The sequence below is a fragment of the Bos taurus genome, chromosome 22, assembly GCF_002263795.3.
Source record: "Bos taurus isolate L1 Dominette 01449 registration number 42190680 breed Hereford chromosome 22, ARS-UCD2.0, whole genome shotgun sequence".
NCBI classification, from domain to species: Eukaryota; Metazoa; Chordata; class Mammalia; order Artiodactyla; family Bovidae; genus Bos; species Bos taurus.
In genome coordinates, this window is record NC_037349.1 from 5,062,705 (window position 1) to 5,195,083 (window position 132,379).

The following is a 132,379-nucleotide window of genomic DNA, read 5'->3' on the forward strand; positions in this document are numbered from 1 at the left end:
GTATAACCTAAATCAAATCCCTTATGATTATACAGTGGAAGTGAGAAATAGATTTAAGGGCCTAGATCTGATAGACAGAGTGCCTGATGAACTATGGACAGAGGTTTGTGACACTGTACAGGAGACAGGGATCAAGACAATCCCCAAGAAGAAGAAACGCAAAAAAGCAAAATGGCTGTCTGAGGAGGCCTTACAAATAGCTGTGAAAAGAAGAGAAGCGAAAAGCAAAGGAAAAAAGGAAAGATATACCCATTTGAATGCAGAGTTCCAAAGAATAGCAAGGAGAGATAAGAAAGCCTTCTTCAGTGATCAGTGCAAAGAAATAGAGGAAAACAATAGAATGGAAAAGACTAGAGATCTCTTCAAGAAAATTAGAGATACCAAGGGAACATTTCATGCAAAGATGGGCTCAATAAAGGACAGAAATGTTATGGACCTGACAGAAACAGAAGATATTAAGAAGAGGTGGCAAGAATACACAGAACTATACAAAAAAGATCTTCACAACCCAGATAATCATGATGGTGTGATCACTCACCTAGAGCCAGACATCCTGAAATGTGAAGTCAAGTGGGTGTTAGGAAGCATCACTACGAAAAAAGCTAGTGGAGGTGATGGAATTCCAGTTGAGCTATTTCAAATCCTGAAAGATGATGCTGTGAAAGTGCTGCACTCAATATGCCAGCAAATTTGGAAAACTCAGCAGTGGCCACAGGACTGGAAAAGGTCAGTTTTCATTCCAATCCCAAAGAAAGGCAATGCCAAAGAATGCTCAAACTACCGCACAATTGCACTCATCTCACACAGTAGTCAAGTAATGCTCAAAATTCTCCAAGCCAGGTTTCAACAGTATGTGAACTGTTAACTTTCAGATGTTCAAGCTGGTTTTAGAAAAGGCAGATGAACAAGAGATCAAATTGCCAACAACCGCTGGATCATCGAAAAAGCAAAACAATTCCAGAAAAACATCTATTTCTGCTTTATTGACTATGCCAAAGCCTTTGACTGTGCGGATCACAATAAACTGTGGAAAATTCTTCAAGAGATGGGAATACCAGACAACCTGACCTGCCTCCTGAGAAACCTGTATGCAGGTCAGGAAGCAACAGTTAGAACAGGACATGAAACAACAGACTAGTTCCAAATAGGAAAAGGAGTATGTCAAGGCTATATATTATCACCCTGCTTATTTAACTTATATGCAGAGTACATCGTGAGAAACGCTGGGCTTGAAGAAGCACAAGCTGGAATCAAGATTGCTGGGAGAAATATCAATAACCTCAGATATGCAGATGACACCACCCTTATGGCAGAAATTGAAGAAGAACTAAAGAGCCTCTTGATGAAAGTGAAAGAGGAGAGTGAAAAAGTTGGCTTAAAGCTCAACATTCAGAAAATGAAGATCATGGCATCTTGTCCCATCACTTCATGGCAAATAGATGGGGAAACAGTGGAAACAGTGTCTGACTTTATTTTGGGGGGCTCCAAAATCACTGCAGATGGTGACTGTAGCCATGAAATTAAAAGATGCTTACTTCTTGGAAGGAAAATTATGACCAACCTAAACAGCATATTCAAAAGCAGAGACATTACTTTGTCAACAAAAGTTCGTCTAGTCAAGGCTATGGTTTTTCCAGTGGTTGTGTATGGATGTGAGAGTTGGACTATAAAGAAAGCTGAGTGCTGAAGAATTGATGCTTTTGAACTGTGGTGTCGGAGAAGACTCTTGAGAGTCCCTAGGACTGCAAGGAGATCCAACCAGTCCATCCTAAAGGAGATCAGTTCTGAATATTCATTGGAAGGACTGATGCTGAAGCTGAAACTCCAATACTTTGGCCACCTGATGCGAACAACTGATTCATTTGAAAAAAACCCTGATGCTGGGAGAGATTGAGGGAAGGAGGAGAAGGGGACAACAGAGGATGAGATGGTTGGATGGCATCACCGACTCAATGGACATGAGTTTGGGCAGGCTCTGGGAGTTGGTGATGGACAGGGAGGCCTGGCATGCTGCAGTTCATGGGGTCACAAAGAGTTGGACATGACTGACCAACTGAACTGAACTGATCTAAGCCAGGGAAAATATCTTTTCAAGATTTGGAAATAGCATTCAGAGAAGTTAAATCGGTTGCCCAGGAGCACTGGTGTATCACTGGTAGTTACTGTGTTGGCAGCAGCATCCTCGAACACTAAAAAGCACGTTGTGTGTGTAAACACAGGAGTGAGGTTATTTATCTCTCTTTATCATTAGAATCAGACCTGCATACTCATTGGCTATTTTTCATTTCATATACGCTTAAGAACCTGAAAGTTAAATGCTTGAAAATGCACTGAATGCAACAGACTGAAAAAAATGTCACATTCATATGCCTGCAAAGAAATGTTTAATACGTGTGTTATTTTGATATTAATATATATATCGATATTGATAATATTGATATTATATAGACACACATGCATATGGGCTTCCCAGGTGGCTCCTGCAGTGCAGGAGACACGGGTTTGACCCCTGGGTGGGGAAGATCCCCTGGAGAAGAAAATGGTAACCCACTGCAGTATTCTTGCCTGGGAAATTCCATGGAGAGAAGAGCCTAGAGGGCTACAGTCCATAGGGTCGTAAAAGTCGGACACGACTTAGTGACTGAGGCACCACTACCGCCACACAGACACATCAGATCAGATCAGATCAGATCAGTCACTCAGTCGTGTCCGACTCTTTGTGACCCCATGAATCGCCGCACGCCAGGCCTCCCTGTCCATCACCAATTCCCGGAGTTCACTCAGACTCACGTCCATTGAGTCAGTGATGCCATCCAGCCATTCCATCCTCTGTCGTCCCCTTCTCCTCCTGCCCCCAATCCCTCCCAGCATCAGAGTCTTTTCCAATGAGTCAACTCTTCGCATGAGGTGGCCAAAGTACTGGAGTTTCAGCTTTACCATCATTCCTTCCAAAGAAATCCCAGGGCTGATCTCCTTCAGAATGGACTGGTTGGATCTCCTTGCAGCCCAAGGGACTCTCAAGAGTCTTCTCCAACACCACAGTTCAAAAGCATCAATTCTTCGGCACCCAGCCTTCTTCACAGTCCAACTCTCACATCCATACATGACCACTGGAAAAACCATAGCCTTGACACAGACACATACATACATATATATGTTATAAAGGGCTTTCATAGACACGATCACATTTGATTCTCATGGTATAGATAGACACGGTTTTTTAATTAAACTTTTAAGGTAATTATAGATCCACATGCAGATATAAAAAATAAGGCAGACAGATTCCATGTATTCCAAACCCAGTTTTCCACTGGTGGTAACTAGCAGTTCAAATCTATACAGTATTTCAACTATGACACTGACTCTCATGCAGAAGCTGCAGAACATTTCTATCATCACCAGTCCCCAAATGTTGCCTCTTACTGGCCACATCCGTTTCATATAATGAAACCGGCCACATCCATTCCCCACTACCTTCCACCCTCCTTAACACCTGGCAACCACTAATCTGTTCTCCAGTTTTATACTTTTCTCATTTCAGGAATGTTATCCACAGATTTCCCCTGTTCTCTGAAAGCAAGGCATTCCTATGAAATGCTTATAGGCTGAAATGTTGTGACGAAAAGAGGCAATTACCTTAGGACACATGTTGCTAAGCATGCACAAGATAAATCGAGATAAAGCCCAGGGGTTCCTGGGCAAAGGGAACAGTAGCCTTTTCAACAAATGGTGCCAGAGTGTTTGGATTTCGTATGCAAAAAACAAAACAAAACTTTGACCTAACTCTCTTATAGGGCTTTCCTGGTAGCTCAGATGGTAAAAGAATTTGCCTGCAATGCAGGAGACCCCAGTATGATTCCTGGGGCAGGAAGATCCAATGAGAAGGGATAGACTACCCACTCTAGTATTCTTGGGCTTCCCCTGGTGGCTCAGCTGGAACTCTCTTATAAGAAAATTAACTCAAAATGAATCACAGACTTAAATGTAGAACATAAAACTACAAGAACTTTAGAAAAGTAAACAGAGGAGGAAAAATCATTGACAGCTAGCTGTAGATTAAAGTTCTTAGTTTTGAGAAAATTAAAAAAGAAAAACAGATACATTAGATTTCATCAAAATAAAAATCTTTGTTCTGTGAAAGATGCTTTAAGAAGATGAAAAGACAAGCTATGGGTAAGTAAAAATTTTATATTCCACACATGTAATATAGAACTAGTGTCTAGAATACAAAAAGAATCTGCAAAATTCAACAATACAAAGCCAAGAACATGAGAAGATGTTTTAGGAAGGAAAATGTTTAAGTGGCAAATAAGTCCATAAAAGATGTCCAACATCAATATTTATTGGAGAATTAAATTAAAGCCACAAGGAGCTATCACTGTATACCTATGAGTGTGGTTAAATAAAAAATAAGGGCAACACTAAATCCAGGTGAGGCTGTGGAGAAACTGGGTCACTTATACGTTACTGGTAAGACAGAAAATGATGTGGTCACTTTGGAAATCTTGGCAGTTTCTTAAATAATTAAACATACTGCTGCTGCTAAGTCCGACTCTGTGCGACCCCATAGACGGCAGCCTACCAGGCTCCCCCGTCCCTGGGATTCTCCAGGCAAGAACACTGGAGTGGGTTGCCATTTCCTTTTCCAGTGCATGAAAGTGAAAAGTGAAAGTGAAGTCGCCCAGTCGTGTCCGACTCCCAGCGACCCCATGGACTGCAGCCCACCAGGCCCCTCCATCCATGGGATTTTCCAGGCAAGAGTACTGGAGTGGGGTGCCATTGCCTTCTCCGATTAAACATACAGAGATCATATAACTGAGCAATTCAACTCCTAGACATTTTATCCAAGAAAATGAAGATACTTGTTCACACCAAAAAATGATACAGAACTTTTATAGTAGATTTGCTCATAATAAGCCCCCAGCTGGAAATAACACAGGTGACTTTCAACAAATGAAAACCACCTTTTGTTGGCCCTTAAACTGAATGAAGTTATGAAATGTAGAGATGATCTCTGACATTTATAATGGATGCCTGTATGTTTTTATGGTGTAAATAAAATTGCTAGTATGAAGTGACATTAGAGTCTGTCAATAAAGGAATTGTTTGTAACTTTACTCCCAGAAGATATTTTAAAAACTAAAGCTTTTATATGAATCTACTTCGGAACACAGCAAAATAGCTTATACTATATGCAAGTTTTATGACTATTTTCCTTGTAGATTTTCATAATTGAGATATTCTTACATCTCCATTTTTGCATATGGAGATAATGACTTGCTCCAAGTAATCAAGGTAAAAAAAAAAAAAAAAAGGCTAGAATTTGAACTTAGAAGCCATGCTTTGCTGCCTCCTGTAAGATTTTCTAGAACAAATCTGGTTCTAAGTCATTTTGGGTATATTTTTGTGTTTCACTTGATCCTCAGAGGAAAATAGGATAGGGGTGCTATTAACTTGATTTTTCAGATGCTGGAAAACGTTCTGTAGAAACTTGCCTAATGATTGCAGGGTTTAACTGAACCCTGAACCAAATCTTGATTCCAAAGCCTTTAAATTTGACTTGAAAACTTCCCTGATTGGAATATGAGAATACCAAAAGATATAGTTGGATATCTAGCAATAATATTTGCCTCTTTTATTTTGTTGGCTACTTAACTTTGGTTGATCTCAAGTTGCGATCTGACTGGGGACAGAAGTTGAAACAGATTCAGATTTCAGATAGATTTATCAACTTTAAGTTAGCTTTAAGACACTGCTACCTTTTTTACCGAGTAAAAAAACAAAGCTATGAGTAAGTTTAATTATACGGAAACACAAGCAAGGGACTGGAAAACTGATTAGGAATTTTCTGAAAAGTCAAGTACTGATTTTTCTTTTCCCTGAAAAGAAACTATTTCTACTGTAAATTCTAATGCCAACTATGGTTTCTAACTTTTCTCCTTTTTTTACAGAAAACTGCATTTGCTTCCCAAACAACAAAAAAAATGCAATGAGATATACACCTGATAAAAAGTATCCACAACTCCAACCTATCTCAACATAGTAAAGGCCATATATGAAAAGCCTACAGCAAACACGATTCTCAATGGTGAAAAGCTGAAAGCATTCCCCCTAAGATCAGGAACAAGACAAGGGTGTCCATTTTCACCACTATAATTCAACATAGTTCTGGAAGTCCTAGCTAAAGAAATAAAGAATCCAGATTGGAAAAGAAGAAGTAAAGCTCTCACTGTTTGCAGATGACATGATATTGTACACAGAAAACCCTAAAAATAGTATCAGAAAATTACTAGCACTAATCAGTGAATTTAGCAAAGTTGCAGGATACAAAATCAAAACAAAGAAATCACTTGCATTTCTATATACTAACAATGAAAAATCAGAAAGAGAAATTAAGGAATCAATCCCATTCACCATTGCAACAAAATAATTAAATATCTAGGAATTCACTTACCTGAGGAGACAAAAGAACTATACACAGAAAATTATAAGACACTGATGAAAGAAATCAAAGATGACATAAACAGATGGAGAGATATTCCATGTTCCTGGGTAGGAAGTATCAATATTGTGAAAATGACTATACTACCAAATGCAATCTACAGATTCAATGCAATCCCTATCAAATTACCAATGGCATTTTTCACAGAACTAGAACAAAAAAATTCACAATTCGTATGGAAACAAAAAAGACCCCGAATAGCCAAAGCAGTCTTGAGAAAGAAGAATGGATCTGGAAGAATCAACCTTCCTAACTTCAGATTATACTACAAAGCTACAGTCATCAAGACAGTATCCTACTGGCACAAAAACACAAATGTAGACCAATGGAACAAGATAGAAAGTCCAGAAATAAACCCATGCACCTATGGGTACCTTATTTTTGACAATGGAGGCAAGAATATACAATGGGTCAAAGACAGCCTCTTCAATAAATGGTGCTGGGAAAACTGGAGAGCTATATGTAAAAGAATGAAATTAGAACACTTCCTAACACCATACAGAAAGATAAACTCAAAATGGACTAAAGACCTAAATGTAAGACCAGAAACTATAAAACTCTTAGAGGAAAACATAGGCAGAACATTCGATGACATAAATTAAAGCAGCATCCCCTATGACCCACCTCCTAGAGTAACAGAAATCTATACAAAAGTAAACAAGTGGGACATGGTTAACCTTAAAAGCTTTTGCACAGCAGAGGAAACTATAAGCAAGGTGAGAAGACAACCCTCAGAATGGGAGAAAGTAATAGCAAAGGAAACAACTGACAAAGGATTAATTTCCAAAATATACAAGCAGCTCATACAACTCAATACTAGAAAAACAAACAACCCAATCAAAAAGTGGGGAAAAGACCTAAACAGACATTTCTCCAAAGAAGACATACATATGGCTAACAAACACATGAAAAGATGCTCAACATCACTCATTATTAGAGAAATGAAAATCAAAACTACAGTGGGAGACCACCTCACACTAGTCAGAATGAACATCATCAAAAAGTCTACAAACAATAAATGCTGGAGAGGGTGTGGAGAAAAGGGAAAACTCTTGCACTGTTGGTGGGAATGTAAATAGATACAGGCACTATGGAAGACCGTATGCTGCTGCTGCTAAGTCGCTTCAGTCGTGTCCGACTCTTCGTGACCCCATGGACTGCAGCCTACCAGGCTCCTCCATCCATGGGATTTTCCAGGCAAGAGTGCTGGAGTGGGGTGCCATCACCTTCTCCGATGGAAGACAGTATGGAGATTCCTTAAAAAGCTAGGAATAAAACCACCATGTGACCCAGCAATCCCACTCCTAGGCATATATCCTGAGGAAACCAAAATTTAAAAGGACGTATGTATCCCATTGTTCATTTCAGCACTATTTACAATAGCTAGAACATGGAAGCAACCTCAGTGTCCATCAACAGATGAATGGATTAAGAAGTTGTGGTACATATACACAATGGAATATTATCAGTCATAAAAGGGAGCACATGTGAGTCATTTCTACTGAGGTGGATGAACCTAGAACTGATTATACAGAATGAAGTAAGTCAGGAATAAAAGATAAATATCATATTCTAACACATGTATATGGAATCTAGGAAAATGGTACTGAAGAATTTATTTACAGGGAAACAATGGAGAAACAGACATAGAAATCTGACTTATAGACATGGGGATAGGGGAGGAGAGGGTGAGATGTATGAAAAGAGTAACATGGAAACTTATACTACCATATGCAAAATAGATAGCCAACAGGAATTTGCTGTATGGCTCAGGAAACTCAAACAGGGGCTCTGTATCAACCTAGAGGGGTGAGATGGGGAGGGAGTTTCAAAAGGGAGGGGATATATGTATACCTACGGCTGATTCATGTTGAGGTTTGACAAAAAATGGCAAAATTCTGTAAAGCAATTATCCTTCGATAAAAAATAATTTTTAAAAAAAAAGTATCCACAATTCCATATTATCCTTCTTTTTCACTGTTCCTCATCTCCAAAAGAGGGAACAGAATGGGAAAGGCAGCATTTAGTTTTTCACGAAAAAACTATTATTGAAAGAGATTAACCCTGGAAATCATGCTTTTCTATTGTAGTCCTCAATGTTCAAGGATTAGGAAATAAAACAGCACACTATTACACAAATGTAACCAACCTATATAAATAATGAAGTAACTCTCACTGTCAGGCCTTGAGTATACTCCATACTGTTTTTGATTTCCATAAGCCAAGGTATAAGTTCCTATGTCTTGAGAATGAATGATGGATAAAACTGAACCACCAGAAGGATTTTTTCATCATAGCTGAAGCCATTGTATCATGTGGAATTTTTTTTTCCATTTTAAGTAAGGAAAGGCCATTCTCAAGGACACATGGTCCCAAAACCAAAACCAACTCTCAGCATTTGTTACTGTGATATACACCCACTCCACCTCCTGTGACCATCTCATACCCTCACGAATCATCAGAAATGGCATTTGCTTTGCATCAAATCTACGACGCTCATTCCACAATGAAGAATTTAGAAAATGAGTGTTCTTCCAAAACTCTTTTAACTCTAGGTCAGACATGGCTTCCAGTTCATCTATACTGCTTAAAGGGCTTGTGTGCACCTTTGAGCAGAGTCCAGAGTACTTGTCCAAGAACAAGTTTTCTGACTTCTGCAGCAAGTGGTCTCTGAGCACCTTGCTTTTTTGGCCCTTTGACATACAGCTGCATTATGTGGTCAACCTCTGCAAGGGGCAAAAAAGTGAAGAGCTTCAGGGACCTGCTGCTGCCGCTAAGTCACATCAGTCATGTCTGTGCGACCCCATAGACGGTGGCCCACCAGGCTCCCGTCCCTGGGATTTTCCAGGCAAGAATGCTGGAGTGGGTTGCCATTTCCTTCTCCAGTGCATGAAAGTGAAAAGTGAAAGTGAAGTTGCTCAGTCGTGTTCGACTCTTTGCGACCCCATGGACTGCAGCCTACCAGGCTCCTCCGTCCATGGGACTTCCCAGGCAAGAGTACTGGAGTGGGGTGCCATTGCCTTCTCCTTCAGGGACCTACTATCCAATTGTTCTGCTGCTTGACAACAAATTAATACCATTTAAATGGAGATGTCTTATCTCTGTTCAGCCAAACAGCATTGCCAGCGGACTTTACCAGTTTTGCTTCAGTTGTAATTAGAGGAACAGAGATTCTAAATACATCTTCGCCACTCAACTTGCAGATGAACTTGGACCCAGATATGGTCCTTCCATCTTGATCATATCCACCCAGCTAGACCCGACATCCATAACGCAGGAACAGGGAGAAACCAGAGGCCTGGAGTACCTGATTTAAAAACTGCCAAACTCCTGCGTTTAGGGCTCTTGAGGCCAGTCAGCATGCTCCACCTGTGGAGGTGTGTGCTCACGAGGAAGTGGCCGCTCGCTGCCGCTAGTAAATCCACCAGGCGCTGCTTCTGGTACCAGGTGGAGTTTTCCAGAACAGCTGCTGGCCCAAGCCTGGAGCCGCTCCGCGTCAAGCGTCACTTACGTGCTGTGCGGCGCCCTGCTCGGGTCTCGCGTGAGCTCTGTGGGTCTTCCCACCAGTGTGATCACGTAGTGGCGAGGTCGCTGGGCTTGTCACACTCCCCAAAGTGCCGGCAGGTGCCCGACACTTAGCCAGTTCGCCGTGGGGGTTGAAGCCGCAGCGGGTGGTACTGGGAGAGCTTCCTGGGTCGAGGTCTAAAAGTTGGGGAGTTCTGACTTCCTGCGTCTCTCAGGGGTGAATCCCTTGAGCAGACCCAGAGCCTTCAACACCATCAGCAACCCCTGAGGGCCAGAGTGGGTGTCATGCAGCCCCCGGGGGGGAAGACACCTAACCCGGCGAGGCTCACAGATTCCCCCTCCAGCGCAGCACGTGTGCGCCATCTTGGCCACTTCACCAAAGGAATGGTGCCTCATGTGGGTTTATTTGTTAATTTTCTGTCTGTTTTAATTTTTATGTTATATTGGAGTATAGTTGATTTACAGTGTTGTATTAGTTCCAGGTGTACAGCAAAGAGAGTCAGTTATACGTATATATATATTCCTATTCTTTTTCAATTTTTTTTTCCTATTTAGGTTTCAGAATATCGAGTAGAGTTCCCTGCATTATACAGTAGGTCCTTGTTGATTACCTGTATGTGTGTGTGTGTGTGTGTGTGTGTGAATTCCAAACTCCTAATTTATCCCTCTCCCCAGCATAATGTCGTTTTGATGAGAAACAGATAATACCGTGTGTGTGTGTGTGTGTGTGTGTGTGTGTGTGGAGACTCTGCAAATTGGCAAATGCTACACCAATATTAAGGTCTAACTGAAGATTGTATTGTACACTTCATCCAGAAGTAGAATTTTATGTACAGAGTTGTTACTTTTCTGTTAAACATGTATGTAGAAGACCTGATTTGAAAACTTATAAAAGTCAGTGGTAAAACCTCTTGAGTTTCTCTAGTTAAAGAAAAATGTCTTAGGGAACATGGGTGTTCCCCTTAAGAGAAGCAAGTATGTTTTCTTGGAGCAGATGGGTGAGATGAAAGAGTCGAGCATAATAAAAGGTGTCTATAAAACAGTCAAGCAAAACTTTAAGTGCTGCGAAAAGAGCTCAAGGTTTTAATTGTCTTTCAGAAGTTTGTTGTGTGTGTGGAGGGAAAATGATAACGGTAAATTTCAAAGGCAGTCTCTCTGAATGACTTCCTGTGAAATCTGTAGAACTGGTAGCATTCTGATAGCCTCTAGGTGAGGAATGAGGACATGGAGCAGATGTTTTAATGTTATTACGACTTGGCGATAAGCATTTGCCTTGGTAACTCTAAACAAGGACCAGTGAGTCTATGGTCAACTTCAGGAAGGAGGCAGCCCTTTGAAGTGCCTGCAGTGCGAGTGACTCATGCTTTCCCAGTGATTCAGCAGGTTAATAATTAATAACATGTGAGTCTTGTGCAACTGATTACACAAGAGCACTGCAGCCCACTGTGAATTCTTCACCCCTGATATGCTCAGGCTAAGTGTTTTGTTACCAAATATTCCCTGCAGTCATTCTTAGCCATTAATCTAAAGTTTCTTTGTTTATAGAATTGCTGTGAATGCACCAATTTATCATTGACAAATATTTGGTTCCTTTGGTTGATGAGACACGTTGGAAATGGATCAGAACTCCAGGTCTCCCCACCTCCTGGCTACCAGGTAATGCTTCACAATGAAAGTGGATCTCAGACTGAATTCTGCTATGTGTACAAATATTTGTCAGCAAACTAGCATTGGCTTCTTCTGTAGGAAGGGAAAGACTCTGCTCTCAGTCCTTTTGTATATCCTGAAAGTATTTTGCAGGAAATAGCCAGTTCAGGAAAATGTGACTGTTTTCTGGCAGTAGAATTCAGTTAATCTGAGGTTAAGGGTCAGACTCTCCCAAAAGCGGCAAACACAAGATACTGGGTGAGGCTTAAGGGACCACTCCTTTAAACCAGTCTCCATGTCCCAGCACCAGTTACTTCACCAATGAAAATTCATTTCTCATCTTTTGTCAATTGACAAAACTTATGGAGTTAGTGATAAAGATGGCTTGGGAATTCCCTGGTGGTCTAGTGGTTAAGATTCTACACTTCTGCTGGAGCTTGGGTTTGATCCTAGTTGGTGAACAAAGATACCACAAGCTGTGCAGCAAAAAAAAAAAAAAAAAAAGGCTTAAGTACTAGGAGAAATGCATGTGTGCCAAGTCACTTAAGTCATATCTCACTCTTTGCAACACTATGGAACTGTAGCCCTCCAGACTCCTCTGTCCATGAGATTTTCCAGGCAAGAATACTGGCGTGGGTTGCCATTTCCTTCTCCAGGGGATGTTCCTGACCCAGGGATCAAATCCACATCTCATGTCTTCTGCATTGGCAGGCAGGTTCTTTACCAGTAGCACCACCTGGGAAGCAGCCTATGGGTGTAGTCATTTGATAAGGGCTTCCCTGATGGCTCAACTGGTAAAGAATCCACCTGCAATGTGGGAGACCTGGGTTCGATCCCTGGGTTGGGACGATCCCCTGGAGAAGGGAAAGGCTACCCATTCCATTATTCTGGCCTGGAGAATTCCATGGACTGTATAATCCATGGGGTCGCAAAGAGCTGGACAAGACTGAGTGACTTTCACTTTCACTTTCTTTTCTAAAAGCTACCATTACCCTCTGAATACTTTACCATACAGAATTTTTACCAGAAAATCTCAAATATGCATTACATCTAATTAGCATACAGGTGTATTTTATGTTCTAAGCTGTGACGTAGCATGCATTTGGAGTACAAATTAAATGATGTAGCTCTTAAAATGGTTACGTATTTCTCTGACCGCAACTAAATAAATCCTCCTTAAGATACTTAATTTTTTTTGTCATTCAACATGTACTGTTAAGTGATTTTGTACTTTTGTGAAATGAACAATTAGAACAGTTCGTTGTAAAGTCATAACTTATGTTTAAGGTTTTAACCTTCAAGTCCTGTAATGTAACTATTCAACTGAATGATTTTCAAGCTTGGAAAATGATGTCAAAATGAGAGGGAAGTTATCTAGCATTTCTTAGAAAGTAAATATAATCAGCTCTCTGTATCCACCTATGCATTTCAACTAAGCACAGATGAAAAAGGCTTGATATACAAAATTCCTGTAAGTTTAAAAAGCGAAACTTGAATTTTCCTAATCTACCAGCAACTATTTACATAGCATTTACATTGTATTTACAACCATTTACATAGTATTTACATTGTATTAGGTATTGTAAGTAATTGAAATAAGATTTAAATTATATCTTAAGGGAGGATGTGCATAGTTTATAAGCAAATATTTAGCAGTATTATGTAAGGGTTTTGAGCATCTGAGGATTTTGTATCTGAGAGGCTCCGGGAACCAATTCCCTGTGGCTACCAAAGACTGCTGTATTGTTAGACAAAAAGATTGTTAGACAGAATTGGTTAACATAATTGTCAAACACATAAATCTTCTCCCCTGGGTGAAATCTATCTTTTGTACTGTTTTCACTTTGGGAAGCATTTCTCAGCATTTTAAAAGGAAGCTTATGCTGGTGTTTAGATCTCTTGACAAGCATTTCTAGTCTCATTTTATCTTCAGGCATCAAGGGCACCATAGGTTCTAGTTCTCCAGTGTCACAATGTGCGGAGTGTCAGTTCTTGAGTGTTACATGGTACGGAATTGATCCATTCAATCAGCCTCTCCTTCACAGTATTTATTGAGCAACAAATATGGATCAGGCAAAAGAAGCTAAAGATTTGAAAAACACAGTCCCTGCCTTAAGAATGCCTCAGTCTGGCGGGGAGACCGGGAAGGGCTGGTGTGGTGGCAGTAGGTGACAAAGCTGCCGAGAGCCTGGGCTCGGCAGCCCTCGTGCTGGGCTGGAATTCTGGCTCTGTCGTTACTTAGTCTCCCTGGGGTTCAGTATCGCCACCAGTGAAATGAGTACACATCACATAGTAACGTGTGTGGACAACGTGTGTTGGTTATAGTTATTATTAAGTGTGGAGTGCTTGGGAGCTGCTTCCACAAAAAATCCCTGTGTATCTGAATCAATTCAGACACCAATTCCTTCCAAACTGAGCTCTTGGTTATGTTTCCTATCTAGGATTTCCTTCCACTCCTGATCATGACTCTAGTAAGAGTTGTTATTTCACACTGCTTTCCCTGACAACAGTCTTATGCTCTCAGATGCATCTTTCAGTTGTCCCAGTCGCTAATTTGAAAATCTTAAATAATTGTCTTTGATCATCTCCCTCCCCTGTTCAAAATCTCCTTCAGTGTCTATCATCGTCTTGAGTATAAAATACACTCTTAATGTTACATGGAAAATGGGGTCTCCTGGAGATCAAGTAGTCCTGGGTCCCTCTTGGGGGACCCCTTTTTTCCCTTAATGTGGTGACCCAAGGATGAAAGAGCAGATTGAACCGAGGACGGTCTTGGAATGTGGGACTGGAAAAACCAGACCCTTATTGTCCCTCCCTCCCCCACGTTGTAACTATTAATGGAACAGTGTAACCTGTCTCCCCTCCTACCCCATAGGGAAAAGGATTTGCCCTACTCTTCCCCTACCCAGTATACGTGTCTCATCCAATCAGCAAATGACCCGCAAGACCCCCTATCCCATTCTTTATATCCTGGGTATAAAAGTGGACTAAGGACCCCCATTCATCGTTGGTTCTCCCTTGAGCTGGCCCCCTGTTCTAACAGCGTCTCCCACTCTAATAAACTATTTCCCTCTCATTCTGTCTCATGTCTAGAGATTGTTTTCCAACCCGTGCCCAGACATTTTTGGTGGCCCGTAGGGGAGAGACCCCAGGGTCTCTTCCCCACCTCCTCACTTCTCCTTTCTCATGGGGACCCTCTGTGAACAGGCAAGTGCTGTGGAAGCAACTGAGGAACTCTGGCCAGGGCCACCCTCTGGTGTGCTCCAAAGGCCCACTGCTCACTGCGCCCAGTAGTTGCCAGGTGAGGGTGCTGGAATGAGGGTCTCTCCTTTGTCTTCTTCCAGCTGAGGACTAGGCTAAGCAAGTCCTCATTGTGTGGGCACGGGTCAGGCACTTAAAAGCCATTAGGGCACCTGCCACATGAAGACTCCCATGTGAGGATAAGGGGGACATGGAACGGATCAGGCCCCAAGGGCATCTGCCCCCAGCAAGACAACTTCCGTGCACCGTGTCAGGCGCGTAGTGGTTGAAGCAAAACAGAGGCCTTCATCCCCTGGCCGCCGCCTCCCCACAGGGTTGTCAGGCGGGTTCCTCAGCCTCCTTCCCTGTCACTCTCACTTCTTTCCCTTTTCAGTCCGGATTGATTTACAGGAGCCCAGGTGTTGCCTCTGAGCCATCCCAAGAGTGCCCTCCATATTTCAGGGAGTCTCCAAATGGTGAGTCACCCCGTTGCTCCCCGGAATCTGTCTTTCTTTGCCCGGGTCACATGCTGCCCTGGCCGCACGGCTCTCAGGGGTCACCTCTCACTGTCGGACATGACTGTTGGGAGGGTCGGCCATTTTTGTGCCATTGGTCGCATGGAGAGATGACTGGGACAAAAGGGACGCCTTTCTGTCAGCTGGTGACTCTCGGTGCCCCCATTCTCTGGCGGTAGGCTAAGAGTGGGTTCTGGTGGGTCCTGGGAGCCTCTCTCAGACTCACCCCTTGGCTACATTCTCAGAAACCGGAAATTTTTGACCCTGCAAAAGGCCTGGCCCCAGTACAAACTGGAGGACCCGCAAAAAATGTCCTCTGAATGGCATGCTGCTGCTGCTGCTAAGTCACTTCAGTCGTGTCCGACTCTGTGCAACCCCAGAGATGGCAGCCCACCAGGCTTCCCCGTCCCTGGGATTCTCCAGGCAAGAACACTGGAGTGGGTTGCCATTTCCTTCTCCAATGCATGAAAGTGAAAAGTGAAAGTGAAGTCGCTCAGTCGTTCCCGACTCTTAGCGACCCCATGGACTGCAGCCTACCAGGCTCCTCCATCCATGGGATTTTCCAGGCGAGAGTACTGGAGTGGGGTGCCATTGCCTTCTCCAGAATGGCACGCTAGCTTTTGCCAAAAGCAGGGAAAGGACTCAGAATTTCCTTACGTTCAGTCCTTCATGGCCCTCACTCAGAACCGGATTTGAGGGACTCATGCCTCACGTCTATCAGTTGCTTCCCTATCTCCTGTCCCCCTCTGTCTCTCTCCATCAGATTTCCTTTCATATCCACATGCTCTCTAGGAAAGGATTCTGAAGTTCCCTTTGGTCCAGGTCTTAGTCCTATATTCAAAAGCCTGAAGGATCAAAAACTCTCCTAACATCCTAAAGAATTCCCTTCTAACTACTCCTGTTTCTCAGGGAGGGGAAGGACCCAGTTTCCCCAACTCCTGCAAATCCCCTTAACCTTCAGATTCTTCTGATGGGACAAGGACCTCCCTTCTCACCAAAGGGACAATCCAAGATTTTTATCAGTTGATCTGCCCCGATATCAGAGTTCATTTGAGCACTATTTGGTCTATAATTTAGGTATAAAACTATGACTACAGAAAGGAAAGATGATTTTTTGACATAGGATGGCCATTATATTCTTTAGACTCTGGAGTAAACTGGTTAAAATGAAATTCTTTTCTTGGAAACTGCAAAACCTGTTCTTTTTGCATATGCAATTAAAAACAGCTAGCTTGTTAAAAAGCCTGTCTAGGGAAAAGCTTGAAGTTAACCCTTTCCACATCCCTGAAATACACAGCCCACTTTGCCTGAGACCTCAGCCTTGAGCAAATTAAAACTTAAAAAAAAAAAAAAAAAAGGCGGGGGTGGGGTGGTGGTGTCAAAAAAGACATTTTAAATATCAAGTGGGAAACTGTGAGATCTCCGTCTGTCTGTCTGGATTTATGTATGTCTCAGTGTGTGCCTTTTTTTTTTTTTTATAATATTGCTGAAGTTGTAAATGAGTTCTAATTTAATTGGCCTAAAGAAAAATAAACACTTACAAATCAGACAATTCTAAATACAAGAGAAATTAACATAAAGAATGTCAGATTCATGTGAACTGGAAAATATTCAGTATTAAATATCTAGTATTAATGTTTGTTTTGCTAATCTAATATAGCTATGTCTAAGAGTTATTAACATTAAGCATAATATTTTCATTGTGCCTAGGTTTAGTATAAGTTTCCTTCCACTCCTGATCGTGACTCCAGTAAGAGTTGTTATTTCACACTGCTTTCCCTGATAAGAGTCTTATGCCCTCAGATGCATCTTTCAGTCGTCCCAGTCACTAATTTGAAAATCTCATAATATTGTCTTTGATCATCCCCTCCGCTGTTCAAAATCTTCGCTTGGCGGTGGCACTCACTTCCTCTTACAGAGAAACTAGAGACTTTGGACTATTAATGAATACTGTTTGATGCCATCCTGAGATGTTCTCTAGAATTTTTTTAAAGAAATTATCATTGGTATTTATGTTCACCAATCTATAGAATGCTAACATAAAGGTCAGTTCTTGGTTGCTTAAGGAAAGTAGGATGTGTATTTTCAGTAAAGAAGGTGTGAGGAATGGAATCACATTTTATGAAGGGAAAAGGAAGTAGGTCTGACTTACAGGTGACTGTTTCAGGATGGGAGAACAAAGTAATGGGTGCAGAAAGTGATAAGATTTTATGGAAAGTAGACCCCAAGGCAAGAGTTTTGCACATAAATACAAGTTTTCTTGAGATGTTGAACTGCCTTTGATAATGGATTTTAAGTTTCTTTACTTCTGGAGTGATCTGTTCTATGTTTACCTTTGAAATCTTCTTTGTTACTTTGGCTAAGTGGATATATAGTTTCACAGTGATCTATATGATTCTATCTGACTGAGTGTTACAAACCCTTTTGCTATTTATTGACAAAACTTCCTAAATAACTTGACTTCTAGCTGACTTTGGGATGCTTCACAGGGCCCCTGAGACATCCCAAAGAGCTATTAGACTACCTGGGTTCATTGGACATGTTAAATTAAATGGGAAGTACTGTTGAAGGGATGATAAATCTTCTCAGGTTATACTGTATGGTTGATGTTACTAATACAGATATTCTGAAATTATGTGGAATTCATATAGATCTTATATGCCCTGATAAAATATGGTCAATTATAATTCTAGTTATCATATTAAAGTGTTACATATTACAGCAATGACTAGGCTACTTGGGCAATTGCAATTTAATCAGATTTTAAACTTGTCTTATAGGATTTCACTCTGATGCCTTTGCAAGAATACTGCTACTTCAAGATTTATGGAAAAGACTTTTCTGAGATTAACCAATAAACAAATTTTGCTTGTTTGTTATCTGATAAACTGGTAACAGACTGTAATTTAGTCTACTCTCTCTGGCGACCTCATGGACTATACAGTCAATGGAATTCTCCAGGCCAGAATACTGGAATGGGTAGCTTTTCCCTTCTCCAGGGGATCTTCCTGACACAGCGGAGGAAGATCTTCCTTCCTACCACCTGAGCTATGAGGGAAGCCCTATATGGTTTCTCTCTGATGCCTTTGCAAGGATACTGCTACTTTCAAGATTTATGGAAAAGACTTTTCTGAGATTAACCAATAAACAAATTTTGCTTATTTGTTTTCTGGTAAACTGGTAACAGACTGTAATTTAGTCTACGCTCTATGTTAAGAGAACAAAGTTTTATTAGAATGCAGCTTTCAATAACAGATTATTAATTTCTTTGCCTTTAAGTGATTTATATTTGTTTTTTAAATCTTTTGTTATTTTGGTAAAGTAAAGAAGCATTTTTTAAGGTTATGGTACATGTAGACAAAGCTCATTCTGCTTCCACAAAAAATAAGCCCTCACGGTTAAACTTTTGCTATCCTGATGTCCTTAAAACATGGCAACAGTCTACTCCTAAATGGGGGAATTAAAAATGGGTGAACAGTAGCTGTAAATCAAAGAGTCAGGGCTATGGGAAATCCAAGACAGCTGCTTGGCTTTTCCCGGCTCCCTGACAAACCTCATTTTTATTTGATGGGTTAAAGCCTTCCCTGGCTACAGGGTTAATGCCCTCATAATGAAAAAAATCATGTTTCACTGAATACTAAGTTTTGTACATTGTTAAACTAAGTTTCTAGTTTTGTTAATTAAGGTCTAGTGTTTACTAAGACTCATTTCTGAGACAGTTACCAATCTTCAGATAAAGATCAGATGCTCTGTGATGTACACCCAGGAGATTAACACCAGGCTATAGGCATTTAACAAGTGAAGTCAGATGACCTGGGGTATACTGGGCTCTACCTAATGAAGGTTCTTGACTTAAAATCTTGCTTGTGACCTTACTAATAACTGCTCACTATACTATTTTCTATGTCACTTGTTTCAGAAGATTGTTTCTTACATTACCAAATGTGTGCCTGAGCCTGTGATAAAATGCTGATATGCAGTTCCATATGAGATCAATGATTATAATAATATAACTCTAGATATGGGAAGAAGCAACAGCAGTATTTTCCTGGACCAAGAGGCTAGTAACACAGGAATGGTCCAGAGACTTGCTACTCACAATGCCTGGTCCAGTAGCAGCACACAGAGTGGCCTGCCAATGGAATCTTCGTTAAACCTGGGAATGAGCCTTCCTAGACCCGAGGGACACAGTAGCCAGGAAATGCCCCCAAAGCATGGTCAAATATGGGGCTGGGAAGGGACTGGAAGTGGGCATTCACCAGCTGCCTCTGCAAAGATTACATCATGACCACTGTAAGCTCCTGACCTTCAACACCCCCTGAAAGGAGCTCAGGGTGGAGATCAGAAACAAGGCACCCTGTGCTCTGGGAAAAACCCGGAAGAACCGGCCTTCGAATACTCAGATGTTTTCAAGTAAAGATTTTATGAGCCCAAATCTTTGCATCTTCTTGTACCTAGAAAAACACTAATGTCACGAACCAGGTCTGGGCCTGGTTCTCCTGGCTAGCCCTGAGCAGCTTTTCTATTAATCTTTGGGCCAAATATCTTTAACTTTCTTTCTAAGTTTGTTTCTTCTAGAATACAACAAATATCCAAGTGATAGTATGACAAGAATATTCCCTGGCCAACACCCAGAGTGTGCTGAAACAAGCCTCCTTATCATTCCATGGACTCTCATCTCCCTCTGTAAATGCATCCTGACAGAGAGCAGGCAAAGGGAACCCAGAGCCCCACGATGCTCCAGTACAGCTGAAAGAAGCCAGAGTGGTCATCGCCCCTTTTCCTTTGAGACTGGGTTCCCAAATGCCTGAGAAGGGAAATAAGTAGATAGTTAGAGATGAGCAGGGTAGCAAAAGGGGCATGTGGTGACCCAAGGACGAAAGAGCAGATTAAACCAAGGAGGGTTTTTGGAACAAGGAACACCTCTTGTTCCTGCATTTTGGAATGCAGGAATGGAAAAACCAGACCCTTCTCGTCCTTCCCTCCCCCACGTTGTAACTATTAATGGAACAGTGTAACCTGTCTCCCCTCCTACCCCATAGGGAGGAGGTGTTTGCCTTACTCTTCTGCCCACCCTGTATACCTGCCTCATCCTATAAGCAAATGACCCTCAAGACTCCTATCCCACTCCTTGTACCCCGGGTATAAAAGTGGACGAAGGACCCCCATTCAACATCTGTTCTCCCTTGAGCTGGCCTGCTCTTCTAACAGTGTCTCCCGCTCTAATAAACTTTATTTCCCTCTCATTCAGTCTCAGGTCTGGAAATTCTTTTCCAAGTCGCGCCTGGACCACGACACTTAATACTTATTTTTATTGTCTGCTCCGGGTCTCAGTTGTGGCATGTGAAATCTTTTACTTGGGGCACGTGGGATCCAGCTCTCCAACCACAGATAAAACCTGGGTCCCCTGCACTGGGAGCACGGAGTCCTAGCCACTGGATCGTCAGGGAAGTCCCCCCTTTGGGATTGTGAAATGCCTTATTAATGTGTGAAAATGGAGAACTGCTAAAACAAAACTCGCAAAATTTTGCTACATTTACATGGCTGCAACATATAATAAACATACAAATGCATATTCATATGTATTTATGAGAACAAATACATAAATATAATTGTGTAATTCACAAGATAATTGGAGAAATTCTACAGTTCTTAATTCATAGTTGATATGATTCGTATTTGGTACACAGATTAATAGCCATATGGTGACTAGAGCATCTTCCTCTTTCCTTATGATCAGTGAACTTCTCTGGTATTAGTTAGGAATGATTTTGTCTGGAACTAATGACTTATACAATATCAGTTTATTATGTCTCATGGTTCTGCCATCTGGACTGAACTCACTGAGCCTATTCCCTCTGCATTTTCTGGGGCTGGAACGTTCACGATAGCTTCATTACTCAGATGTCTGGTGCTTCTGCCAGGCTGCTTGGATAGCTGGTGCCTGGCTGGGGGTCTCTTTTTCCATGTGGTCTCATGTGGCTAGCTTGGGCTTCCTCAGAGCATGACAGTCTCCGGGTATGTAGACTTCTTAACCTGATGACTCATTTCTGAGAGAGGAAGTCCCCTTTGAGACTAGTCCTTGAACTGGTGGTGTGTCATTTCCATCATATTCTGTTGGTGAAAGTAAGATACAAAACCAACCCTTTAAAGGAGAGGGAAAATAGAATACAGACCCCATCTTACCTCTGGATGCAGGAAGCAACGTGTGGGTCCAGTGCGGGGAGGGAGGAGTCACAGCCAATTTTGAGGGCTTGGCTACCCCAGTCAGGTAACATCCATACGGAGGTAGCTGCCCTATTGACTCACTGGTTCTACCGTGATACCGTTGGCATCCCTCTCATTGTTGAAAGGTCGCGGCATCACCTCTGTGTCAGTCTCTGCTCATCAGGTCCAAAGGTAGGAGACGGAAGTGGTGAGGGGCATGTTGCTTTCTTTGGGCACTCCTCTGCAGTCACATAAAGAAAAAATCTTTCTCATAAGCCCCGATCGGATTTCTTCTTACATGTCTTTGTGCGAAATTGGATCATATATCTACCGTTAAAAAGGATGAGTCCTTTCCCTAAGTTGTAGTTAAAGTCACATCCTAATCAAAATTGGATTTCTGAGCACAGTATGGAAAGGGGAGAATAGATTTTGTACAAAGCAAGTAACAGTGTTGGCCACGTTCTGTAACTGCTTATATACAGCTTATATACTCCAACCAACATTGTAGAACAGTTACATAATTGCATATAACTTCAGATAACACTGTAATATTCACATTAGATATTTACCATCCACATAACAAGCCCCAGACCAGTGTTTGACTTTAAGAACTCTTTGCCTCTAGTGAGAAGAGCCATACAGATCTAATTGCAGGAGTAGCAGAATTGGGGCCAAAACATTCCATCTAAAATCCCCTCATATTTATAATCTAGTATTCTGAAATCTTTGCCTGTCCTTATGCACTCCAAGGTCACACATCTTGTCTTCATGCTGCCATTCCGTGTACCTGTAACATCTTACCTTATGCCTTCACCTGACCATCCTTCAAGATTCAGCTCAAAAGGGCCTTCTCTTACTCTTAAGCTAGATTGATGGCCTCTGTTGCCTGTCTGCTCCCCATGGTACTTGGAGCTCATCACCACTGTGCTAATCATATTATCAGATTTATTAATATTGTGTGTTTACTTATATATGTTTCACATTAGATCATAAAGACAGCCTGATGCCCTTCAACTAAAGCTAGGATTACATTTTCTGAGTCCTCATATCTTCAGTGCTTAAAGAGTATTTGGGTCCCAGAAAATCCCATGGAAGGAGGAGCCTGGTGGGCTGTAGTCCATGGGGTCGCTAAGAGTGGGACACGACTGAGTGACTTCACTTTCACTTTTCACTTTCCTGCATTGGAGAAGGAAATGGCAACCCACTCCAGTGTTCTTGCTTGGAGAATCCCAGGGACGGGGGAGCCTGGTGGGCTGTCGTCTATGGGGTCGGACAGAGTTGGACATGACTGAAGCGACTTGGCAGCAGTAGCAGCAGCAGAGAATCAATGCTGGTCGAGTAAATGGATGGACAGTAGGCTGAAATTCTATCCTGAAGGCAAGAGGAAGCCACTGGATAATTTTAAATGTGATTGTTATTGTTGTAATTTCGGTGGGGGAACATTTTGGTAGCAGTGAAGAATGTAGTAGAACGGGTGAGATTGAAGAGGTGAAAAGATTGGGAAACTGACATAAGACTCTATGAAGTAATGAGAGAGAGAGCTAAAATAACGCCGGTGTTGAGGATGGGAGTGGAACAGACTCAGTATTTAGAAAATAAAAAGATCCTAATTCCCAGTTGGTTCTGGGGGGCAAAATAGGGGCAAACTCTTGGCTGATTTTTATCTTTCTGGCTTGGGTTACCCATGAAAGATAGAGCCTTTTCTTCATATTGGAAATGTACCACAGGACAGATATTCTGGAGTCCAATTTTAGAATAATGAGCGTATGGTACCAGTGGAACACCCATGAAGAGAGTCGAGTAGGCAGTTGGAATAATTGTAGCTTCAGTGAAAAATCAGAGCTTGATAATTAGATTTGGGAACATAGATTAGTAAAGTCATAGAAATAGCTGTGTTCCACAGAAGGAACGAGAGAAGGGGCAGAGAACAAGCATCATAAGAACCAGCACTGACCAGTGATGACTGGACGGAAACAAACCTGTGAAGATACTGAGAAGGAGCAGCTGGAGAAGCAGGCAGAAAGTGGGGTGGACTAGTTTGTTAGGGCTGCCATAGCAAAATACTGCAGACTCCATGGCTTACCCAACAGAAATCTATATCTCACAGTTCAACAGGCTAGAAGTCTAAAGTCAGGGTGGTGGCAGGTTTGGTTTCTGCTGAGGCCTGTCATCTTGGCTCCCAGGCAGCCGCCTCCTCGCTGTGAGTGCACATGGCTTTTTCTTTGTGTATTCACAGCAACATCCTTTCCTTCTGAGGACATTGGTCACAGGGGGTCGGGATCCTACCTTCAAAGACAGTCATGTTGTAGGGTAGGGCTTCAACCTGTGAATGTTGGGGATACAATTCAGTCAGTACCATGGGGATACAGAAGCAACACGGCAGTCAAAGGAAGGAGAAGATGTGCAAGTGTCTACAGCGTTAGACAAGATTCTGACTGAATTGTGCCTACGGGGTGCATTGGTTGCAGACCAAGATGTGAGTCAAACAAAAGGAGTTTCCACCGGACGGGGGGCGGGGGCTGCAGAGGCTGATTAATGAGTAAGAGACAAGGAAGCAACAGCAAAGGGTGGTGCTGATCCTTCCAGAGTCTTCTCAGAATACAGGGTGCAGGTAGATCAACCACCTGATCAGCTTACCCTAGAGTGGAGACTCCAGAGCTGGACAAGCCTCTTTCGCAGCCGGGCTCTGGTCCTTACTACTCTGCTGCTGTTGCTGCTGCTAAGTCGCTTCAGTCGTGTCCAACTCTGTGAGACCCCATAGACAGCAGCCCACCAGGCTCCCCCGTCCCTGAGATTCTCCAGGCAAGAACACTGGAGTGGGTTGCCATTTCCTTCTCCAATGCATGAAAGTGAAAAGTGAAAGTGAAGTTGCTCAGTCATGTCCAACTCTTCTCGACCCCATGGACTGCAGCCCACCAGGCTCCTCCTTCCATGGGAGTTTCCAGGCAAGAGTACTGGAGTGGGGTGCCATTGCCTTCTCCATACTACTCTGCAACCTTGGCCAAATACAGTTGCTTATGTGTGCTTACCTGCAAGGTGAAAAGTAGAGTAATACTGTGAGGACATGCTCCAGAAGTTAAGGGATTATCTTTGGGTGACAGGGTTAAGGATCCTTTTCATTTTCTGCCTTTGACTTATCTGTATTTCAGAATTTTTCTACCTAAAATTAACATATATTACTTCTGTAATTTTAAAAGGTTTTGTTGTCTCCAAAAGAAGCTGTTCATGGTTTCTGTAAACGTGGCAGAATTGCAGTTTCTGTGAATATCTGGAGAACTGCAAACAAGGAAATGAAAATGGAGTCGAGAAAGATGCTCATTTTTCTCTTTAGTGAGGACAGACATGCACTGAATACTGTAGGGCACAGAGTTGGGTTCACAGCTGAGAAAAATCTGTGCTTGCAAAGATTTTGTAATTGATGGGTTAGAATTCCTCCAAATAAATGAATATGCTCCATGTCAAAATGGGACAAAACATTTTAAAAATAGGTCGTTGTTTAGTCGTTCAGTCGTGTCAGACTCTTTTGAGACCCTATGGACTGTAGCCTGCCAGGCTCCTCTGTCCATGGCATTTCCCAGGGTAGAATACTGGAGTGGGTTGCCGTTTCCTCCTCCAGGGGATCTTCCCAACCCAGGGATCGAACCGAGTCTCCTGCACTGGGAGACAAAGTTTTTACCACTGAGCCAGCAGGAAAGCCTGATAGGTTAAATAAACTAAATGCTCCTAGGGTTCTCCCTGGGGGAGGAGGGATGGCATTAGGCTCGGAGGAATCACAATGTTTCCTGGAGGAGGTAGCATCCTGGACGGACTGAGGCTGGGTGTCCCTCACGCGTTCACTGCTGTCTCAGTGCTATTGGTCACCTTCACAATGGAAGGAAAATTGGTCCAGAGGTAGGAGCTGAGGATGCAGAATGGCCAAGGTACGTGGAGAGGAATTTCCCTGACCACTGCTTTAGTTCCAGTAACCTCAACAGCTGCATGTCAGAAAGTTCAGAGGAGTGGAAAGTTCTTGCCTCATCACAGCTGGGAGATGCAAGACTTGCAGTAACCACATTTTGATCCAGTCCGGTTGTTTTCTGTGTTTATGTTCAGAGTTTGTAAAGCTGGAAAACGAAGATATGCAGGCTGTGTAACTTTTGTTCAAGTTGGTTTTCACTGTTTTTCAATTTGATCAGAACATAAAATGTTCCCCCTTGTTTTCCTTCTCTAACATAGTTCCTCCAGCCTTCTATTTATTTGTTTGTTTACTTGGCTGTGCTGGTCTTAGTTTCTGCATGTGCGATCTAGCTTCCTGACCAGGGGTTGAACCTGGGCCCTCTGTATTGAGAGCTCGGAGTCTTAGCCACTAGACAACCAGAGAAAACTCCCCCTCCTTGTTTTTCAAGCCAGGAGTCATACTTTTAGTTTTTGTTTCCATCTGTAAAAGGCCTAGTTTTTGCAACTGGATCTTAACTGCTTGTGTGAATGCACAGTAGATGACATTAAGTTAAATATGCAACTGTGTGAGAGGACCATGGCTTAAGGGTATCAGACTGTTCTTACAGTGAGAATCCCCAAAGGAAGGTCATATTGACAGATATGTAAGATTGTCAAATTGCAGTATACGTGAGTTTACATGACTCTGATTTCACCTCAGTGGTTTCTGAAAGATGAGTCTGCACTTGGCAATGCTGAATTCAGACTCTCAATTTCACAGGGGATTGAGGATGACATCAGAAATGTTAAAGGCAAACAAAATTAAAACCAGCATTAATCATATACAATGACAGAGATCACCAGTTAAATATTCCATCCTGGATTCAAATACCTTAAACCTGGCCTCAATGTAGAATATCTGTTCATTGCATGCAATAAATATAGAAAAGAAGGCCTTTGGAATTGATTGGGCATTTATTTGCCTCACTGTGTTTCTGGGAGTAAGGAAGTGAGTGTATGTATACTGGCCAGAGGAACTTGGGTGAGTTTAGAAAAAAAGAAAAAAACAAAACCACATACTTCTCCATTTGTAAGAAAAGGAAGTAGTATGACATCATCCTCAGCTAAAATCTAGCTTGTTTATATCTCAGTTTGTTAGGTAATAGAATGCCTTGTCCCGAGAGATTAAATAGGATGATTAAGTACAGTTTTCTTCTGAATCTTGATTACCTCATTCATTTATTCACATAACAAATGTCTCTTAAACACCTATTCTGTGCTAGGTCCTGAGTATACAATAGTGAGTGGAGGAAAAGATATATAATTCCTGTCCTTGAGAAATTTGGACATGAATTGGGAGAATAAAAAGGAAAAAAATGACACAAATTATTATAAAACTGCAGGTGTAGTAAGTGCTAAAAAGGAGAGGCCTATGGTGCCGAGTGAATCTATAATAAAATGGAGGGTGGGGAAAGCTTGCTCATCAAGGAAGTCAGGATTCACCCAGGGAGACCAGGAGCAGGCTGGGTGGAAGGGAGAACAGAGGAAGCAGAAGAAGGGGAGTGCACATCCCTCTGGTGGAGTGGGGAGGAACACACTCCGAGCAAGTTCTAGGAATTTAGAGATGCTCTCAGTGGAAGAGGAGAAACCCGAGAAGGTCACAAGAGAGGAATTGGCTCCAGGGCACCTTAAAGGAGCTTGGCTCCTATCCTCTAGCTCAAGAGCTGTGGGAGGTCTTCAAATGACTTTAATAGAAGGGTTGGGACAATCAGGTTTGCCTTTTGGAAAATTGACTTCCACTCTAATTTGAGAAATAGGGTGAAAAGGCCCAGAATGGCCCTGACTGGGGATGCATGGATGGGGAAACTCCTACTCAAGGGATGGTGGTGGCCTGGGCGGCGACTGCGGAGGAAACAGGAGAAACAGATTTTGAACTCAACTTTTCTCCATCACTCAAGTGGCTTTGGCAAGGCCGTTGGTGGGAAGGAAGATGCCCAGCCCTGCTGATTTCATCCCACTTCCTGCATCCTAAAGTCTAGAGCTAGGAAGTGGTCTTTTCCTAAAAGATGCATGCAGAGGCAGCTTCCACGCTGGGTGGAGCAGTGGTGGCAAGACTTAAGTTTATTCCAGGATCACGCAAAAGAACTCTTGAGATTGACAGGGAAGATGGCAGGGTTGGGTTTCCAGGGAGAGCTAGTTGCCTTTATTCCCAGTAAGGCTGGCCACCTGCCTCTGCAAACAAGCTTTCTCTCAGATAAAAGAGTTGTATTGTGTAACCTCCTGGAAGATCTCCTGACCAGAGGGCTGTACTGAATCTAAATCTTTCAGGGCTAGAAGTAGGGTGAGCATATCTAATGAGGACACATGGGGAAGAGAAGGGGGGCCTTCTAATAATTCAACTTTGAAGCAAATATACACCAGGATTGTTTGGGGGCAAACGACCACCAAACCGAGATGGGGAAGTTGGAAGTTCATCCCGTTCTGCTCTCTCACTCATGTCCCCTTTTGCAGGGAGGCGCTCAGGGTCCTGTCCTATCACAGTGCTGGAAGGCAAACCCTGGCACTTAGCTGACCCCAGGCCACTTTTACTCTCACACTTTCTGCCCTACCTGATACATTCTGAAGGTAACATTTCCCATTACAATGATCACTCTGTGATGGCTTGTATTAATTGCTCACTGAGTCACTCCCAGAAAGAAAGAGGCGATTCCAACTGGGAGGCATCACCCAAGAGCTCATCAGAAATAATGCCTCTTAAGACATGCTGAAGCAGAAGCCGCCTTTTAACACGATTTTCAGGGGCACACTGAAGTTTTCCACCTGCAGTAAGATAAACATTTTACAATGTGACGATGTAGGCAAACACAATTAATTGAAACAAAAGTCTAATGAGGAAATACTACTTTATTGGGGGGAAAAAAACTGTGCTAACAACTCCGATTTCAGCATCTACTCTTGCCACTTGAAGTTTGAAAACCCCGCTCTGAGGCACTTAGAAGCAGCCCGAAGAGGGTTGTAGGGAAGTGGGAGGATGCTGGTTGGGGGTGCTCTGGAGAGTGCATATACACCCTGCGTTCAGTGACTTTCTGGAACTTGTGCGCTTATTGCTCAGCAGTCCTCGGAGCGGGGAACGTGGAGGGCAGCGAGGGGCCGCTGAAAGTTTGCCAAAGCCCCGGAGGGGCCGGTCCCGGGGCCGTGATTGGCAGCTGCGAGAGAGGGCGAGGGCCGGGAGCCGAGCTGGGGAGCAGGCTCCAGGCGGCGAGAGGTCCTGCCCAGCTGTTGGCGAGGAGTTTCCTGTTTCCCCCGCGGCGCCCGGGCGAAGTCGTGAGTCACTCGCACGCCGGGCCCGACGACACTCCGCGCGCGCACCCGCCGGCCGGGCCGGCCTCCAGCTCCGCTCCCCTCGGCCACCGGGGCCCCCCGCGCCTCGCCCGCCGCCACCCTCCCCGCGGCCCGCCGCGCCACATCTGGCTGCACCGCTGCTGGGCGCCCGGCGCGGGTCCGGAGGGCGCGGAGGCGCGGCGTACGCGCTCGGGCCGGTCTATGAGGAGCGGCGGGGGCTGCCATGGGCCGGGGGCTGCTCGGGGGCCTGTGGCCGCTGCACGTCGTCCTGTGGACGCGCATCGCCAGCACGATCCCGCCGCACGTTCCCAAGTCGGGTGAGTGGCTCCCCGCCTGGACTTGGCGCCGGGGTCCCCGGGTCCCCTCCGGGCTGCGCTTGACAGTCGGCCTGGGAGGCGGGCCGAAGCCGGGACGTGGCCTGGGTCCCCGTGCCCCGGTGCCTTGTGCTGGGACGGGTGGGCTTTTCTTTCCAAAGGCCAGGAAAGTGGCTTCGGTGGGGGGCGCGCAGGGCGCCCGGTCCCCTTTGTGCGGGCAGGAAGGGCGCTGCGTCCCGGGCCGCCCCCACCCCCGGAAAGGGAAGTTTGAGAAGTTGGTGATCGGTGGAGGCAGGACGCGGCGGGCCTCGGAGTGAGCGGCGGGCACACCTGGTCCGGGCCCGGGGTGGCCCAGCTCCCCAAAAGGGCAGGGTCCCCTATTCTCTGCTCCTTCCCAGGGTCACATGCCCCCGGACCGGCCTCTTGGCCCGGAGTAACTAGCAAAGTTTCGAGGAAGAGAGCGATTGCCAAAGGAAAGTTGTCTGGTTCCACTTGGGGTAGGCATGGATGAGGCCAGAGGGGGGGCTTGTCAGGTGAAAGGCGGAGTGTTTACTGAGTGCCCGCTAGGTGCTGGGTGCCTGAGATGTTGCCCGGAGCAGGACAGCCCCTCCTTCCGGGCTTGAAGGCTCTTTGCAGTGGTTTGGTGGAAACAGAGGGGTTAAAATCTTAAATCCCCCTGCCCACCTGATCTTGATGTCTAGAGGGTTTTGCGAGGAGAAAAATGCAGAAATTGCGCTCTTAAGGATTTGTTATGGAAAGTATCCAATCCCTGAGACCTCGACAGTTAGAAATTTTGCAACTCTTAGCTACAGAACTGAGTATATGCATCTGGGATCTGGTAACAGACCCAGAGTCTTTGGACCTTCGTGGGCCTCAGTCTCCTCATCTGTGAAAGGACGTGGTTAGGTCTGGATCATTTTAGTTCCCTTCATCTTTATCATCTTATGTCTCTCTCCTTCCTTTTGATGACTTGGAGATGCCCTGCGTGGATTAGGGATGAAATGTAGAGGATCGGACAGCCCTCTTCACTCTTGAGGACACGTTCTGTTTACCAAGGGCCAGAGGCAGACCACTTTTGGTTTTGTCTGGAAGAAATATGGAGGAGTTTCTACATAGGACATTCCATAGTACTTGAAGTGGATTGACAACTTTTAAGATTTATGTTTTATGTTGAAGGTGGCATGGAGATGGGAGTTTTTAATAGAATGAGGAAGAAGCAATATTGTAAACAAAAAGATCCTATCACAAATTTGAGTTCTACAGTTTACTAACAGTCCACTGTTTTATTCTTATATTGCAGTACCAGAATGTTTGACTCTCTGATTATACCCCAGACTCTTAAAAAACCAAGTTATATTTTGCTAATATTTTAAATGGCACCCTTAGTTCTCAGTTTACATTAGAAATCATTAAAACTTTTGTTTCAGTTTATGAAAGAAGGAAATTAGTGGGCCCTGATTCTGTTCGGGTTTGTTTACAAGGATCAGATTTATGATTTGCAAATTCCAGACTCAGTAGTTCATGAGTCAGTCTCAGTTCATCTATATACACACTTTTAAACAATTAGCTTAAAAGCCAACTGGCTTTTTATTTGGGCTTTTAAACAGCATTACAAAACCCACAGATTTCATATTTTTATGGAATTAAAGCCACAAAATGGTTTAACCCTTGTAATAGGTATTCATTTGAAGTTACATTTTTGAAGATAGTTAAAGGTCAAAGGTAGCTATAATCAAGATAGGAAACCTAATTCTACTTGTATTTAATTTTCCATGGAAGTCAGTAGTTTTAGGATTTTCCTAACATAACCTGTTAGTAACCTGTCGTGACATTTTTCAAAGTATCTTAATGCATAGTAAGGGAAGAAATAAGATTTTTTATAGCCTTCTCTTGGGTTACTTAAAAAAAAATTCCATCTTATGTTTAGGATATTGACAGGTGAGCCAAGGATTTCAGTACACGGACAGACATCACTAAGCTATATACTGAAAGGTATCTGAGTTTTTGTTTTTGACTTAGTAGACTCACTTATCCTAAATGCCTCAAATTAAGTAATTGCTCTTCGGAGGAGAACTTTAAATGTCTGAAAACTCTTCAGATCTGAAAAATATAACTTTTACTTTTCAAATACCTAACAGGATACCCTTGTAGAGGACTCAGTGTTGATGAAAATGTCCGTACAGATACATTTCTTTTCCCAAATCACTGCTGATTTTGTCAGGGTTCTGGAAACCACTAGGCCTAGAATTTGATCTATTTGCTTTTGTCCCCAGAAAGCACGTTTCTTACCTTTAGGTCACTTGCATTAATGGCATCTTATTTTTAAGCAATTACGGTTTTTATAAGATGCGCATCATGTTTTGGATTCCTGGTCTTTTTTTAAGGGTAGCACCCCACCTTGAAACACTGCTGTCTGTAGAACCAGCATCCCTGCTACATGGTCTCCATTTCCATTATCAACACAACTTAAAAAAAAATTTTAAACCCTGTTTTTCCAATTAAGAATGACACTTCATTGGTGCTGTTGCAGAAAATGTCCATCACCCTTTCTTCCTTCTTAACAGTATTTATAATGTCATTTGGTGCCAGGCAGGTGGCTCAGACCTGGAAACAGCATCTTGAGTAAATAAGACAGGCCTGGTCTTTGCCTCTGTTGAGTCTAAGATACAGGAGTGTGTTGAGACCCAGAGAAGGATATATATTCTAACCCTGGGTCCTAGGAAGTATTATGGACCCTAGACCCCTTTGTCAGAAGCCCACTTTGGTGAGTGTTGAGTGTTTCCTTCCATTCCCTCCACTGTCCCTCTGAACATAGGTTTTTCTTTGATCCATGCTTTTCTATGCCTGCCTTGTTCCAGGCCCTCAGTTGGGTCACCCCACTTTTGTTCAAGCTGCTGTCTGGAACTCCTGCTGCCTTGGATAATTTACGGTCATCTTTTAAGACTTACCTCAAGGGTCATCTTAAGCAAACCTGCTTTCAGTGCCCTGGGTGGAGCGAAAGTTTCCCTCCAGGGGGCAGGCCTCTCTGGTAACAGGAGTAAGGCAGAATTCTCTATGGGACTCTCTCGAAGGCAGTGGGTTTGTCTTACTTGTTTTTCTGACTTCCAGGGTCTCCAGCAACACCTGGTGCATCACTTAGCACCTAGGAGACGCTGCACTGAGCCTCCACGTCATCCTCCGGGAGGCAGGGCAGGCCGGGCGGGCATGTTCACACCCAGGCAGTCACTGTTTATTGGGTGCTTGGTCTGAATGGTCAAATCTTTACTTTTAGTGAGAATAGTTTGGCTCTGATCTTAGTAGGCAATTTTGCTGTTTTATACTGTGTCGTTGGTCCTTTTATTCTGATGATCTATTGGAAAAGCTGCTTTTAACTTCTGACAAACATGGAGGAAAGCTAAACCAGCCTCTTTAGCTGTTCAATTGAATTTGTGTAGAGCATTCAAAGCCATTGCAAAACTTTTTCCAACTTTCTCCCAAAGATAGTTTCCACTGAATACTAGAAATACAAATCCATTCCCCCCCTCCTTTTTTTTTTTCTAGAAAATTGTCGAAAGGAGACTTTCATTAAAAATGAAGTGCAGAAATCTAAATTTAGCTTTGAAGTTTCTTTTTTCATCAGGGTCTTCTGTTTGGGTTTTTAAGCAGTGAAGCAGAGTCTGTCTAAGGGAAGTGTGGCCCTGGGGCAGCTGCTGTCTGCAGAAGAGCAGTGTCGCTCTTATTTAGGTCTGATGCAAACCACCAAAACACTTTAAAATAGGGTGTGGAGGAAATGTCCTTCCTGGCTGCAGCATGGCATTATTTAGCCAATTTCCACAGAAAAACATAACTCTGTCACCTTGTTGGCTCCTGCCCTTTGGGGCCTTTGGTGTAGCATTCCAGAATAACTCATGATTTTCAGTAGAAGTGATTTAACAGATAGGCATTAGCAGCAGGAACGCTCACCATGTTTCACACTCCTTCTTTCCCTTGTAATATTTTGCTCTGTATGCACTTGTGGCTTCTGACCAAGGTGGGATAACGATGATGGTCCTTCTTGCCTGGCATGTTATGGGGTTTGGGAAGCCAAGCAGGCACACTAGCTCATCTCAAGGACAAGTAAGGAGAAGGGAGAAGTAACATGTGAGAAGCTTCTCTGAGCCAGTGGCCTGACATTCCTATCTAATTTAATCCTCAGAAAAAATGGAGAAGCTAAGTTTCATTATCTTTATTTTATAAATGGGGAAGGTGGAGTCTGTACAAGGCCACTTGAAGTTAGCCTCTGTGTGTGTGTGTGTGTGTGTGTGTGCATTTTCTAATCGCGCCTTCCTTGTGTTCTGCTCAGTGTATCTGTGTGAACATGTGTGGAGATGGAAGTTACGGAGTGAGTCAAGTGCTATCATAGGAAAGGGGAATTTACCATCTAATATCCATTCAGTAGATGGGGAAACAGTGGAAACAGTGTCAGACTTTATTTTTGGGGGCTCCAAAATCACTGCAGATGGTAATTGCAGCCATGAAATTAAAAGACGCTTACTCCTTGGAAGGAAAGTTATGACCAACCTAGATAGCATATTCAAAAGCAGAGACATTACTTTGCCAACAAAGGTCCGTCTAGTCAAGGCTATGGTTTTTCCTGTGGTCATGTATGGATGTGAGAGTTGGACTGTGAAGAAGGCTGAGCGCCAAAGAATTGATGCTTTTGAACTGTGGTGCTGGAGAAGACTCTTGAGAGTCCCTTGGGCTGCAAGGAGATCCAACCAGTCCATCCTAAAGGAGATCAGTCCTGGGTGTTCATTGAAAGGACTGATGTTGAAGCTGAAACTCCAGTACTTTGGCCACTTCATGCGAAGAGTTGACTCATTGGAAAAGACTCTGATGCTGGGAGGGATTGGGGGCAGGAGGAGAAGGGGACGACAGAGGATGAGATGGCTGGATGGCATCACTGACTTGATGGACGTGAGTCTGAGTGAACTCCGGGTGTTGGTGATGGACAGGGAGGCCTGGCGTGCTGCGGTTCTTGGGGTCCCAAAGAGTCGAACACAACTGAGCGACTGAACTGAACTGAACTGTTTCATTCAGTGACTCAGAGACCATGATTTACTTTGCTCCTGTGATCTGCCTCCTTCCTAATTGTCATCTGATTGTCATCATACTACAGAAAATCAGGATAGGGAGAGTCTCTTTGCCCAGGGAAATTCAGCTGTCCCTAATAATAGTGTCCGAGTGGTGGGACAGCCTGCGGTGACCCGTCCCTTGACCACTGACAGTAGTTGGACTTGGGCCGACTGTCTCTCAAGATGTGCTCTGCCAACCCTAGGTTCCAGGCGTGTAGGACCAGCATCTGTGTACAGACCTCCAACAGCTGCTGGAATGGGTGGAAAGAGTAGGATTTTTCCAGGATCACAAAGGGGGATGACTTGATTTTTGGTGTCTCACTCATTGGGAAACTTATAGGCGGCTAATATTCTTTGCCTCCCAAAAGGATCTCTCTTTTACTTGCCATAATCAGCATTTTCAGTCTTGGCGCTCAACTGCCTCCTTGCCTGTGGTCAACTTAGGATTTCCTGCTTAGTCTCTTCAGGGTTCCTAGGTCTGTTCTCAGGGCTGAAGCTATAGATCATTAGAATGGACTTATCTTGGGGCAAGTGTGTGGGCTGGTGAGATTGTGTCTGGGGAAGGTTGCCTGCCCTTTATTTTATACAGCTCTTTTTAAAATTTATTTGTGCTCTTTTTTGATAAGATATTTGCCCCTCACCAAGTTTTTCTGCTTAGTTAAAATATAGGCCTAGTATACAGGCAACAGGAGCCTCTGCCCTGGGATTTAAAGGGCACTGCTTTTATTCTTCTCTGGTCAGGCCCCTGTCCATGGGATGAGGAAACCCCTGGCCCTGTGAGTCCAAAGTCTCCCATTTTATTTTTTAAAAATATTCATGTATTTAGTTGGCTGCCTTGAGTCTTAGTTGATGCATGCAGGATCTTTGTTGCATCACGTGGGAGTTTCCATTGCAGCGCGCAGCCTCCCTAACTGTGGCCCATGGGCTCAGTAGCTGTGGCGTGTGGGCTTTGTTGCTGCATGTCATGTGGAATCCTAGTTCCCTGATCAGGAATCGAACCCGCGTCCCCTGCATTGCAAGTTGGATTCTTAACCACTGGACTACCAGGGAAGTCCTCAAAGTCTCCCCTTTGTAGATCAGTTTCAGGTGCCTGGCAACCCAGAATATGCTGCTCGGACGGCTGTGGACCAGCTTGTACAGCTCGTGTGGATCTCTGGCCCATCTTCCTGTGGACCTTTGTAGCCACTGGTCTGTGGGCCTGAGAGGTGGCGAAGGCACAGCTGTGTATATATGGGATGTAGGGGGTGTGAACGTTAAAACTGGGGAGTTGACATGTCACAAGGTCTCTCTTGGTGCCTGATGGAGCAGCCAGTGGAAAGAGGAAGGTAGATCGTTGGCCAGGTCTGGGACGGTGTTTTCCCATTTCCTGGGCTGGATTCTGAGCAGGTCAAAAGTTTGAGAGTTGAACTTGGCCTTTTCTAAGACATTATCAAGGTGCATTTGTCAGCTGAGGCAGAAGGATCAAACCTGTTTTGCTGAACAGTTGGTTAGTGTGATCTGTAACTTTCAGTATTCTGACCTGTGATCTGTGGGCCACCATTAGTATGCTGCTGCCCTGGGTGTTCCGATGCCGGGGGTGGATCTGTACAAACCACATGCCTTTGCTGAGGTGTTAGGTATAAAATTAGTTGTTGTGGATTGTATCATATTTTCCCTGGAGTAAAGAGATTGCTCCTTAATGAAAAGGCTAAGAGTTTGGCAGTAATCATAGTATTGTATCTCCTTGAGGAAATTCAGTTTTTCATGGCTTGTCTTTTCGTGCAGGAAACTTAAGCTTTATTCATTTTACTTGTTCTCGCCAGGATTTCACTTACACAGCTTCTTTAAGATTTCCCAGTGTCTTGCTGGCGTTTCCTCTTGGACTTGGGAACATGAGGCACGGTGCAGCTTATCTGGATGTTTTCTTCTCCTATTGTAAATATTTTATTTGAGAGAGCTGTGGTCTTCTCAAGCCTTTTTAAGGAAACAGGAATATCAGTACAGTATAAAGAAATAAAAAGCCCTTAGGATACCGTACAAGGTATTTTTGTCAAAACTGTGCATTTTTGGGAACTGGTAGCTTCGCAGAATCAACATGAGTGTCTTTGAAGGAAAATAGGGAGTCAGGTGTGTGTTATCAACATTTTCCACTTGTTCTGTTAAAGGTGTAAATTGTGGTGGAGGATGCATTAGCTGTGGCAGAAAGTTCACTCCGCTGCTTTGTGGATGACTGCTGGTGGTCCTGAACTCTGCAGAACTTTGCTAAGGTAGCTTACAGTGGCTCAAGCCCCCGCAGTGGTGTTTCGTCTTGAGGAAGCTTCATGTGAGAGACTTTATGGGCAGGTTTCCTGATAACGTTATGATTTTAGTGACACTCATTGGACCACATTGAGCACTTACTGTGTATTATTTAACCTCCAGGCAGGTAAACTTTATAATGCTCGTAGTAAGTCTTCTAGAGATCAGGGAAATTAACTAAGGCCACTCAGCTAGCAAATGGTTAGACTGGGGTTGAACCCAAGATGGTCTGATTTGGGTACTTAGACCCTAAGTGTTATGCTGTACTGAACAGGCCACCTCAATTGATACACACCACTCCTCCTTTATAGCCTGGGTGCTGGAGTTCAGAGAAATAATGGTGATAGCCAACATTTTTCTAATGCTTTGGCCTTCTTTATATGTTATCCCATTTAATTTCTTTAAATAAAAGAATGTTTAATCCATACACCAGGTAGTCAGACATTAGGCCTATCTTGTGACCTTAATGAGAAAATGAAATATACACATCAGATGAAATAGCCCTGGCTGAATCATGGCCATCAAGGAGTTTAGGTATTCTGAACAAAACAGACACTTTATTTGGAAGGACTGGGGAAATTCAAGGATGAATTCAAGGATGTATAAGTAGGTGCAGGATATATATGGTGTGCCAAGGTGGTTTTACCATGATGTGGATAGAACTTAACCTCAAGGCTTCTCCCTGGTACAGGCCTGCCTTCTTGCTCTAGGAGGGACCCTGGCAATACAGTTAACAAGTGTCATCTAGGTAAAGAATATTTAAGACATCTTGCAATGCCCTGAAAATTACATCTCATCTGTAGAAGAAACTTGATATAGAGGCTTTCCCAAATTTAGAGGCATCTCAAAACATTCATATGATACTAATTACATGAGTTAATTATGAAGCCAAAATATACTTACAAGTTATTCAAGAATAAATTAAAAAATTCTAGGGGCTTCCCCAGTAGTTCAGTGGTTAAGACTCCATACTTCTGCTGCAGGGGATGCAAGTTCAATCCTGTTGGTGAACTAAGATCCCGCATGCCACACAGTGCATCCAGAAAGAAGGGGAAAAGAAGAATAAATTACAAATTGTGGTTATCAATTCTAGAGGAAGTATCGAGTTATTTTAAATTTTCTCTAACGAGATATTGCAAAATACCATTGGAAGAGATGATTAAAGACAATGCAACCAAAAACTGTAGTAGCATGTATCTGAGAGGTGTATCAAGCAGTTAATTTGTTTTCTTTTAAATTTTATATCTGTGGTATCTGCAGCTTCTTAAAATTTGGAATTTGTAAGATGCCACTCTAAATTCTAAATACTCACTTTCATACCTAAATTTCTGTTCTTAGTTTTATATTCTTTTTCCTAAGGAGTGCCCTTAAAATTGATAAACTTCAGCTTCCAGAAGACCTGACTCTGTGCCTAACGGTAGGGTTTGCTTGTTGACTTAGAAAATAAATTAAAAATTTTCCCCACCCCCAATCCCATATAAATACTCTGAAGTCTGCACTGTTACATTACCAGACCAAAACTTTTTTTCCCTAACATCTTCATCATTTTGCTAGTTTAGAGGCCCCATGCCAAGTAGAAAAAGAAGTTGTAAGTATGTAATTATCACAGAACCTTAATCTTGAATGATCTAAGCCTGCTTTGACCCATGGTTTTGAGATTAAGTCTCTGCCTAGGAGACCGCTGATAAAGATTCAACCCCATCATACTGGCCGTCAAGGTGTCTCGGGGCCTGGTTACCTTCTTTGGGCTCCCTGGATCTCATTTTTCTTCTATGTATAGTGACAAGAATTAAACTGGATAAGATTTGCAGCTTTTTCTGTCCTGAAAAAGCTGGGTGTTAGTAAAGGAAATCATCCATGTTGACTTAGAAAACATAATCATTAACTAATCAAAATAGAAAACTATTGAAAGTCATCCCAGATTGGAATAGACAAATAACACAGACATCCAGTTGGAGTTTGTTGGGAGTGGATGCTGTTAAAGAAAGAAGCAAGCCCCGGTTATTTTGGAAATCTCCTAGTGCAAGTGCCTGTGGAGACTTCCTCAGCAAAGAGCACGTTTCCTGCAGCTCCCGCTGTCTCCTCCTGGCTGAAGAAAGGCGGCCTGGGTTTGGGTGGGAGCGCCATTTCCCTCTGCTTAATTACAGTGTTGGCATCCTCCCCTTCCTCTGAGTTGGTGAGAAGGTCTGTGAATAGTTTTCCTAAGGTAGAGAGTTAGGAAATGCTTCTCTACGTCTAGGAAAAGAGAACCCTGAAGGAGCATCTGTCTTTTGGGGGAAACGAATGGAAACTTGTCTGAATATAGCTAGTCTTGTCTTGCCTTTCAAAAATTTCTCCAAACATTCTCAGAAAGGCCAGAATTTGCTTCATCCGGGCAGTTTTCAGATGCTCTTTTTGGCAGGGGCGTAGCTCCGAGTTCCATAATTGCATTTCTGTATAGTCAGCAGCGGAGGAATCTTCTGACTGTTGCTTTGGATGACTGTCTTGTTATCACAGCTTACATTTATGTTTTAGTCTCTCAAACCCATAATATTGAGCAAAAAAAGAAAGACCATATGATAGAATTTGCTTTCAAATATGTGAAAAGGCAAAAACAAAACAAAACACCCAATAGCAACGTTTTGTATTCACTGTTCTGCAATACCTTGAAGTTCGTTGTTTTAAAATAGTCTCTAGCCCTCTGAACCCAGCCTGGGCACGCTCCTATCCTAGCTTCTCTCGTGGCCGCTTACTCGCTCTAATGCGCAGCGGGCCAGCCAGCCTTCCCGTCTGTTGCCCTCTTCTGTTGTCCGTCCCCTCCCCCTGCAGCCCTGCTAGCTCTCCTTCCTCACTCTCCAGGAGCCTCATTTCTCTTTCCACATCCACCTTTCATGACCTGTAGTGTGCCATGAGGCCAAATTCTTGAGGTCAAAAACGATGCCTTTCTATCGTCCCCTGCTAACAGCAACGAAAGATGCTCCAGTACTTTGCTACCCAAAGGGCGGTCGGGCTGCCAGCAGAATCTGCATCACTGAGGGCTTATGGAAAATGCGGAATATTCGACCCCTACCCATACCTACTGCCTCAAATCTGATTTCTGCATTTTAACGAGATCTCTGGGTGTTTCATGTATGTGTACATTAAAGTGTGAGAAGCACTGCTGTGATGTTATGGAAACCTTTCCCCAGGAGTATCAAGTGATCTGCAGAGATTTCAGTATGTCAGATCAGACTTTTTTCTGTCACTGGGGAAAATAAGGAAGAATTCAAGGAAGGGTAGCTGCCCATTTTATGGGGGTACTTTGACTCGTCCTTAGCTACAGGGCCCGTTTTAACCGAGGGTAAGTAATGCTCTAAGGCTAGCAGGAAAGAAAATTGCTGAAAGCAAGTCAGTTAATTGAGGTCTTAACCCATGTCTTTTGGGCTTCCCTGGTGGCTCAGCTGGTAAGGAATCTGCATGCAACGCAGGAGACCTGGGTTCGATCCCTGGGTTGCGAAGATCCTCTGGAGGAGGTAACGGCTACCCACTCCAGTATTCTGGCCTGGAGAATTGCATGGACTGTGTAGTCCATGGGGTCACAAAGAGTCAGACACGACTGAGCAACTTTCACTTTCACTTTACCCAGAGCATCCTTCATGCCTGTTTCCTCCACTGACTGTCCCAAGACCACCAAGTATAGCTCCTAGGGATCCTTTTCTCTGCTAAACTCAGCATTCATCATGTTTACTCTTTAGGCATTTAATCACAGAACACCTTGACATTTGTAGGCCATAATTAAGTCAGCAGCTATTATACGCTGGCGTGTCTTAAAATGTGTTGCAATCCCTTGTATATAAAGTATGTTTCCAATAAATTAATGAATTAATGTCTGGTTTTTCAGGAAGTGGTTCTACTTTTCAATATGGAAAAAAAATCTATTGTCTTGAGAAATGTTTTTGGTCAATGCTCAGGGAGGATTCCATTTTTCTTGAATCCCTCAACATTGATTTTAGACTGTTCTGAGAGCCCTATGACTGGCTTCTTCATTGATGAGCTTCTGTATTTTACTCAACAGAAGGCAATGTTTGTACCTCAGCTGCTTTTATCTTCCAATAGTTGTGGCTCCCTGTCAGTAGAAACAACTCGTTCTCATAACAACTTTTTGATTTTTCCAAATAATTTTATTTTCTGACCTTTTTTTTTCTTTTGACATCTTACTTGGCAAAAACAAACAAAACGTAGAAAAAACTTTCCATTGCAGCCTTGGCTCATGTTGCTTCTTTCCCATCAGATCTCAACTTATTTATCAGAGTAACTTTCAAATAGAGTCTCGTATAGTGTGTGTGTACACACACTCGTCACATCCAGCTCTTTGTGGCCCCATGGACTGTAGCCCGCCAGGCTCATCTGTCCATCCCAGGCAAGAACACTGCAGTGGGTTGCCACTTCCTACTCCGGAGGATCTTCCTGACCCAGGGATCCTGCATTGGTAGGCAGGTTCTTTACCACTGGTGCCACCTGAGAAGCCTCTGACTCTCTTAATTAATTAATCAGACACTATTTACAACAATTACCTAGTTACAAGAAATGCATTTTTGCTCTTAAATTATGCTACCATAGTGCAAGACTGAGCTCCTGTTTTCTGTCATCTGTAAGGCTCTCCTCATTGGTTTCCGCCCATGGACACCTCTCGTCTCTCCAGCACACAGTATGTATCCCATCAGTTAACTCTGCCCCGCAACTGTCATGTTGACAGGTGACCTGCTGGGAAGCCTTCCGTGGATCCTCTCCATGGGTCCGGGGTGACTGCAAGGTCCTTGCTTCCTTCCTGAGGTCTGGGTGCATCCCTGGTCTAGGGCGCACAGACAGGACCCGGCATCAGCTGGACGACCACAGGCCTGGATGGGACCAGCCTCTCCCTCAGCCCCGTTCTGCCCTCTTGCATCCTTAGGCCCTGATTTCACTCAGCTTCTCTAGCCCGTGACTGTTCTGCTCTGCAGTTTTCCCGTTCTCTCCTCATACCCAACGACACCTCTGTTCCTTTGAAACAATGCCTGGCCAAACCCCACTTCTCCTGTCGCATCTGCAGTCAGATTTGTCCTGTTTTTCCCTTCACAGTCTCTCCATCAGGCCTCACGTCCTCTTGGGCAGCCCTGGAGGGAAGCTCCCTGTGGTTAGATGTGTGTGTGTTTTAAATCTCATCCTAGAAGGAAAACCCTTTGAGGGAGAGCCATCTGTCTGATTTTCCCCTGGTGCTCAGCATGCATCGTCACTGAAAAGATTGTTGGGTTTGAAATTCATTACTTCTAAAGGCCAGGGATGCTGCTTATAAATCTGACATGGCGGGTGGGGGGTTGACAAGATTTTGTTTTTTGCTCCCCCAGGGAGGCCTTCAGGGCTGGTTATTTATAGCCACCTTGCGGGTATGTGAGAGAGCCACGGGCTTGTGGGAAATCGCGCGCGTCCTGACTTGTGTAAGTGGCTCTTTACAGTGGAGGTTTCCTGTGTGTTCAGCCTGTAGTCTCTGTGAATCTGGGGGAGCTGCACTCTGTGGGTGGGAGGGCTGTTGTTTTTCCACCCATCACAGCCGCCTTTGATTCATTTATCTTCTTGTGTGCATCTTTTGTCAAGGGCCCGATGTGCTATGACTACAGAGGCCAGAAAAAGTCAAAGTAAATCATACCATCTGACGACTTAGGACAGTTGTTTTTTTTTTTCGCCAGTTCTGCCTTTCATTTTCTGACTCATAGCTTATTTCCTGTGTTGGGATGGTTGGAGAAGGGGCTGTTGAATGCTGGGCTAGTGGGGTGGTAGAGAGCTGCTGAAGACATCATCCTACCTGCCCAATGGAAAACATCCCGTCTGCAAGGGACTCCTGTTGGCACATTTGGAAAAGTCCTGTGGAAATAGCTCACGGGTAGGAGACAGGTAGAAAGGCTGCCTTAGGTGGGCACTTAATGGGGGTGGGTCTCCAGAGAAGGCCTGAAAGGTCTCAGCCCTGCCATCACCGTGGTCTCCACAGCCCCTGTGTCAGTGCTCCGTTGCTGGGGTGCCTCCTGGGCCAGCACAACTTCCAGACACTTCTCCCCTCCTTTCCAGCTGAGTCCTCACCCCTCAGCCCTCCTCTGTGGACATTCTGGAGTAGACTTCATAAAATAATATGGACATGGACTAGCAAGCCAGCCCTGCCTGCTCTATTGGTGGGGGGAAAGGAGGTGAAATAAGGAATTTGCGTCTTAATATTTCTGTGGCACTTACTAGACAGAGAATGCTTTTAATCTGATGTGCCGTTGGTGAGCTTTCGAAACTGATGAAAACACGAATATTCCAAAATGTGGGGATGTTTGTGGCAATTTTAGACTCACTTCTGTTTATTCAACACTTTGCAAAGCAGTTTGTCAAAATCAGAATGTGTCCCATTTCCAGTTTTGAATTAGAGGCCTCTTGTGTCCTCAGGGCCCAGTACGGAATCTGGTTTCCTAATAGTTCAGTGGTTACTTCTTGAGTGAGTGTTAGAACTCCAATGAACTTGAACCTCGAAGCCCCTCTGCTCTAAGCCTATTGGCTTTGCTTCTCAAGGGATCCCTTCTTTTATGTAAAAACAATGGACTAAATGTTAGTTGTCTGTGTCACTGACGTTCTGCCAGTCAAAGCAGTTTTGTTCTTCTCTGTATGTCTTTATTTATACATCTTGCTTTAAGTTCTGGAAAAGGAAGCCTCAAACAATTCCTGACCTCTGATACAATGGACTATTTTCCTGATGACCCGTACTCTAAAATAATTTATATTCCTGAAAGTTTTTGGAGGAAGCCCCTGAAAAATCTTGGCAAAGTCGAATTAATTGGTCCCGAGTCGCTTTTCTTAAATCATCTTCCAGGTTACACAGGCCGCCCATGGAAACTGCGGCCCTCGTGCTCTCTCAGCTGCAGTGTCTTGAAGCTATAAGAGAAGCACGAGGCTACGGGGAACTGAGGATTGTGCTGGTTGACAGCAGTCACAGAAACCTCAGGACACTATGGGCTCCTTTGCCTTTTATCAGCAGCGAGCAGGGCTGCAGGGGAAGGACCTGATTTCAGTGAGCGTTTCTGCCCACCGCCCTCTGTGTGCATATCTCTTGGGAACGTATACAATGTCTTTCATTGTTAAAATAGCTGTTAAATGAAAGTTTAAAGCTCAGCAAATGTTGTACAAATAGTCCTTTGCTTACTTGTCCAGGCAGATGGAAAACCAGTGCCAGGGAGACAGAAAAGAGAAGTGATTTGAATAACTTGAAGGAAATGGCAACCCACTCCAGTATTCTTGCCTGGATAATTCTGTGGACAGAGGAGCCTGGCAGGCTACAGCCTGTGGGGCCACAGAGAGTCGGATAGGACTGAGCACGCATGTACACGCACTACCATTGAGACGAACTGGGGAGAGAAGACCAGTGGAAAAAATCTCGTCAGCTAACTTTGAAGAAAACGTATAGATCGTGTCTGATTATAACGGTGTTTTAATCATCCCATATGTTCACAGAATACTTCGGTATCTGTAAAACACTTTCCTTTGCCCATCACATGTAACCTTGGAGACAACCCTCCGAGATGGGTCTACTTATCCCATTTCACAGACACGGAAACGAAGGCCTAGAAAGATGAAACCCCCAGAGGCATCGTAAAGTATCGTTTGTCTTTCACCATTTTTAGTCATTATATTCCCTCGCTGCTTCATTTATAATTAAATATAAGAGCAGAACCCTGGTCCCGTCGTGTTTTTCTGCTTCTATAACTGAATTGTAGAAAAGCGAATGGGAGGGTGGGTGTCAGAGGCCTCGTGTTTCTGCCTTAAACCTGAGAAGCCGGCTTTAGGAGTGGAGCATTCCCTCCTGCCAGACGTTTTTCTGAGGGTTTTGTCCACCAGTCTTACTGGAGTTCAGACTGTGTTGTGAGTCATTTTTCTGTTTCCCCTTTTCTTGTGGGGACAGTTTCTCTTTTTAACACCATGTGGTCTAGAGTTATGTCACCATTGTCTCGAGACAGATGTTGCCATTTAGAAGAGCCCGTGGCCATTGCCCTAGTCCTATAGGTCTGCCTTACCTTGAGCTTCAAGGTACATGACGTGGTCAGGAACGTGAGGGTCTTTATGTGGGAAGGCCCCGAGATCAGGGACTTCTGGGATCCCTTCGAAGATCTTCTTAAAGACAGATGTCTGGAAAAGATGGAGGGAAAAACACAGTTGTTTGGGCTGGCAGAAATGAGTAACATTAGACCTCTAGTGTTTAGTCACATTGCTTTGATAGGAAAGAAATCATACCTTGAGGAGTTGTGAAGACTGCACCTGTGATTATGACATCTTGAAAGGATTTGGTAAGAAATGGCCTCATTGGCAGAAGCCTCATTCAGGCTGCCAGCGCACAAGGATAGTTAAGAGAGTTCATAAAAAGAGAAGTTGGGTTGTGCTGTTGCTTTACTATATTTCGGTTAAGGAAATGCATAGAAGCAGCCCCATCTGTCCCACGGACCACTTTCTCTCCCAGCAGGTCCATCAGGAGGATTTCCCATACCAGGATCCCAGATGAGTCTGATCCTCCTCAGTGGATGTTTCCTAGAACAGATGAGCTTCTTTACATAATGACTGGGTTCATGAATTTGTATCATAATTGGAGAGACTCTCCCAACTATAATAAATTTCAGTGTTATCTTTATACACTTTCTTCTGTAAAGGGACTTGTAGTAAATCCTCTGGAATAATGCCTTTTATATAATCCTTTAAAATGTATCATTTTACATACTGACTCCTGTTAAGGCAAATGTAATAAGGAAAATACATTTTGAACATTTTAGAAATGGTCCTTTTTTGGATCTGTCATATAGATGGTGCTCAATATATGTTTGTTTAAATAGAAACATGTGCTCAATATGTGTTTGCTTAAATAGAAAAAAGAAAAATTTCATGAAGACTAGAAACAGAAATTACATTGCTGGGACATACTGACTTAAAACTTACCTTTTTTTTTTTTTGTATTTTATCTACTTAAGTATGTGATTTTTCTGAAGGAAGAGTTTATCTACAACTGTTACCTCTGATCTACGGAACTGTGTGTCCTGTTAACTTCTTTGCTAGTTTCTCTAAAGGGAGATATGCTTTCTCACGTTCGTCTCCTTGAACTCACTATTCGTTTTCCCTTATGGGGGTCAAAACACTTGAGAAATTCAGCTTTCTCAGGAAGCCTGCTCCTCAGACTTTTCAAACAGACCTTCCTTTAGGCCTATTGTCCTCTCCATGATTGGCAGAGGATTTCCACCCTTTAAATGATAGGAACTTGTGAAATCTGCACTTAAAAATTAATCTAAAAATGATCTTCCTGGAAGGAATTCATACAATAGCAAATAAGTGCCTTGAGGCCGTTATGTTTATGATCCCTGCTTCATCCTAAAACGATTTCTTGAATCACGTATGAAGATTGCTTAGGTTGAACTTGACCCTGCCTGTGTAAACATTTATAATAAGGTTCAGTCTGAATGCAGTCTGTGGTTTTCCTGACAGCAGGCCAATGGCTGGTGGGCCTGGCCGCCCATGTCCAGGGGCACCATACCCCTGTCCTTACACCTTAAGTTTGTCCCTGCTGAGGTCTTCATTCTGTATAGCATAAATCCTCCCTGAACAGTATTTAAATTCCGGCTGCACGTTAGAATTATCTAAGGAGTTTTAGATGCCTGAACCAAACCCCCCAAAGTTTGACTTCTTTGCCCTGGGGTTAGGCCCTGGCATCAGTATTGTTTTGAAAGATCCCCAGATGATTCTCATGGGGAACCCAGAGTGAGAAACACGTGTTTAGCCTTACCCAGCTGGGCTGCAAATGGAGAATTTGACCAAGGGATTTACTTGGTCTCCCAGCAAAGAAGTACCATTTTTTAGGTTCAAAATCTCACATTTTCTGACTTTAAATCCAGTGTAACCGATAAGAGCAAGTTTTATTATAGAGCTGAAGGAGGACCCGAGTCCCTTTACTTTTGGAAACTTATCTGCAGAGTGGGGTAAATATAGGCCCATGTCACCATAAAGGTGGTGAAAAGTCAAGGCCAAAGGAGGCAGAACACTGTGGATTGGGGTGGAGATCGATGACTTCCAAAGGAGGAAATGGTTGACCAGGCACCACCATCCCCTTGTCAGCCAGGGTCAGACTTGTGAGCTTGCTTCAAGGAAACGGCCAGCTGGGAAGACGCCTGCCTGTGATGTATGCCCGCCAACCACACCGAGGTCGTTTTCCAGCTCCCTGACCGTAGCCAAGGCGGGCCTCAGCCTGCTGTGGGCACCAGGCCTCCTGGGAGAAGTCGTTCTCCTGGTCCCAGTCACCCTCCGAGCTGCTGGCAGGGGCACTGAACTTTCTGTGGGGCCAGGGCAGGCTTCCTAGGTGGTGATCCCTTGGCACAGCCAGGAGGCCTTGGGGGAAGGTAGAAAGGCCTGGGGTAAGAAAAGCAGAATAAATTAACATATCAAAGGGTTTCTGATAAGGGGTTTTTGAGCAGGAAGTTAATCAGATTATGAGGGCCTTCATGCCAGGCCAGGTCCTTTAGGCTTAATTGTTTTTGTTGTTTAATCACTCAGGTTGGACTCTTTTGAGACCTTGTGGACTGTAGCCTGCAAAGCTCCTCTGTCCATGAGATTTGCTAGGCAAGAATACACTGAGTGGGTTGCTGCTACTGCTAAGTCGCTTCAGTCGTGTCTGACTCTGTGCGACCCCATAGACGGCAGCCCACCAGGCTTCCCCGTCCCTGGGATTCTCCAGGCAAGACCACTGGAGTGGGTTGCCATTGCCTTCTCCAAAATTGGGAGAATGGGTTTCAATGCTCACAGTACTGAAAATCTGTTCCCCAGCCCTAACTCTTCCTAATACATATATATATATATATATATATATATATATAAAATTAAATTTCTGGTGAAAAAACTAAAGTAGGAGTCAAGAAGCTTTGGATTTCAATCCTGTCTTCATCAATGCTTTGCTATTGTAGCCTTAGGTAATTTACAGGAAACTCTGCAAGCTTGTTACGTCAGCTACATCATACAGGTATGAGAATGAAAGAGACAATGTCTGAGAAGAGCTTACAATTCCTTTTAAACTAGCTGGCTTAATATAAGGATTCACAAGATAGAAGAAGCAAACAAAAAAACATTATTAAACATCTCCATCATCATCAATTATCATTCCAGCCCCACCTCCCTCCCTAACTGCACTTCCTCAGTCTGAAGTATTAGATTCCAGAACACAACAGAGGTATTTGCTCTTAAAGTGCAGGTCTATGCATTCCTGCCATGCCTAGCACCTACTCCGAGAGTATGCGGAGTGTTCCTTGGTGATGAGGCAAGCCTAGAAAGAACATCCCACTTCTTGCCCCGGGGGATCCTCAAGATTCCACGGAAAACAATCCCTTCCCTTCTAGGTGGGTATATTTCTCATGAAACACTGGATTTGTCCTGTCTTCTCCAGACTGTCAAGCAGCCGAGTACAAGATGCAGGACTTGGGCATGTATTCCTGGATGAGAAAACAACGTGGGAAGGAAAAGAACCACCACTGCTCAATTAATGCCCTAGATCACGAGGCTGCTCCCACTCAAATCAGGCGGCAGCACCTCTGCAGTCATGAGAAAGAAACCCGGAGGGAGTCACCAAGGTTGCCCAGCTCAGCCGGTGAGACGCTGGAGGGGCGAGACGCAGAGATGGGAAAGGCGGAAGCTCCTCCACGGCTAGGGCCTTGGTAGGACCAGCATGGGTTTCTGGACAACCCTGACTTCCCTTCCTGCAGGGGATGACTCGCGGCCCAGACTTCACCCCCATGCCCGCCCCACTGGTTTTAGAAACAGACACCTCGGACACTGGCTGACATCCCACCACAGCTCAAGGAGGCTTTAGAGGATGCGATTCAGGGACTTATTTCTAATGGTATTGCTAGGAGCCCTAAGGAGGTCTCGCGGTCCCCAGGAAGGCAAAGAGGAGATACCCAGGGTCTGGGGCTCTATGCACCAGCCTCTCTTGAACCAGAGCAGTCCTACCCTTACACTTTATATACTGGATTCCACAGAAGAGCTCAGTGAGGAAAAAAAAAAAAAAGGGCATATTGCTTAAATAAACTCTCTAGGTCAACTTCCTCATTATACAGAGAAGACAGAGGCCTGCAACAGCTAACCAACTTTACCAGAACCAGCTTCCCCAAACAGGGCTTATTCCTCTCCCCTGGAATTGCCCACTGCCCATCACAAAAGGAGACCCAGCGAAGCCAGGTGGGGTCCAGGCCAGTGACCTTAAATGCAGGGTCTATTACCTAACCGGGACCAGGAGGTTCCTTTAGCGGGCCCCCGACTTCCCAAACAGAAGAATACACTGAGTGGGTTACCATGCCCTTTTCCAGGGGATCTTCCCTACCAGGGATCAAACCTATATAGGCAATTGGATTCTTTTACTGCTGAGCCACTGGGGAAACCCTTTGGCCTAATTGGTGACTGGCAGATTATAAGTAGGGGCATGTCGTCCTCAAACCATTGCAAGACCAGGAGGGCGTGGTGTTCAGGTAGTGGGCTCCTCTCTTCCTTTCCTGTCACGCGTGTGCGATGAGCAGAAGGCAGGGAGCCCATCACAACCTCCCTGCATGTCAAGTTAGCTCCTGGACCCTTGTTTCTGATCCCATGGTGAAATATATGTCTTATGGTTTTACATACATATTTTTTAATTTAATTGAAGTATAGTTGTTCTACATTTTGTGTTAATTTCTGCTGCACAACAGAATGATTCAGTTATACACACACACACACACACACATATATATTCTTTTTCATTAAAGGTTTATCACAGGATAGTGGCCCTGAGCTAGGTGGCGCTAGTGGTAAAGAACCCGCCTGCCAAAGCAGGAAACATAAGAGATGCGGGTTTGATTCCTGGGTCGGAAAGATCCCCTGGAGGAGTGCATGGCAATCCGCTCCAGTATTCTTGCCTGGAGAATCCCATGGACAGAGGAGCCTCCCGAGCCACAGTCCATAGGGTCAGAAAGAGTGGGACAGGACTGAAGCGACTTAGCACGCACGCACATGCTGTAGGGCCTTGCTGTTTACCATCCTCTATATACTAGTTTGCCTCTGCTCATCACAGACTCCCAATCCTTCCCCCCCCAAACACTTCATAATTTTTTAAAACAGTATTTTCTTCATGACACCTCCAAAGATATATAGGGAAGCTCTTAAGAGGCCCAGAGCCTTTAGTATCCCCACTTACCCTTGGTGGCTCAGGCTGTAAAGAATCCGCCTGCAATGCGGGAGACTTGGTTTCATTCTCTGGGTCTGGAAGGTACCCTGGAGAAGGGAATGGCAACCATCCAGTATTCTTGCCTGGGAAATCCCATGGACAGAGGAGCCTGGCGGGCTACAGTCCATGGGGTCACAGAGAGTTAGACACAACTGAGTGACTAACACTTACCTTGAGGTTCCACATAGACCTCACATCCCTCACAGCCTGCTGACTCCTCTGAAATACAGTGTGAAAAAAACAAGGGCACAGATTCATTCATTCCAAGGGAACACTTTCTTTTACCAGGCCTCACTCATATTTTCCTGGCATGTCTGCACCACAGGTACCTTAAACGTATGCTTCATACCTTTAGAAATCTAAAGAATGTAGCGTTTCAATTGAGGAGTGCCTCAGCGGAATCCTTTTCTACCTAATGCCATTTGAAATGCCTGTGCCCAGAGGGGTTGGGTTGATTGGACAACATATATAAACCTCTGCAAGGAATTCACTAGGTGGAGAAGGATGCCAATAGCCCAGAAACGTGGTATCCCGGGAGCTTTTTATTTCATAATCTTCATGGCGTCATGGAGACAGATCGTGTAGCCATCTTGGTAAGCAGCCCTGCTCCGTGGGGCTTTCTGCAGTGGCGGCCTTACCTTGTATCTATGCTTGCTGTCTTCTGTGATAACCATTAGCCACATACGGATGGCTTGAAGTGTAGCAGCTACAGCTAAGGAACTGAATTATAAATATTATTTGATTTCAGTTAAATGGACATATCCACATGTACATAGAGCTGCCCACTTGGCTGCCATAATGGACAGGACAGTTAGTGCCTTCAAATTCCCCTTCTCCTCAAGTCACCCAGTGAGGGCAATCAGGTCATTTCTTAGCGGGACAGACTGAATTATTTGCACTTCTCCATTCCTGTCTTTTGGAATTGGTTAGAGGCTGTCTCTTTCCTGGATCCATGATATCCTAATGTTTATGGAAATACTACTCATCAGCAGTAACACTTGAATTATAATACTTTGCTATAAGAGGATACAGCCAGCCCTCTTATTATCTGTGTGTGGTTTTTTTATTTGTTTGTTTTAATCTTTAAAGGACTGGACAAACACTATTGTCTTGTAGGAGAAGAATATGCATAATATCTCTGCCTAGGGACAGGTAGAGACTGTAAAACATTCCTCCTGGGAAACCGAGTAAAGAGAAGTTAAAGAGGCAGGTAGAAATCTCAGGGAGAAAACTTTTCCTGAAGGAATGCTTTTCATTGGGTTCCTCTTCCTTCAAAAGACTCCAGGAGAAGAAACTTCCCTGAGGGCACTGGAATTTTCCCTTGTGAATAAATACTCCCCGCCTTGGTCACCTCTCTGCTATGTTCTTCTGGGAGCTCCCCCTTCTTTGGCGTGCTGTGACTTACACCCTTATAAAGACTTTGGAAAAAAAAAAAAAAAAAGGCTAGTATTTTTCCTGAAATGTTCATTTCCTTGCTGTAGGCTTATGTGGGCTTTGAGTGGAAATGTGATCTGTGCGCCTCACTCTGCATTTGGTCTCAGCCATTGAGATGGGGTTTAATAAGAACTGTTTGATACCTTAGAGTCAGATGGGCCTTACTTTGTGAGCAGAGTGTTGTCTTAGACAGAGGGATTTGTATCTTGAGAGTGGCGCCAGCTGACGTGAGTCCTCCCAGGCACCAGCCTGTTGCAAATCTGGTTCGGTCCGTGTTTTCTCACTTCTGGAACCTTCTGCGGCTGCCACTCACAGCTTGTGGGTTTACTCTGGAACTCTAGCCTGTGTCCCCGACTGTCTTCTGTCCTTCCCTCAGCTGTAATACTGCACACGGGCAGTCATTTAATACAAATTTAATACAAGTCACATTTCTTATTGAAGTCAAGATGAAGCTTTAATTTCCGAGGACATCTTAGCCAGTCAGCACATCTCTTTGGGGAACATCTTTTCTGTTCTGTCCTGCTTCCCCTTGCATGTCCCTTGGAGTCTTTGGTTTCAGAGCTCCTTGGAAGATGAGACACCCAGGTCTTTTGGGATTTCTTTGTATCAGTGTTGTCCTGTAGACCTTTCTTCTGTAATGAAAAATGCTCTAAATCTATCCTGGCCAAATGCGACTACTAAGCCTTTTGAAAATGGCTATCGCTGCTTGAAACTGGAGATTTGATTCTATTTCACTTTAGTTAGTTTAAATGGAAATGTCAACTCTCTTTGACTTCTTTTTTTAAAATTTTATTGAAATATGGTTGATTTATAATGTGTTAATTTCTGCTGTTCAGCAAAGTGACTCAGTTATACTTGTATATACATTCTTTTCCATTCTGGTTTATCACAGGATCTTGAATGTAGTTAGTTCCCTGGGCTATACAGAAGACCTTGTTGTTTATCCTTCTTTGACTTCTGAACTGACTTCTTTATATTATGACTAATGTTGACCAACCAGATCTCAAGCTTTTCATTTTCTCTCAACTCTGCCCTGACTGTCCATACCTCCATGTCTGGGTCCAGTACATCTTTTTGTTTCTATTGTCCTGTTTTCTCTGTGAGTATATTTTTATTCCTGCTCCAGAAAGTATGTATTAATTTTTTACAAGTAAGGAGAATTTATCAGGAGGGTAGAAGGTTTCTCTTGGAACCTAAGGAAGGCATATGAAGCTTGCCTTTGAGAACTCAGGGAAATGGAAACCTGGAAGGGGCCTACTGCGTGCCAGGCAGTGTTCGTAGTCTGGAGCACAAAGTCCACGTGTACCAGTGAGCAGACGGGACTCTGCTGCTGTGTCAGGGATGGTGAGTTCAGGATGTGGGCAGAGCGATTGGCATGTCCTTGTGAGCAGAAGGTAGGTGTCTGGAACAAGAACATTTTGGTTGGAGGCAACAGCCAGTTCCGATGCCCTAAAACCAGAGGCCGCTTGTCACCTTTCCCCCCGCCCAACTGCCTGCTGGCTTTCGTATTTACTTCTCTTTTTACATTTATAGACACATCTTACGTTGTGCTCCATAGAAATGGAGCCAGACTGCACCAGCACTGGCGTAGGTAAGAAGATCCGACCAAGGTGGTGAGGGGGTTCCCTTGTAGCTCAGTCAGTAAAGAATCTTCCTGCAAGGCAGGAAACCTGGGTTCAATTCCTGGGTCAGGAAGACCCCCTGGAGAAGGAAATGCAACCCACTCCAGTATTCTTGTCTGGAGAATCCCATAGACAGAGGAGCCTGGCAGACTCCAGTCCATGGGGTTGCAAGAATCAGACACGACTTAATGAGTAAAACCACCACCACCAAGGTGGTGAGAGACCGTAAAATGGAGTAGAATGTGCTCTCTCAGTCTCCTAGGAACCATGCCGCTTTTTACACACATTGGCCTTTGCTCCAGCACGGGGTCGGTTGAATGAATGAGACTGAGTGCAAATCAAAGACACCGAAGTCAGCTGCTTACAAGAGTTTGCATAAAACTCTTCTGAAGAACTATAAACTTCACTGTAGTCAAGAACTGTAGCTTGACTTCCTAGTCAAAGGTAATTGACAACATTTTGAAGTTGAAGTTGCATGCTCCACCCTTAGCCCTTGTGGTGAATGTTACTTCACCATCGCCCATCGTTGGAAGCATCCCCCTGGATCCCAGGCCCGAGTGATAAGATGCACTTCTAGGGCCTTGTGGTTCTCCTTTTTCCTGGTTAAAATGACTGTTGGATGGATAAAGAAGATGTGGTACACACACACACAATGAAATACTGTTCAGCCGTAAAACAATGAAATCATGCCTTTATAGCACCATGGACGCTACTGGAGATGATCATTCTAAGTGAAGTCAGAAAGAGGAAGACAAATGCCATGTGCTGTCACTTACGTGTGAAATCTGAAATACGACGCAAACGAGCATAGAGTCTGTGAGGCTCAGACTGTGAGATCAGACTTCGGTTGCCGAGGGGGAAGTGGGGATGGGCGTCTAGACGGAGCAGAGGCAAACGATTATATGTAACGTGGAAAATCAAAAGCGCCTGCTGTGTAGCACAGGGAACTATGGAAAAGAATATTCACAAACTGTATCTCTGGATAACTGAATCACTGCAGCAGAAATTATCACGACATTGTAAATCAACTATACTTAAAGAAAATAACTTTAAAAAGTAAAATGACTATTGGGATCTAACTTGACCCTCCTGCAACCTGTTGACAAAGATCATCATGTAAATGCTGCTTTCTCTTCTCACCAACTGCGGGGCTCTCGGGACTTGCAGGGGTGGGGTGGGGCTTTTAACTTGTCACTTGTTGGAAGATAGCATGATGTGGCTCACAGCTACTTACCTGCACAGAGCCTTTCACACTATTTACTGCAAGTAACAGGAAGGTCATGGCAGCCCGGGAAGGGCAGAGACCTGCCTCACTTTCTCGTCCAGTTGCGCCTTGAGAAAACAAGCCAAGTTGCCCAGTTTAAGGGCAGATTCTCATTTTGTTTCAAATTTCCTACCCTTTGTTGTCCTTTCTTGAACTTAACAATGCTTGAAACTTGTTTCTTTTCAGTTTCACTTCCTCTGCTTGAAGGACGTGAAGAGGGGGGTTTCAAAATGGGTGGTGTTATCTTAGAAGCCAAAGTGAACCTGAGCATGCTTTTTCCTTTTTCGATGCCAGCAAACCAAGGTTTGTTTGGCTGCTCTTAATCCAGTAAAGGTGCCCCACTCGCCCTTCCCTCGCCCATGGCCAAGTTCTTCTAGAATTGGGTCCCTGTTCACATAACACTGAGACTCAGAGTGCTCTTTACTTTCATTTCCTTAAAATTGACTGTATTTTCTTTTCCTTAATTTGCATTTTGGAGAGAATCAACCTTAAACAGATGGCATAGTAGTAGGAGCTTGATTTTGAATTTTGGCCTTTAACTCAGCCAAGACTTATGGAGCCCCTGATATATGGCCCACCTGGGCTGAGGCTGTCTGTCCTGGAACAAGACAGGTGACATTCCTGCCCTCATGAAGTTGCCAGCCTCTGCCTACCAGCCTCAGCTAGGTACTTAAACACTTCCCTCATCTGTAAAGTGAGAACATCAGTCTTTCATAACTACATGTCACACATAAGCAAGGCAGTGAGCAAGCAAAAGGGTCAAGTGTAACCATTCCTGTTGTTATCAGTTATCATTCAAGCTGAGCTGGGGAAATGGATCTGAGTAAACTGTTAGCAGTAAAAGTCTCTGTTCTAAATTGGAACTTCCTCCTCATCCCCCATAGTTGGTGGAAAGGCCTCTCTACGGGCTGAGTGGAAAGTGATCCTCTGTCCCCTGACAGCATTTTCCTTCTTTCCAGTCTCGTGATGTGCGGCTGACACTCTGGTTTTGCTCTTAGAAGCCCGGGTCAGCTGCCCTGATCAGGTGTGTGTCTGTGCGCATGAAGGGGGGATGCGGGTCCTTCAGCAGTGTGCTGAGAAGTGGCCCATGGTGGGTTTCTCCATCTGCAGAGAATACACAGCAAAGCGAGAGTCCTGAAGCCGTTTCTCTCGTGAATGGAAACATGACATCTCATGGCATTTAAGTAGGGCTGCCAGGTCAATGCTGGGACATGTTTGAATTATTCAGCTTTCATGACTTTGGGGGTGGAACTGTGAATGTTTTCCAAAATGAAAAGGACTTGAGACATCGTTGTGCTCAGCACAGTATTTGACTGGTCCAAGGATGAGCTGTGTAGACTGGTTGGGAGCCTGGAGCCCTGCCGTGGTCTTCTAGAGACTGCTCCACTCCCTGCCTGGCCGGTTCTCCAGTGTGATTCGGGGAGCAGTAGCCCCTCGTGAATTTTTACGTGATGAAATGGACTCAAGGAAAAGAGGTTAAGAAATAGTGTTTTCCATATATCTGAATGGCATGGAGCCCCTCTTAGCTAGACACTTAAAAATCTAGTCAAGTTGTTGTCTGTGTTCTCCACTTTTCTGTCCGCTGTGAACCTAAGTGTCCCGGGTCTTTTGATTGAGAAGGAAAGCCAGCCATAACTGTATTTCAGCATGTTAGAATTCCAGAATCTTAAAGTGCCTCCTTGCCTGCCCATCTCTGAATGTTGAAATTCACTCATTTTATCAGCACGTTGCCAGATAACACACTAGGTGACTCAAAGCCAAAGCAGACCAGCTCTGGCTTGTTGAATGTTTTGCAAAGGTCAGCAGAGGATTGGAAAACTTGACCTTCAGCTTACTACCTATTTGCCAGATCAAAGCTGGTTGTAGACAGTATTTTAAAACCACATTTTTTGTTTCTAGAAGGATTGTTAAAAGACCCTAAGCACTCTTGGAAACCTTTTGGTAACAATGATTGTTTCCATTCTATCTCTGAAAGCTTTGGGAGCATCACAGTAACAAAAGTTATGATATTTCGTTTTGTCTATTCACTCAGATGTCCTGAAAGATTTCTTGGAAGTCATCAGGCTGCTGCATCCAGCTGATAACTGGGAATAGACTTACCAGACTCTTCGTTATCTTTGTCGCTGGCATGCCTTTCCTGTAATTTTCGTAACGGAGAGAGAGCATTGCCTGCTCTGTTCCTCTTCTCCCCAGAGAGTGCTTGTATGGCACTTCTTCTGTCTAGATGGCTTTTACATGTATGTCAAGCCTGTTTTCTTTCCATCTTGACCCTAAAAAGTACCATTTCATAGATCAAGAAATGGAGGTTCTAAGAAGTTAAGTGGCTGACCCCCAAACCTGAACTCACACTCACGTTTTTGTCTTGAAAAGTCTTGGACTTTACCAGCCTGCCCTTATTATAAGCAAAGTAATTGCAGAGAACCAAAGCTGCCTTCTAAGAAGCTTACTGCTCCCCCACCCTCTACCTGCTCCCCTCAGCTCCAGCTGGCCGCATTCAGGGTCTTTGCCTTCAGCTGGAATGAGCGTACACCTCTGCTCTTAGACCTGTGTAGCAGGAATCTCTGTTTTATTGTTCAAAGCAAGAAAGATGAGGGCTTACATATGACCTGTGGCTTTGTCTCTCTTTGACTGTCTCTCATTGACCTTCCGTAAGTTATTCACCTCTTCGACCCTTAATTTCCCCATCTATAAAATGATGATGAGAAAATTCCATGGCATTTGTGATGAGTAAATGAACTAATCATCACAGCGCTTAACACTGGACTATGCATTTGGCTTGCATCCAGTAAATGGTGATAATAGAAATAATAGTATTATTATAGATCAGTTCGCATAGATCTGATTTCTGAAGCAGAAAATGTCCCTTCTCCTTGAACTGAAATGTGAGTAGCCAGAGCAGAGAAGCAAATGCATATTGGAAAATATCCATAGTAGGGAGTTCATCACAAATTTTTACATTCCTGTGAAACCTCTAGTAATGGAAGAGAGAATTGAATGGACATGATAAACACTCACTAATGGAAAACATTTAGATGGCTGCAGGGTGGGGCAGGGAGGCCGGAGCCGCGGAGCAGCAGCTGGGAGGAGGCGCAGGCACAGGTGCTCTGCACCACCTCGAGGGTGCCGACCCTCCCCTCCAGATAGCGGTTATGTGAGGGGAGGTGGCCCATTGTTGCCCCTTCTTTTTATTTTCTTAAATTCAGTTAGAAATCCAGCTTTTCATGTAACATCTCCTCATTTTCAGACTTGGTTCACATCTGAAACAGAACTTAAGCCATATCTGGTTGCCATCCCCACCTCCCGCCCGATGTGGTGATCTCGGCTGCGGCATCTCCTAGCCTGGGCCAGCCCAAGGCTCCCTCGTTGCCAGAAACCCAGCCTCTCGAACCAGACTCACCATCTAAAGGAGTATCTCTCCTGAGTGTAGTAGCATTTCCGGCCCTTTTCCAGATCACAAATATGGGAATTATCTGCTTTGACTGATATTTTCACATACGTCATAAAACTGTAATTGAAAGACCTGTCCAGCACTGGGCGCACACCAGGACACTGAAGCACATTTTGAAAGAGAGTTAGGGAAAAACGGCCACAGAAATTTAGGAATGAAAAGCCGGATCTCACAGGAAATTGATACTCAGACCAAATTCCTTGCTTAGTTGAAGCAAACAGCTTAACCCAAATACTTATTTTTCTGATGGTCAGATAGTTGCTACCTTTTAAAAAATCCTTTCCTACCGGGATTTTGTATTAATTCTGGCATTTTGCTTTCAGTTGCCTCAGCATTTTGAGTTAAAGTATTGTTTAATTCATAAATAAATAACTTAATGGAAAAGCATATCTTTGGGTAGACTATTTCAAAGTTCTTTTGGCAAAAATCATTTTGTGCATGTTTTTAATTTCCTGTCAGATCATAAACATCTTGCAGAAAGAACCGTGCTGTATTCTGTCCAACCTTTCCATAAAAGGTTAATATGAAGGCTCTTCCAGGGCAGATAAATAATGCATGTTTGTTTATGTTGGCTAATTTTTCTGCTAAGTAATAAATGATTTTAGCTGAATTGGAATGTGATAACACTCCATAAATCCCGTGCTCATTATCTTGCCTCCATCAGACTATTTACCATGTTGTTTTGACTGTCACTAAGAGAGTTAATCATCTTTTATTTTCAATAATCTCTGTGTTATTTTCCTTGTTGCTACAGCCCGTCGTCAAGTCATATCACCTGAAGGAGAACTGTTTTCTCCGTTACTATTACTTTCTGTAACGGGCCGACTCTAATGGCCTTCCTAGCAGGATGGTTACGACGTTGCTGGTCTGTGAAGTGGCGCCACAGCCTGCTCTTCCCTCGGTGAACGACCCCATGTGCACTGATGTGGGCTCCTGCTCGTCAGCTCGTTCCCTCTTTTCCTCAGCCCCAGTGCCGGCATGCTCTTGGGTTTTGGCTCATTTCAAAAATTCTACAGTTAGGATTTATGCGCTACAGATAAACGCGCTGTTAAAAATCAGCTTTCTCAGTGATGAACTAAAGTTGGCAAGTTTGGCCGGTGGTTTTTGTTGCAGACTGCTCACCTCTGCCCAGCCTTCTCAGAAGAGTGTTTTATCCATGAGATCTCTGTTAAAGTTGGGAGACCTAAAAGTGTTGCAGCTCTCTGAACAGGCAGAAGTGCCTGTATTTTGAAATACTGCCTCTGGCTACAAGACAGATATTTCCATCTGCAAGAGTCATTTTAAATGTTTGCGTTTTGTCACCTGATATGTGACCTGATTCTGGGACATATATCAGAAAAAAAAAGCGAATTCAGCAGCTTGTTTGAGAACTCAAACTGTACTCCATTCCTCAGTGATCCAAGAAATTCAGGGATAAGCAGAAAACAGAGCCTGCCTGCTTGGAAATTATTTGGAGTTCTTGGGGCTGGGGAGTATAAAACAGGGAAGAAGCAGGTGAAATCCCTACTCAGTTGTTTTACGTTTGCCACTCTATTCAGCTCTAGCTTGTCTTAAACATATATTATTAGTTTTATATGTATATAACTCCTTTAATAGTTCCTTGCAAATCAAAATTTAAAAATCCTAGTTCAAAGGCACAATCAAGTTTTCAATTTAAAGCACTCTATGGAATTAATCCCTTTGAAAGATCCCGTAATTCCTTAATTTGCTTGTTTGGGGAATACAAATTTATGTTTATATGGCTTAAAGCCATCCATAGATCCATAGTGAAGTGTTAAACTCATGAGCCAAAAAGGCTAAAAAAAAAGAAAAGAAATCCTTAAAGCTAAGTTCCCTCGGTTGAACAAGTCAGAGGGTGGAGAATTATTACAGACATAAACACACACACACACACACACACACACCCACCCACCCACACATACCCTACCACCTTCCAGGGCTTCAGAGAAACACACACACACACACACACCCTACCACCTTCCAGGGCTTCAGAGTTAGCTCCGTAACAGTGGCATTAGACTGGAGTTGTATTAGGAGGGCAGAGGGCCTGCAACTGTCCAGATTCAGGGGTTTATTCACCAGCTCCTGATTTTTAAGTTTTTAAACCAGGCTTGAGTTTCTTCAGTTCACTCTTAGAGTATTGTTGTTCAGTCGCTCAGACATGTCCGACTCTCTGCGACCCCATGGACTGCAGTGCACCAGGCTTCCCTGTCCTTCAGTGTCTCCCAGAGTTTGCTCAGACTCACATGCATTGAGCCAGGGATGCTGTTTAGCCATCTCACCCTCTGTCGCCCCCCTTCTCCTTATGCTTTCAGTCTTTCCCAGCATCAGAGTGTTTTCCAATGAGTTGGCACTTCACGTCATGTGGCCAGAGTATTAAAGCTTCAGCTTCAGCAACAGTCCTTCTAATGAGAATGGAATAGTCCTTTCCTGTAGTCTCATAATAGATTAGGTAGACAAAATCAGATTCTGTTGTTGCCTGTTGTGCTTCTGCTGGGACATTTTTTATGCCTCCTCACTCTCCTTGTCTTTTGTAAATCTAGTTTTGGTCAAGCCATGCTATGAGCTGTGTAAACCTCGGACATCCCTGTGGCTCTCCTTCTCTCCATCTGTCAAAACAACGATTGTTGTTGAATAATTCTCTGTCTCCAGAGATCCTGCCCATAGATTGTCTGGATTCCGCACTCTGCTCAGCCCCTCGTGGTCTACGCTCTGCTCCCAGTCAGAGTGCCTTTCTGTCCTCTCACGCCTCTGAAAACCACCCATCCTTTAAGAATAAGCTCCTCCATGAATCTGGCTACCCCTGTATCAGCTTTTTGTCCTTTTCTGACCTCATGCTTGCACGGAAAGCAAGTTGGTTGCATCTGATAGCTTTGCCTTTCTATCTAGTACGTAAGCCACAGGAGGGCAGGGACCCACCTAACGTTTAAGTCTCTTTCTGTGTGGAGAGGATTTCAGAGACCTGATGAATCCCTGGTTGTTGACCATGTAGGCAGCAGTTTCAATGTGGAAAAATAGGTGTCTTTTCTTACTAGGCTTTTGACTGCTAGGAATGATCTCCTTGCCTCTTCAAGTAGATTTTAGAGTATGGATTAGGTCATGCTTGGAGGGTCCTCAAGGAGTATTATCATTGCAAAACATATTTGCGTGAGAAACATGGATGCCTTCAGGCTAGTGTCTCTGAGTCTTTTCTGTGAAGACTCTGGCCTCCCAGTTACCTCTGTGGTGGTTTTTCCAGAACAGCTCCTGGTGCCCAGAGACCTTGGGGGACTGTCGTTGGAGAAAAGCCCCTCCTCTCCCGCTTTCAATATACTTATCATTACTTAAGGGATGAGGGTTAAAATACAATTTTAAAACTAATAAAGAAGGTATTGCCTTGTGTTAGAAGTTCCGAGTATGCAGCAGATGTTCAGAGAAGGAAAATCTTTCTCAACTATCTCTGGCTTAATTATGAGGTGTCTTTTTGGTGTATTTATTTACTTATTATAGCAATTGGCCAAAGGCTTTGACTCACTGGGGAATGTCTCTCTTTTCATTATGAATATGAAGGGTCCTGTGCGGTTGTTCGGTGCTTCGTTCTGGGCTAGAGAACGCGTGTGACAGGCCCCTAGACTGGTCCCACTGGTCTCAGGGGCCCTGGATGTCTGTTGCCTGCATCGCAGACCATGGTGGCTGGCTGCCAGATGGTAGCCTCTGTGTCTGACTCTGAAACGCCAACTGCAATTGAAAACCTTCTTGCCGAGAACAAGTCTTTCCATTCCGGGACCATATGGTGATCAGAGCCTCTGGGCCCACAATCGTTTATGGGGGCAGGCTCAAGAGAAGAGCAGATGGGAAGAACTGTCATAGGAGAGCGTGGCTGGAAAAATGGTGAGGAATTGGTATTCAATTTTGCTAGATCCTGAATGAGTGGAGACAGGGGACTCATGGCCAGCCACAAGCTGGGTTCTCCACAATTCGGCCCGAAGAGTGACCGGGCAGCTTCAGCGTCAGCTGAGCATGGGGTCAGTGCCTACCTGAGAGGAGGGGCGGAACCTGTGAGTGCTTGGCGGGGCTCCAGTGCTGGGTCTCTAATCAAACGGGAGCCTGGGGCTTGCTGTGAAGGTAGAGGATTGACGGCTACAATCAGCTGACCTTCCGAGAAGTAGATTACCCTCAGTCACGTGACTGGGCGTCCTCCAGTCAGTTGGGTGGCCTTACATACAAGCAAGAACTGAGGTTTCCTGGAGAAGGAATTCTGCCTGAAAACTGCAACACTGGTTCCTGCCCGAGTTTCCAGCTTGCCGGCCTGCTAGAAATTCCAGACTGGCTATCCCCGCCATTGCATGAACCAGTACACATAGAAAACACACCCGGGTGGGTTTAGCATGTCCCCAGGGGATTTGTGTGCTTATTAGTGTCAGAGGAGCACTGCTGTGAGTCATAGTGGTTCTGTTCGCCAGTTGCCTTGGATTATTCTTTGAGATGCTGCACTTGGTTATATCAGTTTTAATAATCCTTGCTATGAAATTTATAGCACAAAGCAAGACATACACAGGTGTTTGTAGAATAAATGAATTTCTAAGTGCCCTCAAAACATGCTTTAAAATGACAGTAGATAGATGCAGGAATTCAAAGCTACCCAAATGCATTTCTGCCCAAATGTTTGGGATTATTTCTGGAATTTTGAGACTTTACCTAATAGTTCAGCTAACGGTAGACACCATTCCAAAAGGTATGCAGTCACAGTTTGTATGCAAAATCCTTAATATTTTTATGGAATAATCTAACCCTTATTAGGCTGCTCATCTTTGACCTTCAAAGACAACAGTGCTGCTGCTCAGTCACTTCAGTTGTGTCCGACTCTGTGTGACCCCAGAGACGGCAGCCCACCAGGCTCCCCCGTCCCTGGGATTCTCCAGGCAAGAACACTGGAGTGGGTTGCCATTTCCTTCTCCAGTACTGTTCTAGAAATAGACACAGCTAAGCATTTACTTTATTCATATTCTTAAGACCTGGCAGCAAGGTCTCTAGGCAGCAAGTTTGGGGAAAACGTGCTCTAAAATGAGGAAGGCGATGTGATCGAGACTGAAGGTCTTGCCATGAATCATGGGTCTATGTGAAAAGAAGTCCATGTGACCGTCATGTGCTGAAGGGAGGCCGCCTTCGCTCACTTCCTTTGCTGGGTGGCTTTCTAGGTGAGAGATCTTCTCATTCTGGAGAATGCTGCATGCTGGCTCAGTGTGTCCGGCTCTTTGCGACCTCATGGACTGTAGCCCACCAGGCTCCTCTGCTTGGGGCTCTCCAGGCAAGAGTACTGGAGTGGGTTGCCATTCTTTTCCCACGGACTGGAATGCACAGAGGCAGTCGTATGTGGAGTGAATGACCATGTCCCCCTGCCCCCACTCCTTCCCCCTGCCGCTCTTGCCTCCCATTCTAATTAGCCTTGAACTGTCCAGCAGGTTCTCAGTGACCTGTGACGACTCTGGAGTGGGCCTAGGTTTCTTCACCTGGGACTACGGCCCTTCAGGGAATAGTGAAGCGATGAACCAAAGTTTGTATGCATTTCTCTCTACCCCCTCGCTCCAGAGTGAGAGCAGAAATCTTTTATCACTATTAGGTGGTCCCCAACAAAGGTGTGAAGAGCGCTGTGTCCCTGCACTTACCTCTCTGCCCCACCAGGGCTCCTGTTCACAGAGGACAGTGCTGGCTTTGAGCAGAGGTTGGAAGTTCCTTGCTGGCAGAATGCTCCAGGTCAGGAGCCTCCTGGTCAGCTAGTAGGGAGTGGCTGGTAGGGCTGGGGGCATGGCAAAGACTATGCCCTGTGTCAAGGCTTTCAAACTGAAAAAGAGAAAAAGCTGCCAAGCTAGAAAGTCCATTCACCTCAGCAGTGGTAGCTTTTACTGTCACAAAGGGGAAAATGGGGCCTCCTTGCGGGTACTTAGGAGGCTCTGTGATAACTGAACACCTTGACAAACAGGTGGGGTGCACACAAGCTGCCTCCCTCCACGGGCCGTGCCTCCAAGCGGGGGTCAAATGGGCCTTTCACCTCTCCCCAGAGTTCACCGGTGCGAATTCTCACGTTTGGCCTCCCCACCGGGCAGCCAGGCTAGGCAGCTCCCCGAGGCCCGGCCCCCTAACCCTGCAGCCTGCCGGCCCTTCTTTCTTCTTCTCCTCTTCTTTCTGTTTTCGGGATGACACTTTTTTGTCTCTTCCCTGTGGACTGTTTTGCGGGCATCAGATCTAAAGCACTTCTTCTTGTCCACACATCTGTGGCTGCTGCCGCCGCTTTCACCAGCAGTCACGTCTGACTGTCTTGCTCTCCCATCACTTCTCACTGTCGTTTTGACACATTTCTTAGCTTTTTGCTAGAAAAAGATTTGCCGGCACAGGAAGGACTCCTTTGCATCAGCAGTGTGTCGGAGTGCGGATCTCGTGGCTTTGGTGCGTGTTTTCCTCCGGCTCTGCTGAGAGGCTCCCCTCCGCTGTCACAGGCGTTATGTGTGTGTGCTGTGGATGGGGAGGGTATGTCTGTGCCGCTTTGTTATGTACCTGTTATGTCATTATGTCGGTGTCTCAGCCTTGGCTGCGTGTGAGAATTGTCTGGGCAGCTTCTAAAAGTCCTGGTGCCCAGGCCACCCTCCAGAATAATTAAATCAGCATGTCTGCGGGGTTGTGGAGTACTCCATGAATTTGTTAAGCACCCTAAATGATGGATGGATTTCAGCACGGGCCCCAAAGTTGATAACCACTAATGGAGGCTAAAATCCTAAAATGCTGGAAGGCTGAATTCCAAGTCCTGGAGGCTTGATGTTATATTTAAAAGCAACAAAGCTTTCTAACCAGCAACTAGATGTTTGTCTGAAGCTACTCTATTAAAAAAAAAAAAAATCAAATAAACAGAAGACAGCCTGGCTTTTTTTTTTTCCTTGCCCATGTCTTTTAGGGAAGCCCGAAGGGTTAATTTAGCTGTTTCACAAATGGATCCAAATCTAACCATTGTAGGGGGGAAAAAAAATACATATATATATATATGTATTTTTTTTTCCCTGTTGTCTTAGTCTCAAATGGAACGCAAGATTCAGAGAACATTGCAGCCTGTATTTTTAGCTAAGTTTAGTTAGAGCTCTTGGTTCGGGAGACATTGAGAATTTCAAAATAGTTTGTTACCTCAAAATACATTTCCTGAAATGGACTTGAGGCCTGAGAGGGATGAATGGGTTTTTTTTTTTTTTTTTTTTTTGCTTCTATATTTATTGTACCACAAGAAAGCAAATCTTAAATTTATGTAAGTTTTTATTTTTAGAGACCCAGGAAACAGGTGCTTTGCCCAAGCGACAGAAGGCTGCGTGGCAAAATGTCAATGGCAGACTAGAATTCACGGGCAGGGAGCGGTGGGGGAGGGCCCTGAAGCTGTGCATCTGGCCTCAGGCCAGAGCATCCTTAATGCAGGGGCGGACCATGAGGGCTTGCTCAGGCCTGGGAAGCACCGTCCCACCTCCTGAGGGCGGGTCTGGTCCTGTGCCCCTGCGCCCGGGCGCCCTGTCTTTTCTCGTCTAGCAAGAAGGGGCTTTGAGTTCACGTTTGTTGAGGATACCCCGGGCTCCATCTCCCGGCTCACACTTTCAGTTGCCAGCACTGCCACTGGCAGAGGACCTCACAGAGGAAGAAGAGGGGCGAGGGTGTCATGCCTCGTCAGCGCCCCTCAGTGTGACGTGTGCTGCAGGGACAGTTTGCCTTCAGCGTGTCCCTGGTGGACGTGAAGGAGTCTCACGTTTGCTCGCGCACTCTGCCCGGGGTGAGTGGAGAGCGCTGTGTCCCTCCCTGCCTGGTGCAGAGCCAGATGTGCACCTCTGTGTTTGCTCCTTCATGGATTAGCTGGTCACCATTGAGCAGTACACGTTTTGGGTGGCATCTGAGCAATAGCCCCTCTTCTTGGCCCTGGAGAGGCAGCGTGGAAACAGGCAGAGAAGGCCGCTTGGAGCTTGCGTTTGGTGTGGATTGGAAGCCACTGGGTGGTGGGGAATGTGCAGAAGATCAGACGAAGCCCTATGTTGATTGCCTTAGGACCACGCGGTGACGTTTAACAGAGGCCAGGAAGGTGCAAGAGGGCAGGTGAAGGCCAGAGGAAGGGCAGGACCTGAGGCAGGCGGGAGCCTGGCTTCCCCCTGAAGAGGCCCTTGTGTCCTCGAGGGGAGTGAGTGAAGAGAGCGGGCAGCCGGTGGTGCTGGGAGGGCAGAGGGCGGAGAGGGGGCAGGCAGCAGAGCCTGGAGCTGGAGCTCACTGGCACTCACGTGTGTGTTGTGTGTGTGTATGTGTGTGTGTTTGTCTGGGAGACACACTTTTATCAGCTGAGTTGGCTCAGGGAAATAGGGAGAAGTCAGAGCCAGGCTTTTGCCAAGAAGAGCATCACCCTGATGCTCTGGTGAGTGTAGGTCAGGAAGGCAGCGGCCAAGTCTGCCCTCTTTCCCAGGGTCTGCTCTGAGCCGGCTGACCCTCTTTGCAGATGCGGCAGCTGCGCTCTGCGTGGCCCCGGTCTGCCCGCCGCCCTCTAGTCAGGCTCTCGCGCCCTCTGTGCCTGCCTCGCTTTTGAACTGCCCTGCCCTGGTCTGTTTTCATCTCCACCCACCAGCTAAACTATCATTTCCTTTAAGAGCACGTGCCGCAGCACCCAGTACCACGTGGTAGGCCGACCTGCCGTCTGTCTCTAGATTGAGCGCGGAGGTTTTGGTGGAAGGAGTGCCTTACGATGGTCGCTGACAGAGGCAAGAAGTTGCCAGGCCTCCCCCAGCCGACCCCACCCCTTGCTGGCTTCCATCACAGCCTTCTCCTCTGCTGCGGAGGTGTTGGCAGCCTCTCTCCACGTTCATTCTTAGTGGACCCGGGTTCATCTGGCATTGCGTCGTATCGGGACTCCGTTGGTAGCGGGCTGCGTTGGCTCACCGTGTGGTGCGTCTCTCTTCTCTTTGCAGTTAACAGCGATATGATGGTCACTGACCACAACGGCGCCATCAAGCTGTCGCAGCTGTGTAAGTTCTGCGACGTGCGGTCGTCCACCTGTGACAACCAGAAGTCCTGCTGGAGCAACTGCAGCATCACGGCCATCTGCGAGAAGCCGGAGGAGGTCTGCGTGGCTGTCTGGTGAGGGTGCCTCTCAATGCTGCTCCCTCCGCCCCTTCCAAGCAGTGCGCGTTCGTGCACCTTCGTGGGATGTTCGTGGGATGTGGAGTCACGTGCTCGTCTCTTCCGCATCTGTCCCGTTTCCCCCACTTCAGACCCTCTCTCTCAGTTACGCAGTGTAATTTCTCGAGATACTCTGTACACTTTCAAATACACACATGCCCCTTCCTTGCCTCAAGGAGAGGGATTTGCTGCTTGCCAGCCACTTAAGTGACCCCCCCTGGGGACCCTGCAGTGATGCCCAGAGCTCTGTTCTGAGGTGGACTCCTCCCTCTCTCACAGAGATGGATGCTGGGCTGCTGCAAGAGGGACACACTTGTCAGAGATGGAGCAGCGACTCAGGGCGTCAGAACATAACCCGTTCCTTAGTCAGAAGCCTGGCCACCGCAGCACACCACCACTGGCCAGACTCCTCGTCTTTCTCTGGGAGCAGATTCTCTCCTCCCTCCCTTTCCCTTTCTTTCTCTTTCTTCTTCCCTCCCTCATCCTCTCATTTTTGCTACGTACGCACACAAACACACACACAGAGGGAATCATTTGATTAGCACGTAGTTATTAACACATATTATGAATTAGAGGTATGAGCCAGAGATTAAAAAAACAGTGATAATTAAGAGAGTCCTCACTTTATATTAAAAAAAGTATACATTTGTTGATGAAACGTAACATTTTGAAGACTTATATGGATGGTTTCAATGTATCAGCTATTGTTTTTTAAAGTAAGCTCTGTATCTCCTGGCTGTTAGCAAATGAGAATATCCACCTGGTTATCTTTGCCTGCTCCTTTGAGCAGGAGTCTCCAAAGACTTTCTCCAGACCATGTGCCCTCAGCCTGGACAATAGATCTGAGAGCCTGGCACATTTCCTTACCTACCGGGGCATGAATCAGGTTCTTAAGAGCTAAAGGAATGTTCACAGCCAAGACCTGTCATGGTGGCTCGCCATTACCTGCCAGCTGCATTGTGTCCAGCTCTGAGCCCTGCTTTTGCAAAAGGGTTTTGACAGAGGTGGTGTTCGAGGAGAGGGACACGTGTGATGGGAGGTCCAGAAGCATGCCAGCCGAGGGCTGGCAGGGGCAGGGAGCCAGGTTAGTCCAGTAAAGAGGATGTGGGCTCTGCGGAGGGAGCGGAAGGGCTCTAGAGTGGGAAATGCAGTAAATAAATGGTTGTGCAGAAGCCTACAAGGCTGGAGAGACACACAGCTTTTCGAAGGGGATGGACAGACACACCTGAGCTCAAGGTCAGCTGAGGTGTTCTCTCAGTCGTGGTTTCCTGCCAGTGGGGCAGGCGCCCTTCTCTGGAAGCATCAGACCAAGGTCAAGAGTTGGGGAGTGACCACTGGTCAGGTTCAGGGCAGAAAGCTTCAGATCCCGACCGGGTGACCCCAGGCTCCTCCTCCGTGTCTGTTCTCTGCTCACCTTTGCTTATGTAGCCACTGGGAATGAGAACTTAACTTCTGCACCAAAAGCAGACTTTTTCATTAAGGGGCATTTCCCTACCCCTAGTTCAAGTGCAGGGGATAGAATGTGAACCGTGCGCTCCTGGCATTGATGCTTTGCTGTCTCTGAAGGTAGGAGCATGGGGGCCGCTCTGCCCCCTCCGTGTTTCAGATGTAGAGTAAGCACAGTGAATGTTGTTTCTGCCTGTCTGCAGAAAGACACATCCAGAGGTGAAGAGAGGGGGTGCCAGTGCAGGTGCTGTCCTGTGCACCACCCCCCCCCCCCCTCCAGGGAGGGCCCCGACCCTGCACTTACCAAGCTGGAGTCGCTCTGTGTCCAGGGACCAGCCGCCTAGGACTGGCTGGTGCAGGGGCCCCAGTGCTTGACCACATCGCCTCAACTTGGGACGGCTCCGATGGGCCCTCGCAACCCCCAGGCGCCCAGAGGGCAGCTGAGGCCTATGTCGAACTCCTTGCCCACTCTGTGCAGATTTGCTCCCTGAAGGGACATTTCCCCAAAGCACCTGCACAGAGCTCTCACAGCCTCAGAGCCTGTGTGCCTGGGCCCTCACACTCAGACACAAGTCTATGTTAGAAGCAGCTGGGCGGGGGAATAGAAGACTGCTGTCTGTGATCCATTTCAGTCTTCTTTTCATTCATTCATTTGTTGAATTAATGCCAGTTGTGCACTCTCACCCAGTGAAACGCTTAAGTCCTTTTCAAGGATAGAAATATTTTGGAACCAATATTAATTTGATTACTGTGGTTCTTTTGTCATGGATATTGACAGTCTCTTCAGTTGCAGGACAAAGAAGTCTGTGTTTGTTTCCCTGTATTTTTCCTTTCTGTGCTTCAGTGAATCCAAAATGTTTTGCACAGTGGGCCCTGTCTGTCCGGGGGGCGCTGTTACAACACTGAGTGGAGGAAGCCCTTAAGGACCTTATGGAGCCTCAAGTTTTTTTGTTTTTTTTTTACACATGTCTGTAAGTATGTAGTGAAGGAAGTGAAGTCTCTCAGTAGCTTCCGACTGTTTGTGACCCCATGGACTGTAGCCTGCCAGCCTCCTCTGTCCATGGGGTTTCGCAGGCAAGAAAACTGGAGTGGGCTGCCATTTCCTTCACCAGGGGATCTTCCCGACCCAGGGATTGAAGCTGGGCCTCCCGCACTGCAGGCAGCTTCTTTACCATCTGAGCTAACAGGGAAGCCCATACATGATTGCGTATATCCTATACGTACGCCTACTCTTGTTTAGATTCTTTCTCCGTATAGGTCATTACAGAGCGCTGAGTCAAGGCCCTGAGCTACTCAGCGGGTCCTTGCTGGTGTCAGTCACGTATAGTAGCGTGTGTACGCAGTCCCCGGTAACACACATGTGTTTTCTGCATCCGTGACTGTGCTTCTGTTTTGCCTCGGGTACTGGGGTTGAGCCCCCTCCCTGCGGTCCCAGTTCTGCGGTTAGTGGCGGTGGAAGGCGAGGGCTCAGAGAGAACCACCCCAGGGCTCTGGAGCGGCTTTTCTTCGAGCTCCCAGTTTCTTCCTTGTCCCATCCCAGGGCCTCTGGAAGCTTTGCAGAGGAGCAATACCATGCCCTTCCCTGAGAGCCTGGGGGACTCGGCGTGCCTTCATTTTGTTACCAAAATCAAACACAGACCCCCCCAACACAGACGAGCACACACCTGTGTGCTCACCCACCTGTGTTCCCCCCGAGAGCCCTTGAGCTCTCTCCACAGCCCACAGCCTATGGGGTAAGGAGGGCCTCTTGTTTCATGGCCACTGTTTTCGTCAAGACCTCCCAGTAACTTGGGGGTTAAGGAGAGGATTTTTTTCTACTGTGTTTTTCAAAAGTATTTTTTAATTTTTATGCAGTTTTTAAAGGTTACCCTCCATTTCCAATGATTAGAAAATACTCCTATATTCCCATCCTTGAGTGTACCTTACACCCAGAAGTTTGTGCCTCCCACTCCCCCCACCTCCTCACTGATTTGTTCTCTTTGTGAATCTGCTTGTGTTCTGTTGTTTCTTAGATTCCACATATAAGTGATATCATACAGTGCTTGTCTTTCTGTGTCTTATTTCATTTAGCATCATTTCCACCAAATCCGTCCACGTTGCTGCAAATGGCAAACTTTGGTGGGGGAGCCTCCTGGCTCCCTGCTGAGCTGGGCTCCAAGCGTGCGGTGCGCAGGGACACTCGGTTTATGGTGTCGGCACGGAAGGATGCCTTGTGGATCTTTCCCACATTGCTCTGTATTTTCCCTCACGTCCCTTTCTTCATGCAGGAAACCGCAGTTCTTCATCTAGAAGTTTCTTCTGTCTCCAGCCCCACCAGCTGCTGGCTGGGATGGTGCCCTCACTCACAGAGCCCTGGGCCCAGCAAACAAAAAGAGCAGAACTGCAGCCTCTTTGCCAGACACACTCCCTGAGAATAATTTAGCTAGATTCTGTCCAGCAAACTAGGGATGTGTTGGGAGCCTCACAGCTCGGTCAGGAGGGAAGGTTTAGAGTCACCCCCAGGACCTAGCCATGTCCTTTTCCCCACACCCTCCCTCTAATGATTGAATGAGTGAATTAAGGCTTTGAGTGTGCTTTCCCAACAAGTTAGTCCCCGAGACAACCCTCATGTTATGATCCTAAGTGGGCTCTGAGATAAGCAAAGGGAAAAGTGGAGTGGGTGGGAAGGCATGGGAGATGCTGGGCGAGCTGTCAGAGATGGAACTGTAAGTAACGGGAGGCAGCGCCACTTAGAGATGACATCCTGAGGTTGACACGGCCCAGACCGCCTCCTTGGGGTCACACTCACCTGCCTTCTCTGCACCCAGGAGGAAGAATGATGAGAACATCACGCTGGAGACAGTCTGCCATGACCCCAAGATTGCCTACCATGGATTTGTCCTGGACGATGCTGCTTCTTCAAAGTGTATCATGAAGGAAAGAAAGGGGTCCGGAGAGACTTTCTTCATGTGCTCCTGCAGCTCCGAAGAATGCAATGACCACATTATCTTCTCCGAAGGTGAGTGTTCCTTTCCCAACAGTCTGCGGGCGCAGGTACGTCCTTCCACGGCTGGTGCTTCGAGCGGGCTCACAGGCCCCCTTACTTGCTGGAAAGAGGGGCTTAAGGGGTGACAGGGTCGGCTCTGGTCTGTATCCAGTCTGGCTCCTGGGAGCCACATTATGATTCTTCACCGAGGTTCTCCAGGCACAGGGCCTGGAAAGGCAGCAGTGGCATCACCTGAGAACGTGAAGAAGTGTGGGTTCCAGGCCCCAGCCTGGCCGTGGAACCGGAAACTCTGGGTGCATGTCCAGCAGTCTGCGTTTAAACAAGCCTTCCGGCTGATTCTGACGCCGCTCAAGTTTGAGAACGACTGGTCCAGCGGTGGGCGGAAGCTGTGTGATTCGGGAAGAGCCGTGCTTTGAGTCAGCTCAAGTGGTCATGTGCACACGCTCACTCCTTGGATTTGTCTAAAGGGCACTTACCCTTTGTCACTTTTGAGGAGGACTGCACTGCAGAGGCAGTGAGGACACCCCACACTTGGAGCCCAGCTCAGCCAGTGCCCGCCAGGGAAGTGTAGCAGCTGGCTCAGTGTGGAAGGAGGGCACCCACGTTTCCTTCAGTGTAGAAACATGTTCAGTGATTTTAAGGACAAAGCTAGTATATGTCACTTATCAAATATACAGACAATCCAACAGTATATAACAACTGTAAAATGGAAGACCTTCGCCTGTTCCCTTCCACCCAGCCCAGCAGATGAGCTGTATCGATGGCCTGTTGGATGCACCCCTGTCTCTGCCTTTCATCCATATTAGCCTTCCTTCCGTCCCCTCTTTCCCTATTCTCTCCCTCTGTCGTTCCTACTTACCTTCCCTCCCTCCATCTGCCCATCCGTCTGTCTGTCCACTGTCCCATCTGTCCATCCGTCTTTCCATCCATGTGTCCATCTGTCTATTCATCCATCCGTCTATTCATCCGTCCATCTGTCTGGCCATCCATCTGTTATTCTGTCCATACATTCACCCACCCATCCATCTGTCTATCCATCTATCTGTCCATCCATTCATTGTACCCACTCATCCATCTTTCAGTGCAAATAGTTAATCATACTATAAATATTACCTGGCGATAATTTTTTTTCACTCAGCCACTTTTATTCCTTTTCTAAACATGATAATATATATAGATGTATTGTAACCTGTTAATTGCTGTCTAGAATTGTATAGGCATATCTTCTACAAGTGACTTAACCATTCATTCCCTTGTTGATAGATTGTTTTAGATATCTCCAGTTTTCCACTTAGTGGTACACTGACTATCTTAGTAAAAACATCTTACACATTTGTGCTAATGTTTCTGCAAGATAGACTTCTAGAAATGAAATTTCTGGATCAGAGATATGCACAGTTTAAATTTGGATAATTCTGTTAAATTGTTCTCATGCCCCTCCCTCAAAGATACATAAGCATATGAATTTCCATCTACTTTCTCCAACACTGGAGAGTATGTCTTTTAATTTTTCCAGGCAGTAGTGAAATTAATATTCTTTTGATTTTAGGATTGTAAATCAGAATAAGGAAAAGTTATTTTAGCCCTCCATAGGTCCAATCCAACAAACAATCCTTTGGGAACCCAGGTGCTGGGCTGGCACACTACCCCTTCTGCCATGTGTGTGCCAGCTACGGGGCACGATGAGCCTCTGCTTTGTGGTGCCCGTGGGCGGGGCAGGCCCCTCTTTCTCTGTGTCCTTTAGCCAGTTTCCCTCCCTTCCTGTTCAGCTTCCTGTCCAAGTGAAGTTCTCAGTGTACAAGGCGCGCATGTGCACTTCGTTAGCACAACACTTTTCAAAATCACTCCCCTCTCCTACTTGTTCCTCCTCCAACCATGCCATTTTCGTTTTTTCCTTATGTAATTTAAGTTAGGAGACATGCTGCAACTAGATTTAATCACACTAAAACATGGCAACCCTGGTGACCGGGTTCACCCTGTTAACCTTCCCCAAGTACTTCACCTTTAAAAAGAAGGCCCAGGCTAAGCCAAAAGAATCAATCCCTAATAGTGGAATATCCATTCATATTTACTATCATCTGTGAAACTTTTCTCTCCTTTTGCATTCTGGCTTATCCACAATGGAAGAATTTATTTCTTTCAAAGGTGACAAAAGTTGACAAATGGCTTGAAAATTGGATATATTTTATATGTGTGTGTGTGTACTCCTGTAAGCTCTTAAGGTGTTTATGACTTCAGTTTTCAGTGTATTTCAACTCATGTGATAATCATGGGCACACGTTCATGTTTTCCCTCTTATTCATTATCAGACTGTTTGTTTCCTTGTGAGGTGAGATAATCAGCATAAAGGCAGTTTCTCATTGTACAATTCAAGAAATCCAGCACAGCTGATGACTCAGATATCTGAGTGATTTCAGAGTCTTCTAAAATGCTCAAGGGAGTATGCTTAAAAATAAGTCTTTCCTCTATGGTGAGATATTTTCCTCACCTACAACATCAGGTATTAGAACACTTTGGGATCGATTTCTCTTATTGCCACTATCTGTTCTTTATACTAAACAATGACAACTTAAAAAATTAAAGTATAATTGACCTACAATGTGTTATTAGTAATTACTGCTATATAGCAAAGTGACTCAGTTAATCACCCCCCCACACACACATTCTTTTGTATATATTCTTTTGTGACTGATCATAGGGGATTGAATACAGTTCTCTGTGCTCTACGGTAGGACCTTGTTGTTTATCCGTTCTGTATATAAAAGCATACGTCTGTTAATCCCGACCTCCCAGTCGATACTCTCCAAACCCCTTCTCCCTTGACAACCACCAATCTGTTGCCTGTGCTCATGTTTCTGTTCCATAGATAGCTTCATTTGTGTCCTATTTTAGATTCCACATATATGTGATCTCATACAGTATTGTCTTTCTCTTTCTGACTTAGCATGACCATCTCTAGGTCCATCCAGTTCAGTTTAGTTCAGTCACTCAGTCATGTCCGACTCTTTGCAACCCCATGAATCGCAGCAGGCCAGGCCTCCCTGTCCATCACCAAATCCCAGAGTTCACTCAAACTCACGTCCATCGAGTTGGTGATGCCATCCAGCCATCTCCTCCTCTGTCGTCCCCTTCTCCTCCTGCCCCCAATCCCTCCCAGCATCAGAATCTTTTCCAATGAGTCAACTCTTTGCATGAGGTGGCCAAAGTATTGGAGTTTCAGCTTCAGCATCAGTCCTTCCAATGAACACCCAGGACTAATCTCTTTTAGGATGGACTGGTTGGATCTCCTTGCAGTCCAAGGGACTCTCAAGAGTCTTTTCCAACACCACAGTTCAAAAGCATCAATTCTTCAGTGCTCAGCTTTCTTCACAGTCCAACTCTCACATCCATACATGACCACTGGAAAAACCATAGCCTTGACTAGACGGACCTTTGTTGGCAAAGTAATAATGTCTCTGCTTTTCAATATGCTATCTAGGTAGGTCATAACTTTCCTTCCAAGGAGTAAGTGTCTTTTAATTTCATGGCTGCAGTCACCATCTGCAGTGATTTTCGAGCCCAGAAAAATAAAGTCTGACACTGTTTCCACTGTTTCCCCATCTATTTCCCATGAAGTGATGGGACCAGATGCCATGATCTTAGTTTTCTGAATGTTGAACTTTAAGCCAACTTTTTCACTCTCCTCTTTCACTTTCATCAAGAGGCTTTTTAATTCCTCCTCACTTTCTGCCATAAGGGTGGTGTCATCTGCATATTTGAGGTTATTGATATTTCTCCGGGCAATCTTGATTCCAGCTTGTGCTTCTTCCAGCCCAGCATTTCTCATGATGTACTCTGCATATAAGTTAAATAAACAGGGTGACAATATACAGCCTTGACGTACTCCTTTTCCTATTTGGAACCAGTCTGTTGTTCCATGTCCAGTTCTAACTGTTGCTTCCTGACCTGCATATAGGTTTCTCAAGAGGCAAGTCAAGTGATCTGGTATTCCCATCTCTTGAAGAATTTTCCACAGTTTATTGTGATCCACACAGTCAAAGGCTTAGGCATAGTCAATAAAACAGAAATAGATATTTTTCTGGAGCTCTCTTCCTTTTTCCATGATCCAGCGGATGTTGTCAATCTGATCTCTGGTTCCTCTGCCATTTCTAAAACCAGCTTGAAGATCTGGAAGTTCATGGTTCACATATTGCTGAAGCCTGGCTTGGAGAATTTTGAGTATTACTTTACTAGCGTGTGAGATGAGTGCAATTGTGTGGTAGTTTGAGCATTCTTTGGCATTGCCTTTCTTTGGGATTGGAATGGAAACTGACCTTTTCCAGTCCTGTGGCCACTGCTGAGTTTTCCAAATTTGCTGGTGTATTGAGTGCAGCACCTTCACAGCATCATCTTCCAGGATTTGAAATAGCTCAACTGGAATTCCATTACCTCTACTAGCTTTGTTCATAGTGATGATTTCTAAGGCTCACTTGACTTCACATTCCAGGATATCTGGCTCCAGGTGAGTGATCAAACCATTGTGATTATCTTGGTCGTGAAGATCTTTTTTGTACAGTTCTTCTGTGTATTCTTGCTACCTCTTCTTAATATCTTCTAATATCTTCTGCTTCTGTTAGGTCCATACCATTTCTGTCCTTTCTCGAGCCCATCTTTGCATGAAATGTTCCCTTGGTATCTCTAATTTTCTTGAAGAGATCTCTAGTCTTTCTCAGTCTGTTGGTTTCCTCTGTTTCTTTGCATTGATCACTGAGGAAGGCTTTCTTATCTCTCCTTGCTATTCTTTGGAACTCTGCATCCAGGGTGCTGCAAATGGTATTATTCATTATTTTTTATGGATGAGTAAAACTCATTTATATATGTGTACCACCTCTTTATCCATTCATGTGTTGATGGACGTTTTGGTAACATTGCCAAACTAATCAGTCAACCCAAGAAGGATACAGTTGATCTTAAACCTGGTCATTTAGAAATGAGCTAAGTAAGGTTTACTGAGTCCTTTCATGTGACAGAATTCCCCAATGAAATGGAAGTGTTTTTCCATAGTGATAGTGAAGACATTTGTGTGTGTGTTTGTGTGTACTCCACAGACTTTGTGCCAGCATGGAGCTCCACGTAGAGAAGGTGAGGTGCCTTTTCAGGAATATTTCTTTGGTTTTTATGATAATGTTCACGTTACTTTTTCTGTGGAATTGTAACCATACTATTGCCTAAAGCAGGAAGATACGTAGGAATGCCTTCAGGATGCATTTCACAAGATGCTGTTCTGAACTGGATCTCCAAGGGAGCTGTTGGGTAGCCTGAGGAACCCTGGACAAGGAGTTCAGTTCAGTTGCTCAGTCGTGTCCGACTCTTTGCGACCCCATGGACTGCAGCACGCCAGGCCTCCCTGTCCATCACCAACTCCCGGAGTTCACTCAGACTCACGTCCATCGAGTCGGTGATGCCATCCAGCCATCTCATCCTCTGTCGTCCCCTTCTCCTCCTGCCTCCAATGCCTCCCAGCATCAGAGTCTTTTCCAATGAGTCAACTCTTCACATGAGGTGGACAAAGTACTGGAGTTTCAGCTTCAGCTTCATTCCCTCCAAAGAAATCCCAGGGCCGATCTCCTTTAGAATGGACAAGGAGTAGAGAGGCATTAAAGGGGTTCGCCTGCATCATTTTGCTCCTCAAGTGTCTATTATGTTCATCTGCGGGGGTAAGAAGGTAACTCGTGGCAGGTTGAAGGAGGCGTGCCTCTGCCCTACTTCCAGCCCCTGTGGCTGGATCCCTGGCCATCTCATTCTCCTCCTGACTTAGAGCTGAACTTCTGGAAATGGAAAGGCCCCTTGGCCAGGCGGGAAAGGGCATTAGCAGTAACCTCAAGCCTGGACTCTGAAAAGTTTGGTTTCAAGGCCAGAGGCCCACCCCCTTCTTAACTGGCGTGCAGCATGCCCGGAAGCCAGGCTGTGAAAATTCCTGGAGCAGCAGTAGCAGTGGCCTCTCTCCTCTCTGGGTAGGAGCCTGGTGTGATTGGTCTGCCTGTGCTGACTGCGTTCAGGCACACTGCTTTGTGTCCTACAGGCATAACTTTTTTGACATCATACTGTACCAATTTTTCAAATTTACTCAGGTATATTTACCAAATAAAGTTGTACGTATTTAAAGTGTACATCATGGTGACTTGATACACATATACTTTGTGAAAGGATTTCCACTCCCCACCCCTCCACCTAGGCAATTCACATATCCATCACCTCACATATTTGTCTTGTGTGTGAGATCATTTAAGTTCTACTCTCTTAGTAAATTTCAGTTGTACAATAATGTTATCACCTGTAGTCACCATGTTTTACACCAGATCCTCAGTACTCACTCATCTTAGAGCTGACAGTTTGTACCCTTTTAACAACCTCTCCCTATTCCCCCATCCTCCAGCCCATGGCAACCACCATTTTTTTTTTTTTTTTGCTAACTTTTTCACATTTATTTTGCTTATGTTAAATGTGTGTATTCTTGGATTCAGTTGGACCTAAATTTATTTCTAATGTGGTTAAAAAGCACTAACTATAACGCTACAATCTGCAACCATTTTTCTCTCTGTTTTTATGAGTTAGCTTTTTTTTTAAAGATTCCACATGTAAATTATACCATGAGGTATTTGTCTTTCTGTCTGGCTTATTTCTTTTTTTTTTTTTTGTCTGGCTTATTTCATTTCGCATAATGTCCTCAAAGTCTGTCTGTAATGTTACAAACGACAGGATTCCCATCTTTTTTGTGGCTGAATACTACTCCATTGTATATACACACCACATCTTTATCCATGCATCCCTTAACGGACACGTGGGTTGCTTCCATGTCTTGCTGATTATTAATGATGCTGCAGTGAATATGGGAGTACAGGTATCTCATTGAGATCCTGTTTCTATTCCTTTGGATAAATACCCAGGAGTGGAATTGCTGGATCAAATGGAAATTCTGTTTTTCTTGTTTTGAGGAACCCCCGTACTGTTCTCCACAGTGACTGCACCAGTTTACATTCCCATCAACAGTGCAGGGGGTTCCCTTCTCCTCACGTTCTTGCCAGCATTTGTCATCTCGGTCCTTTTTAGGGTCATAACTTTTTTTATGCTGAAATGAAGCCCATGCAGTTAGCTCGTCCAAACTTTTCATTTTACCCACAAAGAAATGGGTTTTTAGAGAGTGATGTAAATTTCCCATATTTCACAGGTGGGTCTCCACCTTTTGTCTATGGGAGAGTTGGATAATTTGGTCTGTTTTTGAGGGAATACCATCAACCTCCCATGTTTGGGGGGTTGCTTGTTAACAACTGCCTCACCCCGTGCAAGGCTGTGGATACACACCTGGTCACTGAACTGCATCCAGACTTCCCATTCAGCCAGTCCGAGGCAGGCAGCTCAACCAGAGGCTGTATCGTTCATGGGCTTGTGAGAGGACTGATCTTCACAAATGATGACTAGTGGGATGCTCATCTTTTGAGACGATCGTGGTCTCCCCAGTGAGATTTTCTGGGTTCAGATCCCAGCTAAGCCATTTATAAGTGGTTTGTCCTTGGATGAAACAGTTTCAGTTTTCCCCTCTGAAAAATGGGGATAGAAAACAGTGCTCACTTTGAATAGGATTTCTGTGAGGATAAACATGTTTATTCATGTGTGGAACGTAGAATAAGGCCTGGCAGAGAGCAAGTATGCCATACGTTCTGGCTGTAAAGAGTCACTGCTGTTTCCTTTGATCCATTTGGATCTTGTCTTTGGATTTAGCCAGAGGAGTGAGGCGCTTTGTACCAACGTCGTGTTGCGTTCTCCTTCCAGAAAATTCCTTCAATACGTGTATAGGTATTGTCCATCATCAGCAGCAGCTCTGGGAATCAGAGGAAATCTGTCAAGAACGCTGTTGAGGAAACTATTCTCTGCATTGTCACCTTGCTGAGGAAGCCGGCAGAAATTTCTCTCAGCTCTCTGCCTTGGAAAGATTATTCCCTTCTTGAGGGTATATTTGCTTCTGATCTTCAGGACAGCTTGAAGCATAGAGAGCTTCAGATAGAGCAGGGATCAGCAAACTTCTTTGCTAAAGGACCAGTTCCTGATTATTTGGGGCTTCACAGGCCAGAGAGTCTCTGTTGCAGCCACAGGCAGTATGTAAACAAGTTGGACACGGCTGTGTTCCAATAAAACTTTATTTACAAAACACGGCTTCGGGCCAGCCCCTGATGTGGATATCATGTTTTACTGTATTTCTCCCTACAGTGCTGACTACCAGAAAAGCTTGAGGCATGCTCTGGCAAGTATGTTGGCGTGGACTTTGTGGACTGACATCACCCGTTTGCCAGTTTTCCTACATCTACTGTCCATTTGTCTTGGTTCCAGCTCCCATTCTTAATTTCTCTTGGCCTTTCCCCTGACTGCATCTATCTCTAGGTTGCATGAGATTTTATATTTTTATAGGATGGAACTGTCAGTAAATACGTCAGTTATATCTAATTAACTTAGAAACCGGGGCTCTAGAAACCACTCTGACTCAGAGTTCACCAGATGTGGTTAAACAGCGATGCAGCCTCCACGCAGCGACGTGAGTGCCGCCGGCCGCCCGCGAGCTGCCTGCAGGCCCCGAGGTACCCCAGAGGCCGAGTGCAAGGGGCAGGGGCTCCTGGTAGCCACAGTCTCCTTCTCTCCTCTCATTGTTGTCGAGTTTCTTTTAAATGAAAACAGACTCTTTGGTTTGCAAGCCTAAAGCTGGCAGGAAGACAGATGACTTTTTTTTTTTACAGTATCAGACACGCGGTTTCCTGTCTCTGTTTAACTTGCTAGCAGATCATCTCAGCCAGCTGGGTCCCCGTGGACCTGTGTGACCTTAATCCTGTCGCTTCCCGCCACCCAGCAGACCCACTCTGGGTGTGGACCACGCGCCTTGCGCGCTCTGTGGACGCGTCTTGGTTTGTGAGGCAGGGAGCGCTGGGACGTGCTGCCTCCTTCCTCTCCAGTCCCACTTTGCGTTCCTTCTGCTCCAGCATGCAGGGGCTGGTTCCGTGGGGAAGTGCTGAGTTTCTGCCGGTAAAGCAGCAGCAGCAGAATGCTGGTGCCGGGCGGCCCTGGGTGTGCTGCTGCCCGTGAGCGCGCCCTCGCCACTCAAAATAGCCGGCTCGCCAGCTGGGCCTTTTTGTTTCAAGGAAAACAAAGCAGATTTACTTTCTGGTCTCAAAGCAAAAGGAAAAATATAAGTGTGGAAAGCCGGTGGAGAAAAGTTGTTAGATGAGAAAGACAATTATGGATTGAAGTTCCACGTCTCGTTCCTGGGAAAAGAAATCAGTTATTTGAGGTGATGACTCAGTGCTGAAGGAGCCTTGGGTCATGAATGACTTAGAAGCACCCCCCCCGCCCCGAATCCCAGAGTACAGCCCTTGTCTGGTGAAGGAGATGATAAAGATTGTACGTGCCGGAGGGTACGGTGACTCAGTCCAGTGAGGCTTAGCGTGTATTTGAAGTGTCTTCAGGCAAAGCAACTGGCTTCTGTAGGTTTTTTTTCCCTTTTCCCTAAGCAGCAAAGTAAACAAAGATGCTTTGAGGCCATGTGTGGTTGCCGGCTGTGAATATTTCTACCCTGGAGCCTCATTCTGACGTGAATCACAGCCGAGTGGAATCCATTAAGGACACAGTCTGTCTCGAATCCCAGCCCCTGGATGTGAGTGACCAGTGAGATGCTTGGGCCAGTGGGGCTGGCCTTGTTACAAGTCTCTCCTCTCACAGCCGCCGCCTCGTGTTCTGTAAACAACACACAGATGGGTGATGGTGAAAAGGGTCCAGGAGACTGTTTGCTCCTTTCCAAGTACCCCAATGTCCCACCAGTGGAAAAACACTGGAGTTAGCTAGCCACTGGGAAACTGACCCTCATTTCCGCCCGTTCTGAACCCCAGAGGCTGTATTTACCTCTAGTTGGACATCTGGCTGACTGGTTTTTTGGAAAACCTTTTCTGATCCTCAAATAACTCTTGCTCATTGCTAATTATGTAAAATTTCAATGTTCACAGCAATAATTATGCCTTACAAAAGCTAATATTAACTTTTAAAGAAACAATACATATTTGCTTCTCTACTTTAAAAAATATATATACACCTCTGTCGCTGGCTCCAGTGTCAGGAACAATGGATCCTACAAGCAGTGATTAAATTTCTTTTCACAACTTCTTTTTTTCTGGGGTTGTATCCTAGCCTCCTGTCAGGCTGAGGTCGGTCTCGGCCTTGACTACACATTGGAAACACCTGAGAAGCTTTAAAAAAATGACTCATTAACTGGGTCTTAGCCCTGCAGTTTCGGACTTAATTGGTCTGGGGCCTGGTGTCAGGATTAAAACAAAAAACAAAAAACCCAGCTCACCAAGATATTCTAATATGCAGCCAGTGTTGGAAACCACTGAATTCAAGACAGTTTGTTCTGCCAAAGGGATTTATATTTTTCATCCTGTTCCCCATATAACCTGAAAGAGGATGGGGACAATTAGAGTGGCAGCCACCACAGGAAGTGGCCAGATTCAGCCCTTGAGGCTGGAGGAGCAGAAGAACAGCAGGCCGCACACCGGGGTCAGCCCTCCCCTGGGAACAGCAGGACACCTTTACGGAGGCTATCACCAAGCTCGCCACACTCCACAAGCAAGCACTTCAGAACGAGGCCCGGGTGGGCACCTCAGAACCGGTGAGATGACACATTCCGGGCAGGTCCATCTGCAGCCCTGAGGAGAGACGGCAGGGGTGGGGGCCGAAAACCAGCCAGAGCGTGCTTCAGGCGGAGCCAGGGGGAAGGCAGGGGGTGGCGGTGTTTTGGTAACGAGACAGGCGTTGGTAATGTGCACAATTGATGTGCTTTTCTAAAGCCTTCTGGCCTCCCTGTTGGAGAAGATAGTGGGGTCACTCCAGCCCCGTCTCTCTACCTTCAGGTTTCCCGAAAACGCGAAGGGCCCTGAGACAGGGTAGATGATACGGCCCAGACCGTTCTTTTCCAGCCAAGGAACAGAATGAGAGAATCGGGGCAGCAGCGGGGAAGGGGGCCTACACCCAGCCCAGGCTGAGTGAGCGCCCGGAGGACTCTCGCCTGGACAAGGCGGTGAGGAGATCCTGCTCCAGAACGCGCGGTCAGCCCGTGGAGGAAAGACGGTCATGAGAGGTGTCCGTGTCGCGGGCAGAGCCTGGCTCCTTGTAGGCTCTGTCTCCTGCGGGAGGGACGAGCAGCACAGGGGCAGGAATGCTCCCGGCGGGGACGACCCGGGCTCTGCCTGCCTGAAATGACCACTTGGGAAACTAAGCCAAACACACGTATGAGACGAGGCCTGTCAGTTCACACAGGTGATGGCAGGTAAGCAGCGTATCAGAAAGCGGGCTTCGCATCTGCTCAGCGGGTTCAGAGGTGAGTTCAGGTCATTCTGAAATTGGGGAGCTGGTGAAGAGAGTGAAAAGGAGGCAAGAGCATACAGGCCAGGAGTTGTCTCCACGCCTTGCTGAGAGCGGCGGGCGTCCTGCGCTACTGCATTCCACGTGGTAGAGCTGGGTCTGGTGAAACGTCAGAGAATCTTGAGGAACAAGAATGATTTCGGAGGACAGATCACTTTATACTCAGAAAAAGGACCCAGTGTATATGGGGTGCCTGCTTCTTGCTGGGCGGGCACATTTTAGGGTCTGATAAATGTGAGTGTGATAAGTAGGTCTTTTCAGGAGTGACTGAAGAAAATAGAGATTTTGAGCCTGAAAAAGATGATTTAGGGAAATGGGCTAAATGCCCAGCAACAGTTTGAGAACTCCTATCCCACAGAAGAGGGAGTCATTGTGTCGTCTTTTGCTTCAGAGAATAGCAGGAAAGCTGGTAAGTGGGCTTATGGGAAGCCCATGCCTGATTATAAAGAATGTGTTTTAGAATAACCCAGTGTTAAGACTTTCTCCTAAGATGTCTGTCAGGGTGTAGAGTATGGGGTGATTTACAGAGGAATGGAGTCCTGCTGTGGTTACCTTTATGGCAGGTTTCCTCTGCACCTCTCAGGAGTGTTCTGAAGAGGTGTCATCCTGAAGTAGACTGCCTGAAAGGCCCTTTTCGGGGGAGAGAGGAAGGGAAGAAGTAAATAATGGAGACTGTGGAGTGGGATGTGAGGAGGGAGGCAAAAGCTTACTTTTGAAATATGTACAGTTAGAAGAAAACAATCACATGGGCTGGAGAGAATTCCATCATTTGGGGAAAAAGTATTCTCGAAGTCTGTCTAGTGTCACACAGTGCTGTCCACGTGCTGGAAGTTTAATTAAGCCCTGCATAAGCTCCTGGCCTTCTGTTGTTTAATTTAGGTGGTTTTTTACTATTTGGCTGAATTTGTTTACTTTTTCTTGAGATGATGGATAGGGAATTATCTGTCTCTCTCTCTGCACTCCCCCTGCAGTTTTTCTACTAGAACGTTCTCATGGGCCATTTTCTCACTGGCTGGCAGAGTATGGTTGTCCTAGGGCTTTGCCAACAAGTCCTGTCTGTGGCAGACTCCCAAGGGATGTTCACTGTAGCTGCTACTGCTGCTAAGTCACTTCAGTCGTGTCCAACTCTGTGCGACCCCGTAGATGGCAGCCCACCAGGCTCCCCCATCCCTGGGATTCTCCAGGCAAGAACACTGGAGTGGGTTGCCATTTTCTTCTCCAGTGCATGAAAGGGAAAAGTGAAAGTGAAGTCGCTCAGTCGTGTCCGACTCTTAGTGACCCCCTGGACTGCAGCCTGCCAGGATCCTCCATCCATGGGATTTTCCAGGCAAGAGTACTGGAGTGGGGTGCCATTGCGTTCTCCGGTTCGCTGAAGCAGTGCTTCTCAAGCCGGACTGTGTAAGTGAGTCTCATAGAGGACTCTGTCATGCGCAGGTCTGCTGCCGCAGTGGAGCACAGGGCTGAGGTGCTGAGTTTCCCTAAGTCCCCAGGTAGTGCCTGCTGACTGCACTGGTCTGAGGGCATACCCTGAATAGCAGCGTTCCAGGAGATTCTTTTTGTACCATGCCGTCAGTATTTTTAAAGATGAGAAAATATACAAAATTTTGGAACTCCCAAGTTAGAAAGTATGTATATATAGTAACTCCCGGATTAGAAAGTATATATGTAGTATGATGGATGAGGGTGTAAGGGAGAGATGGGGCAAGAACAGAGGAAAGCTAACAGAATGTGGATGTCGCAGAATAAGGAGGCAGTTTGCTTTGCTTTTTACAAGGGCCTGTATATTTTCCTCTAGGGATCCGTGTCCTCTAGGGCCCAGGGCTGTGACTCAGTAATGCTTCCCTTGTATGTTGAGTGAGCACACTTGGAACTTAGCCAGTAAATGTTTACGGGATGTGGGCACCTTTTGTTCACTTTCAACATCTTCTTTATTATAACTGGGTCCAGCATCACTAGACATGTGGTAAAACTGAGTTTTGCCTCTGGGAAAACAGAATTCAAACCAGACGGACAAAAAGCACCTGCCTCTCTTCTCTTAGTATATCCAGACTGACTCCCTCCATAGCCTTCTACTTGCTTTTTTTTTTTTTAATTGAGGTATGGTTGATTTACAGTACTGTGGGTGTTTGAGGTGTGCAGCAGAGTGGCTCAGTTATATATACATATATACACACACATACATTCTTTTCCATTGTAGATTATTACAAGGTATTGAATATAGTTCCCTGTGCTATATGGTCCTTAATTGTTTACCTGTTTTATATATAGTATCAATTGTTTGTACCTACTAATCCTATATTCCTAATTTATCCCTCTCCCACACTTTCCCCTTTGGTAACTGTAAGTTTATTTTTGAAGTCTTGGAGCCTGTTCCTATTTTGTTAATTTGTTCATTTGTATCAGTTTTTAGATTCTACCTGAAGTGATATCATATAAAATTTGTCTTTCTCTGTCTAACTTATTTCACTGAGTAGGATCATCTCCAGGTCTACCCATATTGCTGCAAATGGCATTATTTCATTCTTTTTAATAGCTGAGTAATATTCTATTACACACACACACACACACACACACACATATATATATATACGGCATGTCTTCTTTTACTGTTCATCTGTTGATGGACATTGTGGTGGCTTCCATGTCTTGGCTATTGTAAACAGTGCTGCAGTGAACATGGGACAACATATTTCTCCAGATACATGCCTAGGAGTGGGATTGCCAGATTGTATGGTAGCTTTGTTTTTAAGAAACCTCCATACTGTCCTCCATAGTAGCTGTTACCAATTTACATTCCCACCAACAACAGTGTAGGATGGTTCCCTTTAATCCACGTCCTCTCCAGCATTTATTGTTTGTAGATTTTTTTGATAGTGGCCATTCTGATCAATGGGAGGTGGTACGTCATTGTAGTTTTGATTCGCTTTTCTTTAATAATTAAAATACTGATCATCTTTTCATGTGCATTTTGGCTATACATATGTCTTCTTTGGAGATATGTCTATTTAGCTCTTTTTTTTTTTTTAGAATTAAAAAAAAAATCATTTATTTTTGGGAGTCCCAATCCCTGTGCTGGGTCTTCTCTAGTTGGGGTGCATAGGCTTCTCTCATTGCAGAGAACTGGCTCCAGGACACGTGGGCTTCCACAGTTGCGGCTCTGGGGCTCCAGAGCACAGGCTCTGTAGTTGTGGCATGCAGGCTTAGTTCTGCGGGCTGTGGGATCGTCCTGTGTCAGGTTGAACCCGTATCCCCTGCATCAGCAGATGGATTTTTTTACCACTGAGCTACCAGAAACACCCCTGCCTGCTTTTTTGATTTTTTTTTTTAATATTGAGCTGCATGAGCTCTTTGCATATTTTAGAGATTAATCCCTTGTGGGTCTCTTCATTTGCAGACCTTTTCTCCCGTTCTTGGGTTGTCTTTTTGTTTCTTTTGCTGTGCAAAAGCTTCAGAATCCCAAGTTCTTAAAAACCAACATCTACCATGCTGCTTCCTCTAAATATACAGAATAATAACTGTCAGGTTTTGGTTTTGTTTTTTTCTTTCCATGCTGCATGGCTTGTGGGATCTTAATTTCTCAACCAGGGATAGAACCCGGACCCTTGCCAATGAAAGCACAGAGTCCCAAACACTGGACTGCCATTGTAGAACCTACTTTGATTATTCTTAGGGGTTTCTATTGCCTGATAAAATATTACTAGTTTAAGTCTAGAACTTTTTTTTCTAGACTTCTATTGACAATTTTTTCTTCAAATTGTCAATAACAGCAACTTGTAAGTGTATATTAAGAAAATCATGAAATCGAATCTCAGCTCAATGTAGTGTCTGGTTTAGAGGCAAAGAAGTAACATGAAAAGTACAATACCTTCCTTAGATTGTAGACTTGGAAAGCTCAAGAGAAGTTTCCTTCCAAGGGCCGCAAGGAGTTCAGGATTTGAAATTCAGTCACTGTTGGGTAATGTCCTGCACAAAAAGTGACCTTAAACCCCAGGCAGCAAACACAGCGGGGCAGAGAGATGATTTGGGGATATACAGGAGACTTGGGATAAAAATTCTCAAATAAGCCGTTTTAACAAAATGTACTTTGTGTTGGTCTCTTTGGAAATAATAGGGTTTTTGGACTGAATGAAGAGTGCTTTTAATATTGTGAGCTTGTCTTCCTGATGCCAATCATCCCTTACATAAAACTGTATCATCAGAAAGGCAGTTGCCTGTCAGTGGCTCTGTCCATACAGTAGATGAGCAAGCCCAGTGACATCTGGAGACTGAACAACACTGATCAGGTGTAAAGGACCAGGTGAGATGAGCCTATCTGGGTCGACTTTCTTACCCGGCATGGCACATTCCACCATTCTGCCTCCCAGTGCTGGTTGCTTGGGATGTAAGTCATGTTGAGTAGAAATAGCTCTAGTTGGCCTCAGTGCCTGAACCATTTTTCAAAGGATTGCATTTGAAATATCCCCATTAGAATAAGGTTTGCTGAAGATTGTTGGTATGTATTCCTTATGGAGGCCTTTTGCTTTATCATATACTTTCTCTGTATCTACCAAATGGATCATACATTTTTTTTCTCCTTTAAATTATTAGTGTGGTCAGTAATAGGAGTTGTTTTATTTGCATATTTGTTTTTAATTTAAAATAATGCTTTTATAGCTTTGGCTGGATTTGGATTGCTAACATTTTTATTATTGGTGCTAGTGGTAAAGAACATGAATGTCAACGCAGGAGACATAAAAGACAAGGGTTTGATCCCTGGGTGAGGAAGATCCCCTGGAGCAGGGCATGGCAACTCACTCCAGTTATTCTTGCCTGGAGAATCCCATGGACGAGGAGCTTGGCAGGCCATAGGGTCGCAAAGAGTCAGACACGACTGAAGCAACTTAGCACCGCTCAACACACCATTTTTATTTAGAATTCATTTTTCAAATCGTAGTATGTGAGAGAGATTGGTCTGTAATTTTCATATATTCTCTTTGGTTTTGGTTGTCCTGTTTTCAAAGAATGAGACACAGTGCTTTTCCTATTTACTGAGTTTGGGTGACATTGAAATGACCTGTCCTTGGAAGCTTGGTGGCTCTCAGCTTCATCTGAGATGGGTGTGTATTAGGGGCTTTGAGGGGAGCATTGTTGCTCGCATGTTTTTGGATACTTTCTTCCTGTTTCTACTGGGAAAACGAAGCTTTCAGATAAGCTGAGAGAATGCAGCAATGAGCCCCTGTGTACCCTCCCCTTGTATTTACCTCCTTCTCATCCCCGTGTGTATTTGGGGGTGGGGGTGTATTACAGTCACAGTTCAGCTTCCCCAAAGCAGTGAGGGCGTTGCTGACCCAGTCAAGGACCACCTTGGCCCTCAGTTGTTTTGACTCTTCCGTGTGTCTCTTGCTTTTTGTGACTTTGACTTTAAACAGGTGGACCACTGATTTCATAGAGGCACATTCCGGATATATCTGATGATTCCCCACTTGTTTAGACAATGGTCAAACATTTCTACGAGAAGTCCGCTGGCATTTTTATTGTAGGAAGTTTAGGGGGTTGGCAATTCTGCAAAAAACAAACTCTGACATGTGCATCCAGTCATTGGTACTAAGAAATTTGACAGTGAATCATGGGTTTTAAAAAAGATTCAAAATTACAGTTATAATCTAGGAAGATTTTTAACTACTCAATTACTTTAATGTTTGTAAGACTATTCAAGTTTTTCTTGGCTCAGTTTTAGTAAATTACACATATTAATTTTTAGGACATTGACCAGTATTGTTTAAGTTTTCAAACTTATTGGCAAAAAGCTTTTCCACTGCCTGAGATTCTGTGTCCTCCAGGCCTCTGTCTGCCCTTCGCTGCGCGTCAGTGTCACCGAGGTTCACCTGCTGTGTTGGTCACTGCAGCAGAGTCTATCCAGAGTGTTGCTGATCCCCCCTGTGTCTTTGTTTTCCATTCCTCTGATTTCAGTGTTTCTCTTTACTGTCTTTCCTTCTCTTTGACTGTATAGTCAGTCGGGTCCTTTCTCTAAAAGTTCACGTTGAACCCTCTGTTGGCCAAAAATCCTGGGAGCTATCATCAGCATCCCTCTTGAGGGACACTCCCCCTGCAGCTGGCCACTGCCTGCCACTCCAGCCTCCACTGTACACACAGGATCCCCGTGTGCCTGTCTAGGAAGTGACCTGCCACGCCAGCCTCTGCTGTACACACAGGATCCCCATGCGTGTGTCTAGGAAGTGACCTGCCATGCCAGCCTCTGCTGTACACACAGGATCCCCGTGTACGTGTCTGGGAAATGAGACCTGATTCAGACCTAGCAGCGTGGCTACAGGACTTCAAAATAGTCCACATGAAACCAGTGCTTGGCATTTAGTAGGTTCTCAGTAAATGAAAGCTGTAGTTTTAAATATCGCCATTAACCCAGTGGCTTTAGACAGGAAATTCTCCCTTCCCCCCAGCCTCTCTCTCTCGAGCACAGCTTCCTTGTTTGGCTCTCAGCCAGTTGCGTATATATCCTGTTGCTTTAGATGAACATGTTAGCATGTGAAAGTCTCTGTGGTTAGGTGTCACTGCCGGCTTCAAGAAGCTCTGTGGTTGTCTTGCCGTGTTCACCAGTGCACCGAGGCGTATAGATAGCGAGCATCTGATAGCCCTTTCTGTTGCTTGGGTCACTTCGTGCCTTGGTAAATTTCTGCCCAGACTGCTTCACTGAGTCAGAGGAATTGCAGAGCCAATTCAACTAGTGAAGTAAGCACACATCTCTCACAGTTAGCTCTGTTGATTTGGTTTTTATCAAGATGCATTAAACAATCCATATAGGCATTTTTACTCTTGACCTTAATTTAATGTCTTTTTCTCTATGTGATTTTTTTGAAGAAAAAATAAATTATAGAGATTCAGTGTTAAGTTCCTTTTGGCAAGCAGCGATGGATTTGGGCCTCACAGAGGACTTGAAGGAGCTTGGGAGTGACCTCTTTTCATTGTGGTGTGTGTGTGCGGGATTAGGCCAGTTGTTTACTTTTAAATTACTCGGGAGGAACCTATACCAAGGAATTTCCCCTTGAGGTTTTCTGCCAGTTTGTATGTTTTTAGGGCATACTAACATTTATCTTTGACGTTTGTCCTTAAAAAATATTTATTTATCAAGATTCTGACATTTGCAAATGGCTGTTTATTTGCAGCTCACTTGGGCTCCTGTATGTGGGACACATTTGGTTGGAAATTTTGGGAATTATTAAACAGCCTGCTGGGGCCATTGCTGGGGAGACAGCTTGGTGGTGTGGAGAGAACACGCGCTCTGGAGCCATCAGACCTGAAGGAAATGGGACCCCCTCAGTTCCTCCCCTCCCCACCCCCACACTCACTCTGCCTTCCCTCCTTTCCACCTTCCCCTCCCTTCCCTCTCGTAGCCCCCTCTGTAAACTAGGCAGTGAACAGAAGGCTGCTGGGGGAGTAAAGTGAGATGCTGCTGATACAGTGAGGGACCCGGGACTCAGCTCAGTAAAACCCATGAGGGGTTGGTTACCTCCACCGTTCTTCACAGAGTTCAGAGGAGGGTTTCCCATCCTTTTCCACTGCAGAGCTCCCCTCACAAGGGCAGAATCTACCCTTATCCCTGGGGCGTACAACACACCACCCCAGGAGGACCACTCTGGCACCACTTCTCCCTTACTCAGTACCTGCAGAAACAGAGGCATCTGGAAGTTTCCACTCCAGGAAACCCGGGCAGGGAGACCAGCACTCGATGCCTTCTCTCTGGTGCTGTGCGCGCCATGCACGCTGGGACGCCTAGCAAAGCCTGCGGATCTCTTCACAGTGATGTCCTTAAATGCCTAAAACAGCACACACGGGAATTCAAAGAAAATCCAACCTAGAGTCATACAATTAAACCATACAAATGATTTAAGAAATCTGTGCTATAGTAATCTTTGCTTCTTCTATAGTAATGGTTTAAGTAACAAGATCTAGCATCAGATGGAACAAACTGAAATGGCTAAGTGCTGAATATAAAGGATTCGTTGAGGCCTCTGCAAGAAATGTTAACACAGCATAAAATTATCTGTGGTTTCTCTTGGTGACAAAGTCATGGCATGGCTCATGCTGGGAAATGTGAAATTTTAGTTAAAGATTAGAGAAAATAAAAAGATGTCATTTTGCCCATGTAAGCTTCCAGGCCCACTGAATTCTGTCTCTGGAGCCCAGGCTGAGTCACCTCTGTGTGCGCCTGGGAGGCATCCCCTCCTTTGTAGGAACCCCAGAACTCGGTGTGGCCACCGTTGTCCCTTGTTGCAACAGGGGAGTGTAAAGTGAACCTCAGGTTCTGAGCACTGGTTACTTGTGTGTCCAAGAAATGGGTGATGGAGAGTACTGATCCTTGATCTCGGGTGTCCTCGGCCTGCAACAGCTTGGAGCGGGGCTTGGGTTCCCATTCAGAGATTGGGGCTGGGTTGCAGCGGTGGAAGTACCGGATCATAGCCACTAGGTCAGTGGTCACTGACAAGGGCCGTGGCCCTTCTGCTCTGCAGAAAAGAACTTCCACGGAGATGGAACGTAGTGAAGCAAGTAAAGTGTTTTATTAGCAGGAAAGAGTATGGTATGCGTGGATAGACACACAGGCAGACTCAGAGGGAGAGTCCCTGAGTCGCGTCCTCATGGCAGTTTAAATCATTTATATGGGGCGTTTTTTTCCGGTTTTCCTTTGGCCAGTCATTTTGATTTGCCTGGTTCACAGTCCGTGTTTGGTATATCTCAGGATCCTCCCAAGTGTGCGCACACATCTCTTAGCCAAGATGGATCCTACCGAAGAGGCCTCTGGGTAGAGCATCCCATGACATTGTTCCCTCTCCAGCCTGCAGGGAGCTTTTCTGTGCATGTGTGGTCGGGGAGGTTTCCTGACTTCCGGAATGAGAAGTATGTGGTTTGAGCGGGGCCCAGCCTTCTCCCTTAATTGTCCTGCTATTCTTGTCTTGGAGTTTTAGTCAATAGAGAATGAATTTCCAGTTGCTTTATCCTGCAGGGGGGCCCATCTGCCTCCTCCCTCAGTAGTTCAGCAATTATGTCTTGAGTTCTGTACAAGCTGTGTCCTGTGATGATGGGTTCTGAGAGAAGAAAGCAAAAAGGTTTAAGGTTCTTCCTTGTGTAAGACTTCTGATTCCCAGACAGGAGAGAGATGCACAGTGGCAGGAACATTGGTTCTTCGTTAAGAACCGAGGGGAGCAGTCTACACACCCAAATGTGCCCCTTTGGACGCCCCGGGATCACTTAGTGGACGGCCTGCAGTCACTTAGGCCAGCCCCAAGTGAAGACAGCCACTTCATCCAATTGAGCGCTTGTATAAAGGCATTCTTAATTGGCTCCCAGTGATGTGAAGTTTAGAAACAGCATGGCATGGGGTTACGAGCGGGCGTCTCTAATCAGAGTTTGAGAATCTACAGAATGGGGTTTATAATAATAGTAGTATCTATCTCATGGGGTTTTCTGTCCATTAAATATAAATATTATATAAAACTCTTGGCACACAGAGAAGTATATAATTTGTATTCAGTTTACTCTTCTATGTGTAATTGGGGGTTGGCAGGAGGAAATACTCCCTGCTGGTCCCTGAGTAAAGGAGAAGCTGATTGTACCCGCTATACCCACAGCTGCTGGTTTCTCTGGGAGCAACTCAGGGGTTAACTCTGAGAGGGTGTGGGTGGCTTCTGTTTAGATAAAGCCACATCCCAGAGCTTCCTTTCAGCCTGATTTGCTATTGTTAGGGTTTTTCACCACCTCTTTGAAGTTTTAAGAGTGACAGATGTTAATAGATAATTCCCTCCCCACCAAATTTTTATGTGTAGGTTTTCAAAAAGAAATCACAGGAAATTTGAGGGGAAGGTAACATTTGGTTTCTGATATTGAAAGGGGGGTTTCTAGAGTCTTCTTTAATCGGTAAATTTCAGATTTCTGTTTCTGTGTTTCCTTTAACCTGAAAAAGACTAGAAATCAGCAAGGAATATTCTTTTTCATAAATGGACAGGAATTGGAAAATAAAATTATCAGTGATACATGAACAGTTCATTTGGATGTTTTACCGCCTTTAATGAATTGGACACACAGCTAAATAATTATGCAATTAATATTTAGAAATTTTTCATTGAGTTGTTTTCTCATCCATAAAAGAATATTCACATTGGAGCAACATGATGGCTCTTTAGATTTCCCCGGTGCATTGCAGGTTGTTAAAATAGCACCAGTAGAAGGGGGGCGAGCAGACTTTTTCTGTAAAGGGCCCGGTAGTAGATGTTTTAGGGCCAGAAGTGATCTCTGTTGTATGAACTACTTAGTGTCTTTTTTTTTTTTTTAATTTAAACAGCCCTTTAAAAATGGAAAATCCATCCCTCTTGAGGCTGAACAAGAGCATCCCCTGTACCCTGGGGCCATAGTTTGCTGACCCCTGCTGAACAGCGTGGAGAATGAGAGGGAGTTTTTTAAATTGAAGTCTAGTTGATTTACAGTGTTAATTTCTGCTGTACAGCAAATTAACTCAGTTGTGCTGGGAGGGATTGGGGGCAGGAGGAGAAGGGGACGACAGAGGATGAGATGGCTGGATGGCATCACCAGCTCGATGGGCGTGAGTTTGAGTGAACTCCTGGAGTTGGTGAGGGAGGCCTGGCGTGCTACAATCCATAGGGTCGCAAAGAGTCGGACACGACTGAGCGACTGAACTGAACTGAATACATATATATGCACATTCCAATATGTATATATAAAGGAATATATATATACATATATACATTCCCTTTTTCATATTCTTTTCCATTATGGTTTATCATAGGGTATTAAAATAGTTTCCTGTGCTAAATAGTAGGACTTTGTTATTTATCCATCGTATACATACTAGTTTACACCTGCTAACCCCAAACTCCCAATCCATCCCTCCCCCAACCCTCTCCCTCGGGCAAGCACAAGTCTGTCTGTTATGTCTGTGATTCTGTTTGTTTCATAGATAAGTTCATTTGTGCAATATTTCAGATTCCATATGTAAGTGATAACATATTGTATTTGTCTGTCTGACTTTACTTAGTGTGATAATCTCTAGCTCCATCCATGTTGCTGCAAAAATGGCATTTTGTTCTTTTTTATGGTTGAGTCGTATTCTGTTGTCTATATGTACCACATCTTCTTTATCCAAGAAGGGAAGGACTTTGTCTCATTAATCATTCATCCAGCTTCTACCCTGCACCAGCTGCTTAGTAGAGTGTGGTGATCAGGACCTCTAGATTTACCCCTGTAGAGCTTACTTTCTCATGGGAGGAACAAGCAGAGAATTAAACACATTTATTTATAAGACATCTTATGTTGTTACAGACAGGTGTCCACTTGAAGAAAACATTCCCATTGGATAGTCCAGATAGTAGAGGTGGAGTTACAGGGGAGGAATGTTATTTTCTGCAGCATCTGCTGCGGTGTCTGATGCTGATACTGCATCAGTATCATTTTATCTGTCCCCTCAGTCTTGATCTCGAGGCTCATTCTTTGCTGGGTAACAGGGACCATCCATGTCTCCACAAGAGTTTCTATTTCTCCTGTAGTTCAATCTTTTCCTGCAACCATTTTGTCCCATCACACTTCAGCCTCTGGTCCCACCTACCCTGGGGTCCCATGCAGCCTGCCAGTGTGAGTAAGAACTTAGGTTTTCAAGATTCAATCACCACATTTTTCCTTCTTCCTGTTTTTAAAAATTTTATTGAAGTATAGTCAATTTACAATGTTAATTCCGCACAGCAAAGTGACTCAGTTATATATACATATATGTGTGTGTGTTCTTTTTCCTACTGTTCTCCGTTATGGTTTGACACAGGATGTTGACCATAGTTGCCTGGTCTATAGCAGGAGTTTGCTTATCCCGTGTATAACAGTTTGCATCTGCGTAACCCAGACTCGCACCCCAGCCCTCTCCATCCCTTCGTGGTAACCCTGTCTGTTTCCGTGTCTGTGAGTGTGTTTCTGTTTTGTAGGTAGGCTCATTTGTGCCATACTGTAGATTCCACATGTAACTGATGTCATATGTTTGTCTTCGCTTAGTGTGATAACCTCTAGGTCCATCCGTGTATCTGGCAGTGGCATTATTTCATTCTTTCTTACGGCCGAGTAATAATCCATGGTATATATGTACATCTTCATCCATTCATCTGTTGATGGACATTTAGGTTATTTGTATGTCCTGACTATTGTGAATAGAGCCAGCAAAGCATTTTTAAAGGCCAGTGAGGAGGGCCTTGTTCTCAGCTTGTAATCAGCTTGTTCTCAGTTCTGATTGGTTGATGGTGAATTTTGATTTCCCAGCTAAGTTTTGAGGGAAGAGTAAAAGACGTTGACTAGATGGCCAGATGGACAAGCACACCCAAGCATCCATGCCTGGAATAAAAACTTACCATACCGTGTGCATTAAAACTGTGCTGATGGTAAATCCCACAGTGCCTGGGGTGTGGACCACTTCTTCCCAGGGCACACCTGCTGACCCGCTCCTTCTCTGTGTTTCCACTTCAGAGTACACCAGCAGTAACCCCGACTTGCTGCTGGTTATCTTCCAAGTGACAGGCGTCAGCCTCCTGCCACCGCTGGGCATCGCCATCGCAGTCATCATCACTTTCTACTGCTACCGCATCCACCGGCAGCAGAAGCTGAGCCCAGCCTGGGACTCGGGCAAGCCGCGCAAGCTGATGGAGTTCAGTGAGCACCTGGCCATCATCCTGGAGGACGACCGCTCCGACATCAGCTCCACCTGCGCCAACAACATCAACCACAACACGGAGCTGCTGCCCATCGAGCTGGACACCCTGGTGGGCAAGGGGCGCTTCGCCGAGGTCTACAAGGCCAAGCTGAAGCAGAACACGTCTGAGCAGTTCGAGACCGTGGCCGTCAAGATCTTCCCCTACGAGGAGTATGCCTCCTGGAAGACGGAGAAGGACATCTTCTCGGACATCAACCTCAAGCACGAGAACATCCTGCAGTTCCTGACGGCCGAGGAGCGCAAGACGGAGCTGGGCAAGCAGTACTGGCTCATCACTGCCTTCCACGCCAAGGGCAACCTGCAGGAGTACCTGACGCGCCACGTCATCAGCTGGGAGGACCTGCGCCGGCTGGGCGGCTCGCTGGCCCGCGGCATCGCGCACCTGCACAGCGACCACACCCTGTGCGGCCGGCCCAAGATGCCCATCGTGCACAGGGACCTCAAGAGCTCCAACATCCTGGTCAAGGGCGACCTCACCTGCTGCCTCTGCGACTTCGGGCTCTCACTGCGGCTGGACCCCACCCTGTCAGTGGATGACCTGGCCAACAGTGGGCAGGTAGGGTGGCCCTGCCCCTCACTGCTGCAGCCCTCGCTGCTGCGCCCCTCCGGCTCGCGCTCCTTCCGCCCTGCACTCTGACCTCCCCCAGGGGATCCACTCAGCCCTGGAAGCACCCTGCTCTCCTGCCAGGGTGCCTCCCACAGCCAGCAGCACTTCTCTCTCTGGCTCTCAGACCCTTCCCAATCTAGCACAGCCATTTTCTCCTTGAGTCAGTCTTCATTTCTCGTCCATTTAGACTTTTTTTCTTTGCTTCAAGCACTGCTAGTATCTCTTTTTCCTTGTACTCAGCCTCTTTCTGCTCTGTACTTTTGGTCCTTATGTTGCCTTTTTTTTTTTTTTTTTACCATTTTAGAAGGTAATCTCCTTGAAGTCCAAATCCACATACATTTGGTCACATCCAACACAAGGCCTTGAACAGGCAAAGAGACCAATAAGTATCTACAGAGTGAGTGACTGACTGGGTGAAGGGAGAGTTCTTTTGAAACATCTCACAGATTAAACTGGAAACCTTTTTTGGCTAAGGAGCTATTAGAGACTGACTAACGTTACCACTGGGTGCCCCAGGTGGCACTATGGTAAAGAACCCACCTGCCAATGCAGGAGACAGATAAGACTTGGGTTCAGTCCCTAGGCCAGGAAGGTCCCCTGGAGAAGGAAAAGGCAACCCACGCCAGCATTCTTGCCTAGAGAATCCCATGGACAGAGGAGCCTGGCGGGCTACAGTCCATGGGGTTTCGAGTCAGAGACGACTGAAGCGACTTAGCATGCACACACAGCGTTGTTGTCATCCTTTATAAAAGATGGGCCCCGTGTTTCACACACCAGAAGCTTGGCTGTGACTGAGAGCAAAGTCTTGGGAGCATCGTTGCCTCCTCTGACCAGGCTGAGGGTTGTGCTTTTGGAGCATCTCGTCACTGCTCAGGCAGCCCTCCAGGGGTGCACATCCAGTGAGGAGATGAGCACGTTGAAACTCAGATGAATCAATGTGCCAGGGTGACCAGTCGTGGAGTGACTTATTAAAAAGAAACTTGTCTTCTAATGCATGACAATAAAAAGCATTATTTTGGAGTAACATTATCAACTCACTTGACATTCCCCTGGATCCTTGGGAAGGTAGGACGTCGCTGTTATTTAGTCAGTCTATACAAGCTGCATTATCACTCACTCAAATGATTTTTTCCTTAGAAATATTTTTTTCTTTTTTCCTATGTATCACAGTGTTTTCATACTGTCAGATAAAATCACACAGCATGCCTATCAAATTTATAAAATGACCAGATTTGAGCTTGTAGTGGAAATACTTCCGTATAGTTCGACTCAGCAGAGCTTTTATGTAATTATATGACATCCTCGGCACACTAGAACGTACCGGGGGGTGAACAAAGGAGACTAACGCAACCCTCAGGGGACAAAAAGAATCCTGGCGGTTATTATTTTCACCTCGTATCTTGGAGTTTCAAGAATGAAAAGATATTTAGTTTGGAAAAACACTGAAAGTGTCCATCACCAGTGTGGTCTCAGGGTCTCTGCAAAGACGTTACTGCACACGTGGTATGATGATCTTGTGTCCTGAGCCTAGACACAGCAGGTCTGGGCTTTGCCATTTCCTTCTTTTGGCATTTGTTCTTTATATTCCTTCAAGGTTTTTCAGGGAGAGACAACCTATTTTTTAAAAAAATTACATAAGCTCTACCTTTCTACGCAGGTCTCATTATCTTAAAAAGCATTGTGGTTTTTAAAGACCAACAACTACTCACGTAGGGGGCCAAGCGTCAGCTGTATTTTGAAAGCAGACCTGCAGTGGGAGTTGGATGACGGGCCTCCGTGTGTGTTCTTCTTTAGGTGGGAACGGCGAGATACATGGCTCCAGAGGTCCTCGAGTCCAGGATGAATCTGGAGAACGTGGAGTCCTTCAAGCAGACGGATGTCTACTCCATGGCCCTGGTGCTCTGGGAGATGACGTCTCGCTGCAACGCAGTGGGAGGTAGGCATGGACCACCATCCTGGTGGACCTCCAAATGATGCTGTGCTCATTGCTTCAGCATGAGTTCAGGGATACGGAAGAGCTGTGTGAGATCTGGTAGGACACAGATATTCCAGCATGATGTGGAATCATGCCTTGGTTCTGTAGCTGCAAGCCAGGTTCAGGGCATAAAGCATTTTATCTCCTTTCCTGAAGTATATAATTACTTTTCCCTGGACCCATTTCTCCATTGGTATCTACAGATCTAGCAAGAGAGGAACACTAATAATATTTATAAGAATTCATTTCTTCTTTGATTCAGAAAATTACCTGATTTTTTAAAAGGTTTTTCAGAATTAAAAGGTCCAGAAAATAGATTTTACTTAAAATTTACTTTTATGGACTTAACTTTCCTTTGCTGGAGAAAACAAGCAGAATGGTTTGACGGATTTGTTTAGGTTTTGAAAAATCTAGAGAAGAGAGGTTATTAAGGAATGTAGCATTCTTCAGGGGTACCGGGGATGTCATGTTTTAGAGGGCATTGTCCCCTCATCTTCCTGGAGATGGGCATGGCTGATGTCCACACCAGTTCATCCTTTTCTGGGCCTCCTCAGAGGTATACAGTGGTTACCGTCAGGATCTGAGGTCTCACCTTAGAAGTGTGTATATCCTAACCTGGTCCTGGTAGGATGCTAAGTCAAGCCAAGCTAACTCCAATTTTATGTTTAACCCTTTGTTTCATAATAATTTTAGACTCACAGAATCATTGCGTGAGTAGTACAGGGAGTTCCCATATGCTCTTCACCCAGCTTCCCCTCCTGTTAACATCTTACCTAAACCAAGTCCCCAGAATTGGGGAACAGGATTCACTCGGGATTCCACATTACCTTGGTGTCCAGGCCACCTCAGTCTCCTTCAACGTGTGATGGTCACTCAGCCTGTTTCTTTCGTGACCTTGGCAAGAATTCAGACCAGTTATTTTATAAACAGTCTCCCACTGTGGGTTGCTCTGATGCCTTCCTATGGTCAGACTGGGATCGTGCCTTTCCAGGCAGGAACGCCTCAGAAATAGTGCCATGCCCTCAGCACCGCACACGGCTGGTGTGCCAGCGTGCTTGCTGGCCCGTCTCCTCACACGCTGAAGGCGGCGCCAGCTCTCTCCCTGGGGAGACACTACCTTTTCCATGTGTAATTAATACATATCTTGTGGGAAGGTGCTTTGACCTGTTTCTACTAAACACCTGTTTAATAAGGAGACTAGACCTGTTTTTTAATAATAATTTTACCTGCTGATTTTTAGGGTCAATTAATAGTTCTTGCAGATGATTATTACTGTAACGTTTGCTTAATGGTGATTTTCTATTTTTCTTATCCCTTCTACATATTTTTCATAGATGCTTGGGAAATATCTGTCCTTTCTCTCACCAGTCCCTGTTATTTATTCATTTTACTCTGTGTTTACATGAGTATGGGATTGTGGGTATTTTATTCCGTGGATATTTAATGTTATCAGTATTTGTCACTTAGGTCAGTTTTGGGCACTGGCCAGACTCTCCAGCGTTTTGCTCCAGGTGGGTTAGGTTGTCAGCATTGCTGGCTCTGATCATTCCTCCTGCTGAGAACTTCCTTAGCTGACTCTCCAGGATGGGCTAGGCTGGGAGCCTCGCTGTCCCATCACCCACATCCCTGGGTCCCTGCACAGGACATAGCACTTCCTGTCTGGCTAACCCAGTTATTTTCTGGTTTTCTGCATGAGATGTCTTCCCCCACAGTATTTCCAAAAGTAACTGAATTTTTCCTTGCACAGTGAAATTTGTTTAACCAAGTTTCAGTCACCGAGAATCATCTTCTGCTTGAAGCTTTGACAGTTCCAAAATGAATCCTTAGACCAGACCCGTGTGAACCGTGAAAGAGGAGACAATGCTGCTGTTACTGTCAGAGTAAATTCACCTAGATTTCGGTATCTCTCTTGTCCTTTCAAAACGGCTCATCGTTCTATAAACATGCTGGAGCCTGTCTCTGCTGTCCCCTCTGGTAGTGCCACCAGCTTCTTAAGGCCTGATCTGCGCTCCCTGCTTCCACAGTTATCAGGGACTGAAGCCCTTTCCTGTTGATATCTGCTGAGTGTGGAAGAATTCCGGCTAGTGGGGAAGAACCGAGTTCACCAGCTTTTACAAGATCTAAAAACGGATACAGTATAAACAAGTTTTCCCAAGGAAGGAACAGGGTCCTATTTGTTCAGTAATCCTCATAACCTTTAGGATAAGAACAGACGGCTTTGGGGAACCGGAAAAGAGGCCATCCCAGTTCTCATTTTGTTTGATCTTAAGCCCACAGTACGGTTTCTCCCATCAGGCTGCAAAATCAAAGTGATTTGTCTATCCTCACTGTGGCCCAGCAGACAGCCCTTCTCTTGACTAAGTGTGTGAACTCACGTGTTAATAATCCCTTTCTTTTGCCTACTTTTAAAAGTGTTATTATATTTGTTTTTTTGTTTTTTTGTTTTTTTGCATGTATGTGTGCGTCAAAAACTGTAAAGGCAGATTTTCAGCCTAATCTTAATTTCAGAGACTTTTATATTTAAAGATCTTCTTAGAAGATACATAAAAGTCAGGACCTTTTAAGGGGAGTTAGGATGTGTTGCCTCTTCCCTGTTGTACAAACACAGATTTCCATAAAGAAGCTTGCTGTCCACTGATGAAACAGGCTTTTTCCCCCCTTTCCTTTTTAAATATTTGCACTTTCAGACACATTTCTTTCTTTACACATAAAATAGGTAATACCACTCTAGTGGATATTAGGCTTTAATTTATACAGAGGGCAGGATATAAAAGGCCTTCCTGAAGCTTAAACTTCTTTGTATAACTTGAAATACAACATAAGAAATTACTATCTTTTTCATGGACAGTCTCATTTCAGAAAAGGAAATGTGGAAAATGCTTACCTCAGTGTGGTGAGTTATAGACTGGTATTTTATTTCACAAAATAGATCCACTGATATTCCCTCCAAGTTATTCTGAGGAGCTGGACATCTGACTGAATGAAGCAGGAGTCTAGGCATCAAGGAACTCTCTTGCAGGGGGAGAATGTGAAACCCCAGCTTTCTTGCCTGGAGAACAGGACCCCATTCTGTTCTCAGGGCTGAGCCCAAATTTTTGGCCTGGAGGCCCAGGCGCTGCCTGCTTTTTTCTGCATTTATCACAGGACTCAGTACTAGACTTTGTCTTGCGCTGTTTACGAGGCCTGGAACACTGAAGGAGACTTTTTTGCAGGCAAGGCAGGGAGCACCAGACTGAGTGCCCAGGTTGGCTAAAGATAGTGTGACAGCAGGGTCAGGCAAAGGGTTAGATCAGCTCTTGAGGGAACAGTGAGCCTCAGAAGTGTCTTCTCTGTGCAAGCAGCAGAGAGGGAACATGATCAAGAGAAAGCATGACACTGGAGAAGCCACGTTCTTCTCACGTGAGAACATGCAGACATAGTAAGAGCACCCTTTGGAAGCAAGCTGGTCCAGCTCCCTTACCACAAGACATAGATTGTCATAAGTGAAGAAGGTGGTCAAAAATGAAAGGCTTTCTGGTGGAAGTAGGTTTGGTCCAGATGAAGAAGGCCACAAGAAATGATAGCTACCATTACATAAGCAATAGCATTATGGAACAATTCATCCCACTTACCAAGGGTTCTTTGAAGGGTGTGCTGTTACTAGCCCCATTTTACAGGTGGGTAAACTGAGGCTTCAGGAAGTACGATAGTGGAGACAGAAATCAAAGCCCTGTGGTCTGACTCTGGCCCACAGGCCCTAAATGTCCTACTACAGGACTGATAGCTTATTTAGTCTGTGGCAGCTAGGATTACCATTATTACTGTGGAAGGGGTAGTCAGTCCTACTCTGTATAATGGCCTTTGACTTGAAGCCTTTCTGAAAGCACCTGGCGGGAACATGCAGCGGTGGCCTCGCTGCAGCATGTTCCCGGCGGTGGACTTTGTGAGTCTGTTAATGGAATCCCAAAGCTGTTAAATGCTGTAGCGTGTGTACCTCACATGCCTCGGTGCCTCAAAGTCTGAGATAACTTCTTTACCTTTTGTCTCTGAAGATGTATCAATTCATTATTTCTTTCACCCAACCTGTATTTTTTGAGTACCTTCTGTGTGGCAGGCATTATTCCAAATGGTAAGGGTGCAGAGACTCTCAGGAGATGGAAAACTAGAAGGTAGTGAGCTTCCCCCCTTCTCACAAAAACACCAAAATCACAACTAACTGCTGAAAGCCATCAGTAACAAAGAAATGGTGGAACCTACCAAAAAAGACATCGTAGGTCCAAAGACAAAGAAGAGCCCATAACAAGACAGTCAGAGGGGTGCAGTTGCGATAAAATCAAATCCAATACCTGCTGGGTGGGAAACCCACAGATTGGAAGGCAATTATATTGTGGAGGTTCTGCCACAGGAATAAACGTTCTGAGCCTTACACCAGGCTCCCCAGCCTGGCGGTCTGTCAACGGGAGGAGGAGCCCCCAGAACATCTGACTTTGAAGGTCAGCAGGGTTTGTTTGCAGAACTGGGGAAAACAGAAGCCCCACTCTTAGAGGGCACACACAGAGTCTTGTGCACAGCAAGACCCAGGGGGAAAAGCAGTGACCTCCTAAGAGCCTGCTGGTATTAGACGGTCTCTTGCAAGGCTGGGGTACAGCTGTGACTTACTGTAGGGACAAAGACACTGGTGGCAATACTTCTGGGGAGTTCTCATTGCTGTGAGCCCTCCTAAAGGCCATCATTTTTTCACCATGACCTGGCCCCACACAGCAGCCTATAGGCTCCAATTCTGGGATGCCACAGGCTAACCAACCAGAAGAGTTGACTCATTGGAAAAGATTCTGATGCTGGGAGGGATTGGGGGCAGGAGGAGAAGGGGACGACAGAGGATGAGATGGCAGGATGGTGTCACTGACTCAATGGACGTGGAGTTGGTGGACTCCGGGAGTTGGTGATGGACAGGGAGGCCTGGCGTGCTGTGATTCATGGGGTCGCAGAGAGTCAGACACGAATGAGTGACTGGACTGAACTGATCCAACCAGAATGGTGGGAACACAGCCTCACCCATTAGCAGACAAGCTGGTTAAAAACTTCCTGAGCATGTGACTGCCCAATAAACACACCCGTTGACACAGCTCTGCCCACCTGAGGGACAAGAACCAGTTTCATGCACTGGTGGGACGAAACCAATCCTGCCCAGCAGGATGCCAGCACAAGCATCTTATACCAGCCTTGTCCACCAGGGGGCAGACAACAGAAGCAAGAAGACCTACAACCCTGCAGCCTGTGAACACAAACTGCAATCATAGAAAGGTAGATAAAAATGAAATGGCAGAATATGTCTGAGATGAAGAAACAAGATAAAACCCCAGGTGACCAGCTAAATGAAGTGGAGATAGGCAATCTACCCAAAAAAGAATTCAGAGTAATAACAGCAAAGGTTATCCAAGATCTCAAAAAAATAATGCAGGCACAGATAGAAAAGATGCAAGAAATGCTTAAAACAGAGCTAGAAGATCTAAGGAATGAACAAGCATAGATGAACAATAAAATACTGAAATGAAAAATACACTCAAATGAATAGAATAAATGAGGCGGAAGAATGGATAAGTGAGTTGGAATACAGAATTGTGGAAATCACTACTATGGAACAGAATATAAAGAGAATGAAAAGAAATGAGTCTGAGAGGCCTCAGGAGCAACATTAAATGCACCAACATTTTCATCATAGGGTCCCACAAGAAGAGAGAGAAAGGACCTGAGAAAATATTTGAAGAGATATCAGCTAAAAAATTCCGTGACGTGGGAATGGAAACAGTCACCCACGTCCAGAAAGCTCAGAGAGTCCCAGGTAGGTTAAACACAAAGAGAAACACTCAAGATTCACAATAATCCAATTGACAAAAATTAAAGACAAAGAAAATTTTAATAGCAACAAGGAAAAATCAACAAATAGCATACAAAGGAACTCCCATAAGGTTATAAAGCTGATTTTCAGCAGAAACTCTTAGGAAGTGGTATAATATATTTAAAGTTATGAAAGGGAAGAGTCTACAACCAAGAATCTACAAGCAGGAGTCTACAAGCAAGGTTCTCTTTCAGATGCAATTAAGAAATCAAAAGTTTTACAGACAAGCAAAAGCTGGAGAACTCTGCACCACCAAACCAGCTTTGCAACAAATGCTAAAGGAACTTCTCTAGGCAAAAAGAAAAAAAGAGCCACAACTAGAAACAAGCAAATTACAAATGGCAAAGCTCACCATTAAAGGCAAACATACAGTAATGGTAGGAAATCATTCATACTCAACTATGATGTCAAAACCAGTGATTGTGAGACTAGGAGAGCACAAATGCAGGATATTGGAAGTGTATTTGAAATGAAAAGGCAAGCAACTGAAAACAATCTTGTTTATGTATAGACTGCTGTATCCAAACCTCATGGTAATCACAAACGGAAAATCTACAGTAGGTGCACACGGAAAAAAGCAGCCGAAACACAACACTAAAGTTGTCAAATCACAAGAGGAGAGAAGAAAAGAGAAAGGAAAGAAAAAAACCTACAAGAAACAATTCCAGAACAATTAATAAAATAGCAAAAAAAGAACATATACATTGATAATTATCTGAAATGTAACTGGATTAAATGCTCCAACCAAGAAACATAGACTGGCTAAATGCTTACAAAAATAAGACCTATATATGTGCTGTCTACAAGAGACACACTTCAGACCTAGGGACACATACAGACTGAAAGTGAGGGGATGGAAAAAGGTATTCCATGCAAGTGCAAATCAAAAGAAAGCTGGAGTAGCAATACATATATCAGACAAAATATTCTTTAAAGACTGTTACAAGATACAAAGACGGATACTACATAGTCATCAAGGGATCAATCCAAGAAGAAGATATAACAGTTGTAATATATTTATATATGTGTAAATATATATGCACCCAACATAGGAGCACTTCAATATATAAGGCAAATACTAATAGCCATTAAAGGAGAAATCGACAGTGATACTCTTTGATCAACGGATGGATCATTCAGAAAGAAAATAAGGAAACACAGGCCTTAAATGACACATTAGACCAGAGGGACTTAATTGATATCTATAGAGCATTCCATTAAAACTGCAAAGAACAGAAACACGTGGAGGCTAAACAGTATGCTGCTAAACAATCAAGGGATCACTGAAAAAGTCAGAGAGGAAGTCAGAAAATACCTAGAGACAAGCGAAAACCCAAGCATGACGATGCAAAACAGATGCAGCAAAACCAGTGCTAAATGGCAAGTCTTATCTCAGGAAACAGGATAAATCCCAAATAAACAACCTAAAGTTATACCTAAAGCCACTAGAAAAAGAGCAACAAATAAAACCCACAGTGCAAGCAAAGAGATCGTAAAGATCATAGCAGTAAAAAAAGAAACAGAGACAAAGAAAACAATAGATAAGATCAGTGAAACTAGACAGCTAGTTCTTTGAAAAGATAAACAAAATTGACAAACCTTTAGCCAGACTCATCAAAAAAACCAGAGGGCTCAAATCAATAAAATTAGAAATGAAAAAGGAAGAGCTACAGTGGACATCACAGAGTACAAAGGATCATAAGAGACTACTACAGCAACTACATGCCAATAAAACGGACAACTTAGAATAAATGGACAAATTCTTAAAAAGGTACCATCTCTCAAGACTGACCCAGGAAGAAATAGAAAATATGAGCAGACCAGTCACAAGTATGGAACTGAAACCATGATTTTAAAATTCCCAACAAACAAAAAACACTCCCATACTCACTCTGTGAGGCCATCACTCTGGTACCAAAACCAGACAAAGATATCAGAAAAGAAGAAAATCACAGACCAATATCACTAGTGAACATAGACCCAAAAATCTTCAACAAAAATACTAGCAAATCAAATCCAACAATACAGTAAAAGGCTCATAGACCATGATCAAGTGGGATTTACTGCTGAGATGCAAGGTTTTTTTTTTCTAATATCTGCAAATGAATCAGCATAATACACCATGTTAACAAACTGAAGAATAAATTTGTTTCTTATAGTAAACACTCATACCATATGATATAAATAAATCATCATACCATGTGATCCTCTCAACAGATACAGGAAAAGCTTCTGACAAAATTCACACTCATGTATAATGAAAATCTCCAGAAGGTGGACATAGAAGAAACATAATTCAACATAACAAAAGCCATATATGACAAACCTACAGTCAACATCCTACTGAATGGTGATAAGCTGAAAGCATTTGCTCTAAGATCAGAACAAGGTACGGATATCCACTCTCACCAGTTTATTCAACAGTTTTGGAAATCCTAAATTCACTGTAATCAGAGAAGAAAAGAACTAAAAGGAATCCAAATTGGAAAAGAAGTAAAACTATCACTGTTTGCAGATAAGATGATACTACAGATAGAAAATCCTGAAGATGTTACCAGAAAACTGTTTGAGCTCATCAATGAATTTGGTAACATTGCAGGATACAAAATAAATACACAGAATCTGTTGCATTCCTACACACTAACACCAACAGACCAGAATATGAAATTAAAGGAACAATCCTATATATCATTGCATCAAAAAGAATAAAATACCTAGGGATAAATCTACCTAAGGAGGCAAAAGACGTGCACTCCAAAAATTTTATATGTGCCGATGAAAGAAACCAAAGGTAACACAAACAGATGGAAAGAGACACCATGTTTCTGGATCAGAAGACATATTGTCAAAATGACTATACTATCCAAGGCAATCTACAGATTTCAGTGCAGTCTCTATCAAAGTACCAGTGGCATGTTTCATAAAACTGGAACAAAAATTGTTTACATTTGCATGGAGACACAAAAGACCCAGGATAGCCAAAGCAATCCTGAGGAAGAAAAACAGAGCTGGAAAAATCAGGCTCCCTAACCTCAGACTATACAACAAAGCTACAGTAATCAAAAAAATATGGTATTGGCACAAAAACAGAAATACAGATCAACAGAACAGGAGAGAAAGGGCAGAAATAAACCCATGGTCAATTAATCTGTGCAAAGGAGGCAAACACATACAATGGAGAAAACACAATATCTTCAATAAATGGTGCTGAGAAAACTAAACAGCTACATGTAAAATAATGAAATTAGAACATTCTCTAACACCATACACAAAAATAAACTCAAAATGGATTAAAGACCTAAAGGCAGGACAGGATAATACATAACTTTAGCAGATAACATAGGCAGGACACTCTTTGACATAAATCACAGCTGTGTCTTTTTAGATCCATCTTCTAGAGTAATGGAAACAAAAATAAATGGAACCTAATTAAACTTACGACTGAGCAACTGAATTGACTGAACTGACTGGATTAAACTCAAAAGCTATTGCACAGTAAAGGAAACCATGAACAAAGTGAAAAGGTAACTCACAGAATGGGAGAAAATATTTGCAAACCATGAGACTGACAAGGGATTAATCTCCAAAATTCACAAACAGTTCATGCAGCTGAATATCACACAAACAGCCCAATCAAAAAATGGGCAGAAGACCTAAATAGACATTTCTCTAAAGAAGCCATCAGATCAGATCAGTTGCTCAGTCGTGTCCGACTCTCTGCGACCCCATGAATCGCAGCAGGCCAGGCCTCCTTGTCTGTCACCAACACCCAGAGTTCACTCAGACTCACGTCCATCGAGTCAGTGATGCCAGCCAGCCATCTCATCCTCTGTCGTCACCTTCTCCTCTTGCCCCCAATCCCTCCCAGCATCAGAGTCTTTTCCAATGAGTCAACTCTTCGCATGAGGTGGCCAAAGTACTGGAGTTTCAGCTTTAGCATCATTCCTTCCAAAGAAATCCCAGGGCTGATCTCCTTCCGAATGGACTGGTTGGATCTCCTTGCAGTCCAAGGGACTCTCAAGAGTCTTCTCCAACACCACAGTTCAAAAGCATCAATTCTTCAGTGCTCAGCCTTCTTCACAGTCCAACTCTCACATCCATACATGACCACAGGAAAAACCATAGCCTTGACTAGATGAACCTTTGTTGGCAAAGTAATGTCTCTGCTTTTGAAGATGCTATCTAGGTTGGTCATAACTTTCCTTCCAAGGAGTAAGCGTCTTCTAATTTCATGGCTGCAGTCACCATCTGCAGTGATTTTGGAGCCCAGAAAAATAAAGTCTGACACTGTTCCCACTGTTTCCCCATCTATTTCCCATGAAGTGATGGGACCGGATGCCATGATCTTAGTTTTCTGAATGTTGAGCTTTAAGCCAACTTTTTCACTCTCCACTTTCACTTTTATCAAGAGGCTTTTTAGTTCCTCTTCACTTTCTGCCATAAGGGTGGTGTCATCTGCATATCTGAGGTTATTGACATTTCTCCTGGCAATCTTGATTCCAACTTGTGTTTCTTCCAGTCCAGCATTTCTCATGATGTACTCTGCATATAAGTTAAGAAGCCATAGAGACGGCCAAAAAGAACATGAAAAGATGGTCAATACTGCTAATCACTCAGTTCAGTTCAGTCGCTCAGTCGTGTCTGACTCTTTGTGACCCCATGGACTGCAGCACACCAGGCCTCCTTGTCCATCACCAACTCCCAGAGTTCACCCAAACTCATGTCCATCGAGTCAGTGATGCCATCCAGCCATCTCATCTTCTGTCGTCCCCTTCTCCTCCTGCCCCCAATCTTTCCCAGCATCAGGGTCTTTTCCAATGAGTCAGCTCTTCACATCAGGTGGCCAAAGGATTGGAGTAATCACTAGAGAAACACAAATCAAAACTACAAAGAGATAGCACCTCACACCAGTCAGAGCAAATAATAAATGTTAGAGAGGCTGTGGAGAAAAGTGAACCCTCCTAAACTGTTACTGGGAGAACAGTATGGTGCTTCCTTATTAAACCAAAAATAAAGCTACCATATGATCCAGTGATCCCAGTCCTGGGCATACATCTGGAGAAAACCATGGTTCAAAAAAGTGTGTAACATCCCAGTGTCCATTGCAGCACTATTTAAAATAGTCAAGACATGGAGGCAACCTAAATATCCATTGCTAGGTGAATGGATAAAGAATATGTAGTTCATATATACGATGGAATAATACTCAGCCATGAAAAAGAGACACAATGCCATTTGCAGCCACATGGATGGACCTGGAGGTGATTATACTAAGTAAAATAAGTTCAGACAGAAAAAGACAAATGATATGTTGCTTATATGTGGAACCTTAAAAGATACAAATGAATTACAAAACAGACGCACAGACTTAGAAAAACTTACAGTTATTAAAGGGAAAGGTGATAGAGAAGGATAAATGGGGAGTTTGGGATTGAAATATACACACTGCTATATATCAGATAGATAACCAAGAAGGACCTACTGTATATTACAGGGAACTCTATTCAATATTCTGTGCTAACCTAAATGGGAAAAGCAATTGAAAAAGAATAGACACATATATATGTATCAATGAATCACTTTGCTGTACACCTGATGCTGGTACAACATTTTTAATCAACTACAGACCAATATAAAATTTTTTAAAATGCTGAGAGTGCAGCAGTGAGAAAAATCTTTGTCCTCAAGGGACAGAGCGTCTAATGAAGAGCTAATACAGCGTGCTGCAGTCCATAAGGTTGCCAAAGACTCAGACACGACTTAGTAACTGAACAATAACAAAATATGCTAGAAAGACAAGTAATATGTCAGTATCAGGGCTGGGGATGATGGTTGCAGAAAGAAAACCCAAGTTGGGCATAGCTAATAACAGAGACTGTTATTTCAGAGACTTAGGTCATCTGGAAGTATGCAACAGAAAAACCAAGAAAACAGGTTTTTCAGAGTTGTTTGAGGAGGGAACGAGATGGAAGGAGCTGGCTGGTGTGTTATTGTTTTATAAAGGAGTAAGTCATGAACTCACCATCTCTCCAGGACAAACCTGGAGACTGGCTCTCTTACAAAGAAATCTCTGTCCTGGCTTTGGTTCGTCTGGTGTCCGTGCAGGAGTCTGTGTGTAATGTGTGGGAGGCAGAGGAAGGCGGGTCCTTTCAGGGCTCCCCCTCTGGGAGCACGGCAGGCAGTGTTCATGTCACCCAGCCACACTGGCCCCCAGGCCGCCTGACTTTCAGATCCCTAGCCATGTCAGCCTTTGAATAGCAGCTGACACACAGCAGCCAGCTGAGCAAGTATTTTCACAAGACGATGAGAAACAAACTCAGCCTGCTGCAGCCCGTGAGGCAGAAAAAATGAAAGGAAAGGAGTGGGGTGGGGGCAGGGAAGAGGGTGGGAGAGGAGTGAAGAGAGCCTGGGATAGCAACCTTCCTCTTCCTGCGTTTTGAGGCAGGATAATTTGGAAGGAAGACAGATATAAAAGGGTTCCGCTCTGGGGAAAACTGCCAACAATTTTGCAGCTCTGTGAAGTTGGAACCACGATCAAAACAGCAGCTGTGGACCAGATGCTGACTTTAAGAGGAGCATCCCTATTGCCCAGGCCCCTCTGAGCACCAGAGCTCGAGATGCGGACTTTTCTTCTGCCAGCCTCCAACCAGATAAAGAGATGCCAAGGGGTGGGGGTGAGGCCCTGGCCCTCAGGGGAGCCTGGGATGGGGGTGGAAAGAAGAGCAGCGAGGTCTAGAAGCTTCCTAGAGCGGCAGCTATTTGAAGCCTTCAAGGAGATCCCAGGGTCCCTGGTGCACCTAGCCCTGGGTGGTGGCAGTGGCGGTGGGGGGCTGATCTCAGCAGGTGGTCCTGCTGGGGGAGCAGGGTGTCAGCCTGGGGACGGACCGAACCCTTGGGTCGGCCGGACTCTTGAAGAGGAATCCAAGTTCAGCAGTCTGTAGGGAAAAGAAGGCAGGAAAGGCCTAGGAGAGAAGGAACAGGAAGTGAGACAGGCCGTGGAGGGAGCTGGTGAGCCCCAGGCGGTCACCTGGGGAACAGCTGAAGCATGATCCTGCTGAGGACTGGGGACGCTGGCGCAGAGCGCACATACACCTCAGCATCACACCCCTGACTCCGGGTTTATCTTCCGTCTGCCGTCAGTTGACAGACAGTGTACCTTCCACCGGCATTTGTGGTTCTGGATTCCTGGCTCTAACCGCTCACGGATCTTGTGTTGAGTTTATGACCCACAGCTGCTTGACTCACGGATGCAAAGCTCACGTATACAGGGGATCGGGTGGGAGACTGGGCGTCCGTGGGTGTTGGCGTCTGCCTCTGGTCCTGGGACCGGCCCCTGCAGGTACTGAGGGAGCTCTGTGCTGAGTGATGGTGGCGGCACTCACGCTCTCTCTTGTGCTGTGGATGTGGAAACTGAGGCACAAGGTGGTGCCCTCTCTCTTCCAAGTCCTCACCTCTAGTTTGTGATGGAATCCAGGCAGGCACAACTAACCATGTCCCTGCTTATGATGCATATTGATAGCACTTTAAGTGCTAAACTTAACCTTACTCTTTAAGCTCCTTGATTCTTTTTTCATAGAGGTATTTCTTTCTTTCTTTTTTTGGCCACAGTGTACAGCACACAGAATCTTAGTTCCCTGACCAGGGATCAGACCTGTGGTCCCTGCAGTGGAAGCAGAGTCCTAACCACTGGACTGCCAGGGAAGTCCCCGAGTTCTTAAAAGATGAGACTCTCTGACCTACCCTTTGACTTGCTTTCTCTGCTGTTCTTCACATTATTTAATTGAGGGCACAAAGAGGAAAATGCCACAGTCTTACTTTTCCCCACCTGCACTGCCACCAGCCTGATCCCAGGACTGATCCTGATCCAGACATGAACTGCACCACAGTCATGTCCTCCAGAGGAAGACACTTAAGACTGTTCACACTCCCATGTTGTCATTGGCTTCAGACTGCCCCTAGGGCTGAGGCTGTCATGTTCTAGAAATCTCCAGGCCAGGAAGCTCCTATTAGCCAAGGGCAGTTCTCCATAGAAGGGAGAGAGCGTGTGCCCTTACGACCCAATGCCTGCAGCAGCTGGGGGCTAGTGCCTATGGCTCAGTAAGGGGGGTTTAGGCAGGCTGCCAGCCACACCTGCTGTGGCAGCCAAAACGGCTGGAAAGGCAGAGTCAGCGGACTGATACATTGTCTAAGGAGCAATTTATATCATACGCAGACCCCGTCACATCGCATTATATTATACACACCTGAGAGTGTGGCACCAAGAGAGCACCATCATTTGATCAGATTGGGTTACAGGACAGCTCTGGAGTGGGGACGTGGAGGTCATCCAGTTCAGAAGCCCGTTCAGTTTAGAGAAGAGAAGGCTGAGGTCAGAGTAAACCCTAATGAGAACAAACTCTGATTCTCAGTTCTCAGCTCTTGATTGAATCCAAGCCAGCTCATATCTATTGAAAGCCACCTATGTATAAGACATAATTTCAGGAGGGAATTAAGACACAAAATTCAGTCTGTGTCTTGGTCCTGAGGAATTTACAGTCTGGTAAAAATGTAAGGGAATGGAAGAGAGAAATAAGACATCTAAGTACTATCCAAATCAACATTCAGATCTCACCTCCAGAGTAGTACAGATCCAGGGGCTGCAGGCTCTTGAAGGCAGACGCAGACACACAGTAGGTTGTTTATGCTCGTCTCAAAGTGACGAGGGGGTATGAGGAGGGTGGGAGAAGCCTCCATCCCACTAAGGGAAGAAACAGTATCCTGCCAGCCTTCTAGCTGGGTGAGGCTGAAGAAGATAAATATGCAAGAGGGCTCTGGGAACGGGGGAAAGTCAAATAAACAAGAACAAGCCATCTCTTTTCAAAATGTCATTTTGCCTTAAATGCTTCTTCGATTCTAAGCCTGTAGGGGCAATTTATTGAAAGTTTCACTCATTAAACAGGGTTATTTTGAAGTAAAGGCCAAAGGTTGTATTTATTCTGGAGGAAACTGTTGAGTCATGCCCACTCTTCCCTTTGGGCCCAGACATGTTTCAGTGCTGTAGTGCTTTTAGTTTCTAAATTGTCCTGCGACCCACTGATGTGGGTATTGTCCCACCCACTTAAATTAACAGCCTTTCTAATCTTCACCTTGAGTTTATGCATGGGCCACTTTGGATAGGACCTAAGATTCATTCATTTGTGATAAAAACTCTCAACAAATATGATACAGAGGGAACACAATTCAACATAATAAAGACCATTTACGATAAATCTACAGCTAACATTATACTCAGCTGTGAAAAGCTGAAAGGTTTTTATCTAAAATTAAGAACACGACAAGTATGCCTACGGTTGCCACTTCTACTTAACATATTATTGGAAGTTTTAGGTACAGCAGTTAAACAAGAAAAAAAGAGGCATCCAAATAAGTAGAGAAGAAATGGTCACCATTTGCAGATGACATGATATTATATGTAGAAAACCCTAAAGACACCACCCAAAACCCAATGGGACTAATGAGTGAATTCAGTTATGTTGCAGGATGCAGGATTAATACATAGAAATTTGTCGCATTTCTAAACACTAATGATGAACTATTGGAAAGAGAAATTAAGAAAACAATTTGATTTACAATCAAATAAGAATAAAATACCTAGGGATAAATTTAACCAAGGGTAGAAGACTACCTGTACTCTAAACACTATAAGACATTGAATAAGGGTAAATGGAAAGATATCCCATGTTCATGGAATAAAAGATTAATATTGTTAAAATGTTCATAATATTCAAAGCAGTCTGCAGATTTAATGGAATCCCTATCAAAATACCCATGACATTTTTTACAGGACTAGAACAAAATAATCCTAAAATGTGTATGGAACTACCAAAGACCCCAAATAGCCAAAGTAATCTTGAGAGAAAAAGAACAAAACCGGAAGAATCATGCTCCCTGACTTCAGACTGTACTACAAAGCAGCAGTAATCAAAATGGTGTGATACAGGCACAAAAATAGACATGCAGACCAATGGAACAGAATAGAGGGCCCAGAAATAAACCCACACACTTGTGGTCAACTAACCTACAACACGGGAGGCAAGAATAGACAACGGAGAGAAGACATTCTCTTCAATAAGTGGTGCTGGGAAAGCTGGACAGTTACGCGTGAAAGAGTGAAATGACGTTTTTTCATACTACATGCAAAAAAGTATGTGTGTACACACACACACACACACACACATTATGGAATATTAGCCATAAAAGACAATGAAATTTTTCCATTTGCAATGACAGGGATGGAGCGAGAGGATATTATGCTTAGTGAAATAAGGCAGACAGAGAAAGACAAATACTGCTTGATTTCACTTAAATATGGAATCTATAGAATGAAACAGAGGCAGATAAACTGCTGCTCATTGCCAGCAGGGTGAGGGGTGAAGGGAGGGGAAATGGGCGAGGGTGATTAAGAGATACAGGCTACCAGGAATGAGATAGATAAGTTATAAGGATACAATGGACAGCATAGAAAACATAGCTCGCGTTTACAACTGTATACAGAGCACAGCCTACAAGAACACTGAGTTACTATGTTGTATACCTGAAACTGATACAATATGGTCCCCCTGCCAGTGCAGGAGATCTAAAAGATGCAGGTTCGATCCCTGGGTCGGGAAGATCCCCTGGAGGAGGAAATGGCAAACCACTCCAGTATTCTTGCCTGGAAAATCCCATGGACAGAGAAGCCTTGTGGGCTCCAGTCCACAAGAGATGGACGTGACTGAGCAACTATACTTCAATAGGAAAAAATTAGAAGAAAATAAGTGACATGAATTTCCCTTAAAAAAAGAAAATAAATGGACCTTAGTTGAAACCTGAAACTCTGATGAAGGGTTTACATCATCCTTCATTATTTTCTTTTTAGCAAGTATCACTGAAGGAAAATTACATTTTTAAATTGTTTGTTATCAATCTCTCTCCTCCGTCAGCTAACTAAAACAGCATTTCTGAACCTCTTTATCATTATTACTATTGAAAGGAGACTTTGTAGACTTCTTTTTTTTCTTTAATCACTACTCCCCACGACTTTTTATTCCTGTGGGAAAATATACATGATATAAAATTCACCAGTTTAGCCATTTTTAAGTGTTTACGATTTTTAAAAAAGTGGTGCAGTTGGGTAGCATTAAGTACATTCACAATGGTGTGTAATCATAATCATCATCATTATCCATTTCCAGAACTTTTCCATCTCCCCCAGCTGAAACGCTGTACTAGTGAACAGAGTCTCTCCATCCCCCAACAACGTATATTCTCCTCTCTGCCTCTGTGAAGTAGCCTAATCTAGGTACCTTACATAAGGGGAATCATACAATATTTGTCATTTAATGTCTGGCTTATTTCATTTGGCATAATCTGTGTTGCAGCATCTATCAATTTCATTCCTTTTTTATATGGCTGAATCTCTGCAAGAAATTTAATACCACATATTAAATCTATTTATGTGCTGTGGACCTTTGTAGGGCCACAAACCTTTGTAATATGGAAGATTTTTGTACCTCCTAGGAACCACGATCCTTAAAGCCTGTATCCCCTGACCCTGTTGATCTTGTTCTCGGATCTGTCTCCAGCCGTTAGCACTTCACGGTCACTGAACAGTCACGTGTTGACTACTTCAAGGTCCTTCTGTGACCCTCCTTATAATTTTATTAATCCAATAGAATTAAAAACCACCCCCAGCATAAGCACAGGCGAATCCTGACAGTATCCCAACCGTGCATGCCCTTCTCAAGGCCCTGTGTCCGCCCGCTCTCTCCAACAGAAGTGAAGGACTATGAGCCTCCGTTCGGGTCTAAGGTGCGGGAGCATCCCTGTGTGGAAAGCATGAAGGACAACGTGCTGAGAGATCGAGGCCGACCAGAGATTCCCAGCTCCTGGCTCAACCACCAGGTGAGGAGGGAGTGTCGTATTCACCCAGAGGGAGAGGGACAGCTCAGGCAGCAGAGAAGTCCAGGCTGATGGGCATCAATCGGATGTGTTCCGTGATTCTGCTTGGTTTTCTTCATAAAGGAGTTTCAGTAAAATGGGATGACCTTGTTACTGTATGTCCCACCACAAGTAAGAAAGGGCTCACACAGAACATGTGACGGGCACCTGTCATATGGTCTAAGACCCCTTGGTTCTGAACTAAAATATTTTGTTTACAGCCTCTGCCACTCATCCTTTCCATAGGGAGTTTGTGTTTTGTTCTCTTCTGGGTTCCAAATGTTTTCTTCTGGGAACCTTCAACATTGGCAGGAACTACTTGTGAGAAAGAAGGGATTGTCTGCCAGCTGGCCTGCGAGGGGCTGCTGTGTGCTCAGGCCACAGCAGGCCTGTCGGGGAGGAGGCCGGGATGAATAAAGGCAAAGAAGAGCAGAGGGCAGGGGAACAAACAGGAAATCTGTCTTTCCAGAACCTCCTGACAGGCGGTGGATGCGGCCGTCCATCCGCAGCAGATTCTTTGCTCTGGGGGCATTTTGATGGGGCAGGGGAGGGGCGAGGAGGACCGTGGGCTGCGGGAGCAGGGATGGTCTGACACAGCAGAGAGGAGCTCTGGACCACACCCCCGTGCTCCCAGCCCACGACACCCTGTCTTTCCATTGACGTAAACCTTTTATGGCTGCCTTTGGATGAATTCCCTCACCCAGGGAGAGCTGGGCTAAGTCCTAGGTTTCCTAAGGGTAAGGCAAATGCAGATGGGAAGCCGAAACCACAGTCAGGCGTGGCAAGGAGACAGATGGAGCAGGAAGCCTGGTATGTGCCTGCCTGGCTGAGAGCCGCTTCAGCGGGCAGGCCCGCTAACATCGGGGAGAGCCTGCAACAGGCTGTGGACCCAACCGTGGGGGCCTGGGGTTTCTCCCCGGGTTTCAGTGGTTTCAGCAGAGCCTCTTTGACTTTGAAAATGCAAAGCTGTTTTGTGTTCACTCTAAACTCAGAAGGTGCAATATTGTTTCCTTCAGCTCTGTCGCCTCCTCTGCTATACAGTTCTTATAATGAATAGCCATTATTCATGATGATAAAATTCTGGAAAGAATTTGCATAATACATTTTTTTCTCTTAATGAGATTTGTTGCCCTATTGATTTCAAGTTAATGCTTAATATTTAATTTAATTTACTGCCTGTAATTACAGTGCCAGAATAAAATAAATGTTACGTGTGTACCAACAATAACACTCCACTCTTAACAGGGCCATCAATCAATACCATCAATTAGGGGAATTATACAATTAATCCAACATCATGGGCTCACTCAGGGGGCAGGAAGGGAGGGCAGGTCCTGGGTGTGGGGTGCTGTTGCTCAGACTGCAGACAGGAAAGTGCTGCTCTCAGGGAAGGGCTGGAATGGGTCCATCCCCTGGGGCCACCCATGTGCGGGCCCCCCAGTGACAGGGTCGGGCTCTGAGAGGCACAGTCTGTTTCCACTCTTTGGGCTACGTATTTAGTCTGTGTCTGCCTTATTTCCAAAAAACAACTTGAACTAACAAAAACATTTGCAATGCAAAATGAGAGTTAAAGCTGTGAGAGAAGACCCTTGTCGTCTGTTGTGGACAGCATTTTCTGGATGGGCCTTTTTTGAGTGGGGCCTTTAGGGGGTTAGGTCAAGCCCCCTGATACAGCCTGCAGGACATACGAAGACAGCTGTTTGCCAGGGTCCAGGCTGAAGCTGGAGAGGAAGGGCCTAGCAGAGAGTGTCCTTGAAACTACTGGAAGATGGGCTTGGATCCTTACAAAGCATGTGGACTTGACTAATGCAACCAGACTAATGCCCACATGTCACTCCAACCGGGATAGTCAGTCCTATTGAAATAGGAATGCTGGTGGCTCAGATAATAAGGAATCCGCCTACAGTGCAGGAGCCCCGGGTTCGATGCCTGGGTCGGGAAGATCCCCTGGAGAAGGGCATGGCAACCCACTCCCGTATTCTTGCCTGGAGAATCCCCAAGGACGGAGGAGCCTGTTGGGCTACAGTCCATGGTGTCGCAGAGTTGGACAGGACTGAGTGACTGTAACACACACATATGATTCCAGCTCTGACTCTCTGGAAAAGGCAATACCATTGAGACAGTTAAGAGATCAGTGGTTGTTGGGGGCTCAGGAAAGGAAGGAGGGCCTACGAGGCACACACACAGGAAGTTCAGGGCAGTGACCTTGTGGGGGCTGTAATGATGGACGCTTGGTCAGAACCCTGATCCTGTACCTCACCATGAACCTCGCTCTGGCTGACTGTGGTCAACGGTGATGTTTTGTGTTGCTTTACTGGTTTTAACAAATGCCTCACACAGATGCAGGGTGTTGATGCGGGGCGGGGGGAGGCGGTCTGCATGGGGGGAGGGGGTATATGGTATGGAAATTCTGTAATTTCCATTCGATTTTGCGGTGAACCTGAAGCTTCCCTCAATAGTAAAGCCTGTTACTGCGCCCCCGCTCCCTGGAATAGAGAGGTAGGAAATGGCAGTAGGAGCCCACTTCTTGGGAATTTTCACGAACGGGGATGCGGCTGTCCCCGGAAGCCTGCTGGGGACCTTGTGCTGTGTCTCCGCTTCTCCGCTTCCTGTGAGCAGGAGCCCCCGAGTGCTGCGGTCAGATGGCGCCGGGGGGCTGGCCTGCAGGGGGCACAGGGCAGGGGCTCCCCCACCCCCAGGAGCTTTCCACCCCTTCTCAGGGGCCTGTGGACCCTCTCCCCCTGCAGGGCATCCAGACGGTGTGCGAGACGCTGGCCGAATGCTGGGACCATGACCCCGAGGCCCGGCTCACGGCGCAGTGCGTGGCCGAGCGCTTCAGCGAGCTGGAGCACCTGGACAGGCTCTCCGGGAGGAGCAGCTCGGAGGAGAAGATCCCCGAAGATGGCTCCCTCAACACTACCAAATAGCTCTTCCCGCGGCCGGCCCAGCGCGGCCGCCCTGTGGCCAAAGAGCAGGGTCAGCAGAAAGCTGCCCCTGACGATGCTTCCTGGAACCCGGGGTGCTCCCTCCCCCGAGCTGGGAGGGGGTGGCAGGAAGCAGCTTCTGCCTTTGACGTTGTCATAGGATAAGCTGTGTTAGCACTTCCTCAGGAAATGAGATTGATCTTACAATAGCCAATAACATTTGCACTTTATTAATGCCTGTATATAAATATGAAATAGCTATGTTTATATATATCTATATATGTCTATATATACACAGCCATACTTGTGGAAAGAGATGAGGACAGAGACCACACGTGCCCAGACGTGGGCTGGATGGGCAGCCTCAGCACTTGGCGGCACGCGTGTGCTGGGCTCGGGGCACACGGGGAGGGGGTCTCTGCCTTTAGAGAGAGGCTCGGGTCTAGGAGCCTGCTGTGCCGCATTGCACTTGCTTTTGCAACGTAGTAACTCCCTGCACTGGGTCCTGTCCTGGCTGTGGAGCCAAGTGGAGCCGCACTGTCTGGGGACCAGACCCCAAGGTCCCCACGTCCCATCATCTCTCCTGGACTCGGCACTGAGCGTCACACCCACGTTTGTTTTGTGAACCTCTGTCCTCAGCTAGCTCAGAAAGTCTCATCGCGTCAACGTTTTAAGTCCCATCTTTTACCTCCACAAGCTACAGAAAAATCAGGACATGTTTTCCCTACCCGTGAAATTGCCACACCTTGTACTAATGAGAAAATGTTCTTTTTAAAAAAATCCCCCCCTCCACCTATGTTACTGTTCCCCATTTCCTAAAAGGGCACAGATCTCCCTTCCAGGCTCTTTATGTTCAGTTTTTCATCACGCTCGGTTTCTGTCTTCCGCTTGCCATGCATCACTGGTGGGTCTCAGGCTCCAGGGGGACTTGAGCACGTTTTGGCCACGTGGACAGTATTGAAGCAGCATTGTGCTGCCACAGTCAGGACTGTCCAGGCACTCGGAACGTGCATCTTGCTTGGCCAGCACAGTGTTTAACAAAATTGAGCCACTTTTTAAATATCTGGAGATTTTGCAAACAAATTTTGGATCCCCGAGTGAGACTAGATAGCTGATGGCTTACAGTTCTCGCTGTGCCACGTCATTCACAGATGATGGTGTAGACACACTTAGAAAGCTGCTCTCTTCCCCTGTGAACATTCGTGTTTCCCCCTGTTCTCACCCTAGTTTGGGAATTAAACCTTCTTTCCCCAGCCAAGGTTCCCTGCAAGAAATGTGCATTCACGCAATCATTCTCTGGCTATAGAGTGTCGTTTTGATTCCCTTCCTGGGGTTAAAATTCGAAGTTGGCCTTTTTTTTTTTTTGGAGTGACAGGGACTGCCTCTGGATGGTCCCTATTAACCCAAATCTCTTTTGCTTGTATATTAAAGAGTGTTCCCCTTTGCATTCAAAGGGGGAGACCTTTACTCCAAGAAGTTGTTGTCATGGTTACCAGTCTCTTAGTCATACCCACCTTCCCAATGTTTGCAGAATTTGAATGTGGGATGCAGGAGTCCCATCTACAGTTAGGAAATATGTGTCCATGTGGGTAAGAACAAAGAATGAGCTTTAATCCTCCATAAGAAACTTGGTAATCCACAAACAGGTGTTAATGCTGCAAATAACAAGCTCTTTTGTAAACATGATTTGAAGCTTATTTTCAGCCAAATAGGTAGGAATATTGGAGAGGGACTGGCAATGATCAGATCAGCTCTGCTTGGGTTTTGGAAGCCGCATCTCATTGGGGTTTTAGCAGACACGCTGAAGTTGGGATTAAGTGGAATTTTTAGGAACCCTTCTTGGTTCAAGTGGACTGAGAGAGATTAGGCAGTTTGGCCACAATGCCATGGAAGTGCCCAGAAGTCCCGTGCACTTTAGGGCTGGTGATGCTGTCCCAATAGCTGTTGCTCATTGACCTCTAGTGGTGAATTTCTAGAATACTGGTCCATTATGGGAACTGCCAAGATTCAAAAGAGCTTTATCACTTCTGGGTCATCATCAGCATAAACTGGAATGTAGATGATACTGTGGCTTGTTTTATGTGTGTTTTTTCCTTATTCAAGAAAAAGACCAAGGAATAACATTCTGTAGTTCCTAAAAATACTGACTTTTTTCACTACGTAAAGGGAAAGTTGTATTCTTTTATGGAACATTTCAGCAATACTCATGTATTAAAATAGGAATGTGAATGCTGTATACTCTTTTTATATCAAATGTGTCAAGCACTTATTTTCATTCTATGCATTGTTTGTCTTTTATATAAATAAAATGTTTATTCGATTGAATAAAGCAAAAGTACTCAGGTCAGCTTCCTGCCTCCTGTTCTTGTTCATAGGAGCCCGCAAGCCTCATTTGGTTATTTTGTAGTCTGCAGAAAAATCCACAAGACAGATCATCTCCAGCTTTTCCACGTTCCGTCATCTTCACCTGACTGTGGCAGGTCCCTATTTCTAAAAATCAGTCACTTAGTACTGACATGTGGCAGGTGCTGGTGGTGGCTTGCTCCTCATCCCAGGGTCAGCACGGCGTCGCTCTGCATTTGCAAACAGTACCGTGTCTATCGTTTCCCCCTGGCTTCTCTTGGGGCGTGGCTTCTCTTGGGGCGTGGCTTCTCCTGGGGCGTGGCTTCTCCTGGGGCGTGGCTTCTCCTGGGGCGTGGCTTCCCCTGGGGCGAGGCTTCCCCTGGGGCGAGGCTTCTCACAGAGCTTGGCTTCTAACCGGGTGGCACAGCCTTGACCCTGCACATGCTTGCTTCTGCCCTCCCTTCCTCCTCACAGTAACGGGCTGCCACCATCTTTTCCTTCTCCAGGTGTCATGCTTCCTGCCTCTTCCTGTCTACCCAGCCACCGCATCTCGCTTGGAGCTTTTTCATTGAGGTATAATGGATATACAACACTGTATTAGTTTCAGGCATACAACAAAATGATGCAATATTTGAATGTATTGTGAAAGGGCCACCATAATAAGTTTAGGTAACATCCATCATCATAGTTACAAAATTTTTTTTCTTATGGTAAGAACTTTTAAAACCTGCTCTTAGCAACTTTCAAACATGCAATATGGTGTTATTATCTATTGTTGCCATGCTGTACATTAGATCCCCGGGACTTATTTTGTAAACTGGAAGTTTATACATTTCGACCCCGTTCACCCATTTCATCCACTCCCACCCTCTGCCTCTCTGGCAGCCACAAGTGTGTTCTCTGTAGCTCAACTTTTTTTTTTTTTTTCAAATTCCACACATCAGTGAGATCTCAATGGTATTTGCGTTTTTCTGTCTGACTTATTTCACTAAGCATGATGCCGTCAACTTCCGTCCATGTTGTCACAAATGGCAAGATTTAAATTTTCATGACTGAAAATATTGTTGATGTAAGTGCCACATTTTTAATCCACTCATCCATCAGTGGATACTTAATTTCATATCTTGGCTTAATGCTGCAGTGAACATGGGGCACAGATATGTTTTCAAGTTAACGTTTTCATTTTGTTTGGATAAATACCCAGACGTGGAATTGCTGGATTGTCTGGTAGCTCTATTTTGAAATTTTTGAGGACCCTCCATATTATTTTACATAGTGGTTGCACCGATATGCATTCGCACCAACAGTGCACCCACCCCCAGAGCTGTGACAACCAAAAGCATCACCAAACATTGCCAGATATCCCCTGGGGACAAAATTGTGGCTCCCAGCTGAGGGTCACTTAGGTGGACGGGGTCCTGTCCTACTGTGGGCATTAGTTCTAATGCTATCTTAATAGTAGCTTGGCAGTTTTAGAGATTACTAATTTTAGCGGTTACCTGCTCCTCCATTTACCACCTACGTGACCTGAGTAAATTACTTAATCTTCCCATGCCTCACTTAATCATGTGTACAGTGTAATTTTTACAGGCTTTGTCTAATACCAGAGACCACTGTGGTAAGGAATACTGGTAAGGCGTTTGGAGTTGCTGTTGATATTGGAAAGCCCTCAGGGCATATTGACCAATGTTAGGCTGCTTTAGTGTGCCAGGGCTGTTTTCCAGAGAGGCTAAGACTGAGATACACGTTAGGGCGCACTAACAGCACAGAGGAGAAATGGATGTGCTGCAAGCCTGGAGCACAGGACAGCTCCTGTCCTGGGTGCACAGCGGTCATCTGGGGAGGGTGCCCACTCACTGAGCACTGGCCTGGACTTCCTCCCTGAGGTGGGTAGTGCCCATTTCCCAGGTGAGAAATGCGCCAAAGACTCCGGTAAGAAGCTTAAGGTCTCAGAGAACTTGGTCTGCTTGCGGAGCCAAGTTGTCCTGGACCTCAAATCTGGAATAATCATTTGGAGTAATGCTTGGTTCTTTTCTGTACTGTCTCCTGAGGGCTGGCCTGCCCAGTGGCATGACAGGGCCACATCACCACAAAACGTCCTGCCCCTTCCTCACGGCACCATCGTTCTCATCCCCCGCCCTGCTCCCCTGGGGCTGCACGCACAACCAGGACAGGGAAGGTGTGCGCGTCCTTGTCTGTGCTGCCGGACAAGCTTCCTCTCGTGTGAGAAGTGCTGCCTAAGTTCTTGCTGAGAGCAGGACTGGGGGACAAATGTGCACGCTCCTTCATAAGGTTTCAGACTGTGCCAGCCTTTAAAAACATTTTTTTTTTAGTGTGTCTGTTTATTTTTTAGCAATGGCAACCCACTCCACTACTCTTGCCTGGAAAATCCCATGGATGGAGGAGCCTGGTAGGCTGCAGTCCATGGGGTCGTTAAGAGTCAGGCACTACCGAGCTACTTCACTTTCACGCATTGGAGAAGGAAATGGCAACCCACTCCAGTGTTCTTGCCTGGAGAATCCCAGGGACGGGGGAGCCTGGTGGGCTGCCGTCTATGGGGTCGCACAGAGTTGGACACGACTGAAGCGACTTAGCGGCAGCAGCAGCAGAAAAAAAATTAACACATTCAGCCTTAGTTCAGTCGCTCAGTCATGTCCGACTCTGCCACCCCATGAATCACAGCACGCCAGGCCTCCCTGTCCATCACCAGCTCCCGGAGTTCACTCAGACTCACGTCCATCAAGTCAGTGATGCCATCCAGCCATCACATTCTCTGTCGTCCCTTCTCCTGCTGCCCCCAATCCCTCCCAGCATCAGTCTTTTCCAATAAGTCAGCTCTTCGCATGAGAACAACAGACTGGTTCCAAATAGGAAAAGGAGTTCGTCAAGGCTGTATACTGTCACCCTGCTTATTTAACTTATATGCAGAGTACATCATGAGAAACACTGGGTTAGAAGAAGCACAAGCTGGAATCAAAATTGCCGGGAGAAATATCAATAACACATTCAGCCTGGACTTTTACAAATATTATGGCTTGAAATATAGCTGAGTTTAAAAACTTGAATTGACTTCTTTTTTAATGCAATAAGTAGATAATTGTCCTTATTTTTGGCAGCTGCAGGGGCTGGGATGAGGAATGATGAGGTTAGCATGCTCCCTGCAAGGAAGCAGATCCACACTAGCCCTTGGGAAGCACCAAACACCACGTGCTGTGTTTTTCCATCTGTATCTCTTTTCATCACTGCCACCAACCTATGAGATAGTCTCACCTCCACATTAGAGGTGAGGAAACTGAAGCAAGGAGTGAGGCATCAGTAAGGGCCCACGGTGAGCAGTCCTAAGGCCAGGACGGCAACTGAAGCAGTCAGATTCCGGAGTGCACACATAGACCCTGAACACAAGGTGAAACGGGAGTTGAAGGCAGGTGGAGCCTAGGATGCTCAAGGGTCTGATTCCTTAGGGTCAAACCCAGATGAGGACGATGCAGTGCACACTGGAGGGGTTGGGGTGGCCGTTAGGGAGTGAAGATTGTTCCTCAAAGGAATGGATTCTGGGCTCCAGCCCAAGCGCTCCAGCCAAAACGGGAGCCAAGGTCTTCCGACCCCCCTCGAGGGCTCCGTTTTGCCCGGGTTATTTCAGTTCTGGCTACTGCAAAGTCGGGAGCATTCCTGGTGGTGGTAAATCTCCAAGTGCCCTCAGCAGGGTCCTGGCCCTCACACCCTTCAGCAGCTCTGGAATGCAGGCACTCTCTGTGCCTGGCAGTTTCTAGTGTGCAGTGGTGGCTTTTAAGTTCTCTATGCAAATGACAGTGTGTCCACTAATAGTCTAGTGCAGAGGGAAAAGCCTTCCTGAGTGACAGGGAAGTTTTCATTTAAGCAAACTTGTCCATCCGTTTTCACAAAAGTCACTAAAGTTGACATCTGCAATTTTGTTCATTTTTCTCCAGAAATAGGCTGCCTAATCGTTACTTATCATATTTCCAATTAGTTTTTTTTTTTTTTAACTTGGATAATTATAGCTCCAGACCATGAGTGTGGGGCCATGGCTTTGGGGCCTACTTTGCAAACTGTTCAGATAAAGACAAGACTGGGAAATTTCCCCCATTACATGGCCTGCCAATCAGCCTCATGTGGTGAAATTTAATTCTAATATACCTCCTGATATTGGTGCATTTAAAAATAGCTTGTTAAGAGTCTTCCTATTCTAATTAAGCTAAAATTGCACATGCTATGAAATGTGTGCTGTCTCACTCTTTACACACACACACACACACACACACACACACACACACACCCCTTCCTGAAAAGTCACACTTGTGCAGCCTATGCGAAACAGCACTGCTAAAACTGTCCTCTAATCTTCCCCCTCTATGTCTGCAATGTAGACAGTAATGATAGCCCTGGTGCTAGAGTCATCAGAAAGAATGACGTGTCTTCAAAATGTCATATTTTGTCTATTCATAACAAAATCATTAAAATTGGGACCTCTAGAGCCAGACTTCCTTGGTTTGGTTCAAATCCTAGCTCTGCACTATCTGACATGGTGTAAACCTTTTAATCATTCTATTTGATTCCTTACCAAATAAAATGGAACCTAACTGGGAGAGTAGTAAGAATAACTATAAAAATAGAGTTAACTATTTTCAAAGTGGTTAGGACAGAGATAGGTGTATGTAAGTATTGATTTCTATTCAGTTCAGTTCAGTCACTCAGTTGTGTCTGACTTTGCAACCCCATGGACTGCAGCACACCAGGCTTCCCTGTCCATCACTAACTCCCAGAGCTTGCTCAAACTCATGTCCATTGAGTCGGTGATGCCATCCAACCATCTCACCCACTGTCATCCCCTTCTCCTCCTGCCTTCAATCTTTCCCAGCGTCAGGGTCTTTTCCAGTGAGTCAGTTCTTCACATCAAGTGGCCAAAGGACTGGAGTTTCAGCTTCAGCATCAGTCCTTCCAGTGAATATTCATGACTGATTTCCTTTAAGATGGACTGGTTGGATCTCCTTGCAGTCCAAGGGACTCTCAAGAGTCTTCTCCAACACCACAGTTCAAAAGCATCAATTCTTCGGCACTCAGCCTTCTTTATGGTCCAACTCTCACACCCATACATAACTACTAGAAAAACCATAGCTTTGACTAGATGGACCTTTGCTGGCAAAGTAATGTCTCTGCTTTTTAATATGCTGTCCAGGTTGGTCATAGCTTTTCTTCCAAGGAGCAAGCATCTTTTATTTTCACGCTGCAGTCACCATCTGCAGTGACTTTGGAGCACAAAAAAATAGAGTCTGTTACTGTTTCCATTGTTTTCCCCATCAATTTGCCATGAAGTGATGGGGCCAGGTGCCATGATCTTAGTTTTTTAAACGTTGAGCTTTAAGGCTGCTTTTTCCCTTTCTTCTCTTACTTTTGTCAAGAGGCTCTTGAATTCCTCTTTGCTTTCTGCCATAAGGGTGGTCTGCATATCTGAGGTTATTGATATTTCTCCCAGCAATCTTGATTCCAGCTTGTGCTTCATCCAGCCTGGCATTTTGCATAATGTACTCTGCATATAAGTTAAATAAGCAGGGTGATAGTATACAGCCTTGACATGCTCCTTTGCCAATTTGGAACCAGCCTGTTGTTCCATGTCTGGTTCTAATTGTTGCTTCCTGACCTGCATACAGATTTCTCAGGAGGCAGGTAAGGTGGTCTGGTATTCCCATCTCTTTAAGAATTTTCCACAGTTAGTTGTGATCCACTCAAAGGCTTTGGCATAGTCGATAAAGCAGAAGCAGATGTTTTTCTGAAACTCTCTTGCTTTTTTGATGATCCAACGGATGTTGGCAAATAGATCAAATGATCTATTATCTACTCCAAAATGAAGTTATGATGGTGTCATATTTTAGAGACATAATATCTCAACATCACTATCAGAGAAATGCAAATCAAAACTACAATAAGGTATCAGCTCACACTGGTCAGAATGGCCATAATCAAAAAATCTACAGACAATAAATTCTAGAGAAGGTGTGGAGAAAAAGGAATATTCACTGGTAGAAATGTAAATTGGTAACAGTCTCTATGGAGAACAGTATGGAGGTTCCATAAAAAACAAAGAGATACCATATGATCCAGCAATCCTACTCCTGGGTGTGTATATAGAGAAAACCATAATTCAAAAATACACATTCATCCCAGTGTTCACTACTGCACTATTTACAATATCCAGGACATGGAAACAATCTAAATGTCCACTGACAAATAAATGGATAAAGAAGAAGTGGTGTGTGTGTGTGTATATGTGTGTGTATATATATATATATAGTGAAAATTACTCAGCCATAAAAAAGAATGAACTAATGCCATTTGCCACAGCAGGCCTAGAGATGATCCTACTAAGTGACCTAAGTTAGAGCATGATAAGTATATGATGTCACTCCCATGTGAAATCTAATTTTGAGAAAACACAAATGAATTTATTACAAAACAAAAACAGACTCAAAGATTTAAAAAACAAACTTCATGTTGATGTATGGCAAAACCAATACAATATTGTAAAGTAATTAGCCTCCAATTAAAATAAATAAATTTATATTAAAAAATAAATACACATTAAAAAAAAAAACCTTATGGTTCCCAAAGGGGAAATGTAGTGGTGGGGGGACAATTTAGTAGCTTGGGGTTAACATACACACACTGCTATATATAAAATAAATAATCAACAAGGACCTACAGTGTAGCACAGGGAAACTCGATATTCTGTAATAACCAATACAGAATAGAATCTGAAAAAGAATGAATGTATGTATATATTCAGTCATTTTGCCGTATACTTGGAACTAACACAACACTGCAAATCAACTATACTCCAGTAATTAAAAAAAAAAAATACACAACGTTCCCCAAGTCATTGGGTAAAATGGTCCCATGAAGAAGATGAGCCATGTCTTCTGTATAAAAACCTTGCCACTAGCTCCCTTCCATGAAGTGCTTCTAACTACTCATGGTTTGGCACTGCCCTATTCAAATAGATGTTTGCTGTAAGTCTTCAAAATTTATTATGGTTCAGTTTACCTTTTAAAACACAAATACACCACAATTTCTTCATTTACCTTACTCAAAGACACTGAGATTTTTCTTTTTTTTTTTTTTTATTACAAAATTCAGAGTAGACAGTATGGATATATTAAAGAAGGAAATATATCAAAATTAAAAGAAGTAAGATGATTTAGGTTTTAGAATTCATTGGAAAATGTACAGATTGAGTATGACTAGTGAAGAAACTGGACAAGAGCAGAAGACAGTATAGTGGTGACTTCCCCAAAGTGAGACAAGCTCTGCCAGTTTAAACACTAACAAAATGCTTGCAGGATCTAGATGCTGAAAACTACAGAAAACTGATGAATATAAAAGACCAACATAAATGGAATGCTATTCTTTGATCATCAACTGGAAGATTCAGTATTGTTAAGATATCTATTCTCTCCAATCTGATCTGTAGAGTCAAGACAATTCAATCAAAATTCTAACTTTTTGGGGGATAGATATCAGTAAGGAAATTCTAAAACGTATGTACAAGTGCAAAGGAACTAAGATGGCACAAACAATTCTGAAAGAACTAAGTTGGAAGGCTTACTCTACTTTGAAAACACACTATGCTGACCTAAAGTAAATATTCTTCCATTTATTTCTCTAGCAAAAAATGGGTTTATTTTGGATCCTCAAGAAATTGCAATTTGGAAGGGCGGTCCTAAGATGGCGGAGAAATAGGACGGGGAGACCACTTTCTCCCCCCCCCACATTCATTGAAAGATCATTTGAACACTGAGCAAATTCCACAAAACAACTTCTGAACGTTGGCAGAGGGCACCAGGCACCCAGAAACGCAACCCATTCTCTTTGAAAGGAGGTAGGGCAAAATATGAAAGATAAAAAGAGACAAAAGAGTTTGGGACGGAGACCTGTCCTGGGGAGGGAATCATGAAGAGGAGAAGTTTCTAAACACCACGAAACCCTCTCACTGGCGGGTCTGTGGGGAGTTTTGGAATCTCGGAGGGCAACATAACTGGGAGAAAAAAAAAAGAACCCACAGATTACGTGCCTACCAGCAACTCCCAGTGGAGAGGTAGCCCAGAGGCTCGCATCTGCCAGCAGCAGCGGGGGCTGAACAAGGAGGCTCGGGCTGCATGCATAGGGTGGGGACCAGGCCCGAATGCCCTGAGGACAATCTGAGGGAGCTAACCTGAGGTAGCAGCCCAAACTGTGGGATAGCCAGGGAGAAAAAACGAGAGAACTTTCCTGCGAAAAGCTCTGAGGCACAGCCTAGCCCGCTCACAGAACAAAGGACTGAGCAAATACCAGAAATGAGCTAGCCGGCTGCAGACCGGGCCCTCCCCCTGCTAGAGGCAGGGAGGCAGGTGGGCGACAGCCAGAGCTGGAAGTAAGGGCATCCTCCACCAAAGTCTGAGCAGGCTCCAGTTGCTAACCAAGTCTTCCTGGGATCCTGGATGATTGACATCCACCAGAAGGGTCACAGTCAGAGATCGGATCCCCAGAGGAGACACACGGCACACCTGAGACGGTGCTCCCGCTGCGCACCCAGGAAACCAAGGGGCTGGGACTGGGGAGGCGATAAGACGCACCCCAACCTGGAGAGAGTGCGCTTGCCAAGCACCTGGTCACCTGAGCTGCTCGGACATGGGAAGGACACAAAACGCAGGCCCAACCGAGTCTGTGCCTTTGTGGAGTACCCAAGAACCTGAACCTGAGCGGCTTAGACCTGGGAAGTGCATGCAACCCAGGGACAGCTTTAGACAGTTCCCCTGCAGAGCAACCTGGAGCCTGAGCAGTGTAGACCGGGAAAGCACACACGCCCGTGAGCGGGGGCAAACCCAGTGTGGCCCAGACACTGCGGGCTCTCCCCACACACGCCAGTGATGTTTGTTTGCGGTGTTCCTCCCTCCCCACAGCACGACAGTGAGCTTAAAAAAGTGACCACCACCGCCCCCTTGTGTCAGGGCAGAAATCAGACACTGAAGAGACTTGCAAACAGAGAAAGCCAAAATAAAGAAGAGGGAACTGCTCTAGAAGTGACAGGTGCAACAGATTTAAACCCTGTAGTTAGCCCTGACTACACTGGATGGGGCCTATAGACTTTGAGAAGTATAAGCTGGAACAAGGAACTATCTGAAACTGAACTGACCCCACACTGCCCTCAACAGCTCCAGAAAAATGCCTAGATATATTTTACTATTATCATTTTTTAATGTTTTCAATTTTTATTATTTTTAAGTTATTACTCCTTTAATTTTCATTTTTTATAACCTATTACTTTGCCAAAAAAAGACCCCATTTTTAAAGCAAATTTCATATATATTTTTTATAATTTTTGTGATTTTGTTTTTTTAATATTGTATTTTTGAGAGTCTAACCTCTACTCTAAATTTTTAATCATTGCTTTTGTTTTTTGTTATCAATTTTGTACCTTTAAGAATCCAATCTTCAGTGCCAATTTTTACTTAGGAGTGTGATTACTGGCTTGATTGCTCTCTCCCCTTTTGACTTTCCTTTCTCTCCCCAGGTCACCTCTATCTCATCCCTCCCCCTTCTCTTCTCTACTTAACTCTGTGAATCTTTTTGGGTGTCCTGGGCTTTGGAGAACACTTAGGGAACTGATTAATGGCCAGATCTCTCTCTCCTTTTGACTCCACCTCTTCTCTTGGTCACCTCTATCTCCTTCCTCCCTCCTTTCTTCTCTATGTAACACTGTGAACCTCTCTGAGGGTTCCAGACTGTGGAGAGCACAAAGGGAATTGATTACTGGCTAGACTGCTCTCGCCCCTTTTGATTTCCCCTCTTCCTCCCCCTGGCCACTTCTATCTCCCTCTTCCCTCTTCTCTTCTCCATGTAACTCTGTGAACCTCTCTGGGTGTCCCTCACTGTGGAGAATCTTTTCACCATTAACCTAGATGTTTTATCATTGGTGCTGTATGGATGGAGAAGTCTTGAGGCTACTGTAAGAATAAGACTGAAAGCCAGAGGCAGGAGGTTTAAATCCCAAACTTGAGAACTCCAGAAAACTCCTGACTCCATGGAACATTAATCAACAAGAGCTCATCCAAAATCCTCCATACCTACACTGAAGTCAAGCTCCACCCAAGAGCCAACAAGTTTCAGAGCAAGACATACCAAGCTAATTCTCCAACAATGCAGGAACATAACCCTGAAGCATTAAAATACAGGCGGCCAAAAGTGACACCAAACCCACAGACACCTCAAAACTCACTACTGGACACTTCATTGCACTCCAGAAAGAGGAGATCCAGCTCCACCTACCAAAACTGACTCAAGCTTCCCTAACCAGGAAACCTTGACAAGCCACTCATCCAACCCCACCCACAGGGAGGAACCTCCACAATAAAGAGGAACCACAAACTACCAGCATACAGAAAGGCCACCCCAAACACAGCAATCTAAACAAGATGAAAAGACAGAGAAATATTCAGCAGGTAAAAGAACATGATAAATGGCCACCATACCAAACAAAACAGGAGGAGATAGGGAGTCTACCTGAAAAAAATTCAGAATAATGATAGCAAAAATGATCCAAAATCTTGAAAACAAAATGGAGTTACAGATATATAGTCTGGAGACAAGGATCAAGAAGATGCAAGAAAAGTTTAATAAGGACCTAGAAGAAATAAAAAAGAGTCAATCAATAATGAATAATGCAATAACTGAGATCAAAAACACTCTGGAGGGAATCAACAGTAGAATAACTGAGGCACAAGATAGGATAAGTGAGGTAGAAGGTAGAATGGTGGAAATAAATGAAACAGGAAAAAAGAAAAAGGAATTAAAAGAAATGAGGACAACCTCAGAAGCCTCTGAGACAATGTCAAATGCCCCAACATTTGAGTCATAAGAGTCCCAGAAAAAGAAGACAAAAAGAAAGGCCATGAGAAAATACTTGAGGAGATAATAGTTGAAAACTTCCCTAAAATGGGGAAGGAAATAGCCACCCAAGTCCAAGAAACCCAGTGAGTCCCAAACAGGATAAACCCAAGGCAAACACCCCAAGACACATATTAATCAAATTTACAAAAATCAAATGCAAAGAACAAATATTACAAGCAGCAGGGGGAAAACAACAAATAACACACAAAGGGATTCCCATAAGGATAACAGCTGATCTTTTGATAGAAACTCTTCAGGCCAGAAGGGAATAGCAGGACATAATTAAAGTAATGAAAGAGAAAAACCTACAACCCAAATTACTGTACCCAGCAAGGATCTCATTCAAATATGAAGGAGAAATCAAAAGCTTTACAGATAAGTAAAAGCTCAGAATTC

At 44.8% G+C, this 132,379-nt stretch overlaps 1 protein-coding gene and 1 pseudogene across 2 annotated transcripts; one reads left to right on the forward strand and one right to left on the reverse strand.

Annotated features, from left to right (window-relative positions):
- Nucleotides 1-8,793: 8,793 nt before the first annotated feature.
- LOC100140865 (tyrosine--tRNA ligase, mitochondrial-like) lies at nucleotides 8,794-9,772 on the reverse strand (annotated as a pseudogene).
- A 19,103-nt stretch (nucleotides 9,773-28,875) lies between these two features.
- On the forward strand, nucleotides 28,876-121,050 carry TGFBR2 (transforming growth factor beta receptor 2). 2 transcript variants are annotated; one of them, XM_024982893.2, is made up of 8 exons: nucleotides 28,876-29,210; nucleotides 48,006-48,206; nucleotides 66,531-66,699; nucleotides 70,995-71,185; nucleotides 95,117-95,916; nucleotides 97,762-97,903; nucleotides 115,615-115,742; nucleotides 118,526-121,049. In XM_024982893.2, exons 1-8 carry the CDS (start codon nucleotides 29,117-29,119, stop codon nucleotides 118,703-118,705), a joined length of 1,905 nt encoding a protein of 634 aa, XP_024838661.1. In that variant the 5' UTR covers nucleotides 28,876-29,116; the 3' UTR covers nucleotides 118,706-121,049. The 2 variants fall into 2 exon arrangements, with proteins under 2 accessions (XP_024838661.1, NP_001153038.1); NM_001159566.2 differs by lacking the exon at nucleotides 48,006-48,206 and having other exon boundaries at nucleotides 28,887-29,210; nucleotides 118,526-121,050.
- The last annotated feature ends 11,329 nt before the right edge of the window (nucleotides 121,051-132,379 follow it).

What these genes read in the sequence shown, in the direction of transcription:
- TGFBR2 (XM_024982893.2), top strand. Translation starts at nt 29,117, where the DNA reads ATGGGCCGGGGGCTGCTCGGGGGCCTGTGGCCGCTGCACGTCGTCCTG. An exon ending in CCACATTATCTTCTCCGAAG is followed by an intron (nt 71,186 to 95,116) that starts GTGAGTGTTCCT and finishes TTTCCACTTCAG; the next exon opens with AGTACACCAGCAGTAACCCC. An exon ending in TCGCTGCAACGCAGTGGGAG is followed by an intron (nt 97,904 to 115,614) that starts GTAGGCATGGAC and finishes TCTCTCCAACAG; the next exon opens with AAGTGAAGGACTATGAGCCT.